General features: G+C 37.9%; 1 protein-coding gene across 3 annotated transcripts; it reads right to left on the bottom strand.

Moving 5' to 3' along the window:
- Positions 1-8,368: 8,368 nt before the first annotated feature.
- On the bottom strand, positions 8,369-95,745 carry LOC115215714 (growth hormone-regulated TBC protein 1-A-like). 3 transcript variants are annotated; one of them, XM_029785007.2, is made up of 10 exons: positions 94,681-95,745; positions 48,789-48,940; positions 41,612-41,658; positions 28,541-28,652; positions 23,821-23,951; positions 18,159-18,255; positions 17,123-17,186; positions 13,635-13,743; positions 10,896-11,081; positions 8,802-9,788 (listed from the first exon to the last, which is right to left on the bottom strand). In XM_029785007.2, the coding sequence occupies exons 1-10, from the start codon at positions 94,704-94,706 to the stop codon at positions 9,708-9,710; spliced, it is 1,005 nt and encodes a 334-aa protein (XP_029640867.1). In that variant the 5' UTR covers positions 94,707-95,745; the 3' UTR covers positions 8,802-9,707. The 3 variants fall into 3 exon arrangements, with proteins under 3 accessions (XP_036361683.1, XP_029640867.1, XP_036361682.1); XM_036505789.1 differs by having other exon boundaries at positions 95,033-95,745; XM_036505790.1 differs by lacking the exons at positions 48,789-48,940; positions 94,681-95,745 and adding an exon at positions 41,762-41,939 and having other exon boundaries at positions 8,369-9,788.
- Positions 95,746-112,500: the final 16,755 nt, after the last annotated feature.

Genomic DNA, 112,500 nt, shown 5'->3' with positions numbered 1-112,500 from the left:
TTGCGAATATGTGGCAAGGTTATCTCCCTTACCTTTCTTAATAAGAACTATCATTAATATTTTTTTTTTATTTCAGTCATTTGACTGCACCCATACTGGAGTACTGCCTTTAGTCAAACAAATCGACCCCAGAACTTATACTTTGTAAGCCTAGTACTTATTCTATCGGTCTCTTTTGCCTAACTGCTAAGTTAAGGGGGATGTAAACACACCAGCATTGGTTGTCAAGCAAGGATGGGGGACAACCACAGACACACAAACACACACATACACATATATGTACGACGGGCTTCTTTCAGTTTCTGTCTACCAAATCCACTCACAAGGCTTTAGTTGGCCCAATGCTATAGTAGAAGATACTTACCCAAGGTGCCACGCAATGGGACTGAATCTGGAACCATGTGGTTGGTAAGCAAGCTTCTTACCACACAGCCACTCCTGATTTTACTTTATGAATATGCAGGGGAACCATAGCAGTCACCAGGTCAGAACAAAAATCATGCCACCAAATAATAAATATTTTAGTGAAGTTAACAGTATTTGTGTGCTTCTGAATGGTTAATATGTGCGTTTCACTTAGGTGGATAGGTCTTTCCAAGTATCTCAAATCCCCAACACATCCCAATCCATTGCCATTACCTCAATGAAGTTCAGCATATATATATATATATATACGAACAAAACGCCCCCCATCCAATGGACGGTGCTGAGTTGTCAAACATTTAAACCAAATTTTCTCAAAACAACTTGTCCGACTGTCCCATAGGCCTCCCCTTTGAGAAACACTGATTTAACTTAAATTTGAGACACCAGCAAAAGAAGAAATAAAAGATAGACTTTTTTTTCTATTCCAAAGAAAAACGATTTCCCATGGCTTTATCGATCACATTCTCACCTGGAATCGATTTTTGTAATTTTTTCAAGACTTATACACGCCCTGATATCATCGGCATCTACATATCAAATTTGAGCGCGCAATCGGATGGAGGATGCCCAAGATCCTAGAAGCCACACACACACACACAGACAGAATGGATTTTATATAAGAGATATATATATATAAATACACTTCATTAAAAAAGCTGCAAAGACATCACAAAAACTGTTACTCAGAGTTTCACATTCCTGTTCGTTGGACAGTTTTGATTTAGAATCTACACCAAAACTGTCCGACAAACGGGAACCTTAGTAAGTATTTGTAATGTCTTTTCAGCTTTTTTAAAAAAGCATATTACTCTACCTCCAGTATTCAAGTACTACTTTTTCCACCTTGTTTTACATTTATGCTTATTTTGGTGTGTATGTATATATATATTATATATATATATATATATATATGAGGGTAAAGAACCCCTTCAGTCATGAATGACCATGGGATTACACCTAAAAAGTTACCCTCCAAAGTACAAGGCTGGGCAAGTTTGTTTATGGAAGACCAGCAGTCACCCATGCATACAAATCTTCCCTGATACAGCTTGGCACCAGTGATGTTGCAACTTATTTCTACAGTTGAGTGTATTGGAACGAGAAATAAAGTGTCTTGCTCAAGAACATAACACATAGCCCAGTCCGGGAATTGAACTCACTACCTCGTGAATGTGAGCCCAATGCTCTAACCACTGAGCCATGCACCTTTGTTATATGTGTGTGTGTGTGTGAGAGAGAGACCATCATCATCGTTTTACATCTTTCCATGCTGGCATGCATTGGACACTTCACCAAACAACCACCAGGAACTTGGGTGCTAGGTATAACCCACTGCCCAGTTTAGCACCTTACTTGATCTTTAATACTAAGTGTAACAAACTGTCCAATATAATGCCAGCACCTGATACAAGGCAGTGAGCTGGCAGAATCGTTTGCACGCCGGCTCAAATGCTTAATGGTATTTCATCTGCTGTTACGTTCTGAGTTCAAATTCCGCCAAGGTCGACTTTGCCTTTCATTGTTTCAGGTCGATAAATTAAGTACCAGTTATGCACTGGGGTCAATGTAATCGACTTAATCCCTTTGTCTGTCCTTGTTTGTCCCCTCTGTGTTTAGCCCCTTGTGGGTAGTAAAGAAATAGGTATTTCGTCTGCCATTACGTTCTGAGTTCAAATTCCGCCAAGGTCGACTTTGCCTTTCATCGTTTCGGGGTCGATAAATTAAGTACCAGTTACACACTGGGGTCGATGTAATCAACTTAATCCCTTTGTCTGTCTTTGTTTGCCCCCTCTGTGTCTAGCTCCTTGTGGGTAATAAAGAAATAACAAACATTAGCAAGCCAGGCAAAATGCTTAGCGGTATTTCATCTGTCTTTACGTTCTGAGTTCAAATTCCGCTGAGGTCGATTTTGCCTTTCATCCTTTCGGGGTTGATAAATTAAGTACCAGTTGCATACTGGAGTCGATCTAATCAACTAGCTCCCTCCCCAAAAATTTAGGGCCTTGTGCCTAGAGTAGAAAAAAATAAAGCAGTGAGCTGGCAGAAATGTTAGCACGCCGGGTAAAATGCTTAGCAATATTTTGTCTGTCTTTATGTTCTGAGTTCAAATTTCGTTGAGGTCAACTTTGCCTTTCATCCTTTCAGGGTTGACTTTGCCTTTCATCCTTTCAGGGTCGGTAAATTAAGTACCAGTTGCATATTGGGGTCGATCTAATTGACTGCCCCCCACCACCACTACTCCAAAAATTTTCGGGTTTTGACCCTGGAGTAGAAACAAAAATACCAGCACCTGATCCTTTGGTGCTAAGCCAAAAACATCACCCAATTTCATACCACCATTTGGTTCTTGTGTATCTTTCATAATGTCCCACTCCATTATAAACCTTCAGACAAGATTTCTGGTTCCTTAACTACTCACATTTTACCAGTAAAACATCAGATTAAGCATCAGCCATATGATTGTCACTTAGTCTGGGTGTGAGAGTCTATAATGGTCATAGGCACTACCCCTTCTTCCCGTCTTATTTATGCAAAAATACACAAATGAGTCAATATGTTAAACGAAGAGAATTAATTTCACAGAAACGAAAAAAATTTTTTTTTTGAAATTTTAATTGAATAAAAACAAATAAATAAATAAATGAAAGAAAGAAAGAAAATAAGTAAATTAAATTTTTTAAAATATGAAATAAAACTAAATCCTAGTTTTGCTGCAACCGGAAATAATGCATTTTAATACTTCCTTGTCAAATCATTACAACTCCTTTTACGCACACAAAACACATGAAGCTAACACAACTTGTCAATGTCAGTTTCCACAAATTACAAAAACAAAACAAAAAAATAAACGAAAAAAAAGCAGATAAAAAAAGATAAATAAAAAAAAATCTCTAAGACCTGATAAATGAAAGAAATAAAATGAGTTATTCTTTTACTGCAGCAGGGGCGGAGTGAGAGTATTAAGGGCCCTCAGGCATAACTGTTTACCAGGCCCCTTTGAATGTGTATTTTAGTAGAGTTAACATGTAGAGTGCAGGTCCCTCAGAGCTCCAGGACCTTGGGCAGTGTCCGACTGACCAATGGCTCAGTCCACCCCTGGACTGCAGCCATATTAGGATATCATCTTGAAGTGCTTTAGCCCATCAATTTGACCCCAGTACGTATTTTAAATATGGTACTTTACCTCTCTCCAGGCTTCTATCCTCATCACCTTCTCATTTTCACTCTTATCACTAATTATTTTTGTCTTCTTTTAGTTCCTTCAGTATTTTCATCATCACTGTCATCAACATTTAACGTCCTCCTTCCATGCTGGCATGGGTTGGACGGTTTGACAGCAGTTGGCCAGACGGGACCCGGCGCCATTCCTCCGCACCTGTTTTGGCATGGTTTTTACAGCTGGATGCCCTTCCTAACACCAACCACTCTGCAGATTGGGCTGATTTTACATATATTCTTTTATTCATTTACTTGTTTCAGTAATTTGACTGTGGCCATGCTGGAGCACCTCCTTTAGTCAAACAAATTATCCCCAGGACTATATATATATATATATTATACATACATACATATATATATGTATGCATGTATGTATGTATGTATTTGTGTGTCTGTATTTATCCCCCTCACCATTGCTTGAAAACAGAGAGGAAGTTGTCACAGATCTTGATCAAGAACAAGGATCACTTTACACCAATGAAGTACAGACAACTGACTCAACACCACAGTAAACTACCACACATGTACGGTCTCCCTAAGATTCACAAGGATGGTATTCCATTAAGACCTATAGTGAGCTGTAGAGGTTCAGCATGTCATCCACTGAGCCGCTTCCTTGTGGATATAAGCAGTCCATTAGCAGGAAAGTCAATATCGTATATGAAGAATTCCACCTACTTCGCAGAATTGATCAAGGATAACCCCCCAATGAATCCAACCAGATGGTGAGTCTAGATGTGTTCTGTTCACCAAAGTCCCAGCTGGTGAAGGACTATTGGTGATTCACGAAAAACTTGTGACAGACACCCATCTAAAAGAATGCACTAGTATACCAATAAAAAACTTGATGGAAATGTTGACCTTCTGTGTAGAAACTACCTATTTCAGTATGGACACTGATATATATCGACAGGAAGAGGGTTTAGCTATGGGTTCACCATTATCATCGATAATAGCCAATATATACATGGATTATTTTGAGAATTTGGCTTTAGGATCAACACCATTAAAACCAACACTATGGCTGTGATATGTTGATGACACCTTTATATTCTAGCCCCACCAAGAAGATGTTCAAGTGCTGTTGGATCATGTGAACTCAACAAAGCCATCCATACAGTTCACAATGGAAAAGGAAAAAGACAATCAGCTAGTATTCCTGGACGTATTAATAACATGCACCAAGTATGGATTCAGGACATCTGTATACCACAAGCTGACCTTCACTGGACGATACCACAACTTCAAGTCCCACCATCCATACATTGTAAAGAGAGGGATTGCTCAGTGCCTAAAACATCGTGCAAAGAATATAAGTAGCGATCATGATACATACCACGAAGAAATGATCAAGCTCAATAACAATCTATTAAGCAACAACTACCCCAAAAACATACTATCCACTCCAATTATGAAGAGAGGATGTCACCAATAAACCAATCAGTCTGTCTACCCTATGTGAAAGACCTCTCCGAAAAGATACAAAAGACATGCGGCCGATATGACATCAGGACAGTATTCAAGAGTAATACAACACTTCGCAAATATCTCCTTCGAGTAAAACCACCAATAGAAGAGAATATGACCAAAAACTGCATGTATTCCATCCCATGCAGTTGTGGGTAGGTCATACAAAGGCGAAACATGCCACATCCTTAAAATAAGGGTAGACAAACATTGCAAAGTTGTGACATGAGGAGATACTGCTAAATCGGGTATAGCTGATCATGTATGGGAAAATGGAGACCACCTCCCTCTGTGGGATGAAGTTAAAATAATAGACAGAGAACACCACTGGAAAATACGAAAACTAAAAGAAGCAGCACATATGCTAGGACATAATAACCTCCTAAGCAAACCTAGTGCAGATATGAGTAGCATATGGGAACCGGTATTAAGGAAGGATAGGAAAATATTAGATTTATAAGCCCTAAAATTCAATAAATTCAATCCATAATTGCCCATGGGCATATGGCGTAGTGGTTAAGAGCGTGGGCTACTCACCCCAAGATTCGAAGTTCAATTCCAAGCAGTGACCTGAATGATAATAATAATAAGAAGAAGAATTGAACAATACCTTAGGTGGTATGTGAAAAATACCCAAGTTTGAAATTTCCCCAAGATGAGGACAAATATACTTCAAATGTAAATAATGTACATAATCTCTCATCTCCTAAATACAGAACTGTAATATATATAGATAGTTAGATAGATAGATAGATAGATATATATTACATATATATATATATATATTATATATATATACAGGCTTCTTTCAGTTTCCGTCTACCAAATCCACTCACAAGGTTCTGGTCGGCCCAAGGCTACAGTAGAAGACATTTGCCCAAAGTGCTATGCAGTGGGACTGAACCCAGAACCATGTGATTAGGAAGCAAGCTTCTTACCAAACAGCCACTCTTGTGCCTAAAGAATACAGCAGAGTTCACCACCACCCACTGCCTGAGCCTCGTGGAGCTTTAGGTGTTTTTGCTCAATATGCCCGGTCTGGGAATCGAAACTGCAATCCTATGACTGCGAGTTATAGGATTGCTGCCCCAGCCACTGGGCCATTGCACTTCCACCAGATTGTACTGATTTTATTTTTATTTTTTCACCAACATATTTTTTGTGGCTTCTCTTTGACCAGTGTTTTACAGATACTTTTATCTGTTACTTATTCCTTCTGTAATTATTTCTGCTTTGTTCCACTTGATTCTTTGCAGTATTTTCAATCAGTTTCATATTTGGACATGTTTCAGCTGATAAATATGGTCTGTAACAGATTACTGAAACTTGTCTGATGAAATTTTTGAAATAACATTCACTTGCTTTCTGTAGTGCTGGTGGCACATAAAAAGCACCATCCGAACGTGGCCGATGCTAGCGCCACCTCGACTGGCTTCTGTGCCGGTGGCACATAAAAAGCACCATCCGAACGTGGCCGATGCCAGCATCGCCTTGGTTGGCTTCCGTGCCGGTGGCACGTTAAAAGCACCAACTGATCGTGACCGATGCCGGACCCCCCTGGCACCTGTGCAGGTGGCACGCAAAAAGCACCCACTACACTCGCGGAGTGGTTGGCATTAGGAAGGGCATCCAGCTGTAGAAACTCTGCCAGATCAGATTGGAGCTTGGTGCAGCCATCTGGTTTGCCAGTCCCCAGTCAAACCGTCCAACCCATGCCAGCATGGAAAGCGGACATTAAACGATGGTGATGATGATGATGATGATGATGATGATGATGACACAGGGTGTCCAGGATTTACCTTTACAGTCGAACAATTCAGAAAACAAAAAAAAAAAAGAAGGAAAATAAGGATAACTCAACAGAGTTTATTGGAAAACAAATAAAGTTTTGTTTTTAGAAACATCAAAACAAATCCATGCACGCACCATTTGTTGCATGCAACACACTCTGGTGATACAGTAAATTGTAAAAGTTGTAATGATAATTTATGAACACCCTCTGTGTGTGCGCACACGTCTGTATGCACATGTGCCTGTGAGTTCGTGTATAATCTATATATATAAAACTCTAGTTGTGTGAGTGTCTGTCCCCTTCGATTTAGATTCCTAACTCCTCCCACATTTTGCGGTGCAGTTTAACCAAATTCGGGTATCTTATAGTCGTGATTCATATCGAGCCCGTCTGACTATTAGCGCGCGTCAACGATGAGTCTACGATTTTAAAAATAATTTAACATCATTTTTTATTCCATTTTAATGCATAATTTTTCGTGTGTCGATGGCGGCGGAGTTGGCGTCCACGCTCACACCTGCACCTGTGGGGAAGGGAGTGTAAGGAAATCAACGTCGTAATGCGTTGTGAAGGAAACCAGCGTTCTTTTAGAACGACTTCATGGCTTGAAGACACCAAAACAAAAATGGCTAAGAAAGCCCGAATTTATAAGGGAAGTAACTCTCTAAAAATGCTTATATAGTTATTTCCCTTACAAACCCGAGCAACGCCGGGCGATACTGCTAGTATATATATATGTGTGTGTATTCTTTTATTCTTTTACTCATTTCATTCATTAGACTGCAGCTATGCAGGAGCCCCACCTTGAAAAATGTTAGTTGAATGAATTGACCCCGTGACTTTTATTTTTTTTAAGCTTGGTATTTATTCTATTGGTCTCTTTTGCCAAACTGCTAAGTTATGGGGGTGTAAACACACCAACAGCTGTTCTCAAGTGGTAGGAAGGACAAGCACACACACACACACACACACATACATATACAATGGGCTTCTTTCAGTTTCCATCTACCAAATCCACTCACAAGGCCTTGTTCAGCCTGAGGCTATAGTAGACAACACTTGCCCAAGGTGCCACACAGTGGGACTGAACCAGGAACCATGTGGTTGGGAAGCAAGCTTTACGTGTACACATGTAGACACACAAAGACACACACACACAAACACACACACACACATAAACATGTATACATGTATGTAAACATTTTCATAAATAACTGATAAAAGCTGACAAACAGTGAATACAAAAAGAAGTGTTTTGAAAAGAAAAAGTTTATAGACGAATAAATAACAGAGTTGAGAGGAAAATGTCAATAAATTTATAAATGGCAAATATTCTTTTTACTTTTGGGAAAAAATTTGATTATTCATCATGCTATAATATTTCATTTCAAATTCAGGAACACCTTTAATCAATGACTTCTTGTAATCATTATATCAAAATCTGTTACTCAGTAATAGGTGCGGTTTTTTTTTTATCTCAAATTAGCTGAACCAAGCTGTATTACAAGCACTTCTGTCAAGGTCCAGACCTGCAGGAAAGCTTCAAACTCACCATAGTAAGTTGATAAAACATTCCTTAATTATAGAACCCCATATCATCCTTGACTGAAGAAACCTATATTCAAAGGCTTTCCATCTATACCCTGTCTTGTCTTGTTTTCAAAAATAGTGTTTCGAGGTACAACACTGACTTTCAGGACACCAATGATTCGGAAACTCTCATAACCCGCACATATTTCTGAGCAGGAACTTCAAATTCCTGCAGCCACCAGACTAGTATACTGATTGCTCCTGTTTCACAGTACCTTGTCAAGCACAGTATTAACAAACTTGTATCATTTATACTAACGTACAGGTAGCAGTATCTCATTTAATCATTTAAGTAAATTTAATATTCTTTTTTTAATTTAGAGGTGACCACCCCTGCTTTGGAAAAAGCAGTCATCTGGAAAGGTTTTGGAACCAAAGGTTCTGGAAAATCAATGTTGTACCTGTATTCAGTGTGTCCACTTTTTTTTTAAAAGATGTGTTTGAAAAATATTTGGCTGCTATTTCTAGCAGAAGAAGTGATTGTGTAGAGTCTTCTTCAGTGAGTGCTTCTATCGTTTGCATTCTCACATAGAATGCTCCTGTTGCTGGCATCGGTGAGGAATACCTCAATGTGAGAGATATTCACAGTTTTGCAAAGTAAAATGAGCCCCAAGACAATATGTATTAAGAGCAACTAATTAACTTGCTCAAGATAATTAAAAGGAAAAATATTTCTTTTGAATTGTGCAACTATCAAGAAAAAAATTAAGAAGGAAAATTTCTGGTTTTGTTCCCTTTAAATTTTAGGTTTAAATAAACCAAAATATTTTATAGAAACAATCTCCCTCACATACACAACACTAACACCCCCCCTCTCTCTCTTTCTCTCTCTCTCTCAAACTTTTCTTTTGTGAGAAATAAAGACACTGGTTGTGGTTGGGTTTATTATCAAAAGGAAAGACTGTTTTGGGTAAGAGGTGAATAACAAAAATAAAGATGGAATACAATAAAATAAATAATACATTCTATGTTTTTTAGTTTTTTTTTTTCAAGGAAGGTGTTAAATGTTTTTTTTTTTTCAAATTTTGCCAATAGAAAACAAAACTGGTTTAGAGAAAAAGGACTCTGTGGAAAGAGTAAATTTAGGAAGAGTGACAAATAAAGAGTCGAGAATACTCTCTTAGCATTCTCTCGATATTTTTCAAGGATCTCTGAACCAGATAAATATTTTTTTAAAAACCATTGTAGACCAGATGGAATTTGTGATTTTGTGCTATGTTATTTTCTCAATACAACTTTTTCTCATCTTTGTAATTTCACTGCGAGGAAATGATCCTGTTTCTTTGAAAATTAACTGGAAATGAAGAAAAGAAAAAAAAAAAAAACATAAGTAAAGATGAAAAAAAATATTTTTACAATTATAATAATAATAATAATAATAATAATAATAATGAAATTATTGTATACAGTGCTCAGGTGCACCACAACTTGTCAGAAAGTGCATATAAAGTATATGCAGTAATGTAAAAATGTCTGGAAAGCGAACAATGTATGAGTCAGATACATGCTTGTGTGTGTATGGAGGGGAGGAAATCAGGTGTAGTGTTGGCGAATCTCAGAAAGCATGGAAGTTTTGAAGGATGCAGTGCTCCGACAACTAACAACTGATGCCGACAGTTTGTTTCATGCTTCAGCAACTCTCAGCGTCCTAATTGGGGCAAAAAAATAAAATTGTAATACACCAAACAGAACTAGCCAAACATATGAGTGTGTATGTACATGCACGTATGAGTGTGTATGTGGGTGTGGGTGTTGTTGTTTAGTCAAAGATCTTTGATCACAGACATTCCAGCTGTGACAATCACCATTTTTTTTTGTTTTTTTTTTGAAACATAATGTTCTCAGGCCTTCATAATCCATTTATTTTTATATCTTCTAAAATGTTTAAAATTATCTTCTATAATGCTACTAAGACACACTCAACCATTTCTGGATGACGTCACTAATGAATACCTATTTCTTTACTGCCCACCCACAAGGGGCTAAACACAGAGAGGACAAACAAGGACAGACAAACGGAATAAGTCGATTATATCGACCCCAGTGCGTAACTGGTACTTATTTAATCGACCCTAAAAGAATGAAAGGCAAAGTCGACCTCGGCGGAATTTGAACTCAGAACGTAATAGCAGACGAAATACGGCTAAGCATTTCGCCCGGCGTGCTAACGACTCTGCCAGCTCGCCGCCTTATCACTAATGAATACCAACTGCAGTCAGGGCAAGGCTGATAACACTGGACATCACAGAAGACGTTGGACATGTAACGTGGAAGAGGTTGTAAATCACATTGTGAGCTCATCCATCTCATATCGGCATGGTGATGATGACAATGACATCAATAAGCATGACAATGGCAAGTGTAAGGGTGTAAGGGTGAAAGTGAGGGAGAAGATGCTTACCTCCATGAAACTATGACAATGTTTCACCAAAGGGTGTTTTACCGAACTCTGAATTATGTGAACAGCTTCAGGAAAATCTTTACAGGCCAGAATTTTATCGCTGTTCATTGAGATCAAAGTGAAAGCAACTCGCAGCAGGATCTTGGAACCTTCATAAAATAAGGAATCCCAAATACGTAAAACAGTCTGCAAAAAAAAACAAGGATGGTAAAGAAAGGAGTGAATAAATGCGAGAGTGAGAGGATAACACCCAACAAAATAATCGAAGGATAATAATAAAGTTCACAATTCTGAAAAAGTTCCATCGAATGGCGGTGCCCCAGCATGGCCACAGCTCGTGAGCTGAAACTAGATAAAATTTTAAAAAAAAAGAAACAAACAAACAAATGAAGGAGATACAGGCTGAACAAGTTGAACCACAAGCAAACTATCTAAGAAGGCAGTAACTCTAAGTAAAAACTGATGTACCTCTACATCAGTGTTTCTCGACTTTTTAGCCTTACACAACCCTTAAAATAAATTACATGTCTCAAGGAACCCCTGCACAAAAGAAATTATATACCATATCTTACTCACATCTTTTTCATTGTAATTCATGTGGTAAATAAATAAATAAATAAATAAATAAATATATAGACAGACAGATAGATAGATAGATATACAGTGTACATTTAAACACATAAGAGGACTACCTACACACTAGAGAGGACAGTTAAATTCCAAACTGCTATTAGAGATAAAAATTGAAGGGAATGAAAAATAAAAACATTTACCATCTAACTCCTAGACCAATGGTTTCAGACTTTTTTTAGCAAATAAAATAATTTGCTAGGTGAAGCCTTCTTCAGCAGGTACACCTTAGACTAAATCTATATATATTTGTTATATTTTTTGATAACATAATAGGTTAGATAGGATAATGTCTATATTATAATATTACAATAACCAATAATACATTGTGCATGTATAGTCATATCATGATCATGAAATTAGCATTAGCTTAACTCACTCTTTCTCGCAGAATCCCAAGGAACCTTTTGCGGAACCCTAGGGTTCTGGGGATCCCCGGTTGAGAAATGCTGCTCTACACAGTCAAATGGTTGAGTAGAAGTACCTCCTGCTGGCTCATATTACCTTATTATATTTGTCCCAAGATTACTATACCGCTGGTATCCAGAAATCTAATGTGATGTTGGGAATATCAATAAAGAGCCAACTCCCATAGAATATCTCAAGAGAGGATGCATGAGAATGGCACAATATTGCCATTTTTAGAATGGTAGATTGACAGAATACCTTGTGGTATTTACTTACTGAAACTGAACCCAACCTATGTCAACTTTGCTTTTCATCCTTCTGGAGACATTAAATAAGTATCAGTCAATTACAGAGACTAATTTAATCAACTGTTCCTCATAATTAAAAAAATGATACTGTTTTTTCTAAGCCCATAGGAAGATTTCCATTCATTACTACAAGCCAATAAAGCAGTTGTCAATTATACAACTAACACTGAACTGCACTTCATCACTGACTTTTCAAACTCCACCTGTCTAACACCTGTGAACATGTTTACAAAGTCAGAAAACAGCACAGCTCCCATGACTTTCGGAAACATTTTTTCACGCTAAGAGTTGCTGAAGTATGGAACAAACTGTTAGTTGTCGGAGCACTGCATCCTTCAAAACTTCCATGCTTCCTGAGATTCGCCAACACTACACCTGATTTTCTCCCCTCCATACACACGCAAGCATGTATCTGACTCATACACTGTTCACTTTCCAGACATTTGTACATTACTGCATATGCTTTATACGCACTTTTGACAAGTTGTAGTGCACCTGAGCACTGTATACGATAATTTCATTATTATTATTTATTGTACCTATTTAAAGTTATATAGACTTAATGTGCTCAACTGAGGTGGTGAATAAGTCGCACATTAAATACTTTTTGAAATTTTGGTGTGAAAAAAAAAAATCTATGAGACCCCAACTGTAGTAGTAAGAAAACCCACAGAAAAATTAACTCAAGTTATTGTTGTTTGCAGAAAGGTAACTCAAGTGAATCAAAAAGGCAATCTCTAGTGACATAGCATCATCATCATCATCATCGTTTAACGTCTGTTTTCTGCGCTAGCACGGGTTGGACGGTTCGACCGGGGTCTCGGAAGCCAAAAGGCTGCACCAGGATCCAGTCTGATCTGGCAGTGTTTCTACAGCTAGATGCCCTTCCTAATGCCAACCACTCCGCGAGTATTGTGGGTGCTTTTAACGTGCCACCAGCACGGAAGCCAGCCAAGGCGGCGCTGGCATCGGCCACGTTCGGATGGTGCTTTTTATGTGCCACCGGCACAGAAGCTAGTCGAGGTGGCGCTGGCATTGACCACGTTCAGATGGTGCCTTTTATGTGCCACCGGCACAGAAACCAGTTGAGGCGGCGCTGGCATCAGCCACGTTCGGATTGTGCTTTTTATGTGCCACCGGCACAGAGCCAGCATAATAGTTTCAATTGAATTAAGAGAAGCATGATATGGAGAAAATTAAAAGATCCTGTTTTGCCAGGAAGGTGACGTGGATGTAGAGTTGAGTATGTTTGTCAAGGAGCAGGAGTACCTGAGTCAGGTGATGAGATAACATTTGATGAACTTGACTGGTCACACATCTAATATTTCAATGTTTGCATATTTACATTGAAAAAATAGGAAGATGAGGGGAGCCCCTAAAAATATATTCTCACCTCAACTGGAGCAACATCTGCATACATACAAATGAACCACTTAGTTCCAATAAGCATCCAGGGAACACCCAATGATACAAGATGTCTGTGAACTTCTGGTAATTTCCAACTAGAACAAAAAAAAAAGAAAAAGAAAAAGAAAAGTGACACAAATCAATATTGTTATTTAGTCATATGGAGGCGAGTTGTAGCTACTATGTTTAGTGTTACTCAGTCCCAATTCAGTTCTGATAAAACAGACCAATGAGGTTCAAGCTGTAATCACCACACTTTTTCAAACGGAGTATCTAGGTCCACATTATCTAAAGTGACTTTTCTCTTTTTAAATAATACGATGTGATTCTGTGAAGATTTGTCTTCTATTTCTTGCAGGTAGAGGGAGCACATCAAGAATCCTTTATTTGCCAGACAAATACATAAGTCAATGAAACTGAATCTGACTTCTACTGAAATTTCTAGTTTTATCTTTATGTTAAAAAAATTATTGCCACAGAATTAAAAAAAAAAATTAGGAAAAAAATGCTAAATGCTAGAAAAAGTATTTTTATATCCCTTGTGGTAAATTAAGCGAGCTATTATTATTACAGGGTGAAGGAATGAGAAAAAAACCAGAATCATGAACTAAAATACCTTACAGTATTACTTATAATCTCTACATTCAGAGTTCAAATCATATCAGGACAAAGTTTATTTTGTATTCCTTAGGATTAATTAAATAAATACCAGTAATATACTGAGATTGATTTGGTAGAGAAGTGAAATCGTGGAATGACAAACGAGAATCTCCTACAATATTTGCTTTCATTCTTCTACATTTTGAGTTCAAATCCCAAAGACACAGTGGTTGCAAAAAGGAGTAATGCACTAGATTTAAATGCTTTACCATATTTAGTTATTGTGTTGGGTACTTCTATCTCATGCATTCAAATACTACCAGGATCAACTTTACATTTCATTCCCCAGTCATTTATAGAATAAGTATCAGGAATGCATTAGATCAGTGGTTCTCAACTGGGGTCCATATGGCCTCTCAGGGGCCATATAAGATTTTGGGAGTCCACGCAACAAAATAGTAAACTGGGGATCCACAACAGTATTTTAAGGGCCCTTGAAAAAATTTTGCTTTAGATGTATATATTGGTATATATTGCAAGAAACAGATAGGTTTCTTTCTCTAACATTTTACATAGTTCAACCTACACAAGTTAATGTGTGAAAAGCAAAACAGGAATTTTGAATGAAGTTTCTATAAAACTAATTTTTAAACATTGAATGGCTGTGGGGGTCCACCAGAATAATTAGTAATCAAAGGGGTCCATAGATTAAAAAATGGCTGAGAACTCCTGCATTAGACTGACTTCATGAGAAAAATAGTGTGTCTCTGCTTTCATTTTTATTTATCTATTCAAAAAATATGGACGTGAAGCAATAAGTTTTGAATACTTACCCTATTACAAAATAGGATACTCTTTTACTTGTTTCAGTCATTTGACTGAGGCCATGCTGGAGCACCGCCTTTAGTCGAGCAAATCGACCCCAAGACTTATTCTTTATAAGCTTAGTACTTATTCTATCGTTCTCTTTTGCCAAACTGCTAAGTTACGGGGACGTAAACACACCAGCATCGGTTCTCAAGCGATGTTGAGGGACAAACACAGACACACAAACATACACACACACACACGTATATATATACATATATACGATGGGCTTCTTTCAGTTTCCATCTACCAAATCCACTCACAAGGCTTTGGTCGGCCAGAGGCTATAGTAAAAGACACTTGCCCAAGGTGCCACGCAGTGGGACTGAACCCGGAACCATGTGGTTGGTAAGCAAGCTACTTACCACACAGCCACTCCTACGCCTACAATATACTTAGGAATATAGTAGACAAGTTATACATCCATCACATAACGCATTTAACTGTTACACCACTTATATACCACACTATGACTGTAGATGTAACACCAACTGCGTAGCTATTGTGCCAGTTATATAACAGTAGCAACGTTCTACGACTGTTACTTCGCTTACAACGGTGTAAAACTAATTATAATAATAATAATAATAAATAAAATATTGTATACAGTGCTCAGGTGCACCACAACTTGTCAGACAGTGCATATAAAGTATATGCAGTAATGTACAAATGTCTGGAAAGCAAACAATGCATGAGTCAGATACATGCTTGTGTATGTATGGAGGGGAGAAAATCAGGTGTAGTGTTGGCGAATCTCAGGAAGCATGGAAGTTTTGAAGGATGCAGTGCTCTGACAACTAACAACTGATGCCGGCAGTTTGTTCCATGCTTCAGCAACTCTTAGCGTGAAAAAATGTTTCCTGAAGTCATGGGAGCTGTGCTGTTTTCTGACTTTGTAAATATGTCCACGGGTGTTAGATGGGTGGAGTTTGAAAAGGTGCTCAGAGTTATTGTTTGTAAGATGGTTGATAATTTTATGGGTGTCTGCCAAGTCAGCTGCCAGACGTCGAACCACATGGTTCCGGGTTCAGTCCCACTGCGTGGAACCTTGGGCAAGTGTCTTCTACTATAGCCTTGGGCCTACCAATGCCTTGTGAGTGGATTTGGTAGACGGAAACTGAAAGAATCCCGTATATAGTCGTTACACCATTTAGTTATACGATAAAAACATTCAGCAAAATTCTGAAATTGAGTGAGAAGTATTTTTCCTTGCCGTATTTTTTTAATTCAGTTTATTCTTTCATTCATTTGCTGTTTTCAATAATTTTCTAAGTTGAAAGGTCAAGACATTCCCATAGTTTTTCAACGTTGAACCACAGATAGGTAACTTTTTGTTTCCCAAAAGCAAAACTGAACTAACATTATTCAATGAATTAATTTATTCTTCATGTAAATAAACTATTCACATTATTTTTACTTTCTTTAATCTTCACTGCATAAATTACGTTAACTAACTCTTCATGCTGTCTAAAGAAAAGCTATTTTTCTGAACGAGTTATTTCCCTTGATACAGCTATGCACGAAAGCGTGCTACAGAATCGTTTTTTCTATTGAGCTTGCATACTATCAGTTTTCTAAATGCAGACGAGTCACAAGTCAATGACACACGCACACACACACACACACACACACACACACAGTGAACTAGTAGAATTGCTTAAGTGTTGTCTAGTAGGCCTGGTAATGTTAGTTCAAGTTCTCTGCATTCTAAATTCAAATTCTACTTCTGTAATTTCATTATTATCAAGGGTTATTGTTCAGCCCCACTTAAGCAGTTCTATGATTGAATGTATATCATCCACGACCATCCTGTCTTTTATTTTGAAACATAATATATCTGGACTACCTTATTCAATATGTCCTTCCAGTTTTAAACCAATACGCTGTTACCTGAAGGAGATTTGGCTACTATTTCTAGCTTACCAAGCAACCATACAGACGCTCCCTCATTGGCTTGTGTGACATGTTTAAAGTAATTAACAATGGTAAAAGGTTAAACAGACGAACCTCACAATTTGCCCCAACAACTCCTGCTCGGCTTTGAGTGCTTTCATGTCAGGATTGTAAAAATCTGCAACAGAAGACAAAGGAAATATTTTCAAAAAACTAAAACAGAACAGAACAACTATATTCCATCAATTTTTATGTTAAAAAACTTAGAATTTGATTATCATCATCATCATCGTTTAACGAAAGCGTTCCATGCTAGCATGGGTTGGATGATTTGACTGAGGTCTGGCGAACTAGATGGCTGCACCAGACTCCAATCTGATCTGGCAGAGTTTCTACAGCTGGATGCCCTTCCTAACACCAACCACTCCGAGAGTGTAGTGGGTGCTTTTATGTACCACCGGCACGAGCGCCAGTCATGCTCAAATGGTGTTTTTTTTTATGTGCCACCTGCACAGGAGCCAGTCCAGCGGAACTTGCAACGACCTCGCTCGAATGTTTTTTCACGTGCCACCAGCACAAGTACCAGTAAGGCGACGCAGAAATTAATGCCAGTCAAGTATTATGTCAATATAATCAACTATTCAATTATACATGTAACCTTGTTTATCATTGATTCATTTATCACTGATCTGGGATAACATGATACGCTCTACTGTGAACCATGTTATGCTTATCATGGACTGATCTGTGATAACATGTGTAAGTGATCTAGTCAATGTGGTTTTGTATCACAAAATCATATCCCAGCAACCATCCACAATACGTCAAATAGAAGCAGCTGTTTACTCACACACACAAGCAGTTTCTGCACAGTTTTTGTCAACCAAATTCCATTCACAAGGTACTGCTCAACCTAAGGCTACATTGAAAACCTTTGCCCAAAAAATGTCATATAGTGTAACCAAACTGCGGTCCACATGGTTTTGAAAAAAACTGCTTAAACACATGGCTATGCCTCTGCAGCTTTCAGAAATGAGATAAAATACTATTAAACATTTATTTAATCTAGAATTCCTCTATTTCTGACAGAAAAATAAGATCATTGTTACCATTTTATGTTGTTAAAAAAATCTCAGAAATGTGAACTAACCTGGTAAAATCTCATTCATTAAAGTGTCCATTAACCAGAATACTTTTTCTTGATTTTTCACAGTTATAAGCAACAAACCAGCTACAAAATTCATACCCTGTTTGAAATAAGAAAATGACTTTAAGATTTTGCAAAGTAAAACAAAATAAATTTGTTAAATGACAGGTTTATATACAAATAATACACTATAGTTTATTCAAACATTTCATGTAATCCAGTCAAATAGTAATTAAGATGGAGGAATGTCCATATTCTTTTGTACTCGAGGCATAAGGCCTGAAATTTTGAGGAAGGGGGCCAGTTGATTAGATCGACTTAAAGTACACAACAGGGTACTTAATTTATCGACCCCAAAAGGATGAAAGGCAAAGTCAACCTCAGCAGAATTTGAACTCAGAACATAAAGACACACAAAATGCCGCTAAGCATTTCACCCAGCGTGCTAACGTTTCTTTTTCTTTTTCTACTCTAGGCATAAGGCCCAAAATCTTTGGGGAAGGGACCAGTCAATTAGATCGACCCCAGTATGCAACTGGTACTTAATTCATCGACCCTGAAAGGATGAAAGGCAAAGTCGACCTCAGCAGAATTTGAACTCAGAATGTAATGGCAGAAATACTGCTAAGCATTTCGCCTAATATGCTAACGTTTCTTATTTCTTTATTGCCCACAAGGGGCTAAACATAGAGTGGACAAACAAGGTCAGACAAAGGGATTAAATCGATTACATCGACCCCAGTGTGTAACTGGTACTTAATTTATTGACCCCAAAAGGATGAAAGGAAAAGTCGACCTCGGTGGAATTTGAACTCAGAACGTAACAGCAGACGAAATACCGCTAAGCATTTCGCTCAGCATGCTAACCTTTCTGCCAGCTTGCCGCCTTAGGAATGTCCATATTATAAGACCAAGTTAGTTCTAGAGTATTTATGGCAATGAGGTAACTCTTGGTGGTATTGTTGATGGAGGGAGAGGGGTAAATCTGAGAATATTGCTGAGATTGGGATAAAATGAAGAAAAGGTGTGTTATTGCTGGGACTGGATAGTAACCAGGTAATCTTTGCCACAGAAAACCAGTGAACTACAGTGCTAGCATGGCTAACATTGGTGAATCATAATAACTGCGATTCCTACATTGGAATATTGATCATACATCTGGAGTAATTTAACTATTAGACAACATGGACATTCTGGACTACATCCAAAATGACCTGTCCAACTGACTGGCAAACTTCCACTTACTGACATACTATTACATATACCCCACCTTCTCTCTCTCTCTCTCTCACATATAACTACAACAGTTCCTGTTCCTATAAAGCAGCAAGTTGTATATCTCACCTAACTCAAACCCAACTATTACACCTACCCCTCTTCCTCTTATCACTCAAACTCTACCCTGAATATTTCCCAGTCACCTTTCTCTCAGAACAGCAATCCCTTATATTCTCTCTCTTAACATCAATTTATATTTAAGCTTGTACATGAGAAAACTCATGGATACTGGTCCTCTTTAACCCTTTTGTTACTGTATTTATTTTGAAATGCTCTGTGTTTCTTTCAATCAATTTTAAATATAACAAAGAATTTAGTAAAATAACTTAGTTATCATTCAGCTAGTGTTAGTAACATAAATTGTGAGTACGGTTTGGTAGATTTTAATTCAAAATTTATGAAAACAGGACATTTGTACTCAGAGCCAGAGCCAGTTTCATCCGGGTTGGTAACAAAAGGGTTAAACAATGAAGAAAAGTTAATTTGGTCTAGAAACTGGACACAAGCTTTGTTGATCCCAAGGCACGAATTGCCAACCTCTTGACTCATTGGCTGATTCTGTATCAATTTGGCTATCTATGCTCTCATATATCAATAATGCACGGGGGATAACTCAGTGGATCATACTCTAGCTCTATAAATATTAATAATATGGTAAAGTAGATAGTTTGGGACATCATCATCATCATCATCGTTTAACGTCCGTTCTCCATGCTAGCATGGGTTGGACGGTTCGACCGGGGATCTGGGAAGCCAGAAGGCTGCACTAGGCTCCAGTCTTATCTGGCAATGTTTCTACAGCTGGATGCCCTTCCTAACGCCAAGTAGGTTGGTGATTGGATAGACATTCCATTATATTTATATCAAAGAAACAGAGAAGATAAAATAGAATCGGTTTTTGCCATTAGAAATGAAGTAGTTTATCTGAGAATCATCATTATCATCATCATCATCATTTAGTGTCCGTTTTCCATGCTAGCATGGATTGGATGGTTCAACTGGGGTCTGTGAAGCCAGAAGGCTGCATCAGGCCCAGTCTGATCTGGCAGTGTTTCTACGGCTGGATGCCCTTCCTAATGCCAACCACTCCGTGAGTGTAGTGGGTGCTTTTTACGTGCCACCCGCACAGGTGCCAGACGGAGCTGGCAAACGGCCACGGACGGATGGTGCTTTTTACGTGCCACCGGCACGGGGGCCAGGCGAGGCTGGCAACGGCCACAATTAGCAGGTGCTTTTTAGGTGCCACCGGCACGGGGGCCAGGCGAGGCTGGCAACAGCCACAAATATTTAAGAAAATAAATTAAATAGATTTGTTTAAATATTTCAATTTATTTTCCAGGTTGCTTTATAAACTGGGTTGGAATAGATTATAGAATACAGTCAACAGATGAATTTACATTCCATTTCAAGAGGGAGAGAGAAGAGGGGGAAAGGGAGATATGGGGAGGGGGTAAAGCAGTACAGAAACTAGGCTTACTTAACCATTCTGGTTCCTGCTGAAGATGAGATAAAATGCTAAATCTAAGCTGTTTCTAATGTAAAGGGTTTCAACAATTTAGGTCACTTCATAAAACTGTTTGATGAGAATTGGATAAATATAAAGTAAAATTTAAGAAAAGAATGGAATAATGAGGGTCATTTGTGAGTTAAAAATATAAACCTTGAAATTTTCATTCAAATGTCTTTAAACAAATAATAATAATGAAATTATTGTATACAGTGCTCCGGTGCACCACAACTTGTCAAAAAGTGCATATAAAGTATATGCAGTAATGTACAAATGTCTGGAAAGCGAACAGTGTATGAGTCAGATACATGCTTGTGTGTGTATGGAGGGGAGAAAATCAGGTGTAGTGTTGGCAAATCTCAGGAAGCATGGAAGTTTTGAAGGATGCAGTGCTCCGACAACTAACAACTGATGCCGGCAGTTTGTTCCATGCTTCAGCAACTCTCAGCGTGAAAAAATGTTTCCTGAAGTCATGGGAGCTGTGCTGCTTTCTGACTTTGTAAATATGTCCACGGGTGTTAGATGGGTGGAGTTTAAAAAGGTGCTCAGAGTTATTGTTTGTACGATGGTTGATAAAAAAGTACTAAATAAACTGTCTGAAAAATAGATGGAATGGTCACAGCAGGATTGCTTTTACTCCCTTACTTGTTTCAATCAATAGACTGTGACTCTAATGGAGCATCAACTTGGAGGTTTTAGTTAGTCAAATCAACTACAGTACCCAAGTCTGGTACTTACTTTGGTATCATCATCATCATCATCATCATCGTTTAATGTCCGCTTTCCATGCTAGCATGGGTTGGACGATTTGACTGAGGACTGGCAAACCAGATGGCTGCACCAGGCTCCAATCTTGATCTGGCAGAGTTTCTACAGCTCGATGCCCTTCCTAACGCCAACCACTCCAAGAGTGTAGTGGATGCTTTTACGTGCCACCAGCACGAGGGCCAGTCAAGCGGTACTGGCAACAGCCACAAAAAAATCGTGGTTTTTTAATTTTTTTAACACGTCACCTGCACTCCGGCATAAGTGTGCAGGTGACACGTAAAAAAAAACTAAGCTACAGTGATATATATACTAACCAATACCAGTGTGAAAATTGAACCCTAGACCTTATGCTCACGAGTCCAATGACATAACTACTAGGCCATGTACCTTTATGGAAAAAAAAAAGAAAAGAAAGAAACAGGAAAGCAACAGCTGAAAAAAAAACTGATCAAATGTTTTGATTGGTCAGTTACTTGTGATTTATTTTAAGATGCCCAGCAAGCAATAACAACAGCAAGCACAAACCGATGAGGTCATCTGATTATCTTAAACAAAAATGAAATTATCACAACTTGAACATCTTTGACCAAACTGGGGCTAAAGAAAAACAACATCAACAACAGTAGGTATAAATAATTATTGCAGCAGGTCATTTATAAATGTATAACTCTAAAAGTTAAAAACAAAAATTTGCACAAACAGCAGGTGGATTATAAAATGACCGTCCTTATCGAATTCTGATGTACTGTGACAAAGAAAAATATGATTAATTAATTAACTCCAGAAAAGTTGGATACTATTTAACCAAATGTGGTTTGTTCAGTTTATTTGATATCATTAAAAAATTCACAAAACAAATACTCTTTTACTCTTTTAATTGTTTCAGTAATTTTGACAGTGGCCATGCTGGAGCACTGCCTTTAGTCAAGCAAATCAACCCCAGGACTTATTCTTTGTAAGCCTAGTACTTATTCTATCGATCTCTTTTGCCAAACCGCTAACTTACAGGGGTGTAAACACTCCAGCATCGGTTGTCAAGCGATGTTGGGGGAACAAACACAGACACACAAACACATAGACACACACATAGATATACATATATATGACAGGCTTCTTTCAGTTTCCGTCTACCAAATCCACTCACAAGGCTTTAGTTGGCCCAAGGCTATAGTAGAAGACACTTGCCCAAGATGCCATGCAGTGGGACTGAACCTGGAACCATATGGTTTGTAAGCAAGCTTTATTATTGAGCTCACTATCATGAGGTAGTGAGTTCAATTCCTGGACCAGGCTGTGTGTTGTGTTCTTAAGCAAAACACTTTACTTCATGTTGCTCCAGTTCACTCAGCTGTAGAGATGAGTTACAATGTCACTGGTCAATGGTGTGGAGAGGAGAGGCTTGTATGCATGGGCCACTGCTGGTCTTCCATAAACTACCTTGCCCGGACTTGTGCCTTGGAGGGGAACTTTCTAGGTGCAATCCCACAGTCATTCATGATTGAAGGGGGTCTTTACCCTCTAATATATGTTTCCATTACATTGTATGTGAAGCAACCACAAATCTCCAGTGGATCACAGGGGCTTTCTTTACTTTTGATTTCTTCAGATATTTCAGATTATTCTAATATTTATTGATTTGCTTGGTTGAAAAACATGGGCTCTGAATGTGAAGGTTGTGTCATGGCTGGATAGGAAAAAGGCAAACATGCTCTACTGGCTGTATGATGTTAGTTTATGTAGACGATGGATGACAGATGTGTTGAGAGAAAATCTAGGTACAAAAAAGAACCACATGTAGAATGCAAGAGAGGAGACTGCACGGGGACAGACATGTGATGGAACATGGAGTTTGACAGTTGGGGACAGAATTTCTAGAAAGCAAAGTAGAAGGAACCCATCAAAATAGAAACCGAAAACTACATGGGAAGAAGTGGTGAAGGCTGACTCCAAGGTACAGAACCTCATAAAAGAAATGCCAAGATACTGTACTGCAGCAGGTAGTGAAACAGTAGATCTGTCCAATCTATGCAGGTATGGAAAAAAGGTGTAAAATTTTAATGATTTTTTTTTTCTTGGTATCAGTATTAAAGATTTGAAAAGAAAAATTTTTACCTGGCAGTATGCTATTTTATTATTCTTTATTGCTAAGGCTTTGAGAACGTTGTACAGAGGGACTTGTAAGCTACTCTCTGTATCATTTGTGTCACTGAAATAAATATTCTCTGGAAATGTTCGATGAAGATCTGTGAAGAAGAGATTTAAACAATATTTTAAAAAAAGCAAGCAAGTACAAACACGCACGCACGCACACACACACATATACACACACATACATGCACACAATGATCTGGGCTACCAAGCTTTAAAGGAAATTAACTGGACAGAACTTTTGCTGACAATGCTATAACCTAACAATTTGATTAGTTCTGCCTTTCATGAGAAGGTTTACTTGATATAAGAAGTAAATTAAGACTTAAATCATATGGAAATATTTTTAGAAGTGTCAACTTCATTATGGGTTTCTGGTTAAACACATTTCAAATGGTTGAATCTGCCACCACCATCATCATCACCAGGTACCATAGACACACACACACACACACAAACACACACACACGTATCATCATCATCATCATCAGCATCATTTAACATCTGCTTTCCATGTTGGTATGGGTTAGATGGTTTGACTGAGGACTGGCAAGCCAGAAAGCTACACCAAGCTCCAATCTGATCTGGTTTGGTTTCTACAGTTGGATGCCCTTTCTACTGCCAACCATTCCATGAGTGTAGTGGGTGCCAGTCAGGCAGTTCTGGCGTCAGCCACAACAATGATTTCACTTGACTCAACAGGTCTTCTCAAACACAGTTTATTGCCCAACGATTGAAGATTACTTTTAAATGGGCCGGTTATGCAACACAGGCATAGGCCAGTTATGGTCTCACTTGGCTTGCCGAGTCTTCTCAAGCACAGCATATTTCCAAAGGACTCGGTTACTTGCCGTTGCTTCCATGAGGCCCAATGTTCAAAGGTCATGCTTCACCACCTCATCCCAGGTCTTCCTGGGCCTACCTCTTCCACAGGTTACCTCCACTGTCAGGGTGTGACACTTTTTAATACAGCTGTCCTCATCCACATGCAACACATGACCATACCAGTGCAGTTGTCTCTCTTGCACACACATCTGATGCTTCTTATGTCCAACTTTTCTCTCAGGGTGCTTATAGTCTATTGTGTATGTACACTGACAGTACACATCCAGCAGAGCATACAAGCTTCATTTCTTGCAAGCTTATGCATGTCCTCAGTAGTCACGACCCATATTTCACTGATGTGTAGCATGGCTGTTTGCACACATGCATTGTAGTCTACCTTTCACTCTGAGTGAGAGGCCCTTTGTTACCAGTAGAAGTAGTAGCTCTCTGAACTTTGCCCAGGCTATTCTTATTCTGGCAGCTACACTACTGACTTGGTCACCTAGGTAACAGAAGCTATCAACTACTTCTAGTTTTTCCCCTGGTATGTGACGGAAGCTGTTTTCTAAACCCTTTGGATATTGCTGCACCTCTTATGTGTCCATAGTTTATACCAGGTACATCTAGCTATGCCTTCTCTACAGATCAAACAGGGCCATCAACCTAAAGGGATTTGTTTTTTGTTAGATTGACTCTAAGGCCCTTCGATTCTAGACCTTGCTTTCACACCTAGTACTTCTCCTCTAGTTCTGATAGTGACTCAGCTATTAGAGCAAGGTCATCAGTATAGAGGAGCTCCTGGGGGCATCCTGTTTTGAATTCCTCTGTTATTGCCTGGAGGACTATGATGAATAAGAGGGGACTGAGGACTGATCTTTGGTGGACCCCTATCCAGAATTCTTCACTATACTCATTGTCAACCCTCACCTTACTGACAGCATCCCTGTATATAGCTTGTAAAGCTCTCACTAATCACTCATTTATCTCTAGCTTCTGCATTGACCACCAGATAAGGGATCGGGGGACCCTGTCAAAAGCTGTCTCCATGTCAACAAAAGCCAAGTATAGAGGTTTATCGTTGGCTAAGTATTTCTCCTGCAGTTGTCTTACCAGAAATATAGCACAAACCCAAACTGCATCTCATCTAAACTAACTCTCTTCTTAATTAGTTGGGCTATGACCCTCTCCATGACTTTCATCATATGATCCAACAACTTGATACCTAATGCGTCACATTTACCTTTGTAGCAGTTGACTAGGGTGCTGCTGTGCTAGTCATTGGGTATGACTCCTTCATGTATCAGCTGATTGACTATACAGGTGACTAGACTATAGCCTACACTGCCAGATATTTTAAGCATCTCTGCAGTGATTCCTGATGGGCTGGGGGCTTTCCCTGTCTTCATACCTTTAATTGCTTTATCTACCAAGGTACTGTCAATTCGGATAGTTGATCTCTCTGTTGGGTCGACATTTGGCAAACTCTCTTACTCCCATTCATTCTCTTCGTTTAGCAACCTTTCACAGTGGCATCTCCAAGTCTCTCTCTTTGCAGCCTCGTTAAATGTAAGTGAGCCATCATCCATGCGGACACATTTCTCTCCTATGACATCACGATTCTCTCTCACACAGTCTTGCAATATTTCTCTCTCTCTCTCTCTTCTTATTACATCTGTTTTCCATGCTGGCATGGGTCGGACGGTTCAACTGGGGTCCGGGAAGCCAGGAGGCTGCACCAGGCCCCAATCTGATTTGGCAGTGTTTCTACAGCTGGATGCTCTTCCTAATGCCAACCAATCTGAGAGTGTAGTAGGTGCTTTTTACATGCCACTGGCACAAGGGCTAGAGGAGCTGACATTGGCCACGTTTGGATGGTGCTTTTTACATGCCACTGGTACATAAAAAGCATATATATATATACATATATATGTATGTGTATATATATGATATGTAATATGCTATGGTTGTGATTTCACACAGTTCCAATACACTTGTTTATTGTGCTGCATTCTCATAATACAAACATTTGACCCACTAAGGGAACCCCCATGTGGTTACTAAATCTGCCACAATTAGCAGCCAAATTCCCCTAAAAATCACTCCTGTTTTATAAATTAAAGAACACCTTGAGTACTGTGTGTAAGGGGGGGGGAATGGTAGTCACAGCTGGTGCATCTTTTTTTTATCAAAGATCACTCAAGCATGACAACAACAACAGATGTTGACATAGCACTATTACCTTTTTCCCCATCAAAAAATATAAAATTATGTTTTTTTTTCTTTTCTTTCTATATATGTAAAATATTTTCAGCACAGTATTTCAAATGTTCTATATTTTTATATCAAATAAGAGAAAACCTTCAAGTATAACCATATCTTTGAATAAGTCTTTTATTGTAAGTAGAACAATACAGCACAAAGTCCAAAAAGGCAATTCATTAATTTGTTGTTTGATTGAGTTGTTATATAGGAACTTCGTCGGAAGTCAAAGTAGATAAGTCAAGGGGATTTTCAAGAATATCAATACTTTCAGTTGGTGCGCTCTCATCATACTTAACCTTAGTTATATCTAAGGTAATTTTTGGCAGGCTCAAGTCTCTAATTGCTATGGTCTCTAATTGCTAACCACTGAGAAAGTGAATGCATGCCTACATGCCTACTGGGGATTTGATTCCAATAGTTAAATTTCTTCAATTAAAGAGTCATAAGAAGGGAAAGCAAATGGAAAATAGGACCAATCAACAACAATTAAACAACATTTATTATTTGATGATGAAAGTAATGGATTCATAAAAATCCATTATTCTGCAGTGAAATGGATGCAGGGATCTTATAAGTTATTGTTCTTGGTGATAGAAACAGATCCTTAACTTTGTCAAACAATGGCATCTAAAAATAACAGGTTTAACCCTTTTGTTACCAACCTGGCTGAAACCGGCTCTGGCTCTGTAGTACAAATGTCTTGTTTTCATAAATTTTGAATTAAAATCTTCCACCAAACCTTAGTCAAAATTAATGGTCTCTGACACTAGCTTAATGATAACTTTATTATTTTACTAAATTCTTTGTTATATCTAAAATAATTGAGAAAAACACAGAGCATCTCAAAATAAATACAGTAACAAAAGGGTTAATAGTAAACACTGAATGTAGAAAATTTCAGATCCAAACAGACTACATCAACTTTATAATGCCAGGATGGCAAGGAGAATTATGAAGTTCTAAAAGGTTATTCTGCGAAGCTGCATTACAAAGAAAATCATGCAGTAGTGGATCTGTTGTAGCCATGAAGGGTTCCAGGAGACTAAGATTTCTTCAGAGAACAGCCTGAATTTTAATCATCAGCATGATATTTTCTCATTTCTAATTTCACTTTTTTTGTTTTAAATTGAACTTATAAGTTACAGATTCCAGGATCATTGGCTTGGGAAAATCGTTTGTTTAAAATAAACTGATGTCTTTTTTTTTTTTTTTTTGGCTAACTCAGTTCTTGCATAACTGAGTCACACTTACCTTTGCAGAATTTTATACCAGAAAGGATATACCAGAAAGGAAATACTACAGGCCTATACATTGATTAAGAGTAGCACTAATGATCTAAGAAACATTTGTTTTGATAATAAACACCACATATTAATCTACTTTAAATTTGACAGGCTTGATAAATAGCTTTTTAAAGTCATTGAATACTATTGTACCTTCTCTAAGAGTGGCCAAATTGATTAAAAGTTTTATTCTTTCCGAGAAACATGAAATTCTCAAAATTCCTTTATAAATATAACTGAAAGAATAATCAATAAAACTCAATTTAAGTTGATAATATTAGTACTAATTAGCTTAATTTGAAAATTATTCCCACCTAGTTTGATGCTTTCTTCTACTTTCAAATCCAGAGTCTGTGACTGAAGTTCTTGATATAAGCTTGGGTTATTCTTCATATATTTGTCTGCTTTGGACAGTGACATCCAGGCCTACAAAAGAAAAATACAATTACAAACAAAATTATACAAAACACATACAACAAAGCAAATATATATATCAATACAACAAAGAAGAGCTTTCATGAAATGTTTCCATTCAATGTCCAGCTGTTCAGTATTGGTCACAACACTTGAAATGATGTGCAACATAGGTGCTCCTTAGCATTAAACTGTAAACTTTCAAATGTCTTTTCATTGCTGTTGCTAAACCTGATAAATGTTTCAGTGTTGTATGGGCATGATTGTCTGGTTAGGTATGTCATGTAATATAACAAAATGATAATCATCTTACTATCTAAAGCCTTACCAATGTAAAACAGATATAATCATCCAGCTAAGTGCTGTAGTTCAGTACATGCATAATGATATAACTATGTCCATAATGTGGTTTCGGGTCCTGATTGCAGCTGCATTACCTCATTCACTTTAGTGTATCAGTGGGTTAATGAAAGAAATAAGAGAGAACGGTTACCATAGTCTTTGCCTGCATGATCAGAATGCTAAAGATGGGACATAATCTCTTGAGGGCAAGAAATGTAAAATAAAGTTTACTATAAACAACACAAACATTTTGTAATTTAATAGCTTTCAATGTGATACCTGTTAAACAGAAATTATTCTAATTTAATGAAAATTTTATAAAATCTAATCATAAGTAAGTGAAATTATGTTAAATACAACTAAATTGAAAACCTTTTCCCCCTGGTCATATCGACAATTCTGAAATCTTTTGGGTGCAAATTTTACACAAGTAGAAACATTTGTTGACAATTTTCCTCCTGAAAATCACCTGTGTAAATTACACAGATGTGCAAATTACATGGGTTTTTAAGGTGTATATATATATATATATATATATATAAAGTTAATCCAAACAGAAAACAAAAAAGACAACAACGCAAGGAGGTGGACTTTAATTGTTCCACCTCCTTGCGTTGTTGTCTTTTTTGTTTTCTGTTTGGATTAACTTTATATATATATATATTTTAATGGGGAAGACCAGTTTATGGGATTTCCCTGGGTTTCCCATCCATAAAGGGTTTAGCTCTATGGTGTATTGTCAGACTCCAAAGACTGTTGGCCTAAAAGGTCTTAAGCCAACAGGTTCTGGGGTCCGATGATATGCCATAAAGCTAAACCCTTTATAGACAGGAAACCCAGGGCAATCTCATAAACTGGCCTTCCCCATTAAAATATACAATGCTCTACATCTTAGAGTGTGCTTCTTCTCTAGATTTATGATCTCTACAAATGATCTCTACAAAGCACCATCTGTTCGTGGCCGTTGCCAGCCTCGCCTGGCCCCCGTGGCAGTGGCACGTAAAAAGCACCATCTGATCGTGGCCGTTGCCAGCCTCGCCTGGCCCCCGTGGCAGTGGCACGTAAAAAGCACCATCCGTCCGTGGATGTTTGCCAGCTCCGTCTGGCACCTGTGCGGGTGGCACGTAAAAAGCACCCACTACACTCACGGAGTCGTTGGCATTAGGAAGGGCATCCAGCTGTAGAAACATTGCCAGATAAGACTGGAGCCTGGTGCAGCCTTCTGGCTTCCCAGATCCCCGGTCGAACCGTCCAACCCATGCTAGCATGGAGAACGGACGTTAAACGATGATGATGATGATGATGATGATGAATCATTTAACATTGACGTTTCCATGCTTACATAGGTCAGATAGAATTTGTTGAAGCAGATTTTCTACAGCTGGATGCTTTTTCCTGTCACTGATTTCACCTGTTTCCAAGCAAGGTAATATTTTCCCCATGGACGGACATGCTTTTCAAGGAAAACAAGAAATGAACAATCTTACATGTATGGTGGGTGATGATGCTTATTTACAACCATCATGTGATGTCTACACACACACACACACATATATGTATGTCTGTATATCACCATCATCATCATCGTTTAACGTCCATCTTCCATGCATGCATGGGTAGGATGGATGACAGGAGGCGGCCAAGTAGAGAATACCCTAGGCTGTTTTGATAGGGATTTTACAGCTGGATGCCTTCCTAACACCAACCACTCCACAGAGTGGACTCGATGCTTTTTACATGACACAAGCACATTTTTACAGAAGGATGCCCTTCCAAACGCCAACCATGTTACAGTGTGTGCTGGAAGTGGTCAATACTAGTGTGTGCAGGGTGGTGTGATGTGATGTGGTGTGGTGTGATATGGTGGTGTGTGGTGTGGTGGTGTGTGGTGTGATGGTGTGGTGGTGTTGGGGTGTGGGGGAGGCAAGAGTGGGGAAAGCAAGGGTGGGGGTCTAAGGGACGGGGTGGGGGTGGGATGAGATGTATAGGGATGACAGCAAGGGTTATCAGTTTAAATAGGATTTACTTAATTAAGAATTAGCAATAATAAATAATGAGAAATTTGATATGATTGTGTGCATGTGTGCATACAAGAGAAAGAGTAAGAGAGAAAGAGAGAGTACACATGTAAGCATACGTGTGTAAGTACAGTCCACAATAGGGAATGTTTAGTCCACAGGACAAGTATGATAGTTTGTGGTGGTCCTATATCATGTCGGTTTTATAATAATGTAAATCATGTTAATACTGGGTGGGAACAGCTTAGATAAGATGTTAGTTGACTTCAGACAGAGCTACAATCAACAAAACTAATGGCTGCTCTCCAGCTTTAAGCATTTACATTGATTTGATAACATGAACTCTGAACCTTTCTTACAATATATGTAGAGATATTTCAAGCGGAAATTACCTTCTTGAATACATCAATAGTTTTGACTTTCGATCTCTTCACAAGAAAAATGAAGAGGTGTCAGGTGAGGAAACCTGTGAAATTATTCATCTGGATTACATCTCTTAATTCAGCTGCTTCGAAAGGATTCATTTCAATAATTTTTCCCCATCTTGTTGAAGCCAATTTTTACATTGTTCTGGCAAAGGGGAATATCATTTAATTTAGGGAAAAGAAAATATACACATCTTCTTTTACAGGCAAGCCAAATAATGGAGCTATTAATATTATTCCAAATATTCCTGTCTAAGCCTAATTCTTGATGTAGATGAAAGTATAAGGCAAATGTTCAATGGATCCAGGCTTTCATCATCATCATCATCTTTTAATGTCCATCTCCCCACACCAATATTAGTTGTACAGTTCAACAGGATCTGACAGATCAGATAATTGCATTATGCTATGTCTGTTTTAATAGCTTTTATATCTGAATGCCCTTCCTAATGCCAACCATTTTACAGAATATACTGGACACGTTTTTCATGGCACCAGCACCAGTGAGGTTACCATATAGCTTGTAAGAAAGACTAAGATCCCTTTCAACTGAATGAGACTATAGTAGAGAAGTAAAGAACATATAAGCGTAGGAGTGGCTGTGTGGTAAGTAGCTTCCTTATGAACCACATGGTTCCGGGTTCAGTCCCACTGCATGGCATCTTGGGCAAGTGTCTTCTACTATAACCTCGGGCCAACCAAAGCCTTGTGAGTGGATTTGGTATGCAGAAACTGAAAGAAGCCCATCATATATATGTATATATGTATGTGTGTGTGTATATGTTTGTGTCTGTGTTTGTTCCCACAACATCGCTTGACAACTGATGCTGGTGTGTTTATGTCCTCGTAACTTAGCGGTTCGGCAAAAGAGTGATATAATAAGTAGTAGGCTTACAAAGAATAAGCCCTGGGATTGATTTGCTCGACTAAAGGCTGTGCTCCAGCATGGCCACAGTCAAATGACTGAAACAAGTAAAAGAGTAAGAGTAACACCAAGTTCACTCTGCAGAGTGGTTAATGTTAGGAAAGGCATCCAGCTGTAAAATCCCTGCCAAAAAAGACACAGTAGCCCAGGGTATTTTCTACCTGGCTGCCTCCTGTCAACCATCCTACCTATGCATGCATGGAAGATGGACGTTAAACAATGATGATGATGATGATGATATATATATATATCATCATCATCATCATCATCATCATCGTTTAACGTCCGCTTTCCATGCTAGCATGGGTTGGACGGTTCAACTGGGGTCTGGCAAGCCCGAAGGCTGCACTAGGCCAGTCAGATCTGGCAGTGTTTCTACAGCTGGATGCCCTCCCTAATGCCAACCACTCCGAGAGTGTAGTGGGTGATTTTATGTGCCACCGACACAGGTGCCAGACGAGGCTGGCAGACGGTCACGCTCGAATGGTGTTTTTTATGTGCCACAGACACAGGTGCCAGACGAGGCTGGCAGACGGCCACGCTCGGATGGTGTTTTTTATGTGCCACCGACACAGGTGCCAGACGAGGCTGGCGAACGGCTACGATCGGATGGTGTTTGTTACGTGCCCACAGCACAGGGCCAGTCAATGCGGTACTGGCTACGGTCTCGTTCGGATGGTTTTCTTATGTGCCACCGACACTGGTACCACAAGGATACAAATTCCATTGATGTTCATCTATTTGATTTGATTCGATTTGACTTGACTTTCACTTGCCTCAACAGGTCTTCACAAGTATCACAAGCAGGAAGGTATGCACAGGTGGACTGACTACGTCCCAGGTAGTGGCCATGGGTTATGGCTTCACTAGTCTTGCCGGGTCTTCTCACGCACAGCATACTTCCATAGGTCTCGGTCTCTAGTCATTTCCATGGTGAGACCTAACGTTCGAAGGTCGTGCTTCACCACCTCGTCCCAGGTTTTCCTGGGTCTACCTCTTCCACGGGTTCCCTCAACTGCTAGGGATTGGCACTTTCTCACACACCTATCTTCATCCATTCTCGCCACATGACCATACCAGCGCAATCATCTCTCTTGCACACAACAACTGATGCTTCTTAGGTACAACATTTCTCTCAAGGAACTAATGCTCTGTCGAGTAAGTACACTGACATTACACATCCATCGGAGCATACTGGCTTCATTCCTCATGAGCTTACGCATGTCCTCAGCAGTCACGGCCCATGTTTCACTGCCATGTAGCATGGCAGTTCGTACACATGCATCATACAGTCTGCCCTTTACTCTGAGCGAGAGGCCTTTTGTCACCAGCAGAGGTAAGAGCTCCCTAAACTTTGCCCAGGCTATTCTTATTCTAGCAGTTACACTCTCAGCGCACCCACCCCCACTACTGACTTGGTCACCTAGATAACGGAAGCTATCAACTACTTCTAATTTTTCCCCTTGCAAAGTGACGGAAGTTGTTTTCTGCAGATCTTCGGAGGTCAATGCTCCCGAGCATCTGCCACATACAAAAACTATATGTATATATATATATATATATATATATATATATATATATATATATATATATATAATCGTTGCCAGGGCCACGGATTGGCTCCCATGCAGTGGCACGTGAAAAGCACCACTTGAGCATGATCATTACCAGCACCTGTGCCAGTGGCATGTGAAAACAACATTCAAGCGGGGTCATTGCCAGTGCCACCGCACGGCTCCCGTGCAGGTAGCACATAAAAAACACCTTTTGAGCGTGGTCGTTGCCAGAACTGCCTGACCAGCCCTCGTGCCGGTGTCACATAACAACACCCACTACACTCTCAGAGTAGTTGGCATTAGGAAGGGCATCAAGCTGTAGAAACTTTGCCAGATCAGATTGAGCCTGGTGCAGCCTCTGGCTCACCAGTCCTCAGTCAAACCATCCAATCCATGCCAGCATGGAAAGTGGACGTTAAACGATGATGTTATATATATATATATGTTTTACTGTTTTACTTGTTTCAGTCATTTGACTGCAGCCATGCTGGAGCACCGCCTTTAGTCGAGCAAATCGACCCCGGGACTTATTCTTTGTAAGCCCAGTACTTATTCTATCGGTCTTTTTTGCCGAACCGCTAAGTGACGGGGATGTAAACACACCAGCATCGGTTGTCAAGCAATGCTAGGGGGACAAACACAGACACACAAACATATACACACACACTTATATATATACACATATATACGACAGGTTCTTTCAGTTTCTGTCTACTAAAACCACTCACAAGGCATTGGTCGGCCCGGAGCTATAGCAGAAGACACTTGCCCAAGATGTCACGCAGTGGAACTGAACCCAGAACCATGTGGTTGGTTAGCAAGCTACTTACCACACAGCCACTAATCGTTTGATGTTCTTTGTTTTTCATGCTGGCATGCAGTGGATAGTTTGATAAGAACACACAAGCCCTCTGTTTTGGTTTGGTTTCTACAGCATGATGCCCTTTCCAGTTAACAAAGTGTACTGGGTGCTTTTTAGTGGCACTCGTACCAGTGAGATTATCAAGTACCTGAAAGATAAGGCCCTTCAACTGACTAGACTGGAGGAATAAGAAACTATTATAGAGAGGAGCAGATGTCTTGCTGAGGAAGTGAATACATGGCTTATCCACCTGGAAATTGAGAGAGAGAAAGACAGAAAAGAAAGAGATGTGAAGTCCAGGTATACCATGAATATGAGACAGAATAGGACTGTAAATCTGAAAAGATGAATGTGTAGGTGAGTGCATGGAGTAAAATGTAGTGTGGCAGATAATTAGAGATAGGGAATGAGTTATATGTAGATGATATCAGTTCATTGTAGGGGCGAGTGAAAGAAAATAGAGCAACGTAGAAGATTAGGAGTCAGAAGATGAAGTGTGGAGGAAGGCTTCACAGAGCTTCAATTCTGCTGAGACAGATGGGTCTTCTCAAGCACAGAATATCACCATTCATCTTGGTCCCTCATCATCTCCTCTGAGAAGCTCGGCATTTTGAGATCAGTCTTCACAATTTCGTTTCAGTTCTTCCTAGGTCTACTTCTTACACAGGTTCCTCCCATTTCTATACAGAGCTATCCTCATCCATCTACACCATGGGACCATTCCAGCACAGTCATTTCTCCTGCATACCACATCTGATGCCTCTAACGCCCAATTTTTTTTTTCTCAGCACATTTGTACTTCGTTGTATATGAATACTAACATTACACATCCATCAGAGCGTACTTGCTTCATTTCTTTCAAGTCTTCACATTTCCTCTGCATTCACAGCCCAAGTTTCACAGCCATGTAGCATTGCTCTTCATACACAGGCACCAATACAATCTGCTTTTCATTCTGAGAGAGACATATTTTGTTACCAACAGAGGTAAAACTTTTTTGAACTTTCTCCAACCAATTCGTATCCCAGCAACTATACTTTCAGATCATCCTCCTCCACTGCTAATTAAGTCACCTAAATAACTGAAACTACTTCTAGGGAGCCTTCTGGACATTTTGGAACATCTCTTTCTTGTGTGCTCTCATTATTTATTGCTCCTTCACATCTGCCACAAACAAATTCTACTTATGTAATTGTGTGTGTGTGTGTGTGTGTGTGTGTGTGTGTGTGTGTGCACTCACACACACATATATACTGTTTTTAAAGCATTTTTTATTAAGATTTATTTGCTTGAGCAGTGTTTTCATAGCTAGATGACCTCCCTACTTTAAAACAGTGTAGGCATTTTGTTATTCAAGGAATCTACCTTGCTGAACAACATAACACATATAACACAAGGGTTCTAGGATTCTAAGATCATGTGATCAGAAGCGTATCTCCTTAGCCTCCCAAATATTCCAACTTCTAAACTAGAACTAATTTCTAATACAGGTAAATATTATAAACAAGGAAAAATAAGATTTTATGATTTTCACATTTCTATTGTTTACAAATATATTTTTCTATGCAGGAACAAAGCACTCTCAGATTTCTCTTCTTGGTTTTGGTGAAAGAATTTTACAACAGAATGCCCTTCTTAGTACTGACCAATTTACTCCTAAGTAAGATGAACAATGTGCTTAAATCAGACACGGTTGAACTAAGTAACATTTTTTCACGCTGAGAGTTGCTAAACCATGGAACAAACTGCCGGCATCAGTTGTTAGTTGTCGGAGCACTGCATCCTTCAAAACTTCCTGAGATTCGCCAACACTACACCTGATTTTCTCCCCTCCATACACACACAAGCATGTATCTGACTCATACACTGTTCACTTTCCAGACATTTGTACACTACTGCATATACTTTATACGCACTTTCTGACAAGTTGTGGTGCACCTCAGCACTGTATACAATAATTTCATTATTATTATTATTATTATAATATATTAACCTACTGTATCTGGCAGCTATTATACATTAACTAATTCCAAGTTAAATAGCAGTGACTCGATAGAAAACAGTATAACTTGAGATTACGTGGTTTTTCTCTTTATTATAGGCACAAGGCCTGAATACAGAGAGGACATTCAACTGACATGTGGGGACGTAAAGACAAATGGAAAATGATAATGAGATTACGCGGTTGTTAATGTTTAGCCCAAGTTCAGAACTGATCAAGCAGACCTATCACCAATGGCTTATGACCAAAAACATTCCAACCATGAACATTTGGTGGGTTTTTTCTCTTGTTTTGTTTTTTAAAACATAGTATACTTAGGGCTACATTGTCTAATATATCATGTCTTTTCAGTGGTAACTGTTGTTGTTCTTCTTCTTCTTGTTGAACAGACTGAGACTATTGTTTTCTTTATGTTTTAATCATGACTCATGAGTAAACTTCTGGCAAAAAGATATATAATGATGTAGTATTAAAGGGAAATAATTCTTTCAGGTCAGTTTTCAATTTTATCAACATAATCAACACTTAAGTTTAATTTGTCAAAATATTTTCGGCGCTTTAAGACCGCGAACTGTTGTGTGTTTCTTAAATGGCTTACAAACACCTTCCACGCTGCAATTGTTTTCGTTTCAGCACACGATCTCAGATCAAAGCACTTGCTATGCAAGTACATCTCCAAAATAATCAAAAATAAATGAATAAAAATCATTGTATTTATTCTTTTGTTCACAATTGTTTTTTTAATGTTTTTCTTATATTAGCAAGGGGGAAAACTCGAATTAAAAGAGAGAAAGTTCAATGAAAAATCAGGGAAAAGTCAAAATTTTATAACAATAAAATTATAAGTTTATATAAAATATTAAAAATTCAAATAGAGTTTAAATTAGTTGAACTGGAGCAGCAGTTTTTCATGCAACTAGTACGCAAATATCAACTCTTATGATACAATACTAGATTCTACACATTACCTCCACTAACAAATAAACCATACGTCTTGTTCCACTCAGAGGCACAAATCTCTCACACTTTACCTACAACCCATCTATGCTGTGCCATCTCTGAAGCCATCATACCCAGTAACTTCAATTCTCACAACACTTTCTGACTCTCAATCTCTTCCCACACTGATGTTGCTAGTGAAAAAACTGAATCTTTTGAAAACATTCACTCTTTACAGAAAACATTCACTCTTCTCCTACATGAATCCCTATCGAATATAAAACCACTCTCTTTTTATGTCCAAATCTAGCCTCTGCCAGTCCATCAGATTCTCTGCAATTATTAGGTCATCCAATCAATGCCTTGACTCAACCATCCACACAAATTACATAACACTTATTCCTGGACCCTATAACACTGAGTTAGCTGACTGGTTGGAGCTCTGCTAGTTCTATGGTAACTCCCTAGCAGTAGATGTACTTCACCTTTGATCTGTCAGAGATGGCACTGAAAGTGATTGAAACCATCTTCTTAGGCATGACTTTTTGCATCCAATACACACAAGACACTCAAAACACTATATACACCAAGTAGTTCACTCTCCTAATTTCACTGCAGCATTTCAGGCAAACAACATAATCTATGAATCACCTGTTCTGCAAATTGGATGGTTTTTACCTACCACTGCAACTTCTACAAGGCTATCAACTGAAATGCAAATGATTCCATACATTGCATAGTCTGCAAGCTTGCTTTCCCAAACTGCAGCCATGTTCTTTTTAGACCAATGACAAAAGCATATTAACTTTATTCAGCCCCTCTTTCCTTTCCTTCTCAACCATGAAGGTTCTGTAAGAAGTACTCCCACAAGGCAATCACAACATTTGCACCTCACTGCACAGACTGGGAAAATCTTCTCCAAAACTATCCTACCCAGTCATCCAAGATGGGATACCAAACACTGTAGCAATTCCAGTTGCTTTAAGCCAATGAAACCACTAGCCCTGACAATGCCCCTTTCGTTATTACCCTCAAATACTGTACACCAGAGATCTTTCTCACCAAACTTTTCAATCTTTCTCCTTCTGTGGAGATCTATCTCAATCTTTCAACACATGCTACAATGTATCCCATTCCTAAGAAGGGAAACTCCTTTGACTTCACCAACCAACACTCTATTGCTCCTACTTCCAGCATATGAGGAGAGATGGACATTCATTTTTCTTCTTTAGTCTACACATATCACTCATGGATGTTGACTCCAACTCAAGAGCAAATTTCCCTCCAGGCTGTGTGAACTCTGAGACAATGCACATTCCTGTGTCCAACATAGGTTCTTAAGGACATATGTTATGAGAGGTCTAACTACCAGACTTTAACATTCCCATGATGACTAAACCAGCTTCCCTATCTGGTTTGCCAGGTGTTGTGGAAGACTCTACAGGACTAAAAACAGGACCTAGCAATGGACAGTTGAGCTCATTATAAGCCAATAGCCATCTACACAAGTGGTGTCTCATAAAAGTATCCTGCACATAGGCTGACAAACTATGCAGCAGGTACAAGACCATAGCCGCAAAAGTTCCAATAAAAGACATTCATTGACAACCACATTGTTTGACAAGCTGAATACCTCACAACCTTTAAAGATCATCAGTACATAAGTTATGTAAAGCCAAGATCAACAGGAGGCTTACTTTGTTACATTATTCCCCAGTGACCCTTGCCCTTCAGAAATTTAGAGGAAGTAATATTGTTGCACTTGAGAAAAGCTAAGTATAAAACCATTTTCTGGAATATGAATCTCTGATCTAAATTACCTGCCTAAAGGGTCTATCAGTGGCTTCTTGTCAGTCACATCATTGCATCATGTGCTGAAGAAACTCTCTCTGAGAGACACTTTATCAACACCCTCTCCTATGCTGACGACACCACTATCCTCTCTTCCCTAACCTTCCATATCCAAGCATTATCCACAAACAACCAAGATGCCTAGCACTAAGCCTGTATTGATACCATGAACAAAGATCACAAACCTTCTCTCATGGGGGTCATGTTTCCTTCAAAAGTACAAAAGCACAATCACTACACACATAAAGAAAACAATACTATACCCCATCCCACACACATTTTAAATATGAACAACATTCATCTAAAACCCTCAAAGTCACTGCAAATCCTCAGCCTCATCATCCATGATGTTCTCTCCAGATGATCTCACATCCTCAACATAGCAAAGTCTAACCTAACTTTTCAAAGCCAGAAAATACTTGAGATCATAATTATTTACTCATGCTACACAAGGTCAAACCAACAATGGAGTACTGCTCTTACATTTAAGACAGTGCTGCTCCCATACATACATACAGACATCAGACACCACAAAGGAAAAAAAATTTGGGGTGGGACACCCAACTGATTAGCATGATGTTATTCTTCAAAACACTCCAGCCTCTGTTCTACAGATGGAATACTGCCTCTTCTATCACTACTACAGTGGCCTCTGCTCCTTTAGAGCTGGCTGGTCTCATTTCCCTTCCACTCAGACTTTCTTTACCTATTTGTATTTCCTCTTTTTATCAGCCTGTCCAATGCCCACTTGCGGGCCTTCCACCAACAACCTTATCTTCTAGAATTTCTTTCCTGCCGTCTATGCTCATCAGCTCATAGCTATTCAAAAAGAACATCAACCACACTGATTTCACTGATCTCAGAGAACATATGAAAGTCAGGAATACAGCCTCTTCCTCAATACCAAATCATTAAATTTCTTATAAATCCACACAAGACTGCTCCTAGTTTTGTGATACAAAACCCATTCTTTATAACTTGATAATAATAAAATTAAAATCTCACATCATAATTTTATCAAAAAACCATTTATGTTTCAAACACCAGCTTAATAAGAAAAGTTATTTATTTTATTAAATCCTCTAAAATTCCTGATTTTCAAAATTAATTGGAACACAAGATCAGTGCATTTAATTAGCAATATGGCTATGGAAAGGTTAAGAACTATAAAAGACATTTCATATATGATTTTTCTTCTACTTTCTATAAAATTAAAGAAAAAGGGCAGCATCTATAACTCCTTTTTCAGTACCCCTGTCACTGGTAGAGGAAGAAAGGACAATATCCACAAAGCTTGGCTTGAGTGCTTGCAACAAAGCCAACTTAAAGACCCCCAGCATTAGGTGGTGCTATTAAACCAGGTAAAGGATTAAGTCTGCTACCCATGTGCTGGAACATATCCAGCAAGGAGCTTTCACACAATTCCTATCTGCAAAATTTCACTCACAAGAATTTGGTTAAACCAAAGCTTGGTAGAAGAAACTCTCGAGGTGTCACATGTGTGTTTATCACAGTACCTAATAATAGAATTACTGTTGCTCTATTAAAATTTTTCATATTAAGTGGTAAGTAGCTTGCTAACCAACCACATGGTTCCGGGTTCAGTTCCACTGTGTGGCATCTTGGGCAAGTGTCTTCTGCTATAGCCCCGGGCCGACCAATGCCTTGTGAGTGGATCTGGTAGACGGAAACTGAAAGAAGCCTGTCGTATATATGTATATATATATATATATATATATATATATATATATATGTGTGTGTGTGTCTGTGTTTGTACCCTAGCATTGCTTGACAACCGATGCTGGTGTGTTTACGTCCTCATTATTTAGTGGTTCAGCAAAAGAGACCGATATAATAGGTACTAGGCTTACAAAGAATAAGTCCTGGGGTCGATTTGCTCGACTAAAGGCGGTGCCCCAGCATGGCCGCAGTCAAATGACTGAAACAAGTAAAAGAGTAAGAGTTTTGTGTATTTCATTTTGAAATGTAAAAAAAGCTAAGGAAATTTATGCAATGAATTTGAACTGTTGGTTTAACAACTTCATACTTACTGTTGCCCGATATTCATTTGGTATTCCTTTCCGACAGAAGCGTTTCACTGAAATAGGTGAAACACATTAAATTAGTCAAAACATTAAATTAGTCATAAAGGTTGCTGCTAAAAAAATGAAATTCTAAAATAGAAAATTAAATTAGCCTACTTTTTATGTTTCACTTCCACCTCTCATTTCATTATATAATCAAGAGAATTTTTGTCCCAATTATTAAACATCATTTCACATTCACTCTCCATGATGCCATGGCTTGGAGGAGTTGTACAATTTTTACTGAATTCTCATTTGGATCTGCTGCCCTCCAAGATTGGTCAGGGGATCAGGAGAACATTTCTTTCACATGCATGCTATTTTTGTTATTGTTTCAACTGGATGACCCTCCTAATACCAATCAATACACACACACACACACACATATATGTGGGTGGGGTGTTTGTGTGCATGTGTAGGACACTGCCCAAGGATTTATAACAGACAAACTGTAGGCAGGAACTTCACTGCGAGCTAGCTAGGGAGATGGTCTGCAGTGAAGTTGACTTCTGGTTAAGCAGCCTTCTACAAAGCAGGCATGGACTGATGTCTGTTGCCCTTATATATCTAACTCCATAAATCTTTCACTAATGCATTCTAGGTCTCCATAATTTATTTGTGTATAGCTTAATTAAAGCTATAATTAGTGACCTCACAGAAGAACAACAGCTTTTGCTTTGCACATCGAAGTAAACAAAAAATCAAAGAAACGTAGCAAGCAGCAACAACACTGAAGCTACAACAATTCTGGCCAAAGTGGGCTGAGTTATGATTCACCCAGGCAGAAGCACAATTTAACATATGCAAAATAACTTCTGACCTAACGAAATATTCATACGTAGTAGTGGCACTAGATGAGGACACAGCAACGAGGGTGCTAGACATGTTAACCCAACCCCCCAGCAACACACAAATACATACACCGTGTTAAAAGACAAGCTGGTGGATACATTCTGGTGGAGCAACTGGGAAGTGGCAGCCAAGATACTGGAGGAAGAATTAGGTGATTCTAAGCCTTCAGAGTTGATGGGCAAGATGTTGGCATTAGTTCCTCCTGGTGAGTTACCTTCCTTTTTGTTTAGGGAAATATTCCTCCACAAGTTACCACCCCAGGTCCAAGCCCTCATAACTCAGACCGAGATCAAGGACCTGCGGCAGTTAGCAAAAGCAGCCAACAAATATTTTTTATCCCATGGTGTTATGGTCAACATCATAGGGTGAGCCCCGAATCATGGTAGAGTTAAGCAAGATGACCTGTGCTTCTACACAAGTTTGGGGGAAAGGCTACGAAGTGCAAACAACCATATAATTTCAGGATCCCTTGGCCATTAGGCCCAGGAAACTCCAAGGCTGGCCACCATTGAATACCTTGGTGGTCGGCAGACACGATCAACTGCTTCTCTATGTCCATGGCCAGAGCTACAGATGTAGGTTTTTCATTGACACAGGAACAGAAGTCAGTGTGATCCTAGCATTGGTAAGAGACCTCCGTTAAGGAAAGCAGGGCCAACCTTTAACAGATGCCAATGGTTCTACAATTGAGGTGTATGGTCACCACATTCTTTCTCTCAACATCGACTCACAAAAATACACATGGACATTCACTATCGCCGATGTCCATCAGCCGATTCTTGGGGCAGACAGTTTTCGAGCACACTTGCTACTGATTGATTTGCAGGGGAGATAACTCATCAACAGCAGCACACACGCTTCCATGTCTCTGGAAACATCTGCACATGCCACATAGCAACCGTCTCTCAGACCGAAAACGAATTCTCAAATCTCCTTGTGAGTCACCCAATCTCATTACTCCAACATTCTCTAAACCTACAGCACACCACAGAGCGACACACCACATGCCCATCACTGCTCATCCCCCCAGTTCACAGCCACACACATCGTCTGTTGCCAGACAAACTTGCTATTGCAAAGACCAAGTTTGACAATATGGAGCCCTTGGGCATAGTTTGCTGACCAAGCAGTCCCTGGTTGTCACACCTGCATGTGGCCTCGAAACTCAATGGAGGTTGGTAATCATGCAGATATTACCACCGTCTCAATGCAGACATGATACTCGACTGCTACCTCGTTCCACACATACAGGACTTCTCTGCCCAGCTAGCCATGTGCTTGGTTTTCTCAAAGGTCAACCGCATCTGAGGTTACCACCAAATACCAGTACAAGACGACGATGTACTGAAAACTGCTGTGATCACTCCTTTCAGGCTGTATGAATTCCTATGTACACCCTTTAGCCTGAAAAATGCAGCACAATCCTTCCAACGTTTGATGGACACCATTTGCAGGGGTCTTGATTTTGTCTTTACATTCTTAGATAATATCCTTATTGCAAGCCAAAATGCAGAGCTACACAAGAACCACCTAGTGACTCTTTTTGATAGACTGAAACAGTATGGCCTAGTAATCAACCCCACAAAGCGTGTTTTTGGTGTCACAGATATCAACTTCCTGGGACATTGAATCACAGGTGTTGGTGCTACACCCCTGCCAGAAAAAGCGAAAGCTATCTTATCCTTTCCACACTCCCACCACAAGCAAGGCTCTACACCAATTTCTGGGCATGATAAACTTTTACCATTGCATCATCTCTTCTGCAGCAAGAGTGATGAGACCCCTATACAAGGCACTATCAAAAGATGGTTCAAAAAGACAGGTGGAGTGGGATGGTGCAATGACCTCAGCCTTCAAATCCATAAAACAAGCAACCATGCTAAAGCAGCAATGCTGTTCCATCCTCATATGGCATCTTGGACTGTACTCACAGATGATGCCTCCAACACAGCCATTGGGGGTGTTTTGGAACAATACATCAATGGTCAGTGGTGATTATTTGCTTTCTTCAGTCAACAACAGTGACCTCCTGAACAGAAGTACAGTGCTTTTGACAGGGAACAGCTAGTTGTCCAGCTAGATGTCTGCCACTGTTGCCATTTTCTTGAAGGCCACAAATTTACAGTGTTCACAGACCACAAATCACTCACCTTTCCTATGAGCTCTCAAAGCCTTGGTCTGCATGCCAGCAATGATAACTGAGTACACAACGGACATCTGAATACACCACGGCCATTTCCGAGTACACCTCGTACATCCAACATATAGCCAGAAAAGGCAATCCAGTCGCTGACACACTCTCGTGTGTCCTTACCTGCTCTCACACCTACCTAGCCCCAATAGCAGAAGGCCTGGATAACAAGGCTATGACTGTAGCCCAACAGACAGATGACGAGATCAGGGCTTACCGCACTACCATCATGTCACTTTCCTTGCAGGATGTGCACTTTGGCTCCAATGGCACAACTCTACTATATGATGTATTCCCTGGGAATCCATGACCGATCATCCCATTATCCTGGCGTAGGAAGGTTTTGACATCATTCACAGACCGTCCAACCCAGGTACTAGAGCCACACAGCACTTGCTGTCAAGCAAATTTATGTGGCACAGTATGGCCAAACAAATTGGTGAGTGGACCAAGACCTGCATCCCCTGTCAACAAGCTGAGTATGTATGTGTATATATATATATATATATATATATATATATACATATACATATATGTATGTATGTTTATGTCTGTGTGTCTGTGTTTGTACCCCACCCCAGCATCACTTAACAACCAATGTTGGTGTGTTTACATCCCCGTAACTTAGTGGTTTGGCAAAAAGAGACCGATAGAATAAGCACTAGGCTTACAAAGAATAAGTCCTGGGGTTGATTTCTTCGACTAGGCGGTGCTCCAGCATGGCCAGTCAAATGACTGAAACAAGCAAAAAAGTAAAAGAATATATACATATGTACACACACATTCATACACACACACACACATACATTCATACACACATACAGAGAGAGAGAGAAAGAAGGAGATTTATATATATTTATCCGCTGGGCTGTCTTGACTAAGAAAGAGAGTTGGTGGTGACAGTGTTATGAATGAATGGTGATTGTGGTGATGATGATAGTAGTGATAGCTATTTACAGCTAATTTACAGCTAATGGAAATGCTCAAGGGGATAGTGGTGAAGAGAGTGGAGTGGAATTAGTGGTGGTGATGGTGGTGGTGGCAGTTAATATTAACAACAACAACAATGGTAACAGTAGTAACTATGACAACAGTGGCAGCAGTAATAGTGGTGGTGGTGGTGGTGGTGGTGGTGGCAATATTGTTTGTTGTCCATTACAAAGAAGAAGAAAAAAGAAATAAAAATTAAAACAAACAAACAAAAATGGTGGTGAGGGTTTGTGACCTACTTTGAAAAAGATTATGGGCCAATCACAATAGAATAACCACTTGGAAGTTTGGCACTTGTGTTACATGACAGATAAGAAACCATAAAGAATGCATGATTGAGGATTTCAAAGGGAAAAGAACAAACATGTCACTTGCTGTGTTTAGAAACCTACCCCATCACACACACAGACACATGCTTTTAAGTGTTACACACACAGTCTTAGGGGCTTTATCAACTGTAACATCATCATCGTCATCATATTGCAAATACCAGTCGTTACTGTAGAAGGAAGTCAACAGCTCCAAGACATAACCAGCACCATCAACATCAAAATCGGCAATGCCTCAAACCAACGAGAGACCCATGATGCAGCCACTTAACTTGGTAGAAATAGCAAACAAATGCCTCCCAAATCACACACAACCATCTTTAAAAAAAAAGCAGGGCATTTTGGATAATATAATCCTAGACATGCTATGCTGGAGTAAAAATCAAGGTGGTTACAGATGGGAGGCTTTCAATCACAGGTATAATGACACAGGGTTAGCCTAGGGTTAAATAACAGCATCAACAATATCAGAAGTTATCATAGTTGTAAATCAACAGCCCCAAGATCTAATCCAATCATCAACATCATCAACAACAATACCATGAATACCATAATATCACCAATCCAGAACCTGGTATATTCATCACAACACCAGCATTAGTGGAATGGACCAAGTAGGCTTCATCATAAATTCCAACATTAGTGGAATGGACCAAATATGTTTATTTCAGACACCAACATCAATGGAATGGACCAGGTATTTTTAAATGAATTTTGGAGATGAGGAATTATCATTATTATATTTTAATACAGTGGTTCCCAAACTATGAGTCGCGACCTACAGATGGGTCGCAAACGGAATCTTAGTGGGTCGCAAAAAGTTATAAAATTACGCATTAGCTATATTTTTTAGAAGATAAAAGCGATTTTGCGAAATATTTGCGCGACGAAGAATTTGTTCTGAGGCTTACAAGAAACAGGCTCGTCCTTCTCACAGGCCTCACTGAAGATGTAATCTGAAATAAATTTGTTAATTTCATTAATGTTTTTACTCAGTAGAGTTAAGTGGGTTGTCATAAACTGGTGTGATAAATAGTGGGTTGCGACTCTAAAAAGTTTGGGAACCACTGCTTTAATATATTTAGACTGGTATCCTCATCTTGGTTGTTTTACTCAATAATGTTCTTGGAAATTTGTACCAAAATCCTGTTTTTCATTTATGGTCACTGGCATACAGGAGTTCCTATGGATAACCAGTTTTGAATTTTTCTGATATAGCCTGCAAAACTAATAAACAAGAGGAAGCCAAGAATGAAACCCTGCTGCACACCAACCAGCAAGTTCAATTCTTTACTGAACTCATTGTAAACTCCCAGTTTGCTAATAGTATTCCTGTACATAACTTGCACAGCTTTCACAAACCAATCATCTCTCCTTTTTACTATGTATACTGGACAAATGTCTAGCATCTCTAGCTGTTCTGTTCTCTTGACCCTCCTTTCCTCCATTCTTTTCAAGCCTGTCTCTTAGCTTTTATGACTATTTACAACCATTAGATGTTTACTTCTGGGTGGTCATGTTTTTGTTTTTTTTTATATTTTAATTCTTACTACCCTATTGTCAAGGTAGATTGTTATGAAGAGTAGTTCATTACACTTTAGGATTATTGTGGAGTGCTTTATGGTCTTACTCTCTGTTGGAAATCTCACCTCTACTATGCTATATTTTTTCCCTCTAGCATCATGTGTTTTGGTGTCCCAGGTGGGTCTGAGGCACTTTGCTATTTGCTGCTGTATCACTTGCTATATTTTCCAGCTTCTTGTGTCAATACATTTGTAAACAACAGTGTAGGGACCTCGCTTCACCCTGCTTGAGATTTGAAATCAAATCTACCCACTTGTTGTTTGTCAAAACAGGCGGGGAAATTCTCTCCACACAAGATGGTTGATGGGGAAACACTTGACTGCCAAAGACCTGTGCTGGTCAAGAAAAGGTCAATCGGATCTTTACCCTTTGAATGGCAGATCGAGAAATTAATTTTTTGTAACCAAACACTTTCAAACTTCGGACACTGGTAGAATGTGTCATATAAAACATCTTTCACTCTTAGCGTTTTTGAGAAAAGTTTGTATTTTCAAAGTTATCTCATGTTAAAGTTGTCGTATTTAGGTAATTTGAACCAATCAATGACGTGTATTCTCGATCTGGAGAAGATTTCCTGCTTGTTTTGACAAGCAACAAGTGGGTAGATTTGATTTCATATCTCAGGCAGGGCAAAGCGAGGTTCTTACACTACTCCCCTGCTAGAGAGATTCCAAAAAAAGAACTTAATTTATTGACCCTGAAAGAATGGAAGGCAAAGTTGACCTCGGCGGAATTTGAACTCAGAACGTAGCGATGGGAGAAATACCGCTAAACATTATGCCTTGTGTGCTAATGACTCTGCCAGTTTGCCACCTCAATAATAATAATAATAATAATAATAATAACAACAATAATAATAATAATAATAATAATAACAACAATAATAATAATAATAATAATCATTTCTACTAAAGGCACAAGGCCTGAAATTTTGGGAGAGAGGGCTAATCAATTACACAGACCCCAGTGCATAACTGGTACTTATTTCACTGACCCCAAAAGGATGAAAGGTAAAGTTGACCTTGGTGGAATTTGAACTCAGAACATAAGGACGTATGAAATGCCATTTAGCATTTTGCCAGGCATGTTAACGATTCTACCAGCTCACTACTGTAATAATGACAATAATAATAATAATAATAATAATAATAATAATAATAATAATAATTGTTCAACAAAACAAAAAGGTGACCCTTACTTTTTCTGTTGTGGGGAACTTTTGAGTTGGGAACTGAGTCGTTCCATCGCTTGTTTCGTCGCTCTAAGATGGGTTTATAAGTTGATACAAATTCACTATTGAGTCCATAGTCAAAACTATCTGAACGTTCAAACCCATAGCCATCGACCTTACTGGAAAAGAGAAAGAAGCATTTGTAAGTTTTTTTCTGTTACAAACTCATTGATATAATTATCGGCAGTAAACCGTTTAGCCATTACATTAATAACAATTGTTTCTAACAAAGACAGAAATTTTTTTTTGCGGGAGTGCGGACAGTTGATTATATTGAGCCAGTACTTAACTGGTACTTTAGCAAGACCAGAAGGATGAAAGATAAAGTGAGACTTTGGCAGAATTTGAAATCAGAACATCAAATATCAGAACAAATAACACAAGACATTTTGTTACTTGTTTTAATGTTTCTAGTGGATTTGCAATGGCGCAGTGGTTAGGACAGCGGACTCGTGGTCGGAGGATCACGGTTTCAATGCCCAAGCCGGGCGTTGTGTGTGTTTATTGAGTGAAAACGCTTAAAGCTCCACGAGGCTCCGGTAGGGGGTTGTGGCGACCCCTGTTGTACTCTTTCGCCCCAACTTTCTCTCACTCTTTCTTCCTGTTTCTTGAGTAATGCTGCAATGGACTGGTGTCCAGTCCAGCTGGGGGTAACACATACTCCATAGAAACTGGGAAACCGAGCCCATGAGCCTGGCTAGGCTTGAAAAGAGTGCATAAATAATAAATTTAATGGTTCTAGCATTCACTGCCCACAGTAACAACAACAACAACAACAACGGCCAAAAAGATAGAAATTTAGAAAAAGGTGGGGTTTAGTCAATTCCAGCAACCCTACTACTTGACCGATGCTTTATTTATATTATGAAACCCAGAAGAATAAATGGCTGAGTTGACTTTAAGTTCCATTTGAAGTCCATTTGAAGAATTGCATGGTGTTTCCATCTACAAAATTTCATTGACAGGATCTAGGTTAACAACACTTGTTCAAGGTGCTATGCAGTGAGATTGAGCCAAAGACCTCATGATTGTAATAAAAACTGTTTAACCACTCAGCCATGCTTGCACCACACATACTATTTTATTCTCACAAATACACACACCTAATGTATGCACTGACACATTCTCCAGTACACACAACTTAGGCACTAACGCACACAACACACACACAAGCATGTTGAACAAAGGAAAAGCAAAGTCCGTTTTGAATAGATTTGATCTACAAAGACCTTGGAGGAAAAAATATGAATGCTGTCATAGGTTTAGTCAGAAGTCTAGTGTCTCAGTTATCAACTTTCTTTTCCTCATTAATTAAAGTCAAAGAAGATAAATGACATGTGATAACACTGAAATAACTTTATCACATCTTTTGGTGATTAAAAATATATATATCCTAAAGAGTCAAAGGTTGCCATGTGTTGCTAAGTCATTCATTATCATTTTTAATTACATCGAAGCAAGCCAATGAGAGAGAATACATGCTAATCACAGGTTCTCAATATGGTTGGTCAATCCATTAGAAATAACAGCCAAATTTCTCTAGAGGACTCAAAAAAAGAAAGGATAAGAAGAGCACTGGAAAAAAAAATTCATGCTCATCAGTGGCTGTGTGGTAAGTAACTTGCTAACTAACCACATGGTTCCGAGTTCAGTCCCACTATGTGGCATCTTGGGCAAGTGTCTTCTGCTATAGCCTCAGGCCAACCAAAGCCTTGTGAGTGGATTTGGTAGACGGAAACTGAAAGAAGCCTGTCGTATATATGTATATATGTATATATGCATGTGTGTGTATATGTTTGTGTGTCTGTGTTTGTCCCTCTAGCATTGCTTGACAACTGATGCTGGTGTGTTTACGTCCCCGTCACTTAGCGGTTCGGCAAAAGAGACCGATAGAATAAGTACCAGGCTTACAAAGAATAAGTCCCGGGGTCGATTTGCTCGACTAAAGGTGGTGCTCCAGCATGGCCGCAGTCAACTGACTGAAACAAGTAAAAGAGTAAAAGAGAGAGAGTAAAACAAATACAGATTATTTTAAATTAAATCACTTTGAGACCTCTTTTATAAACAGCCAACATTGTCATGTATGTTTCTGTCTGTATCAAAGCAAGAAAATATTGTGTTACATGCCTCTTACAAAAATTATTGATTGTCAAATCCTGAAAGCAACATAGCCACATACTATAGGCAAGGAATTGGGTCTACTAGTCATTAGTAAGGTTCTGTGTTACACAAGCCAGGAAGAGACAAAATAAAATTCCTTAGAATACAATAACACAACAATGATTTGAAGAAATGGACAATTATGAGGAAGACACCGTTAAAAATGTTTGGATGATTGTCCAGTTTTCATTAGAAACAGTGGTGAGAAAGGATCTTCAGACATTGGGCCTCACAGAGGGGATGACAGGAGACCGAGAGTTCTGGTGGTTTGCTGTGCTTGAGAAGACACATCAAGTTAAGTAAATATGTGGTTGTCCTTGCATACAGGCATGTCCCCTGCATCCCTCTTCAGCTGAACATTCTTAATCTTGTGGGCTCATAGGTGCCAGTGCCACATGAGAGCACTCATGCTGGTGTTATGTAAGAACACCCAGTACAAAGGTGTTGGCATTAGGAAGGGTATTCAGCCACAGAAACCATGCCAAAACAAACATGGAACCTGAGCAGGTCTTTAACTAACCAGTTCCTGTCAAGCCATCCAACCTATGCCACCATGGAAAACAGACGTTAAATGATGACGATGATGATGATGATGATGATGGCAATGATGATGATGGATGAATCACCTAACAATACCTGGGAATGAAGCCACACAGCTAGCTAATGGTCAGTTTATAAAAGAAGAAAAAATAGCACAAGAATTCTTTGTTAGATGTTTGGCAACAGATACTAAAAGAAGAGTCAATATTTCTTACTGTGAAAGAGGTTTTGTTAAAGAAAAGTCGATTCCTGTTGCAAAAATAATAACAGCTGCAACTGAAAGAGTTCCATCGATGGAAGCTACCATCATCAACTCATTGTGTGCTTAAAAATACCAATGCTGAGTGTATTGTGTGATTCATCAGCTTAAGAAAATTAGAAATAGTGGCATCAAAAAATTCCTGTACTAGTTTTGTGGCATGCCATCAGATGGCAACACACGGTAGCCTGTGCAGTGAGAGCTAGCAGTGACCTTCATTAGGCAGTGTGCAGAGTGACATTGCAGTGTTTACTTCAGAAGCTGTGAAATTTGTGTTTTTGTGATCATATGTATGCTGTAGTCTGTGATTTTTGTCATGGACAGGAAGTTGGAACAAAAAGCCAACATGAAATTTTGTGTTAAACTTGGGAAGTCTACTACAGAGGCATTGAGCATGCTTTGGCAAGCTTACAATGATGAAGCAATGTGTCATACACAATGCTTTGAGTGTCATGGGTGCTTCAAAAACTGGAAGACCTGCCACAAGAGAAAATTCATCATCATCATCATCATTGTTCGACCATGGTCGAGACAATGGAATTTACCATGCTACGCCAGACTTCACGGTCCATCATGGCATTATGGAGGTCCTGTTGCTGGATGCCTGTATCCCTGGAGATTACATCAGGGTAGGAGAGTGTGCGCCCTCTGGTATTGCGAGTAGATGGCTTCCAGAGGAGAAGAGTAGAAATTACCTCTTTTTCAGCTCTACAACAATGTCCAGCTAACTGGACTCTCTTACCTTTCACAAGAGATGACACCGGTGGTAGTTTCCTATATATTTGCATTTTGGTTGGATGGCGCTTCCACGAGAGATTTTGAGCTCTCATAAGGAGGCGAGTGTAGGTTCCATCCAACCGCCTCTCAAGCTTCTTTGATAACGTCCAGGTTTCTGAGCCATATAGTAGAATTGGTTCGACTGTGGCTTTGAAGATTTCAAGTTTGTATGCGAAGATCATCGGAGAACAACAACATTTTGAAGCATTTGAGGGAGAATATTTGAGGGTGAAAGTGATCAGATCTGTGGAAACCGAAGAATTGCATTCTTCACGATGAGAATGCACCTATCACCTAGCTCTCCTCACTTGTGAATTTCTCATCAAAAACAACATGGTATCACTTCTGCAACTGCCCTATTCACCACATTTTACCCCTGCGGACTTCCACCTCTTCTTCAAGATGAAAAAAGCAGCTCAAAAGTTGGTGTTTTAACACTGTTGTCAAGATCAACAGTGTATTGCAGAAGGTCTTCTACTCACTCTCAGAAAACAACTTCCAGGCGAGATTCCAAAAGTGGAAGAATGTTAAAACTTAAGTAAATAAATTATTTTTTTATCAAACACTAGCAGTATCGCCTGGCGTTGCTCGGATTTGTAAGGGAAATAACTATATAAGCATTTTTAGAGATGTAAAGTATAATAGCCATCTCAATATGGCTAACCACAAAGGGGGGGGATGTTACTGTAGCTTTTTACGTTCTGAGCTTTAATAAAAAATTTTTAGAGAGTTACTTCCCTTATATATGCCAAAAATGCATTAAAAATGGGAAAAATTGATGGTAAATTTTTTTTTAAATCGTAGACTCATCGTAGACGCGCGCTAATACCCAGAAGGGCTCGATATGAATCACGACTATAAGATACCCGGTTTTGGTTAAACTGCACCGCAAAATGTGGGAGTAGTTAGGAATCTAAATTGTAGGAGACAGACAGCACACAACCTCTTTTATATATAAAGATATCTAGTCTGGGAATGACATTATTTGGACAGACATATGAACAAAGTAATAAATGATTTAATCAGTTTCCTCACTAAAGTTTGATTATTGACTGATGTCGCTTGAGTTGCTTTCATAGTGTTTTGGAGACTATTATGGAATTCTTTGAATACAAAGTATAATACAAAGTGTCAAGAGTAATACTTATTTATCCACATTGTTTTTTAATTTATCATGCATTATCTCATAGTGTTGAGATTTTGATTATGCGACCACTTATTTTTCAGAATGACATTGTAGAGTAGATGTGAGGGGCCAAATCTGGCCAGTTTGAACATAAAATATGTAGAATATTTTGGCTGGATATGGCCAGATCTGATGTAAAGGGTTAAAAGTGTCCTAACATTTAAAATTAAATAAATTTACAGTCACAGGAAGCTGAGCTGAATTTGGATTCTAATATTGACAGGAGGACAGAAGACTGAGTTATGGACAGGCTGTAAATAGCTACCATTGCCATCGTTATCATCATTTTATCAGCTACTTTTTCATGCTTGCATGGGTCGACCAGAATTCATTGAAGCAGATTTTTTATGGCTAGATGTCCTTCTTGTCACTGACTTTACGTCTTTCCAAGCAAGGTAATATATCTCCATGGTTAGATATATTTTTTTATGAAAGGCTGAAAATGAGCAACACACAAGTTGTATAACAGTGATGCTTGTTTATGTTATCAATGTCAGGACAAGGAGACACACACACACACACACACACACAAACAGACACACATATATATGCATGTGCATACCCATACATACACACATACATATGCATGCACACACTAAGAGTACTATACGGGCGTGATCGTTGCCAGAGCAACAAACTGGCCTCCGTGCCGGTGGCACATAAAAAGCACCATTCAAGCGTGATTGTTACCTGCGTCGCCTTACTGGCACTTGTGCTGGTGGCACGTGAAAAAACATTCGAGCGAGGTCGTTGCCAGTGCTGCTGGACTGGCTCCTGTGCAGGTGGTACATAAAAAGCACCATTTGAGCGTAGCTGTTGCCAGTACCACCCGACTGGCCTTCGTGCTGGTGGCACATAAAAGCACCCACTACACTCTCGGTGAGGTTGGCATTAGGAAGGGCATCCAGCTGTAGAAACTCTGCCAGATCAGATTGGAGTCTGGTGCAGCCATCTGGTTCGCCAGACCTCAGTCAAATCGTCTAACCCATGCTAGCATGGAAAGTAGACGTTAAACGATGATGATAATGATGATGATGACACAATACATACACACACACACTCAAGCTTCTTTCAGTTCTCATCTATCAAATTCACTCACAAAAATACTTGGCCGAGGTGCTATACAGCAGGATTGAACCCAAAACCACATGGTTCAGAAGTGAATGTCTTAAGCCATATGGCAGACATGCTTGCGTCAGATTGACGAAAACTTGAAATGAGATTATCAGGACAGATATAAGTGAGTTAACAGAACGAATGACTAAGAACAAGACGAGGAAGTGAAGCAATAAATAAATCTGACAACAGCTCAACCCTTGGCATCAATAAGAGAATGGAGATGACTTTAAAAATAGACTGAATGAATAAACAAACCATTTGTCTTTTGTTGTTGTTGCTGTTGTTTTTATCTAATAAAGAGATTGTTTAGTTATGACACATGGTGACTGTATGTGTGTATCTTATGTTTGGATTTTATCATTCTGCTTGTCTTTATTTTTCTTTTCTTTTCTTTATTTTTTTTCTTTTTCATTATGTCATCGTTATATGAGGTTATATTGAAATAATAAGAAAATGCAATCAAGTTAATCCTGATGACTATGACTTGAAAATGTGATGCTGCTGCTGCTGATAATGATGATGATGATTGTTATTTTATCAATTAGTACTGAAAGCACATAGCCTTGTCAAACTTTCCTGGAAAAGAGTTAAAGGTACAGCAAAGTAAAGAATGTCGTTCAGTTTGCATTATCAGTGGCTGAAAAGAAAATATGAACAAGAAGAGAGTTTCTGAGCTTCCACAGACTCATGGTACCTATTTATAACTATTTAAAATGAGTCAGTGAGTGGGAAAGTGACTTTTCCAGGAACCCACTCTAAATTATTCAAGCTAATTATTCAATAGATGATTTGAGGGGATGGTAGGAGAGTCCCCTAATGACTAAGCCAGATGAGGGTTACTAAGTTACTAACAAACTGCAACTGAAAGACCTTTGTGAAGTAAACTGTTACCCATAAAGAGAAGAGAGGGAGTGTGATATAATGCCTTTTTGATAATAACAGATAAGGGCAACCTCAGTAAAGTATGACGGCACAGAATTTCATCAGTCATCTTATAATTTCGTAAATAACATAACAAACACTGAAAATGGCAAACCTTTTCAAGCAAGAGACTAGAGTCAAATATAACAAATCGTAGAATGCATCTGTGACATATTAATTTCTCACAGTGGCATATTGTGAGAAAAGTTTATGTTCTGAATCAACCTTTTTAAGTCAAACTCGAAGGGGGTTAATATAACAAAAAGTGACCTCGGAGTGGCTGTGTGGTAAGTAGCTTGCTTACCAACCACATGGTTCCGGGTTCAGTCCCACTGCGTGGCACCTTGGGCAAGTGTCATCTACTATAGCCTCGGGCCGAACAAAGCCTTGTGAGTGGATTTGGTAGGCGGAAACTGAAAGAAGCCTGTCGTATATATGTATATATATATATATGTGTGTGCATGTGTGTGTGTCTGTGTTTGTCCCCCTAGCATTGCTTGACAACTGATGCTGGGGTGTTTATGTCCCCGTCACTTAGCGGTTCGGCAAAAGAGACCGATAGAATAAGTACTGGGCTTACAAAGAATAAGTCCCGGGGTCGAGTTGCTCGACTAAAGGCGGTGCTCCAGCATGGCCGCAGTCAAATGACTGAAACAAGTAAAAGAGTAAAGAGTAAGGAGTTTTTTTCACTCCTAACTTAGGGCAGTGCTTCTTAACCTTTCCTCCCGCCCCTGTATTTCCCCTCTTTACCAGTTAAGCTTCCCAATTTCCCACTCTCCATTTATAAGAAAAACGTATTTTTGTATACAATACAATTTATTGCATATCATGAATAGTTTATATCAATTTAACATTAACGGCCTTAAAATAATCATTAAGATAAATCTAGCAAAAACAGTGTGAATAATGATAATGTTTTTAGATTACTTTTCAATCTAAAAACAATTTCCTCATTTGCATCCACAATATTTCCCCCACTGGAATCCCAAAATCCACCCCTCCCAACCCTGAGAGCAAATTTCCCCAGGTTAAGATTTAAAACTGTAGATTTACATGAATTAAATTGTAAATTACTGCAGATCATTTAGAGCAACTCTCTGTTCTTACATGTCTGCCATTCCACCACCACCCTAGACCTGAGAAGTTCTGGCGAGAATATTATACTTAAAACGCCTTTTTAATAAGTAGAAAAGGGTGGGATATTGTAAATGTGTTGGCATTTTTACATGTTTTGCCTATCAGCTGAAATAATCTCTGCAAAATGTTGCATTAGATACATAAGCAATTGTATACACCAAGATATATTATATACTGATTATTTTGTATTTATGAAACTAGAGCAGAAATTCTGGTTAAGTTCATATATTACCTAACGTAGCAATACATTTAGAAAATGGTTATTTAATTATTCTTGGAAACAGAGATAAAAATAATTCTGTTAGTTTCATATAATTTAAGAAAATTATAAATTTAATTTGTTTATAGTGGAAAAAAAAAGAAGAAAAGTTATTTATTTTACTGAGGCATAAACATGATTGTGATAAGTTGTTGAGTTGGCTGTGTGGTTAAGTTCACCTCTCAACTATATGGTTCCAGGCGAGCTGACAGAAACGTTAGCACGCCAGGCAAGATGCGTAGCCGTTTTTCATCTGCCATTATGTTCTGAGTTCAAATTCCGCCAAGGTCTACTTTGCCTTTCATCCTTTCATGGTCGATTAAATAAGTACCAGTTACGCACTGGGGTCGATATAATCGACTTAATCCCTTTGTCTGTCCTTGTTTGTCCCCTCTATGTTCAGCCCTTTGTGGGTAGTAAAGAAATATATATGGTTCCAGGTTCAGTCCTACTGTGCAGCCCCTCAGGCCAGTGCTTTCAAAATCTTGTGAGTGGATTTCGTAGATGGAAACTGAAAGAAGCCCACTGTATATATGTATGTGTGTATGTTTCTCCAAGACTTGGTATCATGCAACAGTTATAAACAAACATCACTGTTATAGAAATGGTGTTGTTCATTTCTGATCTTTCAGGATAACATGTCTTTTGGCCATTGGGGAAATACCAGCTTGCTTGATTGAAAATAGGTAAGGATTTGTGGTGGTGGTGGTAGTAGTAGTAGTAGTAGCGGCAGTTATAGAAAGAATGGTATCTACAAAGGGAGCATTGCCAGGGAGACTCATTTCACATTTAAGTGCAACAACCATCTTCAATAATGAAGGGAATATAATCAATTGAAACCCCCTCCTACTGAATTCCTGGTACTTTATCAACCTCTGGAAGTAACAAGTGGACTACAGAGTGTGGACCTTGAAGCTTTTCTGAAAAAATTTTTCAGATATAATGTAGGTGAGCCATTGAGCTTTTAGATGGTATTTTGCATCATGATTTGTTTAATTTTTACTTACATAATTAATAAGTATTGCCTGTGGTAGAAACGGAGGGGTACATAGGATGCCCATATAGGTAAGATATGCAACAGGTCTTCGCAAGCAAAGGCAGGCACCCATGCCAACCCCCCTTTGCTTGCGAAGACATGTTGGGCAAGTGAAATTGAAATCGAAATTGAACCAATCCTATGACTGGCACCCGGCAGATGCCAGGACCCCTGGACTGGTGGTACATAAAAAGCACTATCCGAATCGTGGCCGATGCCAGTGCCGCCTCGACTGGCTTCCGTGCCGGTGGCACGTAAAAAGCACCATCCGAACCGTGGCCGATGCCAGTGCCGCCTCGACTGGCTTCCATGCCGGTGGCACGTAAAATGCACCAATCCGACCGTGGCCATTGCCAGCCTCGCCTGGCACCTGTGCAGGTGGCACATAAAAAGCACCCACTACACTCATGGAGTGGTTGGCGTTAGGAAGGGCATCCAGCCGTAGAAACATTGCCAGATAAGACCGGAGCCTGGTGCAGCCTTCTGGCTTCCCAGATCCCCGGTCGAACCATCCAACCCATGCTAGCATGGAGAACGGACGTTAAACGATGATGATGATGATGATGATGCAATAGTATACATGTGGACCATGAGTAAATGTAACAAACAAAAAGCAGGCCATTACAAAAAGATATTGGCTTCTACTCGAGACCCCAGAGCAAAACTAAAGCTGACCCTAATAGAATTTGAACTCAAAATGCAAAAACACAAAAACAAAACCTTATCCTTTATTATGCTGCTTTACTGTCTCTGTCAACTTTCTGCCCTCAACAAGCCAAAAGCTGTATTTTCTTTAACCCTTTAGCATTTAAAATAGCCAGGTGCAGGAGTGGCTGTGTGGTAAGTACCTTACTTACCAACCACATGGTTCTGGGTTCAGTCCCACTGCGCAGCACCTTGGGCAAGTGTCTTCCTACTATAGCCTCGGGCTGACCAAAGCCTTGTGAGTGGATTTGGTAGATGGAAATTGAAGAAGCCCATTGTATATATGTATATATATGTATGTGTGTATATGTTTGTGTGTCTGTGTTTATCCCCCACTAAATCGCTTGACAACTGATGCTGGTGTGTTTACATCCCTGTAACTTAGCGGTTCGGCAAAAGAGAGAGATAGAATAAGTACTAGGCTTACAAAGAATAAGTCCTGGGGGTCGATTTGCTCGACTAAAAGCGGTGCTCCAGCATGGCCACAGTCAAATGACTGAAACAAGTAAAAGAGAGATCCAGCCTAAATATTCAATATGTTTTATTTTCAAACTGGCCAGATCTGGCCTCTCACACTTACCTAAAATGTTATTCTAGAAATAAGCAATCACATCAAAAAATCAAAGCTATGAGATAAAGAGAGAATACCAAACTCATTCCCTATGGATACCGTATTTATTACAACTCGTGGCTTGTAAACGTATCTAACTCACTTTCGCTCGTTAGATACGTTTACAAGCCACGAGTTGTAATAAATACGGTATCCATAGGGAATGAGTTTGGTATTTTATTTATTACACACGAATAAACGACCATATTTTATTAACCCAATAACTAAATTCTTCACGTTTAGTTGTAACTTATGAATGACAAAAGTAGTGCCGTCACCGTGACCTCGGGTCATCACCATGTATTGACCAATCAGAAGCAGCTCTGTCACCGTGACCTCGGGTCATCACCATGGATTGACCAATCAGAAGCAGCGCTCGCAGTATCTGACATATGTTAGACACCAAAAATATCTCAAAGTGTTCTCACTCACATGTGTGTAATAATGCATGATTAATTCAAAACAATGTGAATAAATAAGCATTACATTTGACAGTAATTTGAATGCAAAAGTCTTAAATCACACAATACCATCTTTAAAAAGACATGCTGTATAACATAGTGCAAGATATGCTATTTCAGAAAAAAGATGAAATGATCATGGCTTGACTACCTTTTCATCAATGAGAGAACAACTTGGGGATAAAAAACACCCCCCCCACCTTCAAAACTGGCACTGATAGTAGCAGTACTTGTGTTCTGTAGTCTCATGGAATTGGTGCTGGGCCTAGTTTAACTATGCCTCCTGTTTCTTTACTACCCACAAGGGGCTAAACACAGAGGGGACAAACAAGGACAGACAGACAAACGGATTCAGTCGATTATATCGATCCCCAGTGCGCAACTGGTACTTAATTTATCGACCCCGAAAGGATGAAACGTAAAGTCGACCTCGGCGGAATTTGAACTCAGAACGTAACGGCAGACGAAATACGGCTACGCATTTCGCTCTGCGTGCTAACGTTTCTGCCAGCTCGCCGCCTTTAACTATGCTTCCTATTAAACCACAATCATGATCTAGGGTGAGGAGTATTTTGTACACTTCCTTATATCTGCAAGATGGCAAATAACAATATATATGATGTTAGCACGCAAGGCGAAATGCGTAGCCGTATTTCGTCTGCTGTCACGTGTTCTGGGTTCAAATTCCGCCGAGGTCGACTTTGCCTTTCATCCTTTCGGGGTCGATAAATTAAGTACCAGTTACGCACTGGGGTCGATATAATCGACTTAATCCTTTTGTTTGTCCCCTCTATGTTTAGCCCCTTGTGGGTAGTAAAGAAATAAATATATATGATGTTTCTGGTGTTTGTTTTATAGCTTTTGAGTACGAGGCAGACATGCACATACACACATGTACACCAAGCAGATACACACATTATAGACAGACAGACAGACAGACGGACGGACGGACAGACAGATATGGTTTTATTTCTATTTAACAGTAATAATGATTCTCAAACTGAGTGGTATCATGTCCAATACAAATAGTCATGGAGATATGCTATCAACTTGAAATATACTGTGTCTGGTGTTCACTTTCTCAAGTCTTTTGTTTTCCTTTAATCAGTTCAGTATTCCAATGTTTCATCCTTTCATTGACCATTTCCTCCTTATTTTCTTCCACTCCAAACATGCTCATTGTTTCATTTATCCAATTGTGCAGTACTGTGTCATATGCCTTCATGTAATCCAACCATGCTACATTCAATAATACTGTGGATCTGCATCTACAGTTTCTAATAAACATTTTATCAAGTGGCCGATGCCAGCGCCGCCCCGACTGGCCTCCATGCCGGTGGCACATAAGAAGCACCATCTGATCGTGGCCGTTGCCAGCCTCGTCTGGCACCTGAGCCAGTGGCACGTAAAAAGCACCCACTACACTCACGGAGTGGTTGGCATTAGGAAGGGCATCCAGCTGTAGAAACACTGCCAGATCAGACTGGGCTTGGTGCAGCCTTCTGGCTTCCCAGACCCCAGTTGAACCGTCCAACCCATGCTAGCATGGAAAGCGGACGTTAAACGATCATGATGATGATGATGAATAATTGATCTTTAGTTGTCCTATTTTGCTTCCTGTATCCTTTCTGTTCTACTGGAAGCAAATTATTACTTCCCAGATGATTATATAACTTTTCTGCCAAGACACTAGTCATAAGCTTTCGCATAAGTGGTAAACGGTTTATAGGTTGAAAATTTGGCACCAATTTACCTTCCAAAGGGTTCGGCCACTACATCGCCCTCACCATTAAAGGGTCTGATAATGTCACTGGCGATCCTGATTTCCACTGCCATCATGGTGATGTCCTATATGGAGTGCTGAAATAGCTTGTGGTGTATACAGGAGATTTGAAATAGAGACACCTACCTTCTCTTCATCGACGTAGACCTCTCCAACGGTAACACGCCCTTCCACGTGGCCCAACCCGAACGCTAGAAATAGCAGCTGCTTTTCCCCTACCTTGACAAAGTGCCCGCACATCCAGCTCTGTCCGCTACCCCGATCGAAAAGGCCCAATCCTCACCTGCCTGCGTGCGCATCACTCCTGCTTCTTCTTCTTCCGGTCAGCCCCAAGTTCCGGTCAACTCCCCAGCTGCCTATGTCATCCCACAATCTTCTTGTCATCCATTATAGGGATGTGTCCCTGCTGCAGGCACTCATCAAGGAGTGCAATAATCCTTTCATGCAACTGTGTAAAATTCTTCAGCAAATAACCATGTATTCCATCTCAGTTTGGTGCTTTCCAATTTGGTATTTTTTTTTTAAACTTCAGTCTCACTGAATACAGATCAATTTGACACCCTTTTGTCCTTGTACAGTTGAAAGTTGTCTTTCCACCTGTGTTAACTACTCTGCACCTTCTTTACGTCTCATTGTCTTGTTACAAAGTTCTCCCCAAAATACTTTACTTTCTCCCCTATCAGGAATGACTTACTAATGTTAAGTCTCCCTTTATTTCTTCCCCGCCAAAAAAACCCACCTTTCGTTTAATTGAAACAATCTATTCTGTTCAAAACTTTGTCATCTAGCATCATATCTTTTCAATTTAACCTTTAATGTCGTCACTCTTTGCGACAATTCTTCATGTACTGTTTGCTTTCCCCTTTATTCTAGCCTGTACCACCCATTCAATTTTCAGATTACAACCTCATTCTTCACTTCTTTCGTTATCCTATTTAATTGACCCAGTTCTTTCTGTGTCTTTTCCATCTTCATTCATACTCTCTTCCTCCACTTTTCTTCTTTCTTTTCCTTTTCCTTCTTTCCTTCAACTATCTTCTACTTGTATCCTATTATATCAGCTACATTATCAGCAGCTATGATTAGCTGATCTGTTTCTCTAATGTTCTCTGTTTTAAACCAAGCTCAAAATGCTATTTACTTTTGCCTGTGGCTCTTCTTACTTTTCCTTTGTCCATATGCCTTACATTCGGTGGCATTTCATTGTTCACACCAAACATTTTACCTTGCAGCATTTCTAGAATCTCCTTCTCTTCATCATCCAAGTCTTGTTCAACATCTATTGTCACTTGTCCATTTAGATCACCTTCACTGTTCTACTCCATCATTATTTCTCAGGCACATAGCAATTTCCTTCTTCTTCATTTCTTTATCTCTTCCCCCTTCATTACCACTTTCTTCTACTGTTGTTTCACACTTTTTCTGTTCATTTCTTATTCTTCTCTGAATTTCTTCAATATCTAATCTTTGCCTGGCCTATCAGTCACTGGGTGGAATATTCAAAAACTTTCATCCCAAATTCTCTTCATTCACTTCATGAAACTTCTTTTATTTGACTCACTTCTCAGCCAACATTCAATCACAATCTTGTTTGCCTTTTTTTCCCATTTCATTTTTCTCCCACTGCACTTTTGACTTTGATACTATTATTATCATTATTACTACTATTATTATCATTATTATTATTGAGTGAGAGAGCAGTGCATGCCATCAAAGTGACACTGGGGTAAAATATACGAAGCCCAATATACCCATCATGACTACCCGTCTGATAAAGGTACACCAGGCACATGCATCACAACCATATGTGCGCGACATGGTGATCTCATATCAAGATAAACAGCACATGACCTTGCAAGTGGGGCCCAGTTAGAATTTTCTTCGGGTTGAGTAGCCCATCCCGCTCAAAAGGTCCCTGAATAAGGGTTGTTTAAGGATGTTGAAAGAACCACCCATGTTTCCAGAGGTGAACTATTCAAACCCCAAAGAATCCCTCTCAACACATGGCTATGATGCTCTATTATCATTATTATTATTATTGTTATTATTATGGTAGTGGATTGCCCTACTGACTTCCCAAACGGTATGTGAGATCATGATGGGTAGTGTAATCTGAGTAAATACAAGCAAGATTAACCAGATGAACAGTGTATTTGAACATATGTACCATATGCTAGTAGTCCAATGCCTAGTCCACTTGGCTTCTATTGTATCAATATAAGAAATCAATAACTTTCAAATCAGATTGACAATATATCTAGGGAAACATTATAGGCATCAAATTGAAAATAAACAAGTTTGAATATAAAGATTTTGTTTTTTATTTATATACAATGGCTTCCAAAAACTGCTACAAAACATATTTTAAAGGGAGAGTGAATGAATAAACATACGTATACATACGTACATACATGCATATGTAGATACGTACGCACATACATATGTACATATGCACATACATATATACATACGTACACACATACAAATGTACACATGTACGTACATACATACATACGTACACACATACATACATACATACATACGTACACACATACATATGTACACATGTACGTACATACATACATATGTATCTATATATATATATATATATATATATTAATAAGTAAAACATATGCATATATATATATATATACATATATGTACGTACCTACCTCTACATGTATATATACACACATATATGAGTACAGGACACCAAAAAAACGTCAAACACAATGAGAAACGAAAACATAGACACAAACCCAAGGAAATGGACATTTTTCTTAAACAGCTATTAAACAGCTATTGTACTCTATTAAAAAATAGAGTACAGGACAAATAACACAAGGAAAAAAACCCTTCTTCAGTTGCCATGGTTTCATCTACTCTACGTTTCGAAGGTGATATATATACACACAAATATGCACACATACATACATACAAATCTGCACACATACATACATACATACATACATATCTGCATGCATACATATGTACGTACATACATATGTACATACGTACATACATACATACATACATACATACATACATACATACATACAAATCTGCATGCATACATATGTACGTACATACATACGTACATACGTACTTACATACATACTGCTGTGTGGTTAAAAAGTTTGTTTTCCAACCACATAGTCTCGAGTTCATCTGCATGGTACCTTGGGCATATGTCTTCTATTTAAGCATGTAGCCATAAAACACTGCCTCAGTAAGTATCTATCTAGCCCAGGGGTTCTAACCACTTTCTATCTATGGACCCCTTTGATTACTATTATCTTATTCTGGTGGACCCCCATCACCATTTGATGTTTAAAAACTAGTTTTATAGAAACTTCTTTTGAAATTCCTGTTTTGTTATTCATACATTAACTCGTGTAAGCTGAACCATGTAAAATATTAGAGAAAGAAACCTAGTTGATTCTTGCAATATATACCAATACATAAGGCAGCAAGCTGGCAGAAACGTTAGCATGCCAGGCGAAATGTGTAGCCGTATTTCGTCTGCCCCTACGTTCTGAGTTCAAATTCCACCAAGGTCGACTTTGCCTTTCATCCTTTCGGGGTCGATAAATTAAGTACCAGTTGCATAGTAGGGTTGATCTAATCGACTTAATCTGTGTGTCTGTCCTTGTTTGCTCTCTCTGTGTTTAGCCCCTTGTGGGTATTTTGTTTGTCTTTTATGTTCTGAGTTCAAATTCTGCCGAGGTCGACTTTGCCTTTCATCCTTTCAAGGTCGATAAATTAAGTAGCAGTTGCGTAGTGGGGTCGATCTAATCGACTTAATCCGTTTGTCTGTCCTTGTTTGTCCTCACTGTGTTTAGCCCCTTGTGGGTATTTTGTCTGTCTTTATGTTTTGAGTTCAAATTCTGCCAAAGTCGACTTTGCCTTTCATCCTTTCAGGGTCGATAAATTAAGTACTAGTTGTGTAGTGGGGTCGATCTAATCGACTGCCTCCCCTCACCCAAAATTCCAGGTCTTGTGCCTAGAGTAGAAAAGAATATATACCAATACACACATGTAAAGCAAAATTTTTTCAAGGGCCCCTAAAATACTATTGTGTATCCCCAACTTACTATTTCATTGCATGGACTCCCAAAAATCTTATATGGACCCTGGTTGAGAAGCACTGATCTAGCCCATACCAGAATAGAAAAACTGACATCAAACAAACAAATAAACAAATACATGACACATATATACATAGAAATACACACGTGTACTCATAAATAATGATGCAAACGTCAGCAAAAACCCTCTCTCCTATAATATTCTGTTCAAGAAGTACTGAAATTAATATCTCTCTCTATCCGCTCAGTCGAAGTCGACTCTCAGTTACTCGATGGATCAGTGTCCTCCAGTCAGTTCTATCCTGGGCCGTTTCTTTCAGATTGGCTATGTCCATTCCGGTATTACTCTTGATGGTGTCAAGCCAGTGGGTTCTTGGTCGGCCTCTTCCTCTCTTGCAACTGACCATTCCGAGCATGATGTCCTTCTCCAGGGATTTTCTCTGCATAATATGACCAAAATATGCCAATCTATGCTTGGTGATCCTTGCTTCTAGCGACATTTTCGGCCTGATCTGCTTAAGAACTTCTCCATTGGTGAAATTAATATACCATACATGAATATAAACATTAATAAATGAGAGTGTCTTTACATGGCGGCTTGATCTGAAAGAAATAGCAGCTAAATCTTCCTCAAATCACATTAGATCTTTAAAAAATGGATATGTTACATTAGATAATGTTGTTCCAGATAACCCTAAGAAGATATGATGGTTGTAATTGGATTGCCATCAAATATAAGAATATCTTCCATTCTTTCTGAGTTGATAAAGTCAGTAGAAAACCCTGAAGTATCGGAGCCTGGCAGTGAACTATCTCTTCCAGCCTGTGGCGTCTGAGACGTTCGGAGGAACTTGGCTGCTAACAGTGAAGTTCTTGTTACCATTGGCAACTCGCCTCACTGGAGTAGCCGGCGATGCCCATGAGGGTTCTTGGCTTTTCTAATGCCTTAGCCTCACCACCACTCGTGGTAATGCCACAAGCGTGGTGGCTTGCTTCAGTAGGTTCCATTCAACCTTGGGGTGAGCAGCCAATTGAAGCACTTGATGTTGCATTGATGTTATTTTGTCTTTCGCCCTTTCTTTTTCTTGTTTTTCTTTCGTTAAATATATTCCTGTTCATATTTTGAATAAAACACGCACACATAGGCGCAGGAGTGGCTGTGTGGTAAGTAGCTTGCTAACCAACCGCATGGTTCCGGGTTCAGTCCCACTGCATGGCATCTTGGGCAAGTGTCTTCGGCTATAGCCCCGGGTCAACCAATGCCTTGTGAGTGGATTTGGTAGACGGAAACTGAAAGAAGCCTGTCGTATATATGTATATATATATGTGTGTGTGTGTGTGTGTGTGTATGTGTTTGTCCCCCTAGCATTGCTTGACAACCGATGCTGGTGTGTTTACATCCCCGTCACTTAGCGGTTCAGCAAAAGAGACCGATAGAATAAGTACTGGGCTTACAAAGAATAAGTCCCGGGGTAGATTTGCTCAACTAAAGGCGGTGCTCCAGCATGGCCGCAGTCAAATGACTGAAACAAATAAAAGAGTACATATATCATCATCATCATTTAACGTCCGTTTTCCATGCTAGCATGGGTTGGATGGTTCGACCGGGATCTGGGAAGCCAGAAGGCTGCACCAGGCTCCAGTCTGATCTGGCAGTGTTTCTACAGCTGGATGCCCTTCCTAATGCCAACCACTCCGTGAGTGTAGTGGGTGCTTTTTACGTGTCACCGGCAGAGGTGGCATGTATTTAAACAACTAATATTCATAGTCTTATGTCTATTCACAATAAAAATCCATTAAGCAAGAAGAATAGAGCACGTAGGGCAATTATGACAAAATTATTTGAATATATGACCATGTAGTAAATACTTTAACCTGTGATTATGAATATGTAAAATATTACAAATATTAATAACCATTTGCTAGAGTTTTACCATGTGGCAACAATTTTAGCATGTGGCTACAAGTATTTGCCATGAATTAAATACTCTTAACAAGTGGTTGTGAGTATATATCATGTTGCAAAGGTGGCAAGCTGGCAGAAACGTTAGCACACCAGGCGAAATGCTTAGCAGTATTTTGTCTGTCTTTACTTTCTGAGTTCAAATTCCACTGAGGTCGACTTTGCCTTTCATCCTTTTGGGGTCGATAAATTAAGTACCCGTTACGCACTGGGGTCGATGTAATCGACTTAATCCGTTTGTCTGTCCTTGTTTGTCCTCTCTGTGTTTAGCCCCTTGTGGGTAGTAAAGAAATAGGTATTTCCTCTGTCTTTACATTCTGAGTTCAAAATCCACTGAGGTTGACTTTGCCTTTCATCCTTTTTGGGTCGATAAATTAAATACCAGTTGCATACCAGGGTCTATCTAATCGACTGGTCCCCTCCCCAAAAATTTCAGTCCTTGTGCCTAGTATATACCATGTGGTAAATTTAGTGCAGAACATTGCTCCAAAAGCTATACTACTAAGAAGCTGTGAATATTTACCATGTAGTAAATATTCTAGAAATTCAACAAACCATTGCAGAAATGAGTGAATAAAAATTGATGTAATTTATTGGAGGAACATATTTATTTCTGTTTGAATGCATTTTGTTTGCAGATCCTGTACAGAGTAATAAGGAGAACCTCAACACATTTGCTCGGCCTGCTAGAAATATCAGTCAAATCTTCAACTCACATCCTTAGCATGCCATTTCTGAAGAAAAGATATGATGGTGGTCATAGCAAAAATATCTTTGATCATAGGTCTGTTCAGTCAGCACTGACCTGGGGCTAAACAACCACAATAACAGCAAGAGATTAATTCACTTGCTTTTCCAATAAATTTTCAATTAGTCTGTCAATAGAACAGAAACAACCAGGAAAAATATTAAACAAATCCATTGTCCCTTGTTAACCGAGATTAAATGCAGGCTGTGTGTAGGTGGGTCTGTCTGTTGTCACTACATCTGGCACCACCCAAAATATTCTTGGCAATGTAGGTCACATTTAATTTCAGACCAAGCAGCCTGACTGACATTAAATGATAATAATTTCATAGTTGATTATTCTTCCTAGAACAGCAACAACAGAGATATAGATGCTATAATGAGTGATGCATCACAGAACCAATAGAATAATTGACAATCTTATTTGCGTTTTGAGTTTAAATCCTGCCAAGAACATCTTGGCTTCTAACCTATCCAGAAGTCAATCTAAATAGGTATTATTTATGTATTGGAGTCAGTTAAATTGACACCATTCCTCTCTAAACAATTTGGTAGCCTTGTGACTATGTTGGAAGAAGTCGTCGTTGTCGTCGTCGTCGTCGTCATCAGCAGCAGCTGGCAGAAACATTAGCACACCAGGCGAAATGCTTAGCGGTATTTCCTCTGTTGCTACATTCTGAGTTCAAATTCTGCCAAGGTTGACTTTGCCTTTCATCCTTTCGGGGTCAATAAACTAAGTACCAGTTGCGTACTGGGGTTGATGTAATCAATTAGTCCCCTCCCCACAAATTTGAGGCCTTGTGCTTCCACGAGAAAGGATTATTATCATTATTATTATTATTAAGGTGGTGAACTGGCAGATTTGTTTGCACACCAGGCAAAATGTTTAGCAGTATTTTGTCTGTCTTCACATTTTGAGTTCAAACTCCACCAAGGTCGACGTTGCCTTTCATCCTTTCAGGGGTCAATAAATTAAGTACCAGAGAAACACTGGGGGTGATGTAATCAATTCATCCCTCCCCCAAAATGCCTGCCTTGTGGCAAAATTTGAAACCATTATTATTATTATCTCGATGGCCTTTTCCCCAAATGGTATCAATATGCACTGGAGTCTAGGCTATCTGGACAAGAGAGAGCGATTGTTGACACAAACCTGTACCACTTAAGCCAAATTCATTGTGGAGGAAATTTGAAGCTGAATTGAAAGTCCTAGGGTACACTCTCTAACTTTAAGTCCTCTCCTTCAAACACTCATACACTGAAACCAATGGCAATGACCATCATCATCATCAAAATATTATTGTTATTCATCTTCTAATGTCCATTCTCCATACTGGCATGGGTTGGACGGTTTGGCAGGAGTTGACCCACTGGAGAGCAACCCAGGCTTCAGTTGTCTGTTTTGGCCTGGTTTCTATGGCTGGATGCCCTTCCTCACACCAACCACTTTACAGGGTGTATTGGGTGCTTTTAATATGCCACCAGCATGGGCCCTTTTACATGGCACTGGCATGGTGTCTGCATGTTGCACTGGCATGGATGCTTTCAGTTAAGTTAAGTTAAGTTAAATTAATTTTTTGGCTCAAAAAGCAAAAAGCAAGGCCATGTAGGGGGACATGGAGTTATGTACAGGGAGGGTGTTCACGCAGAGTTCAGGCCATTTCTGGTCAAGAGAGACTTTGAACCGAGTTACGATTTTAGGAGGGCAATTGGGATCACGTGGATGAGGAAGGCACGATCCAGAGAGGAGTAGACAGCGTGCTGTGACCAGCGGTGTCAAATGGACGCCTAACGGACTGGTCAGCCAAGGTGATCAAGGTGATATATATATGATATTTACCACGTGAACTACAATGAAAAAATATGACAAAGATATGGTATATAATTTCTTTTGTGCAGGGGTTCCTTGAGACATGCAATTTATTTTAAGGGTTACACAATGGTAAAAAGGTTGAATGAGTCTATGACACAGTTGTGACTCCAAGATGAAGCCATGTACAGAGACTGCATCGCGTTGACTCACATATCTGGCATCATTCCAGCTGTTGGAGTTTAACAAGAGAGTTAACTCAGAAAGTGTTTTACAACAAATTATGCAACTGAATGTGTTACTCTTTTACTCTTTTACTTGTTTCAGTCATTTGACTGTGGCCATGCTGGAGCACCGCCTTAACTTGAGCAAATCAACCCCAGGACTTATTCTTTGTAAGCCTAGTACTTATTGTATCAGTCTCTTGTGCCGAACCGCTAAGTTGCGGGGACGTCAACACACCAACATCAGTTGTCAAGCGATGTTGGCGGGGACAAACACAGACACACAAACACACACACACACACATATATACATATACATATATATAATGGGCTTCTTTTCAGTTTCCGTCTACCAAATTCACTCACAAGGCTTTGGTCAGCCCGGGGCTATACTAGAAGACACTTGCCCGAGGTGCCACGCAGTGGGACTGAACCCGGAACCAAGTGGTTCGTAAGCAAGCTACTTACCACACAGCCACTCCTGCGCCTAATCCCTGCAACTGTGTCGTACAGTTTTTTCAAACTATTGCCATCATCACTATCACTATCTTTCCCCTGTCTATTCATTTTTCTCCCTCCCTCTCTTTGTATGTATTTTTCTTTTTCTATCTCTCTCTATTCTACTATACCAGGGAGAGAGAGAAAAACAGACAGACAAATTAAAAAGAGGCTGGAACAAGAAGAAAATAGAGTTTTGACATCACACAAATGTATTCTGGAAACTTTCTTTGACACACACCCTGCTACTCTTTTCTAGTTGTTTGTGTTTCTAATTCTTGCCCCGCACCATTCCATATCTGTCTTTCTCTATCTCCTTTCTTGACAGACAGAGAGTACGGTGTAGTTTGAGGGAGATCTGACAGCTATTTCTCAAAATAACTGTTAAAAAAACTTACCCTGAAAAGTGGCAAATAATAATAGATATTTTTAGTGTTTGTAGCTTTGGAACACAACACACACACACACATACACACACACACATGTACACCCAACACACAGACACACAAACACACACACAGTTTGTGTCTTTATTTAATAGTAATAATAATAATGGTTGCTGTGGTAGCAACAGCGGTAACAACAACAACAATAAGAAGAATGATCCCTAAAGGCATAAGATCATTAATTTGGGTAGGTAGGTGGGGAGAATAGTGATTAGATCAGTCCCAGTATATGACTGGTACATGCTTATCACCCATCCGCACCAATGTGGTGAACGCCAACATCAATATTGACATGATTTGAATTCTGTACCAAAAGAATGTAGTATTTATCCAGTAGCTTTTATTAATTCTTTTAATACCTGCAACAATATCAGATATGCCCAATGAAACAGCCCCTACGTAGTCACATGAAATGCTAGAAAGAACAGCCAAATCTCCTACAAATTTACTTCTAACATCTTAAAAAATAAAATCTGTCAGTAGCACCAAGTTATTTAGTCAAGTGACCAGTAAGTCTACTGCATCGAAGCTGACCTGCAGCAAAAAATCCCTAATTTTATTTAATTTGCTTTGCGGGAAGGACTGTTTCAATGAAGTCGTGTCTTGCCCTTATCTTCAAAACACGGAGTAGTCAAAACAGGGGCAACTGAAGAAGGGGAATATTCCTTGTGTTGTACGTCTTGTACTCTGGTTTTTGTTGTTTGAAAAAAGTCAGTTTCCATGTTTTTGTTTTTATGGTTTCGTTTCTCATTGTGTTCTACGCTTTTTTGGTGTCCTGTACCCATATATGCATGTATATATACATATAGATGTAGCTATGTACATATATGTATGTATATATGCATATGTTTTATTTATTATTTTGTTATTATATGACCGGATACCACGCATCCACTTCCAAGTAAGTTTTACACTACAACAGCTTGATATGTGAGTTAAAATATGCCAATACCACAAGAAGCAAAATGATCAAAAGAGATCCAAATAGTGACCCAACAATGCAAATTCAATCTATACACTTCACTATTAATTCTGTGTGTTTTTTACTCAAGTAGTGGTCAACCCAGATTGTACATCTCTATGATCAAAGACGTTCCAGATATTACCACCTCATCTAGTTTTTGGTAATAGTGTGCCCTGGATTACTTTATTCAATGTATTCTTTTTTTCTTTTTTTATGTGGCTGGTAGATGTGATTTGAAAGAGATTTGACTGCTACTTCTAGCAGGTCAACTGACCACATAAAGGCTACCTTATTTCCTTGTTTATAAATTAGTCACTCAAAGCTTCAAATGACTGAGTCAACAGGGATATCAGATAATCAATTGAATGAGTCAGATGTTTATATTCTGTCCCCAGCAGTGCTTACAGGCTGTGGTCACGAGATTTAATTTCAAAAGCCCAGTTCAGCTAATTGCAAACAGGTATCAACACGTTAGAAAAGGCTCTGTATTATAAAGGTTTCATGAACTCAAAATACTGAGTTCAAGTCCAGTAATTCCTGTAGGCTGGGGCTACAATAAAAGTACTAATAAAGGTGACTTTGTTAGCAATTGTATCACTATTACTTCAAAGTTGACTTGAAAATGAAATGAATCAATCAATTCATAGATAATCAGGATGGTGAATATTTAGGGGTATCTATTGAAAAATTGAGAGATAGTGGTATTCATAAAGAGACGGTGGCTCATGTTTAATAGAGTCTGATTTGAGCAGGATTTTTTCACAACTACAGATTCTTAAGATGCTTTAGAAAAGTGCCTTCCATTAGAACTAAAGTGCTCTAGAGAATTTATCTCAGCTTTCCCAAAATTATCTGATAAATGAATATTTCACACTTTTGATAAGGAATGTCAGCCTGTCTGTAAATGTCTTTTGTTAATGGGAAGATTTGGAGGCTAAGTTTAGTCAATGTGGTTCACTCTTCCTACTTGAAATATCTTCTTCATAGCAGCTACACATACACCCTAGACTGTTCCCTACATCTCATCCCAAACAATTCAGTAGTAGTTTGCTTTGTAAATGTTCACTTATCAACATACTAGATCACCTATTCACTGATATGCCATTTCTTCTACATAACTTTTCTATAAGACTTCTGCTCTTCTGAACCAGCAAGCCACGTACCACCCAACACAGCTTTCCTTCCTCTTAAATTCACAGTGATTTGTTCAGTAAACCTCTCAACTGAATATTTTACCCAGTCCTTTCCTCACTAAAACTGAAAACCTGTAGAAGTCCTGCTCTGCTTTCATCTTCCTTACAGATATAGGCCACAGTTCAAGCTAAACAACAACCACACCAACTGCACCTGTCTGGATGGGCCTACAAAGGCTTTGGATACTCTCTTCCCCATTTTCCATCAACTAAATCAGTGGTTCTCAACTGGGATCCATATGAGATTTTGGGGGTTCCATGTAACAAAATAGTAAATTGGGGATCCACAATAATATTCTAAGGGCTCCTGAAAAAATTTTGTTTTAGATGTTTGTATTGCATGAAACAGATAGGTTTCTTTCGCTAACATTTTAACATAGTTCAACCTATACAAGTGAATGTGTGAAAAACAAAATAGGAATTTTGAAAGAGGTTTCTACAAAACTAGCTTTTAAACATCGTATGCCTTTGGGGGCCCACGAGAATAAAATAGTAATCAAAGAGGTCCGCAGATAAAAATGGTTGAGAACCCTTGAACTAAATGAATATTCCACAAGAGAAAATAAGTGAGTTGCCTTATTGGGATTTTATGTTCTTTAAATCCAACCTGGCTGAGACATGATTAAAGACAGCTAAATGGAATTAATATGAAAATTATGTCCCGGTTTCAGAGACATGTCTAGAAAAAAGAAAGAAAACTTCTAGCTAATAATAAATCACTTGATTCACATTGTTAGGCACTACTTACAGAACTGAGCTTGTGCTTCCACCATAATTATTTACAATGACTTGGACTAAAGCAATGAGAGCAAGAGTCTTACCTTTACGTACATACACACAGAACAAAGTCAGGCATCCAGTGGCAACTTTCTATAACAGCTTTACTAAACAAAATTACTCAACTAAACTAAAGTTAAACAGAGGTTAATATAATGAAGCCTGAGGAGTGAACTTCATCTTTCATCCTTCTGAGGTTCATAAAAATATATACTAGTCTACTACTAAGGTCAATATAATTGACTTTTGCCACCTGTGTTGAAAATAAAATTATCTTAACAGTTCAAGACACTTAATTCTTAAAGTCTAAATCCACCTAACTATATGCAGGTATTGTATGAGCAATAATCCACTGTTATATGTAGCATCAATACTAAATTCATTGGTTAATAGTGATAAATTCAGTTTCCTCCATGAGTGAGGCTATCTGTCATCTCCTTATTGATGGGGCATATCTACTTCACATCTATGTAACACAATAGAAACTGGAATTTTGTCTCCCGTGGTCTGAAACTGATTAAGAGAGACAGGTGTGAAACAAGGAGTAAGCTTTTTGGTACAGGAATAGTTGTGTGGTTAAGACGTTACTTCACAATCAAGCTGGCTTTAGTTTGATCACACATGTGCAGCAACTTAGCAAATGACTTTAGGTGACCGTTGCATCCCAAGGGGGTGCACATATGTATTTGCATGCATGTGTGTGTGTGTGTATATGTACATCATCATTATCATCGTTTAACGTCCACTTTCCATGCTAGCATGGGTTGAACGATTTTGACTGAGGGCTGGCGAACTAGATGGTTGCACCAGGCTCCAATCTTGTTTTGGCAGAGTTTCTACAGCTGGATGCCCTTCCTAACGCCAACCACTCAGAGAGTGTAGTGGGTGCTTTTTACGTGCCACCAGCACGTAAATAGAGTAGATTATATCTTTTATTGATGCATATTGGCTAAGAGTGTAAAGATCAGTGGAAAAAATCCAAATTTGAATGAGGTTCCTTATGATATTTGTCCTGGCCAAGATACAGACACTTCCTAGTTACTCTTGAAATAATAAACAGTGTTTGACAAGTTGAAAATTTGTAACAGACAGCTCAAACACCTTCAGTCACAATTTGTGATATAAAATAAACCATGTTCACAAACTAGTTACTATTCCTCATGGAAGCAAATGTTCTTGAGTAAAGCATATATTCCACAAAATGCCTTGATCCTTTTCTCTAAAATCCAGTCAAGAAATAACGTGTTGCATATAGTTCCCCAACCTATATATTAAGATAAAGAATTTATTGCAAGAGATGTGTCTGCCATTTGAATGTTATGTCAAAAAATGATGTCTCTGTTTATTCTTTAAATTTGATTACAATAATCTTCCAGTAAAAATAAATACCAATGATATACTTGAATCAACAATAGCATTCTTCCTTCTTTAGTAAATTTACGGTATTGTGTTGTTATAAAAAAAATCTTAAAAAGAATTTCTTTAATTGACAAGACAATTTACATGAAATAATTATCTCCCTTGGACATCAACTATCACGGTGCACTAAACTCCTGGATGTCGGATATTAATGCAAGTAACAGTTGAACCTTGAAAGCATTATCAGTTTGAGTTTTCAAAACAAGTTTTTACATGTTAACTAATCTTACAGTTTGTACCACTTAATCAAAGCAACATCGATAAAAAAAAATTTGATAGCAAATTGATAACCAAGTCTTGAGCAAAGGTGTGCAAATATGGTCACAGTAGTAGTGGAGTTAAAACCGATAAATGAACACTAAGAGATAGTATTCATTCGTTAGCTCAGTAACAAATATCATGGTATATGTGGTAATCAGCCAGCAAACAGACACCATGAGACTAGTTCAAAGTCAGAGGGAAGATTATCAATTTTTCTCAATTGTATCCTTCATCTATAAAAGTCAACAGGGCCAATCCTCATTGATAAAACATAAAAGGTCTTAGAGTGAACATTATTATTATTACAGATGCTAGTGTTATTTGTTTGGCCTTGTAGAAAAGATTTAATCACTGAGAATAGTATTAACAAGATAGTAGACAGAACAGATTCCTTCTACAACAAGTGTTCTATCTTAATTCGTAATTTAATTTATCTTATTTCTTCATGTTTTGGTTTTAGCTGGCAAAAAGAGTTGTTCCTCTATCAAACTTTGACTTTCTGTTCATTATTTAACTCATTAATCCCACATTATCGTTAGCCTATATCGTTGATTCACTCATTCTGTTGGTGGAACCTGGATGATAGGTAGATTGATGGATAGAGGGATAGAAAGATAAACAGACAGATGGATGGGTAGATACACAATATATATTGCCTGGCCCCCATGCAGGTGACACATAAAAAGCACCATCCGATCGTGGCCATTTGCCAGACTCGTCTGGCACGTAAAAAGCACCCACTACACTCATGGAGTGGTTGGCGTAAGGAAGGGCATCCAGCCATAGAAACATTGCCAGATCAAACTGGGCCTTGTGCAGCCTTCTGGCTTCCCAGACCCCAGTTGAACCATCCAACCCATGCTAGCATGGAGAACGGACGCTAAACGATGATGATGATGATTACAATAGCACAGACAATGTCTTATGAAATGTACAAGCACAAATTGTGGAGATAAATAACAAAGTCCACAATTGATGGATGAATACAGAAAATATAAATATATATAAAAGAGAACAAAGGTTAGCAAATACACATTTATTTTTTTAATAAATGTAACATGTGATGTACCAGTGGTGTGAATAAATTTACTAAAATTAATTGACTTAACTCTTCCCAACCAATCAGCAATTACTATTATGCTGTATCTACATGTATACATAATTGCTGATAGCAGAGTATGGCCATTCCAACAACCAACATTCTAAATAACAGCTGTTTCAACAGTCAATGCAACTTGGTAGTGACACAACAACCATTACATTACGCAGTGATGCAACACATTTGGTGGTGCAACAATTAACAAACCAAAAGCTCTTACAGGCTGCAACTGTCACAGTGTCACACCCTTTTTGACATCTGTTACACCAACTAAATAGAACAGGTTTAATTTCATTACTCTCCAGCTTCCTTTCATTGAATCTACATGTTAGCTGGGGTGGAAACATCATACATGTGTGCACACATTATACATACGAGGGGGTGCTGAAAAGTTCCTGGCTTTAAGGATCTTGCAAAAGGCTTGGTTGGAGGCCCAACTTTCTTAATTTTTTTTTACAGGGCTTAGAAAAACTGAAGGACTGCTGCAAAAAGTGTGTGAATCAGAGAGGAGAATATGTTGAATATATTCATACTGAACTGATCCTCCTGTATTTTCTTTTAATCCAAAGCCAAGAAACTTTTCACCACCCCAGGCGCAGAAGTGGCTGTGTGGTAAGTAGCTTGCTTACCAATCACATGGTTCCGGGTTCAGTCCCACTGCATGGCATCTTGGGCAAGTGTCTTCTACTATAGCCTTGGGCCAACCAAAGCCTTGTGAGTGGATTTGGAAGACAGAAACTGAAAGAATCCCATTGTGTATGTATATATATATATATATATATATATATATATATATACATATATGTATATATATGTATATGTTTGTGTGTCTGTCCGCCCAACATCACTTGACAATCGATGCTGGTGTCCCTGTCACATCGCGGTTCGGCATGAGAGACTGATAGATTAAGTACTAGGCTTATAAAGAATAAGTCCTGTGGTCGATTTGCTCAACTAAAAGCGGTACTCCAGCATGGCCGCAGTCAAATGACTGAAACAAATAAAAGAATAAAAGAACCCCTTGTATACATCTACTACAGACTCACATGTGTGTGTGTGTGTGTGGTGTGTGTGTGCGTGTGCAGGCCCAAGATTTAGTGTTTAGAATGCTGGGTTCACAACCATAAGATCATGGAGTTTTAATATTGGAATCAATAACGCATTGTGTCCTTGTGTTCCAGTTTACGCAACAGAAATGAGTACAAGCAGATTCTGGTAAAGCCCTCTCTCGCTCCAGTTGTCATGTCCTGGAAGCTACATTGAATCAAGGGTGGGAGGTCAAGTGGGCCTATGTGTCTGCTCACAACTATTTAGGTACCTAAAACAATTAAGAAGAGCATGATACATACTACAAACTTATGCATGCTTGTGATATCTCTAGTATGTGCATGTGCACGTGTGTGTGTGTGTGTGTGCATGTGTGTGTGATAATAGGAATAGGAGCACTCCATCGGTTACGACGATGAGGGTCCCAGCTGATACGATCAACGGAACAGCTTGCTCGTGGAATTAACGTGCAAGTGGCTGAGCACTCCACAGACACGTGTACCCTTAACGTAGTTCTCGAGGAGATTCAGCGTGACACAGAGTGTGACAAGGTTGGCCCTTTGAAATACAGGTACAACAGAAACAGCAAGAAAGAGTGAGAGAAAGTTGTGGTGAAAGAGTACAGCAGGGTTCACCACCACCCCCTGCAGGAGCCTCGTGAAGCTTTAGGTGTTTTTGCTCAATAAACACTCACAATGCCCGGTCTGGGAATCGAAACCGCGATCCTACGACCGCGAGCCCGCTGCCCTAACCACTGGGCCATTGTACCTCCACGTGTGTGATAATATGGAGATATTGATGGGAATATTTATTTCAATCTATATGTAGCTAGATCAGTAAGCCGGCTACTAAGTTAGGAGAATAGGTATGCATAAAGAGAGGAAAAGAGACTCTCTCTCTCTCTCTCCTACTTGCCCTCTCTCCTCCTCTCTATACATATCTAGTCTCTTAACTTAGTAGCTAACTTACTGCTCTAACAACATATACATTGAAATATTTTCAAATTAATTTCGTCATATTTTTGAAATGCTTTAACTGAGGAAGGTTTACATAATGGATGCATTTCTTGTTATATATTATGCAAACCTGAAACACACATATTAAATATTTTCAAAATAACACTATTTGGTTTGACTACATTGAGAAGGAGAGGGCGATGTTTCCTAAGGTTACTTAAAGTTTCGTGGATGAAAAAACATGACTAGTTCCTCAGACATTTGGAGACAATGGTCCAAGGAGCTGATCATGTTTTTTTTTTCCATATCTATAGAACTTTAAGTAGTATAAAGAGCTACTCAATAACTCCAACTTCAACTACATAATTGCTACTTCTGTTGTTCTCACACACACACACACACACATATATATATATATATATATATACATATATATATATTCGACAGGCTTCTTTCAGTTTCCGTCTACCAAATCCACTCACAAGACATTGGTCGGCCCGGGGCTATAGCAGAAGACACTTGCCCAAGATGCCACGCAGTGGGACTGAACCCGGAACCATGTGGTTGGTAAGCAAGCTACTTACCACACAGCCACTCACACACACATGCACATACAATGTATATATAGACTATCAACACTCTTTTGTAGAATGTTGTATTTGTTCTGTTTTTGTGTAACATTTCATGACATCAAAATTGAAGCATATTCATGTCAATAATATTATTTTATCAATCAGTCAACCTTGTCACAGTTCAAGTAACATATTGCTGGCAAATAGTTAATATATTTTCTAACTCTGTGCTTATTAATAACACTATTTTATTGAATATTATTTGCTATTTCATCTTTCGATTGAATCTAATGTTGGCACAAAGCTACAGATTTGACAGAGATATCAACATATCTCCACTCTCCAATCTTCGGGTTCATATATCAGCCCCGTCATACTGGACCACAGCAAAATTAGAACATGTAATGTAAAGGGACACAAGTAAATTTTTCAGTGTGTATGTATGCAAGTGTACGTGTGTGTGTGTGTGTGTAAGCATGTGTGAGTGTGCATGTGTGTGTGTATGTGTATTTATCACAATCAAAAGGCATATGAACATTAGGGAGAGAGACACAATGTATGGTAAACAAGATAGAGAAAAAGGGTACAGCCAAACAGGGCTCTTTTTCACCAACTATTTGCCTATACTCTTTACTCTCTTTACTCTTTTACTTGTTTCAGTCATTTGACTGTGGCCATGCTGGAGCACCGCCTTTTGTCGAGCAAATCGACCCCAGGACTTATTCTTTGTAAGCCTAGTACTTATTCTATCGGTCTCTTTTGCCGAACCGCTAAGTTATGGGGACGTAAACACACCAGCATTGGTTGTCAAGCGATGTTGAGGGGGACAAACACACACACATATATATATACATATACATATATACGACGGGCTTCTTTCAGTTTCCGTCTACCAAATCCACTCACAAGGCTTTGGTCGGCCCGAGGCTATAGGCCTAGGTGGTGAGCTGGCAGAAACGGTAGCACGCCGGGCGAAATGTGTAGCCGTATTTCGTCTGCCATTACGTTCTGAGTTCAAATTCCGCCGAGGTTGACTTTGCCTTTCATCCTTTCGGGGTCGATAAATTAAGTACCAGTTACGCACTGGGGTCGATAGAATCGACTTAATCCGTTTGTCTGTCCTTGTTTGTCCCCTCTGTGTTTAGCCCCTTGTGGGTAGTAAAGAAATATATAATAGAAGACACTTGCCCAAGGTACCACGCAGTGGGACTGAACCCGGAACCATGTGGTTCGTAAGCAAGCTATTTACCACACAGCCACTCCTACGCCTATGATAGTAAAGAACCAGTGTATTCAGAGGAGCATTAGCCATTGCAGTAGTAAAAGTAAGAAACAAATAACAGAGAGAAGAGAAACGACACAGCAGTCAGTCAGAAGGTTGATAGAGAGAGTGAGATGCACATAGATGAATAAAGACAGAAATGAGGAGAGGCATACAATGCAACATACAAACATAGATTGGATGGAGACCATGACTTGGTCTCTGCAAGCCGCATTGCAGGCTACCTGTCTACGGGGACAGTAACTCCAAATATATGAACTGTGAGTGCATATGTATGTGTAAGTGTGAATATAAGTACCTGTGTGTATATATATATTTTAACACTCCTCCACAGCTGTGAGATGTAAGTGTTGCATTGATGAGACTTGAAGAAAATTGAACATTTCCAACAGTACAAAATTTGCATAATTATGAAAATTTGATGGAAGTACTGCACTACCAATGAAGAGGTTCTGCTCTGGGCTGGACCACCCAGTATTGAAGTCACTGTGGCATGACACCATCTCTGTTGGTTAGGACACATCATGTGGTAGCTCACAACTCCAGAAACTCAATCAGCCATCATCTTTGACAGCTGTTACACCTTATATAAAAGCAGGTCATTCAGACAACTGATGTTACTGATCAATGGTGCCCTGTAGTTCCCTCTCTCATCTCCGATTTCTCAGTACTATAGCAACAACCACTACACTCTCCCAATTCAGACACCTAAGAAGCAATATTTCCTACGACTATACATTGAGTAATGAGATTCTAAACTGTCTCAGACAGGTCTCTATATCCTTTTGAAGAATCAGAGAGAAAGCTTTTCCAGACAAGTATATCACCCTTAATACTTAGGTCCTTATCTACCAAACCATCAGAATTTCCATTCACCAATATGGATACAAGATATGGATCACCTAGAGTTAACACATTTAGATCATTAAGACCTTTAACATACAGTGCTAGCTAAATACACTTTCAGATACCCAGCAAAGAAGGATTACACACACAAATGTAGCTGCAATCATTGCTGTGTACTTCCCAACCACAGGGCTTTAGATTTGGTTCGATTGTATGGCATCTTGGGCAAGTTTCTTCTACTATAGTCTTGGGCTATTAAGAAGACCATTAAGTGTGTGTGTGTGTGTACCTTTGTTTTGACATCATGTGATGCTTATATATAAGCATCACTGTCATAAAAGCAATGTTATTCATTCTTAGTCTTCTGTGACAAACATGCTTGGTCACGGGGAAATATTACTCTGCTTAGAAACAAATGAGGGTTGGTAACTGGAAAGGCATCCAGCCACAGAAAAAATAAATTCAATAAATTCTGTCTAACCCATACAAGTATGGTAAAGTAGATCTTAAATGATGACAAGGATGATGATGATGAGGAGGAGGATGAAATCTGGCAAATAAACACTAGCAACATTGAATCCACATTTCATATGAATCTTCTGAGATGGCTCAGACATAGAACACATCTCTGATACAAGTCTTCTACATAGGATCTTCTATGGTTGGCTACACTATAGTCAACATCTAGCTGGAGGACCAAAGAAGCTGTTTAAAGATCAGCTCAAAGACACTTTGGAGAAATGAAAGATAAATCTTTCAAGAATGGAAAATATTGCTATCTGACATTCACTTTGCTGATTTCTCTATTGAAGGGAAATTGGAGATATGGATGTAAAATGTACTCAGTATACCCAGAAATGTAAAAAGAGGCATACATGCAGGCAGAGTGAGATCTGGCCTCTCCAATAAAAACATTTACACATCTTACTTGTAACTGAAGCTGTACATCAAGGATTGAGATGCACAGTGATCAAAGAATCTACAACTGATTGAGAAGATGGTAATAATCAGAATGAATAGAAAACCTTAAGTGTATGTAATTCTCAAAAAAGACACTGCTTTCATCTCTTATAGAGATTTTCTTAATGAGATAATTTGCTTGTTGCAAAATCAAAGACTGTGTGCCACTTATTTTCTATATAATGCAAGCTGTGGTGAACTACTGCTATGTCTAGCAGACAAGTATCCATCACTGAGGATGACCATAATAAGGTCGAAACAGTGTGGTCTGATGGTCGTGATAGTGAGGATAGAAGGGAGTTGTCTCCCCACTTGCAATATATATTGAGTGCAAAACATACTGGTTGACCAGCTGAAGAAGGCATCCTCCTGGGGTTAAAATAGCAGTATTGTTGGTTTTTAGAGAACACCCATATCATCATCATCATCATCAGTATATATACTGCTTTCGTCTCTTATAGAGATTTTCTTAAGTGTATGTTTGTGAATATATTTCTGCGCAGGAGTGGCTGTGTGGTAAGTAGATTGCTAACCAGCCACATGGCTCTGGGTGCAGTCCCACTGCGTGGCATCTTGGGCAAGTGTCTTCTGCTATAGCCCCGGGCCGACCAATGCCTTGTGAGTGGATTTGGTAGACGGAAACTGAAAGAAGCCTGTCGTATATATGTATATATATATATATATGTATGTGTGTGTCTGTGTTTGTTCCCCTAGCATTGCTTGACAACCGATGTTGGTGTGTTTATGTCCCTGTCACTTAGCGGTTCGGCAAAAGAGACCGATAGAATAAGTACTGGGCTTACAAAGAATAAGTCCCGGGGTCGATTTGCTCGACTAAAGATGGTGCTCCAGCATGGCCACAGTCAAATGACTGAAACGAGTAAAAGAGTAAGAGTATATATAAACATGTGTGTGCTTGTGTGTATGTGTCTTTGCCTGTCTGTATATAGAGAGATGTGTGTATATGTGAATGCATAGGGATGTATGGAGGAATAAATGGTGTATAAATATTTAGGGGTCTAAATGCTGATATTTGCATGTGGATGTGCATAAGAATGTGTGTGTGTATATATGTGCACGTATGTGTGTATATGTGCATGTATGATGTCTAATTTTCCTTTTAAATTACATTTACTTCTCACTGAACAATCACATTTCCAACATCATTTAACATTTATCAGTGACCAAAAAGGACTTCATCTACAAATTACTGTAACTTCCTGTAAGAAGAGAAACCATTCATGTGTGTGTGAGCATGTATGTGTGTATGAGTGCATGTACAAAGACAACTTCTCACACTTGCATATTATGTAACAGTGAATTATGTAACAGTCGTTGCAGTGGTGGTAACAGTATTTGTGGTGATAATGGTAGTGGTTGCAGTATTACACTAGAGAAATCAGCAGGGATAACAGCACTGGTGGTGTAGTGATTGTGGTGGTTATAGTACTGTTGATGATGGTGGTGGTGGTGATGATACTATTGGTTGTGATGGTTATAGGGGTAACATTACTTGTGGCAATGGGGATAGTAAGTTTTAATGGTGATAGTAGTGGTAGTGGTGGTCATAGTAGTAATAGTGATGAGAATGGTTATGGTAAAAAGGCTTTGTCACATTTTGTAAAAACCTGTATGTGGCGGCGTGAATAGCAAGAAATAGCAGCCACATACATCACATCTCAAATCACTTGATAATCTTAAAAACAGAATGACATTTTATTTAATTAATAATATGCTCTTAGATCCACTCTGTCTAACACAAAAAGGAAATGGCGGGACACTCATGGCTAGAATGCCTTTAATCATACGTAATACCTAATCATGGCTTCTTCTCTAGGATTAAACATACAATAACTGAGTGACAGTTGGTCACCGAACTAAACTATCACCTTACGATGTATAGTATTTTGTTTCTTGACATTTTGTATCAAATCCCCAATGAGAGGTGGACTAGTCAAATTATTTTTCATTCACGTCCTCATTTTATGGAGGTGAAAGTAAGAAATATGAGGCCAAAAGTACATGGTCTGATTAAATCTACAACATACATTTCTTTCCTCATAAAAATTTGGCAGTCAGCCAATAATAGAAATCATTGAAGCTCCACAGGTCAGTCACTGTCTTTATATATATATATAAATATATATATATCATCATCATCATCACCATCGCTTAACATCTGCTTTCCATACTAGCATGGGTTGGACGATTTGACTGAGGTCTGGTGAACCAGATGGTTGCACCAGACTCCAATCTGATCTGGCAGAGTTTCTACAGCTGGATGATATATACATATATATACATAATAAAATATTAGGGAATAAATCCAAACTTACAGGGAAAGTCAGATTTAGGATTGAATCCAATTTATAGTAAAATATTATATTATATTAAATTAGAGATAAAACCACTATTAGGCAAATCAAACAATGAAAAACTTAAGCCAATACATTAAATTAATTAATTTATATTATTTTAAATATATATCAAAAGTATTAAAAGTTTAATAAAAGATAATGAATAAAACACTACGATAGTATATATATATATATATGTATATATATACTGGAGTAAGAACATAAATGCAAAACAAGGTGGTAAAAATAGTACTCGAATACCAGAGGTAGAGTACTATGCTTTATTAAAAAGCAGCAAAAATATCAGAAAAAACAGTTACTCAGAGTTTCACATTCCTGTTCGTTGGACAGTTTTGTTGAGAATCTAAACAAAACTGTTGGACAAACGAGAACATGAAACTGAGTAAGAGTTTTTGTGATCTTTTTGCTGCTTTACAATAAAGTGTATTTGTGTGTGTATATATATATATATATATATATATACATATATACATAGAGTTAGAGGTTGTAAATCCAACCAACTAAGGGATAATATCTAACCAATATACTACTTGTAGAATACCCAATTATTAATACACAAGTGTTTTTCATTGCATGGCAATTACACTATTGAATGTAATAAATGGGTGAGGGTAGAAAGTTGTTTTACTCTTAATTTATACAGCAATAAGAAAATGGAGGGGATCAAGAGGTGGTATTCATGTGTATATTTATATATATATATACACATATATATATGTATTTGTGTGTGTGTGTGTGTATATATATATATATATATATATATATATATATATATATATATATATATGTATACATACATATATATATATGTATATAGAATTAAGAGACAGAACCTCCTTAAAGTAATTCAATTATCTATGATAAAATATAAATTTAAATATATTAATATTGTACTAAAAATTACTATACTAAATAATACACATTACAACAACAACGCACATTTCATGACGATATATCTAAATCAACAATATCAATATCGATAATCTCAAAAATTAATATTTCTTCAATCCAACGATACGTAGCCACTCTTCAGGTCTAAATAATATAAAATAGATTTACAACGTAAATGAAGACATTATAATTTAACTATACATTTAGAACTAATCGATAAGATTTAACAGTATTAAAGAATAGTAGAAGCATGACTTATCTTATTGATGAGTACCAGTTAACGCCGCAAATTAAACATGGCAACTGAAGTAATTATGTCCCCTATTTATATAATTTCCAATGTAGGGAAGATAATTCTTCTTAATGAATACCAGTACTAAAGAATATTATATCGTCTATTTAAGAGATTTCCAGTGTAGGGGAGATAATTTAAAAAAGACTACAAATAGGAAAAAATATATATGAAGGAAAAATTAATTTACGTGGTTAAATTATTTAAATAAATAATAAGATAAAATTTAACGATTTTTATGAAAAGAAAAAACTAAAAATTAAATTTATAATTTAAAAATTTGGAATTAAGATTAAACTAAACTAAAATTAAACTAAAACCAAGTTAAAAATTAACTATAAATTTAGTGTTACAAGAATTCTATCATTTTAAATAAATACGTAAATAATAATTTTAGGACTAATAAGTAGAAATATATATATTGTAAATTGAAATTTTAACCGTTAAACTAAAAATTTTGCATTGCAAAAAAAATTCCATGAATTATAAATATGATGTAAATTATTAATACAGGGAAAATAAACAGAAATATGTATTTTAAAGATAAAAGTAACAGATAAGCGTCATGTGATATAGCAGTTACTTTGGAAGTATTTCTAAATTCACATTTATGTAAAACTAAAATGTTATCAAAATCCATAGAATAAGCTTAATGTCCACTAATTGTTATATATTCACCTATAAATTGCGAAAATAACTCAAATAGTTCAAATACTAAGGAATAAGCATACTCAATTTGATATATATGAAATAATTTACAAACATGAATGGGTTATCTCCCTTGGCTATATACAAGGATCCCATTCAGGAGTGAATGGGTTATTTCCCTTGGATGCTTAAAAATAAGATATTACTAATATGTAGTAGATATAAGAATCCCTTCCAGGGGCCCTATTATCGATTTTTTTTCAAGAATCTAAATATATCACTAGTTTTCCATACATGAGCTCCACTCACATGTCAAGTTTCATCAAAATCAATAAATCAATGTAGGAGGAGTTAGATAATAATACACACACACACACACACATATATATATATATATACATATATATATATTCATGTATACATATACATATATATATATACACATAAATATATATGCACACATATATATGTATACACATATATGTACACACATATATATACATATATATGTACACATATACATATACACATATATGTACACATATACATATACACATATATGTACACATATACATATACACATATATGTACACATATACATATACACATATATGTACACATATACATATACACATATATGTACACATATACATATACACATATATGTACACATATACATATACACATATATGTACACATATACATATACACATATATGTACACATATACATATACACATATATGTACACATATACATATACACATATATATGTACACATATATATATACACATATATATGTACACATATATATGTGCACATATATATATACATATATATGTTCACATATATATATACATATATATGTTCACATATATATATACATATATATGTTCACATATATATATATACATATATATGTACACATATATACACATATATATATAATATATATATATATATATACACATATATATGCACACACACACATATATATACATATGTATATGCATATATATTTACATATGTATATGCATATATATATACATATATATACATACATATATACATATTTATCGACATATATATACATATATATATATACATACATATAAATATGTATATATTCAAAAAGAACAATTCAAACTTTTTGAGAGACCCAAAAAGAGAGAAAAAAATTATTTCTAATAACGATTCATCATATTCATAAAAGACAGCTAGAGCAAGTAAGAATATGAAAATAAATTATAATTACTGTGATTATAATTTTTTTATTACATATATGTATTGTCTTTTGAAATGTGCATATGTATTGAATCCAATCTTGTGTTAAATCTAATTTTGATTCAACATCTTTTTCTCCTCCATTTTTTATACTTGTTTATGGTATATTTATAACTATAATGATATGTTTCAATATACCCATATTTTTACATACCCATAACTTAGCAGTTAGGCAAAAGTGTTCAATAGAATAATCTCCAGACTTTAAAAAAATTGAAGTACTAGAGTCAATTCATTGGACAAAAAATTCTTCTGGGCGGTGCTCCAGCATGACTGAAACTAGTAAGATATATATATATACATACACATATATATATATATATATATACACACATACACATATATATATACACATATAGTTAATCCAAACATGAAAACACAACAACGCGAGGACGTGGAACAAGTATAGTGTTATTGGACACTCAGGAAAGGAAAGAAAGAAGGATTTAATGTTTCGAGCAGAGCTCTTCATCAGAAACATAGGAAAAGAAAAGATCCAAGGAAGGGAAGACGGAGGAAAAAAAAAAAATCGCCAATGATACACACGCGGTCACATTTTGTGCTCAGGTACACCACAACTCATCAAAAGTGCATGTACAGTACATAGAATAATATACAAAAAAAAGTCAGGAAAGAGAACAGTGCATGAGTCATAATATACATGGGAGGGAGGGATACCAGGCGTAGTGTTGGCAAATTTCAGGAAGCATGGAGGTTTTAAAGGATGTAATGTCTTAGCAACTAACAACTGATGCAGGTAGTTTGTCCCATGATTCAGCAACTCTGAGTGCAAAAAAATGTTTCCAAGTCATGGTAGCTGTGCTGTTTTCTGACTTTGTAGGTCCACATGTGTTAGACACATGGAGCTGTAAAAGGTGTTCAAGGTAGTTATATATATATTCTTTTATTTGTTTCAGTCATTTGACTGAGGCCATGCTGGAGCACTGCCTTTAGTCATACAAGTCCACCCCAAGACTTATTCTTTGTAAGCCTAGTACTTATTCTATTAGCCACTTTTGCCAAACCACTAAGGTATGGGGATGTAAACACACCAGCACACACACACACATACATATATATAGATATATATACAACGGGCTTCTTTCAGTTTTCGTCTACCAAATCCACTCACAAGGCTCTGGTCAGCCCAAGGCTATAATAGAAGACGTTTACCCAAGGTGCCACACAGTGGGACTGAGCCCAGAACCATATGGTTGGTAAGCAAGCTACTTAACACACAGCCATACTGGAGCATCACCTTGAAGGGTTTAGTCAAACAAATTGCTATGAGTACTTTTTTTTTTTTTTAAGTCTGGTATCTTTTCTATCACTCTCTTTATTTGAATCCTGAGTCTTTCAAAAATATTTTATAATAATAATAATGATAAAAACATTGTGTACAGTGCTCAGGTGCACTACAACTGTGAATACTGCACAGGACCAATTTCTGGTACTGAAGCACTAACCTTTCAATAACTAACAGTTATTTGGTACCTGAGCCACTTAGCCATCTGTACTATTTGTTCATTTCTTCATTTTTTGTTTAACATCTGGTATTGCATACTAGCATGGGTTAGATCATAGGTTCTCAAAGTGGGCATTGGTGCCTAAGAAGGTGGTGGGGTGGCAATAGAGGAAAAGGAGATGTTGGAAGGAAGGCAGTGGATTGGGGGACACTATGAATTTATTATATCATAGTATTGTATACAAATTACATATATTAAATATCAAATGATTCCTAATATAAATTAGTAAAATATAAAATATTTATTTATACATAAAAATAGGGGTGGGGCCGCTGAGGGTATTATATGGCCATGAGGGGGGGGGGGCTGTGGCCCAAAATGTTTGAGAACTTCTGGGTTAGATGAATGTATTATAGAGATATTGATGCTTTTCTTGTCATTAACCCTTAATTTTTTTTCCAAATAAGTGATTTCTTATTTTCTCAAAAGCACAAATCAAAAAGGTTGTTGACTGGAAAAATGCCAAGATCATCACTTTTCTTTCTTTTGCTTTCAATATTCAGAGTTGCACAAATGTAGACAAACACACACATATGTGCACATGCATGCATGCATACATACATAGTGGTTGTCTACTCTTAATGCAGAGTTTGACCACCTCCTGTACTATACCTTAGCACCATCATGGCATCTGATGTGGCTTTTTAAACTAGACAATGTTCTGAAAGGACACCCACATAGATTGTACATCCGATTTGGACCACCAAGAGCTGCAGATAAGTTCTGATCTTTGTGGATCTTAAAATGTCTTCTGAAGCCTCTGTTAAATTTGCAAACCTTCTGGCATACACTGCATTCAAAAGTGTGCGCAGACATATAGGCAGAATAATTGGTGGAGGTTCGTTTTCTATGGGTTCGCAAATGAGATTTAAGCCCAGCAAAAGAAAGGCATGGTCTATCACAAACTGTGCACACAAAAAGGTCAATACATACATACATCTTACTGTTTCTTTCTGCCAAATACCCTCATAAGACTTTAGTCAACCTGAGGTGAAAGCAGATGACACCTGCCCAAAGTACCTCGTAGTGGGACTGAACCCAAAACCATGTGGTTTGGAAACAAACTTCTTAACCAAACAGCCATGCCTGCAGCATCTAAAATATGTCTTATAACCATTTATGAAAAATAGAAGCTTTTGTCTTCACAAAGTCTCAAGAAAAAAATTAACCTGATAAAACCTCTCTCTCTCTCTTTCCATCTCAGCTTATAGACAACAACTGCAAGCTTGCAAGATAAATGAAGTGAAATAGCTTAACCTAGGATTGAACTTTTATGGCAAATATTATTTAAATTGATTTGGCGAAATATTATTTAACCCTTTCGTTACCAACCCAGCTGAAACTGGCTCTGGCTCTGAGTACAAATGTCTTGTTTTCATAAGTTTTGAATTAAAATCTTCCACCAAACCTTAGTCACAATTTATGTTCCTAACACTAACTGAATGAAAACTAAGTTGTTTTACTAAATTCTTTGTTATATTTAAAGTAATTGAAAGAAATACAGAGCATCTCAAAATAAATACAGTAACGAAAGGGTTAAAGTGTTGAGAAGGACATTCAGTCATAGAATCTACGCCAAAGTTGACATTAGAGTTCAATGCAGATTGTGGCTTGATGGATCCTGTCGAACCATCGAAGCCAGCATCGAAAACAGATGTTAAATGATAATGAGGTGTGTGTATGTGTGAGCGAAGGCAGGTTCAGTTTTCAGGATCCAACATTTTATTTGTAAAACCTGTGTTCTTAGAAGAAAAAAAATGATACTAAAGTCACATGTCTTAGATTATAAAAAGACTTTTTAAGACTTTTAAATAAAGTATTAACTATTTAGGTAGTGATATCTGCAAAGATTCTCAGACAGTGAGCAGATGTGTTACTTTTGTCAGGGACATCATTTTGCAGTTTGTCTCTTTGACAGAGCTGAAGTTTCAGATCAGGTATTAACCATAATTAGGTGCCTAACATCTGGAATTTGTTAAGTGCACACAATCCTCTACCAGTCAAGTAGGGCAGCCAAAGGATTAGTAACCCTTTAACATTCAGATAACTTTGTCGAATGTAATGCTTATTTATTCACATTATTTTGAATTAAACATGCTATATCTCATACCTTTGAGATATTGACAATGTGATAGTCTACTTTAAGAACAACATTGTAGGGTAGGTGTGACAGGCTAGATCTGGCTGGCTGGATCATAACACAGGTAGAATATTTTCACCAGATATGGTTGATTCAAATGCTAAAGGGTTAATATGCATTCTGTAGAATGTTAGTAGTGGGCGTCAGAGATAATTTTCCAGCAGATTCTCTTTACGTTCATCATGATCAACAAAGCAGTTTCTATTGGTGGACTTCCAGCTCAAGGATTATGGATTACATCCAAAAATTTCTAGTCTGGTAGTTCTGTTCAGAGGCAATGCCAATCTAAGATAAGGTTTAGATGCATGGCAGTCCTGTAATCTAGGCATGTCTGAGATGCAGCCAGAGTAACAAAACCATTCTCTGCATATTCATCCAGTGCCTAAACATTGCTGAATTCTGGAGTTATGTCAGATCCAGCTCTCAGAAGAATCCATTATTAAGAGTGCCTCCTCCACTAACTTTGCTAAGAAGGACAAGTCCTGTCACTCTGCTTGGTGGGTATAGGGGTAAAGGTAGTGTGATGGGTAAACACTGAAAGGACTTAAGTCAGGGTATTTCTTCCTTGGCCAAGTCCTCATGATCTTTTTTAAAATACCACCTGAAAAGAAAGATGAAGGTAAAGGAAAGAAGTGTTGCCTTCTGGTAAATTTGCAAAGAAGGTGGACAAGAATGATGAAAATGGCTTAAATGAATGATTCTCTCCTTAATATGCGCTTGTGTGTCGTGGGTCAAATATTGAGATAAGGTATTTGTATTTGTTAGTCAGAGTAAATCAGAATTTATTTGATGTAGACCAACAGGTCCAAAGGAGCTCTCCACCTATTGAGACTATTTTATTTATTGTGATAATATCCCCCACATCTCTCAGTATTATGGCAATAAAAGAAACCATACCTTATTTTTATTAATAGGATGGCAGATTAGCAGTGATGGTAGAATACCTTTAAGTATTTAGTACATTCCTGAAAACGAGTTTTGAAAAGTGCCTTTCATTTAACCAACTCCTACTTAATTTGGTAAAATGAATGACAAAGTTAACTTCAGCAAGATTTGAATGCAAAATGAAAAGGGGTAAACAAATACTACAAAGCATTTTGATTGGTGATTGGTCGTTTCTGTAAGCCTCAATAATAACAGTAATGGTTTTTGATTGAGGGGAGAGAGATTAATAAACTGGTAATATATTTTATAGACCCCCAAAAGGACTGACGGTGAAATTTGAGTTCAGAAACAAAAGAACCAGAAGAAAAATCATGAATCATTTTTATCAGATACTAATTATTCTGCAAGCTTGCGGCCTTTGGTAATAATTGCTTCAAATTTTAGTACAATTTTAAGAGTGGTGGGGTTAGTCGATAGCATCGACCCCTCCCCTCAGTGCATGACTACTTGTATTTTATTTTATCAATCCCAAAAGGATAAAAGGTAAAGTTAACTTCGGATGGGATTTGGGCATTCCTTCGATATAACTCGACAAAATCAAAACATTTCACTTTGGATATTTCCGTGGGTTGTGGAGTATAGATATAACGAACTTATGCAAGCAATGTCTCATTTTAGACTTGAAGAAAAAAAGCTTTGCACATGTGTTCTTACCTGTTCCATGTGTGTATGTAAAATCCGCAAATTTCCAAGCAGAAAACAGAATCGAACTGTCATTTGCTTCCACGAAAATACCCGGAGTGAAATGTTTTGATTTTGTCGAGTTATATCGAAAGAATGCCGAGATTTGAACTCACAATGTAGAGCTAGAAGTAATACAGCAAGATTTTTTTTTCTTTTCCGGCGCTCTAAATATCCTGTCAATAAACAAGGCCACAAATTCGGAGAGTGAGGGGCAGCAATCGAAGTCAATATTCGATTGGCATTTTATAGTACTTAGAAGATGGAATAACAAGAACGAAGGGATTTGAACTCGGAACATAAAAGGGACATAACTAAATTACGGCAAGGTAATTTACCAACTGATCTACTAATTTTGCCACTCAAATAATAACAAGATTGTCTCCAGTTAGAAGATGAATGCTGTGATACTTTCGCTCTATGAAAAGTAATTACTATAGATTTTCTGTTGTTATGTTATAGAAGACTGGAATTATTTTAAAGACAAAACTAAGTGATACTTTGAACTATATACAGTAAAATGTTCTAGTTAGGTGCTCTAGAATTCCATTTATTTATAATACTGTCAGTACTTTATTTAAACATAAAGTCTTGGAGAAAAATATAACATGATATGACATGTCTCAGAACGCAGTGTTCTATCGAAAGATATCTAATGCATGTTCAAATTGGCTTTTATAATAATTTACCAGCAAGGACAGGGCAAGATATAATAGTAAAATAAAGTGATATTTCTTTTTTATTCTACGGCTCTCCAGCATATGTGTTTGTTTATCGCTCTTACACACTGAATTTTAATTTAAGCTTGTTATAAGCTGCGCTAAGGACGCCAGCTGGACGTTGCTAATGAAAACCTCCCACCAAAATTAGATACATACTGGACCCCCACTTTTAGTCCGACATGTGCTTCGAAACAAGACTTAAAGAAAAAGAGAAAGTAAAACAGTGACAAGCATTAAAAGGTACTTACCTGTTCGCATCGGTTCCCCAATCCATTGCAACTAAGGGGAAACAATGTAGGATCTTATAGATGAACTTTTATATATTTAGAGGAATGTGAAAATATATAAATAAATATATATTGTATCCCATGCAAGTCACGATTAAATCGTTGGTGGTAGCATAAATTTATGTTCTCCTCGCGGTGGAGCAAGAAGACTGCTTGAAAACATCAGATTATTAAAATAAGATTAAGACGACCGAAGAACACGAACAGAAAAAAAAATAAATACAGATATCTTAAAGGCTTTTGTGTGTCAAAATAAAATCATATTAGATGTCGAAAAGAGGCGAGAACTGCAGTCAATTAACTGAACGTGTACCTTGGAATCTGGTTTGATTTCTTCGCTTTTATTGTATTATCGATTACATCGTGTCTCTTTCTCCTTCCTTCGTTCATTCTCTTTATCTTTCCCTCATTTGCTCTTTCTTTCTTCCTTTCTCTCTTTATATCTCCTAGTTCTCTCTTTCTTTTTCTCCCTCCCTCTTAATCTCTCCTTTGTTTTCTCTTTCTTTTTCACCCTCCCTCATTATTCCCTCGTTTTTGTTCCCTCTCTCTCTCTCTCTCTCTCTCTTTCTTGCCTCCCTCTTCTCCTCAGGCTATCTTCATAACTCGTTCGGAGATAAATTTTCTTTCTTCCTCTAAACCTTCTTTTCTTCTGACTGTCTTTATTTATGAGACACATTCATTTAGCTGTTCAACGAATCTCAAATATATAAATATTAATAATAAAATCTCACGTCTAATAATTATCCAGATTTTTTTTTCCCGACGATTTACAAGCTTTGTTAAACTATATATATGCCTATAAGTACACACTATTTCGTAAAATAAGCATATACTACACAACATGTAGTGAGTACTCCTTTCTCCTGTTTGTAAACTCAAACATACATATGTATACAGAAGCACAGTGCTTGTGTGTGTATTGCAAAATTCCGTCACAGATCTCAAGGATTCTTGTTTCTTCTTTGTTGAAAGGAGCTTCTGCAAACATGTGAATGAAAAAGAAAAGGGAATATTTCCGGCAGGCAGTACGGACAGAGAAGATATGTAAACTGACAAACACAGACCACTACCAACTGGAGTAAGTCACAACATGCCTGTCACAACATGACAATGACATACTCACACCTGCTGATGACACCAGTATGTCGAGCTATGCCAAACAGGGATCTTGTCCAACGGATTTGTGTGCATACGTGTGGTAGAGTATGTGTGTGTGTGTGTGTGCAACATGTAAAAGTTTGTCTATGCTTCTGTGTATGTGTGCGTATCTATCTATCTATCTATCTATCTATCTATCTCTATCTATCTATGTCTATCTATGTATCTATCTATCTATCTGTCTATCTATCTATCTATCTATCTATCTATCTGTCTATCTATCTCTATCTATCTATCTCTATCTATCTATCTATCTATCTATCTCTATCTTCTATCTATCTCTATATCTATCTATCTATCTATCTATCTATCTATCTATCTGTCTATCTCTATCTATCTATCTATCTATCTATCTATCTATCTATCTATCTATCTATCTCTATCTATCTATCTACACATAGATATCCCCAAAAAGAAAAGCTCTACCGTGTAATTTGTCCCGTCTGTGTGCAGCCCTGTGTGGCTAATAAAGAAACATATCTATCTACACATACATACATACATACATACATACATAATACATAAAGAGACCCCAGTTATAAGAAATACTCGTTTTAAAAATGGGAGAAGAACAATCGAAGAAAAAGTACTCAGTAATATCGAGTGAAAATCTTTGACAATTTAAAAAATTTAAAGATCCAATAAGACTGGTCATGTTTCGTTTGTTTACAAATTCAACAGAATGAAGAATTGAGAATCAACATCCACACATACATTAGATGGACATAACTTAACCCATCCACATCCCCACCCACACAAACATGTACACACACATATATATATATATATATATATACATATTATTATTATATGTAGAAAAATACAAACTGGGACAAGAACGCAAAACACTTAGAAGACGATACAAAAAACACGGACGATTAATCAGCCGAAATTGCTACGATGATCCGGTTCTTGACTGAAGATTGGGGGCTTCGAATGTCCCGTCCGTGTTTTTTGTATCGTCTTCTAAGTGTTTTGCGTTCTTGTCCCAGTTTGTATTTTTCTACATATAATAATAATAATATATATATTATTTATTTGAAAACGAAAGAAACAAGACTAGTCTTTTAAGTGACATCATCTAAGTAAACGTGTGTGTGTGAAAACATATATCTTTCACATTTGATCTTTTAATTGTTTTGGTCATTTAACTGTGGTCATGCAAAAGCGCCACCTTGAAGGGGTTTAGTTGAATGAATCGACCCCAGAACAAATTTTTTTTTAAAACCTGGTATTTATTCTATTGATCTCTTTTGCCTGTGGAAGGAACCTGTGGAGGAGGTAGACCTGGCAAGACATGGAATGAGGTGGTGAAGCATGATCTCCAAACTTTGGGCCTCACAGAGGCAATGGTTAGTGACCGAGACCTTTGGCGATATGCTGTGCTTGAGAAGACCCACCAAGCCAAGTGAAATCGCAGTTGTGGCTGATGCTGGTGTCACGCAACAGGCACCCATGCAGGTGGCACATAAAAAGCACCTTTCAAGCATTGGACCTCATGGAGGCAAGGACTAAGATCAAACTCCTTTCGAATGTTGGGCCTCACATAGGCAATGATCAAGACCATTGGCATTATGTTGTGCTTGAGATGAAGACCCAATCAAGCCAAGTAAAATCGCAGATGTGACAGAGAGTAAAAGCACCTTTTGAATGTTGGGCCTCACAGAGGCAAGGACCAAGACCATTTGGCAATATGCTGGGCTTCAAGCACTGGGCCTCACAGAAGCGATGACTGAGTCCATTTGGCATTATGCCATGCTTGAGAAGAAGACCCATCAAACCAAATAAAACTGAAGCCATGGCAGATACCGGTGTCACACAAATGGCACATGTGCTGGTGGTATGTAAAAGCATCCATTACACTCTTGGAGTTGTCAACGTTAGGAAGGGCATCCAGCTGTAGAAACCATGACAAAACAGACTGGAGTCTGGTGCAACCTTCCAGCTTAACAGCCTGGTCAAACCATCTAACCCATGCTAGCATGGACAACAGATGATAATATATATATATAGAGAGAGAGAGAGGTGCTGACGTGGCCGTGTGGTAAGAAACTTGCTTCTCAACAACATGGTTCCGGGTTCAGTTCTACTGCATGGCACCTTTGGCAAGTATTTTCCACTATGGCCCTGGTCTGACCAAACCCTTGTGAATAGATTTGGTAGACAGAAACTGAAAGAAGCCCATCATGTATGTGTGTGTGAGTGTGTATATTAATTTATGCTAAATTACCAAATTTATGCTAAAATAACAAAAAATGCTAAAGACTAATTATAACAAAAAGCTTCATTTTTATTTACTTTCTTTTATTATGTTCAGTATTGAAAAGTAATTTCTTGAATTTCACTGATTTGATCACTTTCAGCTGCAGTGCCTAGGTCTTGACTTCTGTATACAATCAAGATCCCAATCTTGTTAATTATGTGTTTTGGAATATCGAAGTTTATGCAACATTTGCCATATCTTTTCAGGTCGTATTTTACAGACAGTATTGATCCAAGCATAGGAAGATACATTTCAATTTTGATTTGATTACACCCATACTACTGAAAAACCGTTCAAGTTCTACATTTGAGTTTGGCAATGTCAATAGATTTATGGCAAAATTTGCAACATCTCTAATAGGATTTCCTCCAGTAGCATCTTTATATTCCAAGACTTCCAGCCAGAATGCTTCAGTTTAGACGTATTTGTCCATTTAATTAAATGAATGCTATTAAACTGAATTTCAATTGAAGCAATTTTTCCTTCATTTAAATGCATTGCTTCTAAGACAGGTAAAATTGGCTCTTTGAAATGCTGCAAAATATTCTCTCCTGAAAATCATTTGATATTCCTCAGTACATTAATATTTCCTGGCAAATGGTGCTTGAGCTCTTTATGAAGGCAGAGTAAAAATTGTTGTGCTCTTTTGCAAATATTATTTTCTTCAGTGGCTGTTACAGTCTTCTTGATATTCATTTCTGCTATCTTTCTCTCGAACCTGTAGCCTAAATTTGGTTTAGGATCCAGAAATTTTTCATCTGGATCAAGAGGATCAATTCTACATGTTGGCAATACTATCCTATTAGCAACAGATTTGATCAAATTTGAAAGACCTTCAAGTAATTTTGTTTTGTCAACAGTGTTTGATTCAAACAGTTTATTCACTTCCTGAACATATTTTAAAACTGGATGCAAAAATAAAAGATAAAGTTCATTCCTAGAATCACAATATATTTTATGTAACATTTGTGCTGTAAAGCATTTTTCTTTTGTAGTTGTAGTTTGGAAGCGAGTTTGCAATTCAAACTATTGGCTTAAAATTCTATTTACCGCTGGTTCTATTGACAGCCACCTAGTTGTACAAGAATTCACAATCTTCAAAGGCTCTTTATCATTGATAGCAAGGTAAAGTTGTTTGTAGGCAAAAATTATAGGTTTCGGATACTAAAAATTCTAAATTTATGGGCAAGCATTCAGCACAAGTGTTGGATATTGCCAATTGTAAAGAATGATATACACATCTAAATAGAAGTAATGATGGAACTTCTTTTAATTTCTGGAAAACACCATTGTTGACACCTATCATTACTCTAGTATTGTCCGTTCCTATAGCCAGTAAATTTTTTATATCCAATTTTTTTTTTTTTCACTAATTCAATTTTTAAGGCATCTACAATGCCATCTGCATTACATGTTTCTAAAGATACCATACTGAGATATGTATGTACCACTTTTTTGTGAGTGTTACTATAATATACAATAAAAATTTGTAACAACTTTATTGATATATCATTGGATTCATCTAATAACAGGCTAAATTTTCTATCTCCTATATCAGAAATCAAATCTCCATCAAAATATGGAGCTAGAACATTTCTCAATATTTGCACATTTTGTACGATGCAACTTCTCTTTGGATATAATATCACTATCAGACATATAATTCTCACATAACTCTATTAAGTGATCACAGCTATTAAATGATGAATGGCAACAAATAAACATTGCTAAATTTGATTCAAGCATAGATGTCTTATCATTTTTGGTTTTAATAAAATTGGTAAGAGGAATTGATGCCTTAAGTTTTTTTGCTTCACAGTGGCTTACTAAAAGAGAATATTTTGCCAACATATTACATCTACAATATCTGCAATGTGCTTTAGATAGGTCACTAGGTACTTCACACAACCACTTAGTAAACACTGGAAACTTAAGCCATTTTTTTTTGGAATTTTTGCTGGTACAACTATGTTTTTTCTTTGCTTATTATAATGTAGTGGAAAGCAAGAAAATAATTTGAATAATTAATAAAAATATAAAATTGAAAACACATCTTATCAGTTTACTGCTAACAATTCTTTCATTCATCATTAACAATTCTGATGTTTGCTGCTTACAAATCCTTGAGGTGAAGAATAGTGATTCAGGATGCAGGGTGGCCAACTTATAAATGGAAAAGTAAAATCTGCAGAAATCCTAAAACTGTGTTCTGATATAAACCTGGGAACATCATATTTCACTTCCAATCTTACATTTAATATTTATTGGTAAAGCCACAATTATAACTACAATACTTGAAAAAAAAAAAGTAAGTAGAAATATAAAGGGGGAGACCCCATCACTCCCGTACTTCTACACAAGATATGGATGGAAGCACTCCGTCGGTTACAACAACAAGGGTTCCGGTTGATCCGATCAACGGAACAGCCTGCTCGTGAAATTAACGTGTAAGTGGCTGAGCACTCCACAGACACGTGTACCCTTAACGTTGTTCTCGGGGATATTCAGCGTGACACAGAGAGTGACAAGGCCGGCCCTTTGAAATACAGGTACAACAGAAGCAGGAAGTAAGAGTGAGAGAAAGTTATGGTGAAAGAGTACAGCAGGGATCACCACCATCCCTGCCGGAGCCTCGTGGAGCTTTAGGTGTTTTCGCTCAATAAACACTCACAACGCCCGGTCTGGGAATCGAAACCGCGATCCTACGACCACGAGTCCGCTGCCCTCACTGGGCCATTGCGCCTCCACAACACAAGATATATAATCCAAAACAAGCATGAAAAAACACAGGCTTATTTTAAAACAGTCAAACTGAAAGTAAATCAGTCAACCTGTCGTGCTAAAAACTCATCACTACAGAATAAAGCATTGTTAGAACGAACTACTATGCTTTCATTCTTTGCAACATATTTACATTATTGTGTAGTGAGTTCAGGTGCTGACATGAATTATCTTCTCCCCCTCCTCCCACCAACACTACTCTGTATCCAAGCCGATGGGGTTGGGGTGGCTGGAAAAGTTCATAACTTGACAAACTTCCTTTTGATAAACTTTCATTTGAAGTTTCAAGAAAGTGAAAGAAAAATTCAACAATAGCCGATAGTACTAAAATATGGCTATAAGATACATTAACGAAAGTAGAAAAAGAGGGAAAAAGGGTAATTATTTTGGAAATGTCATGATCAGAGAAAAATGCTAAAAAAAAATAATGCATAAAATTTTAAACCTACTATTTTCCCTGCTAAATGCTAGATTCAAAAATTTTCTGCTAAATGCTAAAAAAAAAAATGCTAGATATAGCTATAAAATATGCTAAATTGGCAACCCTGAATACATGCGTACGTACATACATACATACATACATACATATATATAAAAACACACACGCAGAGGCAATAGGAGAGACCTAGATACATTGAGTGTGGAAAACACTAGTAGTGTTCAAATGAATCTCCAAATTCTTCATCCGGGACCTACATCCACAGCTCACCTTAGCTTTCTCTTGTGTGTGTGCACATACGCACACACACACACACACATATATATTTATGAGTGGATTTGTATAATTATAAAAACATGTAATATACTAATAAATATCTGTAAATATTAAACCATCCAGATTTCTGAGTACCTCATTTCTTCTAATATATATATGTATATATATATATATATATATATATATATAGTTACATGGAAGCATATATATATATATATATATATATATATTATTATTATTATATTATTATTATTGTTGTTGTTGTTGTTGGTATTATTATTGTTGTTGTTGTTGTTATTGTTATTGTTGTTGTTATTATTATTATTATTATTATTATTATTATTATTGTTGTTGTTGTTGTTATTATCATCCTCATCATTGTTTAAAGTTCATATTTCACTGCTTGCAACCTTTCAATATTTCCAAGTAATGTAATATTCCATGTAACCAGACACGTTTTTTTTACAGAAGACTGGAAATGAAGGACAATGCTTGCTCGATGGTGACATTTGATACCAACTACTCCTTGAAATCAAGGCCAGGAGACACCAAACAAATGCACACATACATCATCCTTTAACATCTGCTTTCCATGCTATCATGGACTGGGAGGTTTGATAGGAAAGAGTTGATCTCTAATGTTATATTTGGTTTGTTTTCTACGACTGGTAGGGATTGTGTGGGCTGGGGGCACGAGGAATGGAAGTAGTTCAGAAGTATGGGTGGGGGTGGGGGGACTGTTGGTAAGGGGGATGCACCAGTTCTGCTCTTCTCAGGTAAATACAGCAATACCATAGAAGGGAGAGAGATGAAAACGTGGAGGAATGTTTGACATGTCAAAGAGAGGTGAGAGAGGAGGGGAAATATGCCCCCCTTCCGCCCCCTGCAATCCACATGTACAAACATAACCAAGTGTGACTGGTTATGTACGCTGGAACTCTTTCAGTTTGCATCTAACAAATCCACTCATAAAACTTTGGTTGGCCCAAGGCTATTGTAGAAGATACTTGCCCAAGGTACCATGCAGTAGGACTGAACACAGAGCCAAATGATTGGGCAGCAAACATTTTACCACACAACCATACCTGTTGTTGTTGTTGATGTTGTTGTTGTTGTTGTTATTATTATTATTATTATTATTATTATTATTGTTATTATTATTAATATTGTTATTATTATTGTTATTGTTATTATTATTATTATTATTATTATTATTATTGTTGTTATTATCAATATTATTATTATTATTATTATTGTTATTATTATTATTGTTATTATTATCAATATTATTATTATTATTATTATTGTTATTATTATTGTTGTTGTTATTATTATTATTATTATTATTAATATTGTTATTATTATATTATTATTATTATTATTGTTGTTATTATCAATATTATTATTATTATTATTATTGTTATTATTATTATTGTTATTATCAATATTATTATTATATTATTGTTATTATTATTGTTGTTGTTATTATTATTATTATTATTATTATTATTATTATTATTATTATTATTATTAAGATGGCAAGCTGGCAGAATCATTAGCACGCTAGATGAAATTCTTAGCGGCATTTCACCCGTCACTATGTTCTGAGTTCAAATTCCGCCCAAGATTGACTTTAGCTTTCATCCTTTCAGGGTCAATGAATTAAGTATCAGTGAAACACTGGGGGGTCGATGTGATCAACTAGTCCCCTCCCCACAAATTTGAGGCCTTGTGCCTCCTGTAGAAAGAATTATTATTATTATTGTTGTTGTTGTTGTTATCATTATATATTTTTATATTTGTGTGTGTGTGTGTGTATCAGCTAACTCTGATGAGTGTAAGCTCATATAATTGGATTGTTACTTAACGCTCCATTGTATCCCTAGCATGAAACCAATTGGTAAGATCAACTGTAATGGATATATAATACTGCGCATTTCGGATAATATATATATATATATATATATATGAGGTACATTCCAGAAGTTGTGAGACTTTTTTGGAGTGGTAGTTATATATGTCCTACATTATTTTAACTTTAGTATATCATTATATGCAACTTTTATTATTCCAGATTGAAAGAGAAAGTTGTAACAGCAATTTCAGCACAGCCTTCTAAACATTGCTTGTCACAGCTGACTAGTTTGTGGAATGCAGACAGGATATGTAAAAGAAATTGGAAGTTTGCTATACAATCAGGTTTTGTGTTAAAACTGTGAAAAATTGCCACAGTGACTTATGAAATGCTGAACACTGCTTATAGACTAACATGTATAGGAGCCGAACATTTGATTTTCACTGGCAAAAGAGGCCAGGATAGTAAGTCCACTGGGAAGCCCATGGCAATTCCCTTTTTCAACAGCAATAGCATCATCTACATCTCCTGAGTTCCTTTTGGCCAGCCAGACAGTCAACAAAGAGTACTTTGTGGAGGTTTTGAGGGAGTTCAGGAAGAGATTTCATTACAAAAGGTCACTCGGGTCAGTGACAAATGCACTGGACAATACATCAGTACACAATTCCATCCTGGTAACCAACTACTTAACAGAGATGGGCATCAAGTGAAGGAGACTACACTTTTGTATTTCTTTCAAATTAATAAATGTTCCTCCTGGGAAAGTCATAAAACCACTTGGTTGGACAAAATAATGGAAACACCTTAAAATTTCAAATAAATTTATTTCAGTATGGGGTGGGACTGCTTTGGCAATAATCACAGCTTGAATTCTACAAGGTATGGACTCATACAAAATTTGAATTGTTTTCAAAGGAATTTTTGTCCATTCTTCAGCTAAAACAGTCTCCAGTTCTTGTAGTGATGATGGTGGAGGATATCACCTCCTTACTTGTTTTTCTAAAATGCACCTTAGATGTTCAATAATATTGTGATCTGGGGGTCTGTGGTAGCTAGATAAAATGTTCAACTTCACTAGAACAATAGTAATAATAGCAATGATGGTAATGATAACGTTAATAATAGTAATAATATAGAATCTTCTAACCCCTTCTATAACCTCTCCTCCGACATATTACCTCCTTTATTACTGAATACAGTCCCCAAAATTCACCTAATTGTAATTGCCGTCCTGGAACCATCTGCCCGTTACAAACCCATTGCAGAAGATATAATGTAATTTACAAATGCACAGGGTTGGCAAGCTGGAAGGCTTCACCAGACTCCAGTTTGATTTGGCATGGTTTCTACTGCTGGATGCCCTTCCTAATGCCAACCACTCCAAGGGTATAATAGGTACTTTTACGTGTCACTGGCACAGGTGCCATTTGTTTGACACCAGTATCTGCCACATCTGTAACTAGACTTGATGGGTCTTCTTCTTATGCATGACATAATGCCAAAGGTCTTAGTCATTGCTTCTGTGAAGCCCAACACTCGAAAGGAGCTCTTCATGTGCCACCGTCATCAACTACTTTGCCTCTGTGTGGCCCAACACTCGAAAGGTGGGATTCCATGCCAACAGTACAGGTGCCAGTTACATGACACTGGAATCGGTCACGACTACAGTTTCACTTGGCTTGACAGGTTTTCTCAAGCACAACATACATACAGGCTGGCCCAAAAGTAGGTTTACAGTTATTCAACTAACTCTTTCACATTAATATATTAACAGTTTAGATCTTAATTACAAAAGAATATGAAACCATTATTCTATGCTAATTTAGTTAACTTTGTCAAGCTTCCTTTTCAGTTTGCAAGATAGAAATTTTATTGCGATAAAATGTTTTAAAAGAAATTTAAAGTGCCTGTAAACCTACTTTTGGAGCATGGAACAAACTGCCGGCATCAGTTGTCGGAGCACTGCATCCTTCAAAACTTCCATGCTTCCTGAGATTCGTCAACACTACACCTGATTTTCTCCCCTCCATACACACGCAAGCATGTATCTGACTCATACATTGTTCACTTTCCAGACATTTGTACATTATTGCATATGCTTTATACGCACTTTCTGGCAAGTTGTGGTGCACCTGAGCATTGTATACAATAATTTCATTATTATTATTATTATATTATATGTACATATATGTGTATATATATATATATATATATACACACACACACACATCACTAAAGGGATAAAAAGCTGTAATCAGCACCAGTATCACTAGAAATAAGAGTCAAAACAACTCAATAGCCACAGTTGATTTGACTCTTATTTCTAGCAATACTAGTACTGATTAGTGCCCCTTGCCACTTTGGTGACAAATATATTTCTGCCTTTAAGTTGTAAAATTGCAAATTAGCCACTCATATTATGTCTGTATGTATGTATGTATGTATGTATGTATGTATGTATGTATGTTGTATGTATGTGCGTATGTATGTATGTATGTATGTGCGTATGTATGTATGTATGTATGTATGTATGTATGTGCGTATGTTTGTATGTATGTATGATTGAATGTACGTGATTAGAAAGAGAAGGAAAAATTAGCAGTTGAGTCAGGGAAGATAGTATTGTACTCATACACTCACGCCTTTGCATATAATACTCTTCCCCCCCCCCACATACAACACACACACACATACACACCATACACTCATACACATAGGTATGAAATAAATGTTAATGCTTCTGTGAAGTGGTCAGTTTAACTACCGGAGAATAATGACTAGTTAGCCTAGATAAATGGCTTTCTCATTTAGCCAACCAGTAAGAAACCTAAATTGTATTGTATTCATTTATTTACGTAATTTTTATTTCATTGAACTGAAAAATTTAATAGGCTATTAGAGAAAGAAAGGAAGAAAAAACAGAACTGTCTTAAGAGTTAACAGGTAAACCTTAGAAGATTGTAATAACTGTTTCTAATTTAAGCCAGAAGCAATTTTGAGGACAATGAGTAGGTCAATACCATTGATCCCCAGGATTCGATTAGTTCTCAGTTCTATTAATCACAAAAGGATGAACGGCAATGTTCACCTTGGAAGGGTTTGAACTCAGGATGTAAAAAACCAGAACAGGTACCATCTGGAAATTTTTCCAACTCTCTCCTGATTCTACCAGTTTAACACTCTTATCAGTTGCAATAATGGTTTCAAATTTTGACACTAGGCCAGCAATTTCTGGGAGGGGTTGGGTAAGCCAATTACATTGCCCCAATGCTCAACTAGGACTAATTTTACTTACCCAGAAAGGATGAAAGGCAAAGTCAACCTTGGTGGAATTTGAACTCAGAATGTAAAGGCAAAAGAAATGTTGCAAAGTATTTTGCCCAGTATAGCTTGCCACCTTATAGCAACCACCTTATAGCTACCACCAAATAACTACCACTAAATAGCTACCACCTTATAGCTACTGCCTTATAGCTACCACCTTATAGCTATCACCTTATAACTACCACCTTACAGTTACCACCTTATAGCTACCACCTTATAGTTTGTCACCTTATAGCTACCACCTTATAGCTACCACCTTATAGTTACTACCTTGTAGTTACCACCTTATAGCTACCGCCCTATAGCTACCACCTTATAGTTTGTCACCTTATAGCTACCACCTTATAACTACCACCTTATAGTTACTACCTTGTAGTTACCACCTTATAGCTACCGCCCTATAGCTACCACCTTATAGTTTGTCACCTTATAGCTATCACCTTGTAGCTACTGCCTTGTAGCTACTGCCTTATAGCTACCACCTTATAGCTTTTCACCTTATAGCTACCACCTTATAGCTACTGCCTTATAGCCACTGCCTTATAGCTTCTGCTTTATAGCTACCACCTTATAGCTACTACCTTATAGCTACCGCTTTATAGTTACTGCCTTATAGCTTGCTACCGCCTTATAGCTACCACCATATAGCTTGTCACCTTATAGCAAATACCTTGTAGCTACCACCTAATAGCTACCACCTTATAGCTACCGCCTTACAGCTACCACCTTATAGCTACCACCTTATTGCTACCACCTTATAGCTTGTCACATTATAGCTACTACCTTATAGCTATCACCTTATAGCTATCACCTTATAGCTACCGCCTTATAGCTACCACCTTATATCTACCACCTTATAGCTACTACCTTATAGCTACCACCTTATAGCTACCACCTTATAGCTTGTCACCTTATAGCTACCACCTTATAGTTACTGCCTTATAGCTACCACCTGATAGTTTGTCACCTCATAGGGCAACCTAAACAGAATTCAAAGTAAATAAAAAAATTCCAATGAAAAAACAGAAATAATATTTTTAAAGAATGGTTTAAAAAATATCAAAACAGCAAATGAAATTTTGAAACTTAGGTTTTGTCATAAATGAGATAATATGACTGAAATAATAAGGTTAGTGTCAGACTTGGAAAATAAGCATAAAAATAATGGGAAGATAAATTTAAATAGCAAAATGTCAGAATAGATGTGAATATGTCTGAGGTTTTTAGATATTCTTACTCTCATTTGTGTCAGTAATTTGACTGCAGCCATGCTGGAGCACTACTTTTAGTCAAATAATTTGACTCCAGGACTTATTCTATCCGTCTCTTTTGCCAAACTGCTAAGTTACAGGGATGTAAACACACCAGCATCGGTTGTCAAGTGATGGTGGAGGGACAAACACAGACACACAAACACACACACACATATATATATAGTGGGTTGCACTCATAACCCCTAACTTACTTTGTGTTATATATATATATATATAATATATATACACACACATATATACGATGGGCTTCTTCCAGTTTCCATCTACCAAATCCATTCACAAGGCTTTGGACGGCCCGAGGCTATAGTAGAAGACACTTGCCCAAGGTTCCACACAGTGGAACTGAACCTGGAACCATGTGGTTCGTAAGCAAGCCACTTACCACACACCCACTCCTACACCTATGTGTTCACTATTACTATAAATGTTGAGATTTAGTTGCCTTAATGAATTTTTAAATTGACAGCCTAAATGTTTAGCATAAGTGTGGCTGTGTGGTTTTGAAGTTTGTTTCTGAACCACTTGCTTTTGGGTTCAATCTACATGGCACCTTGAGCAAGTATTTTCTACTTTGGACACTAGCCAACCAATGCTTTGTAATAGAGACTAAAAGAAGGCTATCATGTGTATGAGGTGGGGACATGTTTCTTTCATGACATCATGTGATAGTCGTAAATGAGTGTCACTGTTATACAAGCAGTGTCATTCATTTGCAATATAACTATGAAAATATGTCTGGCCATGGGAAAACAGGTGAGAGTTAGCAACAATAAGGGTATCCAGCCTTAGAAAATCTGCTTCAATAAATTCCATGTAAGCACGAAAAAGTGGATGCCAAAACAATGATGATAATGATTGCTGTTGTCAAAATCTTCAACAGCCAAAGACAAGTTCTTTATCTCTATGACTCAATGGGTAAGAAATGAGAACAGGGATTGGTACAAGTGAATTAATGAATAAATTTGTATATGTGAACATGTCAATGGTACATGTTATTCAACAAAGAAATGTAATTTAAAAAGGAAATATTGACCTTGTGTAACATTTTGTTTAAAGCTTTATACTGTTTACAATGGTAAATATATGATCACAAAAGGGTTAACAGCAATCGTGATACCATTAATAACTGCTGGCTGCTTGAATTAACTGCTAAAATTTTAATCTCTATCATAATTTTTATGCTTGTTTTGTTTTGTTTTGTTTTGTTTTTTTCATGAAAGCATGTGTTGAATAGGTTTGGTCCAGCAGCAGAGTTGAAGGCTACATACCTCAGTATGCGAGTGTCAGCGACAGGAAGGGCATCCAGCTGTAGAAAATCTGTCTCAATTAATTCTGTCTGACCCATGGAAGCATGGAAAAGTGGACAGTTTCACCAGTTGTCACAGTCCTTCATCATCTCATTCATTTCAATCCAGCATCCTCTGATCAAACATCATCGCTTCTTTCTCTTCAGCATGCTCATTTCACCTAGATTGTTAGACATTTCTTCATCCACTGCAATCTTTCACATGTGACATCATCATCATCATCTACACCATCGTTTTACTGTCCACTCTTCCATACCTACATGGGTCAGACAGAATTAATTGAGACAGATTTTCTACAGCCAAATGCCTTTCCTGTTACCAACACTCGCCTGTTTCCAAGCAAGGTAATAATCCCCTAGTCTATCAAGCAATGAACAGCCTGGACATGCCTACAGAGATCTCACAACCTGTCAAGATGTATCAAGAAGTGTCAAGAATTACTCACACAAACACACACACATATACACACGCATACACACATTTTCCACTAATTTCAGAGACCCTGGAAAGAGTTATCAGCACTGTCCTCCTTCTTCTCACCAAACCATTAAGAAAAGAAATGCCCTGGATGTCCAGCCAGCTTAGAACATAATTATTTCACTGCTACTTTTCTATCAAGGCTAACTACAGTTCATCACGATGAGCAGCCAGAGTATCACTTTACTCTTTTACTCTTTTACTTGTTTCAGTCATTTGACTGCGGCCATGCTGGAGCACCGCCTTTAGTCGAGCAAATCGACCCCGGGACTTATTCTTTGTAAGCCCAGTACTTATTCTATCGGTCCGTTTTGCCGAACCGCTAAGTGACGGGGACGTAAACACACCAGCATCGGTTATCAAGCAATGCTAGGGGTACAAACACAGACACACAAACACACATACATATATATATACATATACATATATAGGACAGGCTTCTTTCAGTTTCCATCTACCAAATCCACTCACAAGGCATTGGTCGACCCGGGGCTATAGCAGAAGACACTTGCCCAAGATGCCACGCAGTGGGACTGAACCCGGAACCATGTGGTTGTTTAGCAAGCTACTTACCACACAGCCACTCCTGCGCCTATCACTTGGTCTATTTTGAATGATATTCAAATTATGACCTTACAGCAAACCATATTGTTTATCATTGCAAGTGACCACATAGCAGAATTGATAACTGCTGTAATAACTGAGGCACTGAGCTGAATGAGACTGATAATATTATTGAAGTTTGAAGTTTTTTTTTAAATGGGAAAGGATGATTAATGTGGCAGTATGAAGACTAATTTGACCGTAGTGAGAAAACAACAGCAACAACAATAGAAAATAAGAAAACAACAGCAACGACTGCTAATTCATAAGGAGAAAGTCAGTCGGATTTTCCTAGCACTTAACTGGTATGTATTTTATTAACTTTGAAAGGGTGAAAGATAAAGATGATCTTAATGGAATTTGAACACAGAACCATGACATTTGCCTTTTCTTGTATTCTTTCTGTGCCAGCATACCAGATTCACTAACTATATGAGTAACACTTTCTGCCTTTGATTTACATAACCTACATTTAGAATCTACCTGATTTTTATCTGTCTTTTATACAGTTAGTCCTCAATACCTGATCTTATGCCGTTGCATACAAACTTCTCTATCTCCCTTTCCAGCCTTTCCTTTCTGCATCCACAACCATGTCTCACAACTACTATTTTCTGCAAATGTCTTTGGAAATCTTCTATGCAAAGCCTTTTCTTGCCAGTTAGATAATCTTGCTATTTTCTGTGTTTCTTCTTCTTCTTCTTCTTCTTCTTCTTATTATTATTATTATTATTATTATTATTATTATTATTATTATTATCATTATCATCATCATCATCATCATCATCATTATTATTATTCATGGTTTGATCTGTAGGTTCCCTGGTATCAGTGAGATCACTGTGATAATGTTCCTTGTGAACAGATGTCTGTTGACATCTACAAGAAAAATATGGACATGGAAACAGTACCAGAATGCTGACATTCCGATTCTAAGAGTAGTTGTTAGTATGGAACCTGGGGATTGTGGTAGGGTGGAGACAGTATGAGGAAACCATAGGAGAGATGAGTGAATCAGGGAGGACAAAAATCAACTAATCAGGTCAAAGGAGTAACAACAGAAGAAGAAGAATGAAGAGAAGGGAGCAGTGTGTCAGAGGGCCAGTGATTAGAATGTGTTGTTGTGGGACATCATACAAATCAGTTGAGTGGTCCTTCATGATGGGATGGGAGCTAAGATATCGATAGCTAATTGTGAAACAATGCAGAAACAATATAAAGGTGAAACAGGGTCAAGTTATAAAGGTTTTACAATATTTATTCCTGCCTCTGCGTTCAAGTGCCACTGGAGTTGATTTTAATTTTCAGTTCCCTTTCTGGGGGCCAGTGTATGTCTGTAAAATAAGTACTATTTATTGATTGGAAGAGCAAATGTCAGTACTATCAGTCTTATTATGCTTTACACTGCAAAATTCAGCATAGTGACTAATATCAATGGAAATCAATAATCTACTTGAGTCCGATCAATTAACTATTATGCCATCCACAGCGTTTAGAAAAAAAAAATAGGACTGTGTGACTAAATGATAGAAATCAATATTTTTCTTTTATTGTTGTTGTTTATTTCTCTATTTCTTTATTTTCTTCTTTCTTTCTTTCTTTTTTTTTTTTACAGTAGCAGTATCCACAGGTTGTTGGAGGTGATTGATTTGTTAATTGATTGTTCTCATAATTCTCAGAGACAAATCAGCCGGTCTCATTTATTCATTTTATGTACTAAGATAGATATTTATAGTTTGTATAAACTCAAGGCCAAGAATTCAGAGGAGGGAGACAGACAATGAGTCCAAGCTCAGTGCTTCAATTAAACTTTATATTGTCAGTCTATTGGAGAATGGAAAGCAAAGTTGACATCGGCAAAATTTGAATTCAGCTTCAAAAGGGATGTCTCTTAACCCTTTCGTTACCAACCCGGCTGAAACCGGCTCTGGCTCTGAGTACAAATGTCTTGTTTTCATAAGTTTTGAATTAAAATCTCCCACTAAACCTTAGTCACAATTTATGTTCCTAACACCAGCTTAATG

Source organism: Octopus sinensis, linkage group LG9 (genome assembly GCF_006345805.1).
Source record: "Octopus sinensis linkage group LG9, ASM634580v1, whole genome shotgun sequence".
Lineage (NCBI taxonomy): Eukaryota > Metazoa > Mollusca > Cephalopoda > Octopoda > Octopodidae > Octopus > Octopus sinensis.
The sequence above is the reverse complement of the archived record's forward strand: the minus strand, read 5'-3'. Positions and strand labels throughout refer to the sequence as shown.

Coding starts and splice junctions, on each gene's coding strand:
- LOC115215714 (XM_036505789.1), bottom strand. CDS start 95,109: ATGAACGAAGGAAGGAGAAAGAGACACGATGTAATCGATAATACAATA. Junction 41,659..48,788: donor AGTTCCCCACAACAGAAAAA/GTAAGGGTCACC, acceptor CACCTATTTCAG/TGAAACGCTTCTGTCGGAAA. Junction 28,653..41,611: donor CAAATGAATATCGGGCAACA/GTAAGTATGAAG, acceptor TTTCTTTTGTAG/GCCTGGATGTCACTGTCCAA.